We start from the raw sequence: 144,179 nt of genomic DNA, 5'->3' as shown, positions 1-144,179 counted from the left end.
ATAGTGTGGGAGCAAATCAGGCTGAGAGAAGCTTGTTTTGTATGGTTTTGCAATATCTTCATTCTGTAATGTTAGATGAGCTCAAGTGCATTGCATATGGTTACACATACAATTTGACAACATTTCTAGCTGTATCAGGTCAGAACTGACATGGTTTCAAGAGTTTGATGAATGGTGATGTTGTCTTGTAAATACACATGTAAGGTCTTCACCTATGAAAGAGAATGCCCTTAAGTATAGTGTGGGAGCAAATCAGACTGAGAGAAGCTAGTTTTGTATTTTTTTGCAATATCTTTATTCTGTAAAGTTACATATGCTCAACTGCATTACATATGCTTACAAATACAATTTTACAACATTTCATGTTGTTTCAGGTGAGAATGAACTTGGTTTTAAGATTTTAATGAATTGTAAATATACATGTAAACTGTTCACCTATGAAAGAGATTGCCCTTTAAGTATAGTGTGGGATTAATTGTTATTTTTCTTGCAAATAGTAATGTAAGGTCTTCACCTAAGAAAGAGAATGATCTTAAGTATAGTGTGGGAGCAAGTCAAGCTGAGAGAAGCTTGTTTTGTATGGTTTTGCAATATCTTCATTCTATAAAGTTAGATATTCTCCATTGCATTGCATATGCTTACAAATACAATTTCACAACATTTTTAGATGTTTCAGGTTAGAATGAACTTGGTTTTAAGATTTTAATGAATTGTAATGTATTCTTTTAAATATACATGTAAACTCTTCACCTATGAAAGAGATTGCCCTTTAGTATAGTGTGGGAGCAAATCAGGCTGAGAGAAGCTTGTTTTGGATGGTTTTGAAATATATATCTATTTTGTAAAGTTAGATGTGCTCAATTGCATTGCATGTGCTTACAAATACAATTTTACTACATTTCATTTTGATTTCAGGTTAGAATTAACTTGGTTTCAAGACTTTGATTAATTGTTATTTTTCTTGCAAATAGTAATGTAAGGTCTTCACCTAAGAAAGAGAATGATCTTAAGTATAGTGTGGGAGCAAGTCAAGTTGAGAGAAGCTTGTTTTGTATGGTTTTGCAATATCTTCATTCTATAAAGTTAGATATTCTCCATTGCATTGCATATGCATACAAATACAATTTTACAACATTTTATGTCGCTTCAGGTCAGAAATGACTTGATTTCAAGAATTTGATGAATTGTAATGTTGTTTTGCAAATATACATGTAAACTCTTCACCTATGACAGAGAATGCCCTTAAGAATAGTGTGGGAGGATATCAGACTAAGAGAAGCTTGTTTTGGATGGTTTTGAAATATATATCTATTCTGTAAAGTTAGATGTGCTCACCTGCATTACATATGCTTTCAAATACAATTTTACAACATTTTTAGATGTTTCAGGTTAGATCTGACTTGTTTTGTATGGTTTTGCAATATCTTCATTCTGTAAAGTTAGATGAGCTCAATTGCATTGCATATGGTTACATATACAATTATACTACATTTCATTTTGTTTTCAGGTTAGAATTAAATTGGTTTCAAGACTTTGATTAATTGTTATTTTTCTTGCAAATAGTAATGTAAGGTCTTCAACTAAGAAAGAGAATGATCTTAAGTATAGTGTGGGAGCAAGTCAAGCTGAGAGAACTTTTTTTTTATGGTTTTGCAATATCTTCATTCTATAAAGTTAGATATTCTCCATTGCATTGCATATGCTTACAAATACAATTTCACAACATTTTTAGATGTTTCAGGTTAGATCTGACTTGTTTTGTATGGTTTTGCAATATCTTCATTCTGTAAAGTTAGATGAGCTCATTTGCATTGCATATGGTTACAAATACAATTTGACAACATTTCTTGCTGTATCAGGTCAGAACTGACTTGGTTTCAAGAGGTTGATGAATGGTGATGTTGTCTTGCAAATAGTAATGTAAGGTCTTCACCTATGAAAGAGAATGCCCTTAAGTATAGTGTGGGAGCAAATCAGGCTGAGAGAAGCTTGTTTTGTATGGTTTTGCAATATCTTCATTCTATAAAGTTAGATATTCTCCATTGCATTGCATATGCTTACAAATACAATTTCACAACATTTTTAGATGTTTCAGGTTAGATCTGACTTGATTTCAAGAATTTTATGAATTGTAATGTTGTTTTGCAAATATACATGTAAACTCTTCACCTATGACAGAGAATGCCCATAAGAATAGTGTGGGAGGATATCAGACTAAGAGAAGCTTGTTTTGGATGGTTTTGAAATATATATCTATTTTGTAAAGTTAGATGTGCTCACCTGCATTACATATGCTTTCAAATACAATTTTACAACATTTCATGTTGTTTCAGGTGAGAATGAACTTGGTTTTAAGATTTTAATGAATTGTAATGTATTCTTTTAAATATACATGTAAACTCTTCACCTATGAAAGAGATTGCCCTTTAGTATAGTGTGGGAGCAAATCAGGCTGAGAGAAGCTTGTTTTGTATGGTTTTGCAATATCATCATTCTGTAAAGTTAGATATGCTCAATTGCATTGCATGTGCTTACAAATACAATTTCACAACATTTTTAGATGTTTCAGGTTAGATCTGACTTGTTTTGTATGGTTTTGCAATATCTTCATTCTGTAAAGTTAGATGAGCTCATTTGCATTGCATATGGTTACAAATACAATTTGACAACATTTCTTGCTGTATCAGGTCAGAACTGACTTGGTTTCAAGAGGTTGATGAATGGTGATGTTGTCTTGTAAATACACATGTAAGGTTTTCACCTATGAAAGAGAATGCCCTTAAGTATAGTGTGGGAGCAAATCAGGCTGAGAGAAGCTTGTTTTGTATGGTTTTGCAATATCATCATTCTATAAAGTTACATATGCTCAACTGCATTAAATATGCTTACAAATACAATTTTACAACATTTCATGTTGTTTCAGCTGAGAATGAACTTGGTTTTAAGATTTTAATGAATTGTAATGTTTTCTTGTAAATATACATGTAAACTGTTCACCTATGAAAGAGATTGCCCTTTAGTATAGTGTGGGAGCAAATCAGGCTGAGAGAAGCTTGTTTTGTATGGTTTTGCAATATCATCATTCTGTAAAGTTAGATATGCTCAATTGCATTGCATGTGCTTACAAATACAATTTCACAACATTTTTAGATGTTTCAGGTTAGATCTGACTTGTTTTGTATGGTTTTGCAATATCTTCATTCTGTAAAGTTAGATGAGCTCAATTGCATTGCATATGGTTACATATACAATTTTACTACATTTCATTTTTGTTTTCAGGTTAGAATTAACTTGGTTTCAAGACTTTGATTAATTGTTATTTTTCTTGCAAATAGTAATGTAAGGTCTTCACCTAAGAAAGAGAATGATCTTAAGTATAGTGTGGGAGCAAGTCAAGCTGAGAGAAGCTTGTTTTGTATGGTTTTGCAATATCTTCATTCTATAAAGTTAGATATTCTCCATTGCATTGCATATGCTTACAAATACAATTTTACAACATTTTATGTCGCTTCAGGTCAGAAATGAGTTGATTTCAAGAATTTGATGAATTGTAATGTTGTTTTGCAAATATACATGTAAACTCTTCACCTATGACAGAGAATGCCCTTAAGAATACTGTGGGAGGATATCAGACTAAGAGAAGCTTGTTTTGGATGGTTTTGAAATATATATCTATTCTGTAAAGTTAGATGTGCTCACCTGCATTACATATGCTTTCAAATACAATTTTACAACATTTCATGTTGTTTCAGGTGAGAATGAACTTGGTTTTAAGATTTTAATGAATTGTAATGTTTTCTTGTAAATATACATGTAAACTCTTCACCTATGAAAGAGATTGCCCTTTAGTATAGTGTGGGAGCAAATCAGGCTGAGAGAAGCTTGTTTTGTATGGTTTTGCAATATCATCATTCTGTAAAGTTAGATATGCTCAATTGCATTGCATGTGCTTACAAATACAATTTCACAACATTTTTAGATGTTTCAGGTTAGATCTGACTTGTTTTGTATGGTTTTGCAATATCTTCATTCTGTAAAGTTAGATGAGCTCAATTGCATTGCATATGGTTACATATACAATTGTACTACATTTCATTTTGTTTTCAGGTTAGAATTAACTTGGTTTCAAGACTTTGATTAATTGTTATTTTTCTTGCAAATAGTAATGTAAGGTCTTCACCTAAGAAAGAGAATGATCTTAAGTATAGTGTGGGAGCAAGTCAAGCTGAGAGAAGCTAGTTTTGTATTGTTTTGCAATATCTTTATTCTGTAAAGTTACATATGCTCAACTGCATTACATATGCTTACAAATACAATTTTACATCATTTCATGTTGTTTCAGGTGAGAATGAACTTGGTTTTAAGATTTTAATGAATTGTAAATATACATGTAAACTGTTCACCTATGAAAGAGATTGCCCTTTAAGTATAGTGTGGGATTAATTGTTATTTTCTTGCAAATAGTAATGTAAGGTCTTCACCTAAGAAAGAGAATGATCTTAAGTATAGTGTGGGAGCAAGTCAAGCTGAGAGAAGCTTGTTTTGTATGGTTTTGCAATATCTTCATTCTATAAAGTTAGATATTCTCCATTGCATTGCATATGCTTACAAATACAATTTCACAACATTTTTAGATGTTTCAGGTTAGATCTGACTTGTTTTGTATGGTTTTGCAATATCTTCATTCTGTAAAGTTAGATGAGCTCAATTGCATTGCATATGGTTACAAATACAATTTGACAACATTTCTTGCTGTATCAGGTCAGAACTGACTTGGTTTCAAGAGGTTGATGAATGTAGATGTTGTCTTGTAAATACACATGTAAGGTCTTCACCTATGAAAGAGAATGCCCTTAAGTATAGTGTGGGAGCAAATCAGGCTGAGAGAAGCTTGTTTTGTATGGTTTTGCAATATCTTCATTCTGTAATGTTAGATGAGCTCAAGTGCATTGCATATGGTTACAAATACAATTTGACAACATTTCTAGCTGTATCAGGTCAGAACTGACATGGTTTCAAGAGTTTGATGAATGGTGATGTTGTCTTGTAAATACACATGTAAGGTCTTCACCTATGAAAGAGAATGCCCTTAAGTATAGTGTGGGAGCAAATCAGGCTGAGAGAAGCTTGTTTTGTATTGTTTTGCAATATCTTTATTCTGTAAAGCTACATATGCTCAACTGCATTACATATGCTTACAAATACAATTTTACAACATTTCATGTTGTTTCAGGTGAGAATGAACTTGGTTTTAAGATTTTAATGAATTGTAAATATACATGTAAACTGTTCACCTATGAAAGAGATTGCCCTTTAAGTATAGTGTGGGATTAATTGTTATTTTTCTTGCAAATAGTAATGTAAGGTCTTCACCTAAGAAAGAGAATGATCTTAAGTATAGTGTGGGAGCAAGTCAAGCTGAGAGAAGCTTTTTTTGTATGGTTTTGCAATATCTTCATTCCATAAAGTTAGATATTCTCCATTGCATTGCATATGCTTACAAATACAATTTCACAACATTTTTAGATGTTTCAGGTTAGATCTGACTTGTTTTGTATGGTTTTGCAATATCTTCATTCAATAAAGTTAGATGAGCTCAATTGCATTGCATATGGTTACAAATACAATTTGACAACATTTCTTGCTGTATCAGGTCAGAACTGACTTGGTTTCAAGAGGTTGATGAATGGTGATGTTGTCTTGTAAATACACATGTAAGGTCTTCACCTATGAAAGAGAATGCCCTTAAGTATAGTGTGGGAGCAAATCAGCCTGAGAGAAGCTTGTTTTGTATGGTTTTGCAATATCTTCATTCTGTAATGTTAGATGAGCTCAAGTGCATTGCATATGGTTACAAATACAATTTGAAAACATTTCTTGCTGTATCAGGCCAGAACTGACTTGGTTTCAAGAGATTGATGAATGGTGATGTTTTCTTGTAAATATACATGTAAACTGTTCACCTATGAAAGAGATTGCCCTTTAAGTATAGTGTGGGAGCAAATCAGGCTGAGCGAAGCTTGTTTTGTATGGTTTTGCAATATCATCATTCTGTAAAGTTAGATATGCTCAATTGCATTGCATGTGCTTACAAATACAATTCACAACATTTTTAGATGTTTCAGGTTAGATCTGACTTGTTTTGTATGGTTTTGCAATATCTTCATTCCGTAAAGTTAGATGAGATCAATTGCATTGCATATGGTTACATATACAATTTTACTACATTTCATTTTGTTTTCAGGTTAGAATTAACTTGGTTTCAAGACTTTGATTAGTTGTTATTTTTCTTGCAAATAGTAATGTATGGTCTTCACCTAAGATAGAGAATGATCTTAAGTATAGTGTGGGAGCAAGTCAAGCTGAGAGAAGCTTGTTTTGTATGGTTTTGCAATATCTTCATTCTATGAAGTTAGATATTCTCCATTGCATTGCATATGCTTACAAATACAATTTCACAACATTTTTAGATGTTTCAGGTTAGATCTGACTTGTTTTGTATGGTTTTGCAATATCTTCATTCAATAAAGTTAGATGAGCTCAATTGCATTGCATTTGGTTACAAATACAATTTGACAACATTTCTTGCTGTATCAGGTCAGAACTGACTTGGTTTCAAGAGGTTGATGAATGGTGATGTTGTCTTGTAAATACACATGTAAGGTCTTCACCTATGAAAGAGAATGCCCTTAAGTATAGTGTGGGAGCAAATCAGGCTGAGAGAAGCTTGTTTTGTATGGTTTTGCAATATCTTCATTCTGTAATGTTAGATGAGCTCAAGTGCATTGCATATGGTTACAAATACAATTTGAAAACATTTCTTGCTGTATCAGGTCAGAACTGACTTGGTTTCAAGAGATTGATGAATGGTGATGTTTTCTTGTAAATATACATGTAAACTGTTCACCTATGAAAGAGATTGCCCTTTAAGTATAGTGTGGGAGCAAATCAGGCTGAGAGAAGCTTGTTTTGTATGGTTTTGCAATATCATCATTCTGTAAAGTTAGATATGCTCAATTGCATTGCATGTGCTTACAAATACAATTCACAACATTTTTAGATGTTTCAGGTTAGATCTGACTTGTTTTGTATGGTTTTGCAATATCTTCATTCTGTAAAGTTAGATGAGCTCAATTGCATTGCATATGGTTACATATACAATTTTACTACATTTCATTTTGTTTTCAGGTTAGAATTAACTTGGTTTCAAGACTTTGATTAATTGTTATTTTTCTTGCAAATAGTAATGTAAGGTCTTCACGTAAGAAAGAGAATGATCTTAAGTATAGTGTGGGAGCAAGTCAAGCTGAGAGAAGCTTGTTTTGTATGGTTTTGCAATATCTTCATTCTATAAAGTTAAATATTCTCCATTGCATTGCATATGCTTACAAATACAATTTTACAACATTTTATGTCGCTTCAGGTCAGAAATGAGTTGATTTCAAGAATTTGATGAATTGTAATGTTGTTTTGCAAATATACATGTAAACTCTTCACCTATGACAGAGAATGCCCTTAAGAATAGTGTGGGAGGATATCAGACTAAGAGAAGCTTGTTTTGGATGGTTTTGAAATATATATCTATTCTGTAAAGTTAGATGTGCTCACCTGCATTACATATGCTTTCAAATACAATTTTACAAAATTTCATGTTGTTTCAGGTGAGAATGAACTTGGTTTTAAGATTTTAATGAATTGTAATGTTTTCTTGTAAATATACATGTAAACTCTTCACCTATGAAAGAGATTGCCCTTTAGTATAGTGTGGGAGCAAATCAGGCTGAGAGAAGCTTGTTTTGTATGGTTTTGCAATATCATCATTCTGTAAAGTTAGATATGCTCAATTGCATTGCATGTGCTTACAAATACAATTTCACAACATTTTTAGATGTTTCAGGTTAGATCTGACTTCTTTTGTATGGTTTTGCAATATCTTCATTCTGTAAAGTTAGATGAGCTCAATTGCATTGCATATGGTTACATATACAATTTTACTACATTTCATTTTGTTTTCAGGTTAGAATTAACTTGGTTTCAAGACTTTGATTAATTGTTATTTTTCTTGCAAATAGTAATGTAAGGTCTTCACCTAAGAAAGAGAATGATCTTAAGTATAGTGTGGGAGCAAGTCAAGCTGAGAGAAGCTTGTTTTGTATGGTTTTGCAATATCTTCATTCTATAAAGTTAGATATTCTCCATTGCATTGCATATGCTTACAAATACAATTTCACAACATTTTTAGATGTTTCAGGTTAGATCTGATTTGTTTTGTATGGTTTTGCAATATCTTCATTCTGTAAAGTTAGATGAGCCTCAATTGCATTGCATATGATTACAAATACAATTTTACAACATTTCTTGCTGTATCAGGTCAGAACTGACTTGGTTTCAAGAGGTTGATGAATGGTGATGTTGTCTTGTAAATACACATGTAAGGTCTTCACCTATGAAAGAGAATGCCCTTAAGTATAGTGTGGGAGCAAATCAGGCTGAGAGAAGCTTGTTTTGTATGGTTTTGCAATATCTTCATTCTGTAATGTTAGATGAGCTCAAGTGCATTGCATATGGTTACAAATACAATTTGACAACATTTCTAGCTGTATCAGGTCAGAACTGACATGGTTTCAAGAGTTTGATGAATGGTGATGTTGTCTTGTAAATACACATGTAAGGTCTTCACCTATGAAAGAGAATGCCCTTAAGTATAGTGTGGGAGCAAATCAGACTGAGAGAAGCTAGTTTTGTATTGTTTTGCAATATCTTTATTCTGTAAAGTTACATATGCTCAACTGAATTACATATGCTTACAAATACAATTTTACAACATTTCATGTTGTTTCAGGTGAGAATGAACTTGGTTTTAAGATTTTAATGAATTGTAATGTTATCTTGGAAATATACATGTAAACTCTTCACCTATGAAAGAGATTGCCCTTTAGTATAGTGTGGGAGCAAATCAGGCTGAGAGAAGCTTGTTTTGTATGGTTTTGCAATATCATCATTCTGTAAAGTTAGATATGCTCAATTGCATTGCATGTGCTTACAAATACAATTTCACAACATTTTTAGATGTTTCAGGTTAGATCTGACTTCTTTTGTATGGTTTTGCAATATCTTCATTCTGTAAAGTTAGATGAGCTCAATTGCATTGCATATGGTTACATATACAATTTTACTACATTTCATTTTGTTTTCAGGTTAGAATTAACTTGGTTTCAAGACTTTGATTAATTGTTATTTTTCTTGCAAATAGTAATGTAAGGTCTTCACCTAAGAAAGAGAATGATCTTAAGTATAGTGTGGGAGCAAGTCAAGCTGAGAGAAGCTTGTTTTGTATGGTTTTGCAATATCTTCATTCTATAAAGTTAGATATTCTCCATTGCATATGCTTACAAATACAATTTCACAACATTTTTAGATGTTTCAGGTTAGATCTGACTTGTTTTGTATGGTTTTGCAATATCTTCATTCTGTAAAGTTAGATGAGCCTCAATTACATTGCATATGGTTACAAATACAATTTTACAACATTTCTTGCTGTATCAGGTCAGAACTGACTTGGTTTCAAGAGGTTGATGAATGGTGATGTTGTCTTGTAAATACACATGTAAGGTCTTCACCTATGAAAGAGAATGCCCTTAAGTATAGTGTGGGAGCAAATCAGGCTGAGAGAAGCTTGTTTTGTATGGTTTTGCAATATCTTCATTCTGTAATGTTAGATGAGCTCAAGTGCATTGCATATGGTTACAAATACAATTTGACAACATTTCTAGCTGTATCAGGTCAGAACTGACATGGTTTCAAGAGTTTGATGAATGGTGATGTTGTCTTTTAAATACACATGTAAGGTCTTCACCTATGAAAGAGAATGCCCTTAAGTATAGTGTGGGAGCAAATCAGACTGAGAGAAGCTAGTTTTGTATTGTTTTGCAATATCTTTATTCTGTAAAGTTACATATGTTCAACTGCATTACATATGCTTACAAATTCAATTTTACAACATTTCATGTTGTTTCAGGTGAGAATGAACTTGGATTTAAGATTTTAATGAATTGTAAATATACATGTAAACTGTTCACCTATGAAAGAGATTGCCCTTTAAGTATAGTGTGGGAGCAAATCAGGCTGAGAGAAGCTTGTTTTGTATGGTTTTGCAATATCATCATTCTGTAAAGTTAGATATGCTCAATTGCATTGCATGTGTTTACAAATACAATTTCACAACATTTTTAGATGTTTCAGGTTAGATCTGACTTGTTTTGTATGGTTTTGCAATATCTTCATTCTATAAAGTTAGATATTCTCCATTGCATTGCATATGCTTACAAATACAATTTTACAACATTTTATGTCGCTTCAGGTCAGAAATGACTTGATTTCAAGAATTTGATGAATTGTAACGTTGTTTTGCAAATATACATGTAAACTCTTCACCTATGACAGAGAATGCCCATAAGAATAGTGTGGGAGGATATCAGACTAAGAGAAGCTTGTTTTGGATGGTTTTGAAATATATATCTATTTTGTAAAGTTAGATGTGCTCACCTGCATTACATATGCTTTCAAATACAATTTTACAACATTTCATGTTGTTTCAGGTGAGAATGAACTTGGTTTTAAGATTTTAATGAATTGTAATGTTTTCTTGTAAATATACATGTAAACTCTTCACCTATGAAAGAGATTGCCCTTTAGTATAGTGTGGGAGCAAATCAGGCTGAGAGAAGCTTGTTTTGTATGGTTTTGCAATATCATCATTCTGTAAAGTTAGATATGCTCAATTGCATTGCATGTGCTTACAAATACAATTTCACAACATTTTTAGATGTTTCAGGTTAGATCTGACTTGTTTTGTATGGTTTTGCAATATCTTCATTCTGTAAAGTTAGATGAGCTCAATTGCATTGCATATGGTTACATATACAATTTAACTACATTTCATTTTGTTTTCAGGTTAGAATTAACTTGGTTTCAAGACTTTGATTAATTGTTATTTTTCTTGCAAATAGTAATGTAAGGTCTTCACCTAAGAAAGAGAATGATCTTAAGTATAGTGTGGGAGCAAGTCAAGCTGAGAGAAGCTTGTTTTGTATGGTTTTGCAATATCTTCATTCTATAAAGTTAGATATTCTCCATTGCATTGCATATGCTTACAAATACAATTTCACAACATTTTTAGATGTTTCAGGTTAGATCTGACTTGTTTTGTATGGTTTTGCAATATCTTCATTCTGTAAAGTTAGATGAGCCTCAATTGCATGGCATATGGTTACAAATACAATTTTACAACATTTCTTGCTGTATCAGGTCAGAACTGACTTGGTTTCAAGAGGTTGATGAATGGTGATGTCTTGTAAATACACATGTAAGGTCTTCACCTATGAAAGAGAATGCCCTTAAGTATAGTGTGGGAGCAAATCAGGCTGAGAGAAGCTTGTTTTGTATGGTTTTGCAATATCTTCATACTGTAATGTTAGATGAGCTCAAGTGCATTGCATATGGTTACAAATACAATTTGACAACATTTCTAGCTGTATCAGGTCAGAACTGACATGGTTTCAAGAGTTTGATGAATGGTGATGTTGTCTTGTAAATACACATGTAAGGTCTTCACCTATGAAAGAGAATGCCCTTAAGTATAGTGTGGGAGCAAATCAGACTGAGAGAATCTAGTTTTGTATTGTTTTGCAATATCTTTATACTGTAAAGTTACATATGCTCAACTGCATTACATATGCTTACAAATACAATTTTACAACATTTCATGTTTCAGGTGAGAATGAACTTGGTTTTAAGATTTTAATGAATTGTAAATATACATGTAAACTGTTCACCTATGAAAGAGATTGCCCTTTAAGTATAGTGTGGGATTAATTGTTATTTTTCTTGCAAATAGTAATGTAAGGTCTTCACCTAAGAAAGAGAATGATCTTAAGTATAGTGTGGGAGCAAGTCAAGCTGAGAGAAGCTTGTTTTGTATGGTTTTGCAATATCTTCATTCTATAAAGTTAGATATTCTCCATTGCATTGCATATGCTTACAAATACAATTTCACAACATTTTTAGATGTTTCAGGTTAGATCTGATTTGTTTTGTATGGTTTTGCAATATCTTCATTCTGTAAAGTTAGATGAGCCTCAATTGCATTGCATATGATTACAAATACAATTTTACAACATTTCTTGCTGTATCAGGTCAGAACTGACTTGGTTTCAAGAGGTTGATGAATGGTGATGTTGTCTTGTAAATACACATGTAAGGTCTTCACCTATGAAAGAGAATGCCCTTAAGTATAGTGTGGGAGCAAATCAGGCTGAGAGAAGCTTGTTTTGTATGGTTTTGCAATATCTTCATTCTGTAATGTTAGATGAGCTCAAGTGCATTGCATATGGTTACAAATACAATTTGACAACATTTCTAGCTGTATCAGGTCAGAACTGACATGGTTTCAAGAGTTTGATGAATGGTGATGTTGTCTTGTAAATACACATGTAAGGTCTTCACCTATGAAAGAGAATGCCCTTAAGTATAGTGTGGGAGCAAATCAGACTGAGAGAAGCTAGTTTTGTATTGTTTTGCAATATCTTTATTCTGTAAAGTTACATATGCTCAACTGAATTACATATGCTTACAAATACAATTTTACAACATTTCATGTTGTTTCAGGTGAGAATGAACTTGGTTTTAAGATTTTAATGAATTGTAATGTTATCTTGGAAATATACATGTAAACTCTTCACCTATGAAAGAGATTGCCCTTTAGTATAGTGTGGGAGCAAATCAGGCTGAGAGAAGCTTGTTTTGTATGGTTTTGCAATATCATCATTCTGTAAAGTTAGATATGCTCAATTGCATTGCATGTGCTTACAAATACAATTTCACAACATTTTTAGATGTTTCAGGTTAGATCTGACTTCTTTTGTATGGTTTTGCAATATCTTCATTCTGTAAAGTTAGATGAGCTCAATTGCATTGCATATGGTTACATATACAATTTTACTACATTTCATTTTGTTTTCAGGTTAGAATTAACTTGGTTTCAAGACTTTGATTAATTGTTATTTTTCTTGCAAATAGTAATGTAAGGTCTTCACCTAAGAAAGAGAATGATCTTAAGTATAGTGTGGGAGCAAGTCAAGCTGAGAGAAGCTTGTTTTGTATGGTTTTGCAATATCTTCATTCTATAAAGTTAGATATTCTCCATTGCATATGCTTACAAATACAATTTCACAACATTTTTAGATGTTTCAGGTTAGATCTGATTTGTTTTGTATGGTTTTGCAATATCTTCATTCTGTAAAGTTAGATGAGCCTCAATTGCATTGCATATGATTACAAATACAATTTTACAACATTTCTTGCTGTATCAGGTCAGAACTGACTTGGTTTCAAGAGGTTGATGAATGGTGATGTTGTCTTGTAAATACACATGTAAGGTCTTCACCTATGAAAGAGAATGCCCTTAAGTATAGTGTGGGAGCAAATCAGGCTGAGAGAAGCTTGTTTTGTATGGTTTTGCAATATCTTCATTCTGTAATGTTAGATGAGCTCAAGTGCATTGCATATGGATACAAATACAATTTGACAACATTTCTAGCTGTATCAGGTCAGAACTGACATGGTTTCAAGAGTTTGATGAATGGTGATGTTGTCTTGTAAATACACATGTAAGGTCTTCACCTATGAAAGAGAATGCCCTTAAGTATAGTGTGGGAGCAAATCAGACTGAGAGAAGCTAGTTTTGTATTGTTTTGCAATATCTTTATTCTGTAAAGTTACATATGCTCAACTGAATTACATATGCTTACAAATACAATTTTACAACATTTCATGTTGTTTCAGGTGAGAATGAACTTGGTTTTAAGATTTTAATGAATTGTAATGTTATCTTGGAAATATACATGTAAACTCTTCACCTATGAAAGAGATTGCCCTTTAGTATAGTGTGGGAGCAAATCAGGCTGAGAGAAGCTTGTTTTGTATGGTTTTGCAATATCATCATTCTGTAAAGTTAGATATGCTCAATTGCATTGCATGTGCTTACAAATACAATTTCACAACATTTTTAGATGTTTCAGGTTAGATCTGACTTCTTTTGTATGGTTTTGCAATATCTTCATTCTGTAAAGTTAGATGAGCTCAATTGCATTGCATATGGTTACATATACAATTTTACTACATTTCATTTTGTTTTCAGGTTAGAATTAACTTGGTTTCAAGACTTTGATTAATTGTTATTTTTCTTGCAAATAGTAATGTAAGGTCTTCACCTAAGAAAGAGAATGATCTTAAGTATAGTGTGGGAGCAAGTCAAGCTGAGAGAAGCTTGTTTTGTATGGTTTTGCAATATCTTCATTCTATAAAGTTAGATATTCTCCATTGCATATGCTTACAAATACAATTTCACAACATTTTTAGATGTTTCAGGTTAGATCTGACTTGTTTTGTATGGTTTTGCAATATCTTCATTCTGTAAAGTTAGATGAGCCTCAATTACATTGCATATGGTTACAAATACAATTTTACAACATTTCTTGCTGTATCAGGTCAGAACTGACTTGGTTTCAAGAGGTTGATGAATGGTGATGTTGTCTTGTAAATACACATGTAAGGTCTTCACCTATGAAAGAGAATGCCCTTAAGTATAGTGTGGGAGCAAATCAGGCTGAGAGAAGCTTGTTTTGTATGGTTTTGCAATATCTTCATTCTGTAATGTTAGATGAGCTCAAGTGCATTGCATATGGTTACAAATACAATTTGACAACATTTCTAGCTGTATCAGGTCAGAACTGACATGGTTTCAAGAGTTTGATGAATGGTGATGTTGTCTTGTAAATACACATGTAAGGTCTTCACCTATGAAAGAGAATGCCCTTAAGTATAGTGTGGGAGCAAATCAGACTGAGAGAAGCTAGTTTTGTATTGTTTTGCAATATCTTTATTCTGTAAAGTTACATATGTTCAACTGCATTACATATGCTTACAAATTCAATTTTACAACATTTCATGTTGTTTCAGGTGAGAATGAACTTGGATTTAAGATTTTAATGAATTGTAAATATACATGTAAACTGTTCACCTATGAAAGAGATTGCCCTTTAAGTATAGTGTGGGAGCAAATCAGGCTGAGAGAAGCTTGTTTTGTATGGTTTTGCAATATCATCATTCTGTAAAGTTAGATATGCTCAATTGCATTGCATGTGTTTACAAATACAATTTCACAACATTTTTAGATGTTTCAGGTTAGATATGACTTGTTTTGTATGGTTTTGCAATATCTTCATTCTATAAAGTTAGATATTCTCCATTGCATTGCATATGCTTACAAATACAATTTTACAACATTTTATGTCGCTTCAGGTCAGAAATGACTTGATTTCAAGAATTTGATGAATTGTAACGTTGTTTTGCAAATATACATGTAAACTCTTCACCTATGACAGAGAATGCCCATAAGAATAGTGTGGGAGGATATCAGACTAAGAGAAGCTTGTTTTGGATGGTTTTGAAATATATATCTATTTTGTAAAGTTAGATGTGCTCACCTGCATTACATATGCTTTCAAATACAATTTTACAACATTTCATGTTGTTTCAGGTGAGAATGAACTTGGTTTTAAGATTTTAATGAATTGTAATGTTTTCTTGTAAATATACATGTAAACTCTTCACCTATGAAAGAGATTGCCCTTTAGTATAGTGTGGGAGCAAATCAGGCTGAGAGAAGCTTGTTTTGTATGGTTTTGCAATATCATCATTCTGTAAAGTTAGATATGCTCAATTGCATTGCATGTGCTTACAAATACAATTTCACAACATTTTTAGATGTTTCAGGTTAGATCTGACTTGTTTTGTATGGTTTTGCAATATCTTCATTCTGTAAAGTTAGATGAGCTCAATTGCATTGCATATGGTTACATATACAATTTAACTACATTTCATTTTGTTTTCAGGTTAGAATTAACTTGGTTTCAAGACTTTGATTAATTGTTATTTTTCTTGCAAATAGTAATGTAAGGTCTTCACCTAAGAAAGAGAATGATCTTAAGTATAGTGTGGGAGCAAGTCAAGCTGAGAGAAGCTTGTTTTGTATGGTTTTGCAATATCTTCATTCTATAAAGTTAGATATTCTCCATTGCATTGCATATGCTTACAAATACAATTTCACAACATTTTTAGATGTTTCAGGTTAGATCTGACTTGTTTTGTATGGTTTTGCAATATCTTCATTCTGTAAAGTTAGATAAGCCTCAATTGCATTGCATATGGTTACAAATACAATTTTACAACATTTCTTGCTGTATCAGGTCAGAACTGACTTGGTTTCAAGAGGTTGATTAATGGTGATGTCTTGTCAATACACATGTAAGGTCTTCACCTATGAAAGAGAATGCCCTTAAGTATAGTGTGGGAGCAAATCAGGCTGAGAGAAGCTTGTTTTGTATGGTTTTGCAATATCTTTATTCTGTAAAGTTACATATGCTCAACTGCATTACATATGCTTACAAATACAATTTTACAACATTTCATGTTGTTTCAGGTGAGAATGAACTTGGTTTTAAGATTTTAATGAATTGTAATGTAATCTTGGAAATATACATGTAAACTGTTCACCTATGAAAGAGATTGCCCTTTAGTATAGTGTGGGAGCAAATCAGGCTGAGAGAAGCTTGTTTTGTATGGTTTTGCAATATCATCATTCTGTAAAGTTAGATATGCTCAATTGCATTGCATGTGCAAATACAATTTCACAACATTTTTAGATGTTTCAGGTTAGATCTGACTTGTTTTGTATGGTTTTGCAATATCTTCATTCTGTAAAGTTAGATGAGCTCAATTGCATTGCATATGGTTACATATACAATTTTACTACATTTCATTTTGTTTTCAGGTTAGAATTAACTTGGTTTCAAGACTTTGATTAATTGTTATTTTTCTTGCAAATAGTAATGCAAGGTCTTCACCTAAGAAAGAGAATGATCTTAAGTATAGTGTGGGAGCAAGTCAAGCTGAGAGAAGCTTGTTTTGTATGGTTTTGCAATATCTTCATTCTATAAAGTTAGATATTCTCCATTGCATTGCATATGCTTACAAATACAATTTTACAACATTTTATGTCGCTTCAGGTCAGAAATGACTTGATTTCAAGAATTTGATGAATTGTAATGTTGTTTTGCAAATATACATGTAAACTCTTCACCTATGACAGAGAATGCCCATAAGAATAGTGTGGGAGGATATCAGACTAAGAGAAGCTTGTTTTGGATGGTTTTGAAATATATATCTATTTTGTAAAGTTAGATGTGCTCACCTGCATTACATATGCTTTCAAATACAATTTTACAACATTTCATGTTGTTTCAGGTGAGAATGAACTTGGTTTTAAGATTTTAATGAATTGTAATGTTTTCTTGTAAATATACATGTAAACTCTTCACCTATGAAAGAGATTGCCCTTTAGTATAGTGTGGGAGCAAATCAGGCTGAGAGAAGCTTGTTTTGTATGGTTTTGCAATATCATCATTCTGTAAAGTTAGATATGCTCAATTGCATTGCATGTGCTTACAAATACAATTTCACATTTTTAGATGTTTCAGGTTAGATCTGACTTGTTTTGTATGGTTTTGCAATATCTTCATTCTGTAAAGTTAGATGAGCTCAATTGCATTGCATATGGTTACATATACAATTTTACTACATTTCATTTTGTTTTCAGGTTAGAATTAACTTGGTTTCAAGACTTTGATTAATTGTTATTTTTCTTGCAAATAGTAATGTAAGGTCTTCACCTAAGAAAGAGAATGATCTTAAGTATAGTGTGGGAGCAAGTCAAGCTGAGAGAAGCTTGTTTTGTATGGCTTTGCAATATCTTCATTCTATAAAGTTAGATATTCTCCATTGCATTGCATATGCTTACAAATACAATTTCACAACATTTTTAGATGTTTCAGGTTAGATCTGACTTGTTTTGTATGGTTTTGCAATATCTTCATTCTGTAAAGTTAGATGAGCCTCAATTGCATTGCATATGGTTACAAATACAATTTTACAACATTTCTTGCTGTATCAGGTCAGAACTGACTTGGTTTCAAGAGGTTGATGAATGGTGATGTTGTCTTGTAAATACACATGTAAGGTCTTCACCTATGAAAGAGAATGCCCTTAAGTATAGTGTGGGAGCAAATCAGGCTGAGAGAAGCTTGTTTTGTATGGTTTTGCAATATCTTCATTCTGTAATGTTAGATGAGCTCAAGTGCATTGCATATGGTTACAAATACAATTTGACAACATTTCTAGCTGTATCAGGTCAGAACTGACATGGTTTCAAGAGTTTGATGAATGGTGATGTTGTCTTGTAAATACACATGTAAGGTCTTCACCTATGAAAGAGAATGCCCTTAAGTATAGTGTGGGAGCAAATCAGACTGAGAGAAGCTAGTTTTGTATTGTTTTGCAATATCTTTATTCTGTAAAGTTACATATGCTCAACTGCATTACATATGCTTACAAATACAATTTTACAACATTTCATGTTGTTTCAGGTGAGAATGAACTTGGTTTTAAGATTTTAATGAATTGTAATGTAATCTTGGAAATATACATGTAAACTGTTCACCTATGAAAGAGATTGCCCTTTAGTATAGTGTGGGAGCAAATCAGGCTGAGAGAAGCTTGATTTGTATGGTTTTGCAATATCATCATTCTGTAAAGTTAGATATGCTCAATTGCATTGCATTTGCAAATACAATTTCACAACATTTTTAGATGTTTCAGATTAGATCTGACTTGTTTTGTATGGTTTTGCAATATCTTCATTCTGTAAAGTTAGATGAGCTCAATTGCATTGCATATGGTTACATATACAATTTTACTACATTTCATTTTGTTTTCAGGTTAGAATTAACTTGGTTTCAAGACTTTGATTAATTGTTATTTTTCTTGCAAATAGTAATGCAAGGTCTTCACCTAAGAAAGAGAATGATCTTAAGTATAGTGTGGGAGCAAGTCAAGCTGAGAGAAGCTTGTTTTGTATGGTTTTGCAATATCTTCATTCTATAAAGTTAGATATTCTCCATTGCATTGCATATGCTTACAAATACAATTTTACAACATTTTATGTCGCTTCAGGTCAGAAATGACTTGATTTCAAGAATTTGATGAATTGTAATGTTGTTTTGCAAATATACATGTAAACTCTTCACCTATGACAGAGAATGCCCATAAGAATAGTGTGGGAGGATATCAGACTAAGAGAAGCTTGTTTTGGATGGTTTTGAAATATATATCTATTTTGTAAAGTTAGATGTGCTCACCTGCATTACATATGCTTTCAAATACAATTTTACAACATTTCATGTTGTTTCAGGTGAGAATGAACTTGGTTTTAAGATTTTAATGAATTGTAAATATACATGTAAACTGTTCACCTATGAAAGAGATTGCCCTTTAGTATAGTGTGGGAGCAAATCAGGCTGAGAGAAGCTTGTTTTGTATGGTTTTGCAATATCTTCATTCTGTAAGGTTAGATGAGCTCAATTGCATTGCATATGGTTACAAATACAATTTGACAACATTTCTTGCTGTATCAGGTCAGAACTGACTTGGTTTCAAGAGGTTGATGAATGGTGATTATGTCTTGTAAATACACATGTAAGGTCTTCACCTATGAATGAGAATGCCCTTAAGTATAGTGTGGGAGCAAATCAGGCTGAGAGAAGCTTGTTTTGTATGGTTTTGCAATATCATCATTCTATAAAGTTACATATGCTCAACTGCATTACATATGCTTACAAATACAATTTTACAACATTTCATGTTGTTTCAGGTGAGAATGAACTTGGTTTTAAGATTATAATGAACTGTAATGTTGTCTTGTAAATATACATGTAAACTGTTCACCTATGAAAGAGATTGCCCTTTAGTATAGTGTGGGAGCAAATCAGGCTGAGAGAAGCTTGATTTGTATGGTTTTGCAATATCATCATTCTGTAAAGTTAGATATGCTCAATTGCATTGCATGTGCAAATACAATTTCACAACATTTTTAGATGTTTCAGATTAGATCTGACTTGTTTTGTATGGTTTTGCAATATCTTCATTCTGTAAAGTTAGATGAGCTCAATTGCATTGCATATGGTTACATATACAATTTTACTACATTTCATTTTGTTTTCAGGTTAGAATTAACTTGGTTTCAAGACTTTGATTAATTGTTATTTTTCTTGCAAATAGTAATGCAAGGTCTTCACCTAAGAAAGAGAATGATCTTAAGTATAGTGTGGGAGCAAGTCAAGCTGAGAGAAGCTTGTTTTGTATGGTTTTGCAATATCTTCATTCTATAAAGTTAGATATTCTCCATTGCATTGCATATGCTTACAAATACAATTTTACAACATTTTATGTCGCTTCAGGTCAGAAATGACTTGATTTCAAGAATTTGATGAATTGTAATGTTGTTTTGCAAATATACATGTAAACTCTTCACCTATGACAGAGAATGCCCATAAGAATAGTGTGGGAGGATATCAGACTAAGAGAAGCTTGTTTTGGATGGTTTTGAAATATATATCTATTTTGTAAAGTTAGATGTGCTCACCTGCATTACATATGCTTTCAAATACAATTTTACAACATTTCATGTTGTTTCAGGTGAGAATGAACTTGGTTTTAAGATTATAATGAACTGTAATGTTGTCTTGTAAATATACATGTAAACTGTTCACCTATGAAAGAGATTGCCCTTTAGTATAGTGTGGGAGCAAATCAGGCTGAGAGAAGCTTGTTTTGTATGGTTTTGCAATATCTTCATTCTGTAAGGTTAGATGAGCTCAATTGCATTGCATATGGTTACAAATACAATTTGACAACATTTCTTGCTGTATCAGGTCAGAACTGACTTGGTTTCAAGAGGTTGATGAATGGTGATGTTGTCTTGTAAATACACATGTAAGGTCTTCACCTATGAATGAGAATGCCCTTAAGTATAGTGTGGGAGCAAATCAGGCTGAGAGAAGCTTGTTTTGTATGGTTTTGCAATATCATCATTCTATAAAGTTACATATGCTCAACTGCATTACATATGCTTACAAATACAATTTTACAACATTTCATGTTGTTTCAGGTGAGAATGAACTTGGTTTTAAGATTTTAATGAATTGTAAATATACATGTAAACTGTTCACCTATGAAAGAGATTGCCCTTTAGTATAGTGTGGGAGCAAATCAGGCTGAGAGAAGCTTGTTTTGTATGGTTTTGCAATATCTTCATTCTGTAAGGTTAGATGAGCTCAATTGCATTGCATATGGTTACAAATACAATTTGACAACATTTCTTGCTGTATCAGGTCAGAACTGACTTGGTTTCAAGAGGTTGATGAATGGTGATTATGTCTTGTAAATACACATGTAAGGTCTTCACCTATGAATGAGAATGCCCTTAAGTATAGTGTGGGAGCAAATCAGGCTGAGAGAAGCTTGTTTTGTATGGTTTTGCAATATCATCATTCTATAAAGTTACATATGCTCAACTGCATTACATATGCTTACAAATACAATTTTACAACATTTCATGTTGTTTCAGGTGAGAATGAACTTGGTTTTAAGATTTTAATGAACTGTAATGTTGTCTTGTAAATATACATGTAAACTGTTCACCTATGAAAGAGATTGCCCTTTAGTATAGTGTGGGAGCAAATCAGGCTGAGAGAAGCTTGATTTGTATGGTTTTGCAATATCATCATTCTGTAAAGTTAGATATGCTCAATTGCATTGCATGTGCAAATACAATTTCACAACATTTTTAGATGTTTCAGATTAGATCTGACTTGTTTTGTATGGTTTTGCAATATCTTCATTCTGTAAAGTTAGATGAGCTCAATTGCATTGCATATGGTTACATATACAATTTTACTACATTTCATTTTGTTTTCAGGTTAGAATTAACTTGGTTTCAAGACTTTGATTAATTGTTATTTTTCTTGCAAATAGTAATGCAAGGTCTTCACCTAAGAAAGAGAATGATCTTAAGTATAGTGTGGGAGCAAGTCAAGCTGAGAGAAGCTTGTTTTGTATGGTTTTGCAATATCTTCATTCTATAAAGTTAGATATTCTCCATTGCATTGCATATGCTTACAAATACAATTTTACAACATTTTATGTCGCTTCAGGTCAGAAATGACTTGATTTCAAGAATTTGATGAATTGTAATGTTGTTTTGCAAATATACATGTAAACTCTTCACCTATGACAGAGAATGCCCATAAGAATAGTGTGGGAGGATATCAGACTAAGAGAAGCTTGTTTTGGATGGTTTTGAAATATATATCTATTTTGTAAAGTTAGATGTGCTCACCTGCATTACATATGCTTTCAAATACAATTTTACAACATTTCATGTTGTTTCAGGTGAGAATGAACTTGGTTTTAAGATTTTAATGAATTGTAATGTTTTCTTGTAAATATACATGTAAACTCTTCACCTATGAAAGAGATTGCCCTTTAGTATAGTGTGGGAGCAAATCAGGCTGAGAGAAGCTTGTTTTGTATGGTTTTGCAATATCATCATTCTGTAAAGTTAGATATGCTCAATTGCATTGCATGTGCTTACAAATACAATTTCACAACATTTTTAGATGTTTCAGGTTAGATCTGACTTGTTTTGTATGGTTTTGCAATATCTTCATTCTGTAAAGTTAGATGAGCTCAATTGCATTGCATATGGTTACATATACAATTTAACTACATTTCATTTTGTTTTCAGGTTAGAATTAACTTGGTTTCAAGACTTTGATTAATTGTTATTTTTCTTGCAAATAGTAATGTAAGGTCTTCACCTAAGAAAGAGAATGATCTTAAGTATAGTGTGGGAGCAAGTCAAGCTGAGAGAAGCTTGTTTTGTATGGTTTTGCAATATCTTCATTCTATAAAGTTAGATATTCTCCATTGCATTGCATATGCTTACAAATACAATTTCACAACATTTTTAGATGTTTCAGGTTAGATCTGACTTGTTTTGTATGGTTTTGCAATATCTTCATTCTGTAAAGTTAGATGAGCCTCAATTGCATGGCATATGGTTACAAATACAATTTTACAACATTTCTTGCTGTATCAGGTCAGAACTGACTTGGTTTCAAGAGGTTGATGAATGGTGATGTCTTGTAAATACACATGTAAGGTCTTCACCTATGAAAGAGAATGCCCTTAAGTATAGTGTGGGAGCAAATCAGGCTGAGAGAAGCTTGTTTTGTATGGTTTTGCAATATCTTCATACTGTAATGTTAGATGAGCTCAAGTGCATTGCATATGGTTACAAATACAATTTGACAACATTTCTAGCTGTATCAGGTCAGAACTGACATGGTTTCAAGAGTTTGATGAATGGTGATGTTGTCTTGTAAATACACATGTAATGTCTTCACCTATGAAAGAGAATGCCCTTAAGTATAGTGTGGGAGCAAATCAGACTGAGAGAAGCTAGTTTTGTATTGTTTTGCAATATCTTTATACTGTAAAGTTACATATGCTCAACTGCATTACATATGCTTACAAATACAATTTTACAACATTTCATGTTGTTTCAGGTGAGAATGAACTTGGTTTTAAGATTTTAATGAATTGTAATGTAATCTTGGAAATATACATGTAAACTGTTCACCTATGAAAGAGATTGCCCTTTAGTATAATGTGGGAGCAAATCAGGCTGAGAGAAGCTTGATTTGTATGGTTTTGCAATATCATCATTCTGTAAAGTTAGATATGCTCAATTGCATTGCATGTGCAAATACAATTTCACAACATTTTTAGATGTTTCAGATTAGATCTGACTTGTTTTGTATGGTTTTGCAATATCTTCATTCTGTAAAGTTAGATGAGCTCAATTGCATTGCATATGGTTACATATACAATTTTACTACATTTCATTTTGTTTTCAGGTTAGAATTAACTTGGTTTCAAGACTTTGATTAATTGTTATTTTTCTTGCAAATAGTAATGCAAGGTCTTCACCTAAGAAAGAGAATGATCTTAAGTATAGTGTGGGAGCAAGTCAAGCTGAGAGAAGCTTGTTTTGTATGGTTTTGCAATATCTTCATTCTATAAAGTTAGATATTCTCCATTGCATTGCATATGCTTACAAATACAATTTTACAACATTTTATGTCGCTTCAGGTCAGAAATGACTTGATTTCAAGAATTTGATGAATTGTAATGTTGTTTTGCAAATATACATGTAAACTCTTCACCTATGACAGAGAATGCCCATAAGAATAGTGTGGGAGGATATCAGACTAAGAGAAGCTTGTTTTGGATGGTTTTGAAATATATATCTATTTTGTAAAGTTAGATATGCTCAATTGCATTGCATGTGCTTTCAAATACAATTTTACAACATTTCATGTTGTTTCAGGTGAGAATGAACTTGGTTTTAAGATTTTAATGAATTGTAATGTTTTCTTTTAAATATACATGTAAACTCTTCACCTATGAAAGAGATTGCCCTTTAGTATAGTGTGGGAGCAAATCAGGCTGAGAGAAGCTTGTTTTGTATGGTTTTGCAATATCTTCATTCTGTAAGGTTAGATGAGCTCAATTGCATTGCATATGGTTACAAATACAATTTGACAACATTTCTTGCTGTATCAGGTCAGAACTGACTTGGTTTCAAGAGGTTGATGAATGGTGATTATGTCTTGTAAATACACATGTAAGGTCTTCACCTATGAATGAGAATGCCCTTAAGTATAGTGTGGGAGCAAATCAGGCTGAGAGAAGCTTGTTTTGTATGGTTTTGCAATATCATCATTCTATAAAGTTACATATGCTCAACTGCATTACATATGCTTACAAATACAATTTTACAACATTTCATGTTGTTTCAGGTGAGAATGAACTTGGTTTTAAGATTTTAATGAACTGTAATGTTGTCTTGTAAATATACATGTAAACTGTTCACCTATGAAAGAGATTGCCCTTTAGTATAGTGTGGGAGCAAATCAGGCTGAGAGAAGCTTGATTTGTATGGTTTTGCAATATCATCATTCTGTAAAGTTAGATATGCTCAATTGCATTGCATGTGCAAATACAATTTCACAACATTTTTAGATGTTTCAGATTAGATCTGACTTGTTTTGTATGGTTTTGCAATATCTTCATTCTGTAAAGTTAGATGAGCTCAATTGCATTGCATATGGTTACATATACAATTTTACTACATTTCATTTTGTTTTCAGGTTAGAATTAACTTGGTTTCAAGACTTTGATTAATTGTTATTTTTCTTGCAAATAGTAATGCAAGGTCTTCACCTAAGAAAGAGAATGATCTTAAGTATAGTGTGGGAGCAAGTCAAGCTGAGAGAAGCTTGTTTTGTATGGTTTTGCAATATCTTCATTCTATAAAGTTAGATATTCTCCATTGCATTGCATATGCTTACAAATACAATTTTACAACATTTTATGTCGCTTCAGGTCAGAAATGACTTGATTTCAAGAATTTGATGAATTGTAATGTTGTTTTGCAAATATACATGTAAACTCTTCACCTATGACAGAGAATGCCCATAAGAATAGTGTGGGAGGATATCAGACTAAGAGAAGCTTGTTTTGGATGGTTTTGAAATATATATCTATTTTGTAAAGTTAGATGTGCTCACCTGCATTACATATGCTTTCAAATACAATTTTACAACATTTCATGTTGTTTCAGGTGAGAATGAACTTGGTTTTAAGTTTTTAATGAATTGTAATGTTTTCTTTTAAATATACATGTAAACTCTTCACCTATGAAAGAGATTGCCCTTTAGTATAGTGTGGGAGCAAATCAGGCTGAGAGAAGCTTGTTTTGTATGGTTTTGCAATATCTTCATTCTGTAAGGTTAGATGAGCTCAATTGCATTGCATATGGTTACAAATACAATTTGACAACATTTCTTGCTGTATCAGGTCAGAACTGACTTGGTTTCAAGAGGTTGATGAATGGTGATGTTGTCTTGTAAATACACATGTAAGGTCTTCACCTATGAATGAGAATGCCCTTAAGTATAGTGTGGGAGCAAATCAGGCTGAGAGAAGCTTGTTTTGTATGGTTTTGCAATATCATCATTCTATAAAGTTACATATGCTCAACTGCATTACATATGCTTACAAATACAATTTTACAACATTTCATGTTGTTTCAGGTGAGAATGAACTTGGTTTTAAGATTTTAATGAACTGTAATGTTGTCTTGTAAATATACATGTAAACTGTTCACCTATGAAAGAGATTGCCCTTTAGTATAGTGTGGGAGCAAATCAGGCTGAGAGAAGCTTGTTTTGTATGGTTTTGCAATATCATCATTCTGTAAAGTTAGATATGCTCAATTGCATTGCATGTGCTTACAAATACAATTTCACAACATTTTTAGATGTTTCAGGTTAGATCTGACTTGTTTTGTATGGTTTTGCAATATCTTCATTCTGTAAAGTTAGATGAGCTCAATTGCATTGCATATGGTTACATATACAATTTTACTACATTTCATTTTTGTTTTCAGGTAAGAATTAATTTGGTTTCAAGACTTTGATTAATTGTTATTTTTCTTGCAAATAGTAATGTAAGGTCTTCACCTAAGAAAGAGAATGATCTTAAGTATAGTGTGGGAGCAAGTCAAGCTGAGAGAAGCTTGTTTTGTATGGTTTTGCAATATCTTCATTCTATAAAGTTAGATATTCTCCATTGCATTGCATATGCTTACAAGTACAATTTTACAACATTTTATGTCGCTTCAGGTCAGAAATGACTTGATTTCAAGAATTTGATGTATTGTAATGTTGTTTTGCAAATATACATGTAAACTCTTCACCTATGACTGAGAATGCCCATAAGAATAGTGTGGGAGGATATCAGATTAAGAGAAGCTTGTTTTGGATGGTTTTGAAATATATATCTATTTTGTAAAGTTAGATGTGCTCACCTGCATTACATATGCTTTCAAATACAATTTTACAACATTTCATGTTGTTTCACGTGAGAATGAACTTGGTTTTAAGATTTTAATGAATTGTAATGTTTTCTTTTAAATATACATGTAAACTCTTCACCTATGAAAGAGATTGCCCTTTAGTATAGTGTGGGAGCAAATCAGGCTGAGAGAAGCTTGTTTTGTATGGTTTTGCAATATCATCATTCTGTAAAGTTAGATATGCTCAATTGCATTGCACGTGCTTACAAATACAATTTCACAACATTTTTAGATGTTTCAGGTTAGATCTGACTTGTTTTGTATGGTTTTGCAATATCTTCATTCTGTAAAGTTAGATGAGCTCAATTGCATTGCATATGATTACAAATACAATTTGACAACATTTCTTGCTGTATCAGGTCAGAACTGACTTGGTTTCAAGAGGTTGATGAATGGTGATGTTGTCTTGTAAATACACATGTAAGGTCTTCACCTATGAAAGAGAATGCCCTTAAGTATAGTGTGGGAGCAAATCAGGCTGAGAGAAGCTTGTTTTGTATGGTTTTGCAATATCATCATTCTGTAAAGTTAGATATGCTCAATTGCATTGCATGTGCTTACAAATACAATTTGACAACATTTTTAGATGTTTCAGGTTAGATCTGAATTGTTTTGTATGGTTTTGCAATATCTTCATTCTGTAAAGTTAGATGAGCCTCAATTGCATTGCATATGGTTACAAATACAATTTTACAACATTTCTTGCTGTATCAGGTCAGAACTGACTTGGTTTCAAGAGGTTGATGAATGGTGATGTTGTCTTGTAAATACACATGTAAGGTCTTCACCTATGAAAGAGAATGCCCTTAAGTATAGTGTGGGAGCAAATCAGGCTGAGAGAAGCTTGTTTTGTATGGTTTTGCAATATCTTCATTCTGTAATGTTAGATGAGCTCAAGTGCATTGCATATGGTTACAAATACAATTTGACAACATTTCTAGCTGTATCAGGTCAGAACTGACATGGTTTCAAGAGTTTGATGAATGGTGATGTTGTCTTGTAAATACACATGTAAGGTCTTCACCTATGAAAGAGAATGCCCTTAAGTATAGTGTGGGAGCAAATCAGACTGAGAGAAGCTAGTTTTGTATTGTTTTGCAATATCTTTATTCTGTAAAGTTACATATGCTCAACTGCATTACATATGCTTACAAATACAATTTTACAACATTTCATGTTGTTTCAGGTGAGAATGAACTTGGTTTTAAGATTTTAATGAATTGTAATGTAATCTTGGAAATATACATGTAAACTGTTCACCTCTGAAAGAGATTGCCCTTTAGTATAGTGTGGGAGCAAATCAGGCTGAGAGAAGCTTGTTTTGTATGGTTTTGCAATATCATCATTCTGTAAAGTTAGATATGCTCAATTGCATTGCATGTGCAAATACAATTTCACAACATTTTTAGATGTTTCAGATTAGATCTGACTTGTTTTGTATGGTTTTGCAATATCTTCATTCTGTAAAGTTAGATGAGCTCAATTGCATTGCATATGGTTACATATACAATTTTACTACATTTCATTTTGTTTTCAGGTTAGAATTAACTTGGTTTCAAGACTTTGATTAATTGTTATTTTTCTTGCAAATAGTAATGCAAGGTCTTCACCTAAGAAAGAGAATGATCTTAAGTATAGTGTGAGAGCAAGTCAAGCTGAGAGAAGCTTGTTTTGTATGGTTTTGCAATATCTTCATTCTATAAAGTTAGATATTCTCCATTGCATTGCATATGCTTACAAATACAATTTTACAACATTTTATGTCGCTTCAGGTCAGAAATGACTTGATTTCAAGAATTTGATGAATTGTAATGTTGTTTTGCAAATATACATGTAAACTCTTCACCTATGACAGAGAATGCCCATAAGAATAGTGTGGGAGGATATCAGACTAAGAGAAGCTTGTTTTGGATGGTTTTGAAATATATATCTATTTTGTAAAGTTAGATGTGCTCACCTGCATTACATATGCTTTCAAATACAATTTTACAACATTTCATGTTGTTTCAGGTGAGAATGAACTTGGTTTTAAGATTTTAATGAATTGTAATGTTTTCTTTTAAATATACATGTAAACTCTTCACCTATGAAAGAGATTGCCCTTTAGTATAGTGTGGGAGCAAATCAGGCTGAGAGAAGCTTGTTTTGTATGGTTTTGCAATATCTTCATTCTGTAAGGTTAGATGAGCTCAATTGCATTGCATATGGTTACAAATACAATTTGACAACATTTCTTGCTGTATCAGGTCAGAACTGACTTGGTTTCAAGAGGTTGATGAATGGTGATGTTGTCTTGTAAATACACATGTAAGGTCTTCACCTATGAAAGAGAATGCCCTTAAGTATAGTGTGGGAGCAAATCAGGCTGAGAGAAGCTTGTTTTGTATGGTTTTGCAATATCATCATTCTGTAAAGTTAGATATGCTCAATTGCATTGCACGTGCTTACAAATACAATTTCACAACATTTTTAGATGTTTCAGGTTAGATCTGACTTGTTTTGTATGGTTTTGCAATATCTTCATTCTGTAAAGTTAGATGAGCTCAATTGCATTGCATATGATTACAAATACAATTTGACAACATTTCTTGCTGTATCAGGTCAGAACTGACTTGGTTTCAAGAGGTTGATGAATGGTGATGTTGTCTTGTAAATACACATGTAAGGTCTTCACCTATGAAAGAGAATGCCCTTAAGTATAGTGTGGGAGCAAATCAGGCTGAGAGAAGCTTGTTTTGTATGGTTTTGCAATATCATCATTCTGTAAAGTTAGATATGCTCAATTGCATTGCATGTGCTTACAAATACAATTTCACAACATTTTTAGATGTTTCAGGTTAGATCTGAATTGTTTTGTATGGTTTTGCAATATCTTCATTCTGTAAAGTTAGATGAGCCTCAATTGCATTGCATATGGTTACAAATACAATTTTACAACATTTCTTGCTGTATCAGGTCAGAACTGACTTGGTTTCAAGAGGTTGATGAATGGTGATGTTGTCTTTTAAATATACATGTAAACTCTTCACCTATGAAAGAGATTGCCCTTTAGTATAGTGTGGGAGCAAATCAGGCTGAGAGAAGCTTGTTTTGTATGGTTTTGCAATATCTTCATTCTGTAAGGTTAGATGAGCTCAATTGCATTGCATATGGTTACAAATACAATTTGACAACATTTCTTGCTGTATCAGGTCAGAACTGACTTGGTTTCAAGAGGTTGATGAATGGTGATGTTGTCTTGTAAATACACATGTAAGGTCTTCACCTATGAATGAGAATGCCCTTAAGTATAGTGTGGGAGCAAATCAGGCTGAGAGAAGCTTGTTTTGTATGGTTTTGCAATATCATCATTCTATAAAGTTACATATGCTCAACTGCATTACATATGCTTACAAATACAATTTTACAACATTTCATGTTGTTTCAGGTGAGAATGAACTTGGTTTTAAGATTTTAATGAACTGTAATGTTGTCTTGTAAATATACATGTAAACTGTTCACCTATGAAAGAGATTGCCCTTTAGTATAGTGTGGGAGCAAATCAGGCTGAGAGAAGCTTGATTTGTATGGTTTTGCAATATCATCATTCTGTAAAGTTAGATATGCTCAATTGCATTGCATGTGCAAATACAATTTCACAACATTTTTAGATGTTTCAGATTAGATCTGACTTGTTTTGTATGGATTTGCAATATCTTCATTCTGTAAAGTTAGATGAGCTCAATTGCATTGCATATGGTTACATATACAATTTTACTACATTTCATTTTGTTTTCAGGTTAGAATTAACTTGGTTTCAAGACTTTGATTAATTGTTATTTTTCTTGCAAATAGTAATGCAAGGTCTTCACCTAAGAAAGAGAATGATCTTAAGTATAGTGTGGGAGCAAGTCAAGCTGAGAGAAGCTTGTTTTGTATGGTTTTGCAATATCTTCATTCTATAAAGTTAGATATTCTCCATTGCATTGCATATGCTTACAAATACAATTTTACAACATTTTATGTCGCTTCACGTCAGAAATGACTTGATTTCAAGAATTTGATGAATTGTAATGTTGTTTTGCAAATATACATGTAAACTCTTCACCTATGACAGAGAATGCCCATAAGAATAGTGTGGGAGGATATCAGACTAAGAGAAGCTTGTTTTGGATGGTTTTGAAATATATATCTATTTTGTAAAGTTAGATGTGCTCACCTGCATTACATATGCTTTCAAATACAATTTTACAACATTTCATGTTGTTTCAGGTGAGAATGAACTTGGTTTTAAGATTTTAATGAATTGTAATGTTTTCTTTTAAATATACATGTAAACTCTTCACCTATGAAAGAGATTGCCCTTTAGTATAGTGTGGGAGCAAATCAGGCTGAGAGAAGCTTGTTTTGTATGGTTTTGCAATATCTTCATTCTGTAAGGTTAGATGAGCTCAATTGCATTGCATATGGTTACAAATACAATTTGACAACATTTCTTGCTGTATCAGGTCAGAACTGACTTGGTTTCAAGAGGTTGATGAATGGTGATGTTGTCTTGTAAATACACATGTAAGGTCTTCACCTATGAATGAGAATGCCCTTAAGTATAGTGTGGGAGCAAATAAGGCTGAGAGAAGCTTGTTTTGTATGGTTTTGCAATATCATCATTCTATAAAGTTACATATAATCAACTGCATTACATATGCTTACAAATACAATTTTACAACATTTCATGTTGTTTCAGGTGAGAATGAACTTGGTTTTAAGATTTTAATGAACTGTAATGTAATCTTGGAAATATACATGTAAACTGTTCACCTATGAAAGAGATTGCCCTTTAGTATAGTGTGGGAGCAAATCAGGCTGAGAGAAGCTTGATTTGTATGGTTTTGCAATATCATCATTCTGTAAAGTTAGATATGCTCAATTGCATTGCATGTGCAAATACAATTTCACAACATTTTTAGATGTTTCAGATTAGATCTGACTTGTTTTGTATGGTTTTGCAATATCTTCATTCTGTAAAGTTAGATGAGCTCAATTGCATTGCATATGGTTACATATACAATTTTACTACATTTCATTTTGTTTTCAGGTTAGAATTAACTTGGTTTCAAGACTTTGATTAATTGTTATTTTTCTTGCAAATAGTAATGCAAGGTCTTCACCTAAGAAAGAGAATGATCTTAAGTATAGTGTGGGAGCAAGTCAAGCTGAGAGAAGCTTGTTTTGTATGGTTTTGCAATATCTTCATTCTATAAAGTTAGATATTCTCCATTGCATTGCATATGCTTACAAATACAATTTTACAACATTTTATGTCGCTTCAGGTCAGAAATGACTTGATTTCAAGAATTTGATGAATTGTAATGTTGTTTTGCAAATATACATGTAAACTCTTCACCTATGACAGAGAATGCCCATAAGAATAGTGTGGGAGGATATCAGACTAAGAGAAGCTTGTTTTGGATGGTTTTGAAATATATATCTATTTTGTAAAGTTAGATGTGCTCACCTGCATTACATATGCTTTCAAATACAATTTTACAACATTTCATGTTGTTTCAGGTGAGAATGAACTTGGTTTTAAGATTTTAATGAATTGTAATGTTTTCTTTTAAATATACATGTAAACTCTTCACCTATGAAAGAGATTGCCCTTTAGTATAGTGTGGGAGCAAATCAGGCTGAGAGAAGCTTGTTTTGTATGGTTTTGCAATATCTTCATTCTGTAAGGTTAGATGAGCTCAATTGCATTGCATATGGTTACAAATACAATTTGACAACATTTCTTGCTGTATCAGGTCAGAACTGACTTGGTTTCAAGAGGTTGATGAATGGTGATGTTGTCTTGTAAATACACATGTAAGGTCTTCACCTATGAATGAGAATGCCCTTAAGTATAGTGTGGGAGCAAATCAGGCTGAGAGAAGCTTGTTTTGTATGGTTTTGCAATATCATCATTCTATAAAGTTACATATGCTCAACTGCATTACATATGCTTACAAATACAATTTTACAACATTTCATGTTGTTTCAGGTGAGAATGAACTTGGTTTTAAGATTTTAATGAACTGTAATGTTGTCTTGTAAATATACATGTAAACTGTTCACCTATGAAAGAGATTGCCCTTTAGTATAGTGTGGGAGCAAATCAGGCTGAGAGAAGCTTGATTTGTATGGTTTTGCAATATCATCATTCTGTAAAGTTAGATATGCTCAATTGCATTGCATGTGCAAATAGAATTTTACAACATTTCATGTTGTTTCAGGTGAGAATGAACTTGGTTTTAAGATTTTAATGAACTGTAATGTTGTCTTGTAAATATACATGTAAACTGTTCACCTATGAAAGAGATTGCCCTTTAGTATAGTGTGGGAGCAAATCAGGCTGAGAGAAGCTTGTTTTGTATGGTTTTGCAATATCATCATTCTGTAAAGTTAGATATGCTCAATTGCATTGCATGTGCTTACAAATACAATTTCACAACATTTTTAGATGTTTCAGGTTAGATCTGACTTGTTTTGTATGGTTTTGCAATATCTTCATTCTGTAAAGTTAGATGAGCTCAATTGCATTGCATATGGTTACATATACAATTTTACTACATTTCATTTTTGTTTTCAGGTAAGAATTAATTTGGTTTCAAGACTTTGATTAATTGTTATTTTTCTTGCAAATAGTAATGTAAGGTCTTCACCTAAGAAAGAGAATGATCTTAAGTATAGTGTGGGAGCAAGTCAAGCTGAGAGAAGCTTGTTTTGTATGGTTTTGCAATATCTTCATTCTATAAAGTTAGATATTCTCCATTGCATTGCATATGCTTACAAATACAATTTTACAACATTTTATGTCGCTTCAGGTCAGAAATGACTTGATTTCAAGAATTTGATGTATTGTAATGTTGTTTTGCAAATATACATGTAAACTCTTCACCTATGACGGAGAATGCCCATAAGAATAGTGTGGGAGGATATCAGATTAAGAGAAGCTTGTTTTGGATGGTTTTGAAATATATATCTATTTTGTAAAGTTAGATGTGCTCACCTGCATTACATATGCTTTCAAATACAATTTTACAACATTTCATGTTGTTTCACGTGAGAATGAACTTGGTTTTAAGATTTTAATGAATTGTAATGTTTTCTTTTAAATATACATGTAAACTCTTCACCTATGAAAGAGATTGCCCTTTAGTATAGTGTGGGAGCAAATCAGGCTGAGAGAAGCTTGTTTTGTATGGTTTTGCAATATCATCATTCTGTAAAGTTAGATATGCTCAATTGCATTGCACGTGCTTACAAATACAATTTCACAACATTTTTAGATGTTTCAGGTTAGATCTGACTTGTTTTGTATGGTTTTGCAATATCTTCATTCTGTAAAGTTAGATGAGCTCAATTGCATTGCATATGATTACAAATACAATTTGACAACATTTCTTGCTGTATCAGGTCAGAACTGACTTGGTTTTAAGAGGTTGATGAATGGTGATGTTGTCTTGTAAATACACATGTAAGGTCTTCACGTATGAAAGAGAATGCCCTTACGTATAGTGTGGGAGCAAATCAGGCTGAGAGAAGCTTGTTTTGTATGGTTTTGCAATATCATCATTCTGTAAAGTTAGATATGCTCAATTGCATTGCATGTGCTTACAAATACAATTTCACAACATTTTTAGATGTTTCAGGTTAGATCTGACTTGTTTTGTATGGTTTTGCAATATCTTCATTCTGTAAAGTTAGATGAGCTCAATTGCATTGCATATGGTTACATATACAATTTTACTACATTTCATTTTGTTTTCAGGTTAGAATTAACTTGGTTTCAAGACTTTGATTAATTGTTATTTTTCTTGCAAATAGTAATGTAAGGTCTTCACCTAAGAAAGAGAATGATCTTAAGTATAGTGTGGGAGCAAGTCAAGCTGAGAGCAGCTTGTTTTGTATGGTTTTGCAATATCTTCATTCTATAAAGTTAGATATTCTCCATTGCATTGCATATGCTTACAAATACAATTTCACAACATTTTTAGATGTTTCAGGTTAGATCTGACTTGTTTTGTATGGTTTTGCAATATCTTCATTCTGTAATGTTAGATGAGCTCAAGTGCATTGCATATGGTTACAAATACAATTTGACAACATTTCTAGCTGTATCAGGTAAGAACTGACATGGTTTCAAGAGTTTGATGAATGGTGATGTTGTCTTGTAAATACACATGTAAGGTCTTCACCTATGAAAGAGAATGCCCTTAAGTATAGTGTGGGAGCAAATCAGACTGAGAGAAGCTAGTTTTGTATTGTTTTGCAATATCTTTATTCTGTAAAGTTACATATGCTCAACTGCATTACATATGCTTACAAATACAATTTTACAACATTTCATGTTGTTTCAGGTGAGAATGAACTTGGTTTTAAGATTTTAATGAATTGTAAATATACATGTAAACTGTTCACCTATGAAAGAGATTGCCCTTTAAGTATAGTGTGGGATTAATTGTTATTTTTCTTGCAAATAGTAATGTAAGGTCTTCACCTAAGAAAGAGAATTATCTTAAGTATAGTGTGGGAGCAAGTCAAGCTGAGAGAAGCTTGTTTTGTATGGTTTTGCAATATCTTCATTCTATAAAGTTAGATATTCTCCATTGCATTGCATATGCTTACAAATACAATTTCACAACATTTTTAGATGTTTCAGGTTAGATCTGACTTGTTTTGTATGGTTTTGCAATATCTTCATTCTGTAAAGTTAGATGAGCTCAATTGCATTGCATATGGTTACAAATACAATTAGACAACATTTCTTGCTGTATCAGGTCAGAACTGACTTGGTTTCAAGAGGTTGATGAATGGTGATGTTGTCTTGTAAATACACATGTAAGGTCTTCACCTATGAAAGAGAATGCCCTTAAGTATAGTGTGGGAGCAAATCAGGCTGAGAGAAGCTTGTTTTGTATGGTTTTGCAATATCTTCATTCTGTAATGTTAGATGAGCTCAAGTGCATTGCATATGGTTACAAATACAATTTGACAACATTTCTAGATGTATCAGGTCAGAACTGACATGGTTTCAAGAGTTTGATGAATGGTGATGTTGTCTTGTAAATACACATGTAAGGTCTTCACCTATGAAAGAGAATGCCCTTAAGTATAGTGTGGGAGCAAATCAGACTGAGAGAAGCTAGTTTTGTATTGTTTTGCAATATCTTTATTCTGTAAAGTTACATATGCTCAACTGCATTACATATGCTTACATATACAATTTTACAACATTTCATGTTGTTTCAGGTGAGTATGAACTTGGTTTTAAGATTTTAATGAATTGTAAATATACATGTAAACTGTTCACCTATGAAAGAGATTGCCCTTTAAGTATAGTGTGGGATTAATTGTTATTTTTCTTGCTAATAGTAATGTAAGGTCTTCACCTAAGAAAGAGAATGATCTTAAGTATTGTGTGGGAGCAAGTCAAGCTGAGAGAAGCTTGTTTTGTATGGTTTTGCAATATCTTCATTCTATAAAGTTAGATATTCTCCATTGCATTGCATATGCTTACAAATACAATTTCACAACATTTTTAGATGTTTCAGGTTAGATCTGACTTGTTTTGTATGGTTTTGCAATATCTTCATTCTGTAATGTTAGATGAGCTCAATTGCATTGCATATGGTTACAAATACAATTTGACAACATTTCTTGCTGTATCAGGTCAGAACTGACTTGGTTTCAAGAGGTTGATGAATGGTGATGTTGTCTTGTAAATACACATGTAAGGTCTTCACCTATGAAAGAGAATGCCCTTAAGTATAGTGTGGGAGCAAATCAGGCTGAGAGAAGCTTGTTTTGTATGGTTTTGCAATATCTTCATTCTGTAATGTTAGATGAGCTCAAGTGCATTGCATATGGTTACAAATACAATTTGACAACATTTCTAGCTGTATCAGGTCAGAACTGACATGGTTTCAAGAGTTTGATGACTGGTGATGTTGTCTTGTAAATACACATGTAAGGTCTTCACCTATGAAAGAGAATGCCCTTAAGTATAGTGTGGGAGCAAATCAGGCTGAGAGAAGCTTGTTTTGTATTGTTTTGCAATATCTTTATTCTGTAAAGTTACATATGCTCAACTGCATTACATATGCTTTCAAATACAATTTTACAACATTTCATGTTGTTTCAGTTGAGAATGAACTTGGTTTTAAGATTTTAATGAATTGTAATGTTTTCTTTTAAATATACATGTAAACTCTTCACCTATGAAAGAGATTGCCCTTTAGTATAGTGTGGGAGCAAATCAGGCTGAGAGAAGCTTGTTTTGTATGGTTTTGCAATATCTTCATTCTGTAATGTTAGATATGCTCAATTGCATTGCATGTGCTTACAAATACAATTTCACAACATTTTTAGATGTTTCAGGTTAGATCTGACTTGTTTTGTATGGTTTTGCAATATCTTCATTCTGTAAAGTTAGATGAGCTCAATTGCATTGCATATGGTTACAAATACAATTTGACAACATTTCTTGCTGTATCAGGTCAGAACTGACTTGGTTTCAAGAGGTTGATGAATGGTGATGTTGTCTTGTAAATACACATGTAAGGTCTTCACGTATGAAAGAGAATGCCCTTACGTATAGTGTGGGAGCAAATCAGGCTGAGAGAAGCTTGTTTTGTATTGTTTTGCAATATCTTTTTTCTGTAAAGTTACATATGCTCAACTGCATTGCATATGGTTACAAATACAATTTGACAACATTTCTTGCTGTATCAGGTCAGAACTGACTTGGTTTCAAGAGATTGATGAAAGGTGATGTTTTCTTGTAAATATACATGTAAACTGTTCAACTATGAAAGAGATTGCCCTTTAGTATAGTGTGGGAGCAAATCAGGCTGAGAGAAGCTTGTTTTGTATGGTTTTGCAATATCATCATTCTGTAATGTTAGATATGCTCAATTGCATTGCATGTGCTTACAAATACAATTTCACAACATTTTTAGATGTTTCAGGTTAGATCTGACTTGTTTTGTATGGTTTTGCAATATCTTCATTCTGTAAAGTTAGATGAGCTCAATTGCATTGCATATGGTTACAAATACAATTTGACAACATTTCTTGCTGTATCAGGTCAGAACTGACTTGGTTTCAAGAGGTTGATGAATGGTGATGTTGTCTTGTAAATACACATGTAAGGTCTTCACGTATGAAAGAGAATGCCCTTACGTATAGTGTGGGAGCAAATCAGGCTAAGAGAAGCTTGTTTTGTATTGTTTTGCAATATCTTTTTTCTGTAAAGTTACATATGCTCAACTGCATTGCATATGGTTACAAATACAATTTGACAACATTTCTTGCTGTATCAGGTCAGAACTGACTTGGTTTCAAGAGATTGATGAATGGTGATGTTTTCTTGTAAATATACATGTAAACTGTTCAACTATGAAAGAGATTGCCCTTTAGTATAGTGTGGGAGCAAATCAGGCTGAGAGAAGCTTGTTTTGTATGGTTTTGCAATATCATCATTCTATAAAGTTACATATGCTCAACTGCATTACATATGCTTACAAATACAATTTTACAACATTTCATGTTGTTTCAGGTGAGATTGAACTTGGTTTTAAGATTTTAATGAATTGTAATGTTTTCTTGTAAATATACATGTAAACTGTTCACCTATGAAAGAGATTGCCCTTTAGTATAGTGTGGGAGCAAATCAGGCTGAGATAAGCTTGTTTTGTATGGTTTTGCAATATCATCATTCTGTAAAGTTAGATATGCTCAATTGCATTGCATGTGCTTACAAATACAATTTCACAACATTTTTAGATGTTTCAGGTTAGATCTGACTTGTTTTGTATGGTTTTGCAATATCTTCATTCTGTAAAGTTAGATGAGCTCAATTGCATTGCATATGGTTACAAATACAATTTGACAACATTTCTTGCTGTATCAGGTCAGAACTGACTTGGTTTCAAGAGGTTGATGAATGGTGATGTTGTCTTGTAAATACACATGTAAGGTCTTCACCTATGAAAGAGAATGCCCTTAAGTATAGTGTGGGAGCAAATCAGGCTGAGAGAAGCTTGTTTTGTATGGTTTTGCAATATCTTCATTCTGTAATGTTAGATGAGCTCAATTGCATTGCATATGGTTACAAATACAATTTGACACCATTTCTTGCTGTATCAGGTCAGAACTGACTTGGTTTCAAGAGGTTGATGAATGGTGATGTTGTCTTGTAAATACACATGTAAGGTCATCACGTATGAAAGAGAATGCCCTTACTTATAGTGTGGGAGCAAATCAGGCTGAGAGAAGCTTGTTTTGTATTGTTTTGCAATATCTTTATTCTGTAAAGTTACATATGCTCAACAGCATTACATATGCTTACAAATACAATTTTACAACATTTCATGTTGTTTAAGGTGAGAATGAACTTGGTTTTAAGATTTTAATGAATTGTAATGTTATCTTGGAAATATACATACCTATGAAAGAGATTGCCTTTAGTATAGTGTGGGAGCAAATCAGGCTGAGAGAAGCTTGTTTTGTATGCTTTTGCAATATCTTCATTCTGTAAAGTTAGATGAGCTCAATTGCATTGCATATGGTTACATATACAATTTTACTACATTTCATTTTGTTTTCAGGTTAGAATTAACTTGGTTTCAAGACTTTGATTAATTGTTATTTTTCTTGCAAATAGTAATGCAAGGTCTTCACCTAAGAAAGAGAATGATCTTAAGTATAGTGTGGGAGCAAGTCAAGCTGAGAGAAGCTTGTTTTGTATGGTTTTGCAATATCTTCATTCTATAAAGTTAGATATTCTCCATTGCATTGCATATGCTTACAAATACAATTTTACAACATTTTTTGTCGCTTCAGGTCAGAAATGACTTGATTTCAAGAATTTGATGAATTGTAATGTTGTTTTGCAAATATACATGTAAACTCTTCACCTATGACAGAGAATGCCCATAAGAATAGTGTGGGAGGATATCAGACTAAGAGAAGCTTGTTTTGGATGGTTTTGAAATATATATCTATTTTGTAAAGTTAGATGTGCTCACCTGCATTACATATGCTTTCAAATACAATTTTACAACATTTCATGTTGTTTCAGGTGAGAATGAACTTGGTTTTAAGATTTTAATGAATTGTAATGTTTTCTTTTAAATATACATGTAAACTCTTCACCTATGAAAGAGATTGCCCTTTAGTATTGTGTGGGAGCAAATCAGGCTGAGAGAAGCTTGTTTTGTATGGTTTTGCAATATCATCTTTCTGTAAAGTTAGATATGCTCAATTGCATTGCATGTGCTTACAAATACAATTTCACAACATTTTTAGATGTTTCAGGTTAGATCTGACTTGTTTTGTATGGTTTTGCAATATCTTCATTCTGTAATGTTAGATGAGCTCAATTGCATTGCATATGGTTACAAATACAATTTGACAACATTTCTTGCTGTATCAGGTCAGAACTGACTTGGTTTCAAGAGGTTGATGAATGGTGATGTTGTCTTGTAAATACACATGTAAGGTCTTCACGTATGAAAGAGAATGCCCTTACGTATAGTGTGGGAGCAAATCAGGCTGAGAGAAGCTTGTTTTGTATTGTTTTGCAATATCTTTTTTCTGTAAAGTTACATATGCTCAACTGCATTGCATATGGTTACAAATACAATTTGACAACATTTCTTGCTGTATCAGGTCAGAACTGACTTGGTTTCAAGAGATTGATGAATGGTGATGTTTTCTTGTAAATATACATGTAAACTGTTCAACTATGAAAGAGATTGCCCTTAAGTATAGTGTGGGAGCAAATCAGGCTGAGAGAAGCTTGTTTTGTATGGTTTTGCAATATCTTCATTCTGTAATGTTAGATGAGCTCAATTGCATTGCATATGGTTACAAATACAATTTGACAACATTTCTTGCTGTATCAGGTCAGAACTGACTTGGTTTCAAGAGGTTGATGAATGGTGATGTTGTCTTGTAAATACACATGTAAGGTCTTCACGTATGAAAGAGAATGCCCTTACGTATAGTGTGGGAGCAAATCAGGCTGAGAGAAGCTTGTTTTGTATTGTTTTGCAATATCTTTTTTCTGTAAAGTTACATATGCTCAACTGCATTGCATATGGTTACAAATACAATTTGACAACATTTCTTGCTGTATCAGGTCAGAACTGACTTGGTTTCAAGAGATTGATGAATGGTGATGTTTTCTTGTAAATATACATGTAAACTGTTCAACTATGAAAGAGATTGCCCTTTAGTATAGTGTGGGAGCAAATCAGGCTGAGAGAAGCTTGTTTTGTATGGTTTTGCAATATCATCATTCTATAAAGTTACATATGCTCAACTGCATTACATATGCTTACAAATACAATTTTACAACATTTCATGTTGTTTCAGGTGAGAATGAACTTGGTTTTAAGATTTTAATGAATTGTAATGTAATCTTGGAAATATACATGTAAACTGTTCACCTCTGAAAGAGATTGCCCTTTAGTATAGTGTGGGAGCAAATCAGGCTGAGAGAAGCTTGTTTTGTATGGTTTTGCAATATCATCATTCTGTAAAGTTAGATATGCTCAATTGCATTGCATGTGCAAATACAATTTCACAACATTTTTAGATGTTTCAGATTAGATCTGACTTGTTTTGTATGGTTTTGCAATATCTTCATTCTGTAAAGTTAGATGAGCTCAATTGCATTGCATATGGTTACATATACAATTTTACTACATTTCATTTTGTTTTCAGGTTAGAATTAACTTGGTTTCAAGACTTTGATTAATTGTTATTTTTCTTGCAAATAGTAATGCAAGGTCTTCACCTAAGAAAGAGAATGATCTTAAGTATAGTGTGAGAGCAAGTCAAGCTGAGAGAAGCTTGTTTTGTATGGTTTTGCAATATCTTCATTCTATAAAGTTAGATATTCTCCATTGCATTGCATATGCTTACAAATACAATTTTACAACATTTTATGTCGCTTCAGGTCAGAAATGACTTGATTTCAAGAATTTGATGAATTGTAATGTTGTTTTGCAAATATACATGTAAACTCTTCACCTATGACAGAGAATGCCCATAAGAATAGTGTGGGAGGATATCAGACTAAGAGAAGCTTGTTTTGGATGGTTTTGAAATATATATCTATTTTGTAAAGTTAGATGTGCTCACCTGCATTACATATGCTTTCAAATACAATTTTACAACATTTCATGTTGTTTCAGGTGAGAATGAACTTGGTTTTAAGATTTTAATGAATTGTAATGTTTTCTTGTAAATATACATGTAAACTCTTCACCTATGAAAGAGATTGCCCTTTAGTATAGTGTGGGAGCAAATCAGGCTGAGAGAAGCTTGTTTTGTATGGTTTTGCAATATCATCATTCTGTAAAGTTAGATATGCTCAATTGCATTGCATGTGCTTACAAATACAATTTCACATTTTTAGATGTTTCAGGTTAGATCTGACTTGTTTTGTATGGTTTTGCAATATCTTCATTCTGTAAAGTTAGATGAGCTCAATTGCATTGCATATGGTTACATATACAATTTTACTACATTTCATTTTGTTTTCAGGTTAGAATTAACTTGGTTTCAAGACTTTGATTAATTGTTATTTTTCTTGCAAATAGTAATGTAAGGTCTTCACCTAAGAAAGAGAATGATCTTAAGTATAGTGTGGGAGCAAGTCAAGCTGAGAGAAGCTTGTTTTGTATGGCTTTGCAATATCTTCATTCTATAAAGTTAGATATTCTCCATTGCATTGCATATGCTTACAAATACAATTTCACAACATTTTTAGATGTTTCAGGTTAGATCTGACTTGTTTTGTATGGTTTTGCAATATCTTCATTCTGTAAAGTTAGATGAGCCTCAATTGCATTGCATATGGTTACAAATACAATTTTACAACATTTCTTGCTGTATCAGGTCAGAACTGACTTGGTTTCAAGAGGTTGATGAATGGTGATGTTGTCTTGTAAATACACATGTAAGGTCTTCACCTATGAAAGAGAATGCCCTTAAGTATAGTGTGGGAGCAAATCAGGCTGAGAGAAGCTTGTTTTGTATGGTTTTGCAATATCTTCATTCTGTAATGTTAGATGAGCTCAAGTGCATTGCATATGGTTACAAATACAATTTGACAACATTTCTAGCTGTATCAGGTCAGAACTGACATGGTTTCAAGAGTTTGATGAATGGTGATGTTGTCTTGTAAATACACATGTAAGGTCTTCACCTATGAAAGAGAATGCCCTTAAGTATAGTGTGGGAGCAAATCAGACTGAGAGAAGCTAGTTTTGTATTGTTTTGCAATATCTTTATTCTGTAAAGTTACATATGCTCAACTGCATTACATATGCTTACAAATACAATTTTACAACATTTCATGTTGTTTCAGGTGAGAATGAACTTGGTTTTAAGATTTTAATGAATTGTAATGTAATCTTGGAAATATACATGTAAACTGTTCACCTATGAAAGAGATTGCCCTTTAGTATAGTGTGGGAGCAAATCAGGCTGAGAGAAGCTTGATTTGTATGGTTTTGCAATATCATCATTCTGTAAAGTTAGATATGCTCAATTGCATTGCATTTGCAAATACAATTTCACAACATTTTTAGATGTTTCAGATTAGATCTGACTTGTTTTGTATGGTTTTGCAATATCTTCATTCTGTAAAGTTAGATGAGCTCAATTGCATTGCATATGGTTACATATACAATTTTACTACATTTCATTTTGTTTTCAGGTTAGAATTAACTTGGTTTCAAGACTTTGATTAATTGTTATTTTTCTTGCAAATAGTAATGCAAGGTCTTCACCTAAGAAAGAGAATGATCTTAAGTATAGTGTGGGAGCAAGTCAAGCTGAGAGAAGCTTGTTTTGTATGGTTTTGCAATATCTTCATTCTATAAAGTTAGATATTCTCCATTGCATTGCATATGCTTACAAATACAATTTTACAACATTTTATGTCGCTTCAGGTCAGAAATGACTTGATTTCAAGAATTTGATGAATTGTAATGTTGTTTTGCAAATATACATGTAAACTCTTCACCTATGACAGAGAATGCCCATAAGAATAGTGTGGGAGGATATCAGACTAAGAGAAGCTTGTTTTGGATGGTTTTGAAATATATATCTATTTTGTAAAGTTAGATGTGCTCACCTGCATTACATATGCTTTCAAATACAATTTTACAACATTTCATGTTGTTTCAGGTGAGAATGAACTTGGTTTTAAGATTTTAATGAATTGTAAATATACATGTAAACTGTTCACCTATGAAAGAGATTGCCCTTTAGTATAGTGTGGGAGCAAATCAGGCTGAGAGAAGCTTGTTTTGTATGGTTTTGCAATATCTTCATTCTGTAAGGTTAGATGAGCTCAATTGCATTGCATATGGTTACAAATACAATTTGACAACATTTCTTGCTGTATCAGGTCAGAACTGACTTGGTTTCAAGAGGTTGATGAATGGTGATTATGTCTTGTAAATACACATGTAAGGTCTTCACCTATGAATGAGAATGCCCTTAAGTATAGTGTGGGAGCAAATCAGGCTGAGAGAAGCTTGTTTTGTATGGTTTTGCAATATCATCATTCTATAAAGTTACATATGCTCAACTGCATTACATATGCTTACAAATACAATTTTACAACATTTCATGTTGTTTCAGGTGAGAATGAACTTGGTTTTAAGATTTTAATGAACTGTAATGTTGTCTTGTAAATATACATGTAAACTGTTCACCTATGAAAGAGATTGCCCTTTAGTATAGTGTGGGAGCAAATCAGGCTGAGAGAAGCTTGATTTGTATGGTTTTGCAATATCATCATTCTGTAAAGTTAGATATGCTCAATTGCATTGCATGTGCAAATACAATTTCACAACATTTTTAGATGTTTCAGATTAGATCTGACTTGTTTTGTATGGTTTTGCAATATCTTCATTCTGTAAAGTTAGATGAGCTCAATTGCATTGCATATGGTTACATATACAATTTTACTACATTTCATTTTGTTTTCAGGTTAGAATTAACTTGGTTTCAAGACTTTGATTAATTGTTATTTTTCTTGCAAATAGTAATGCAAGGTCTTCACCTAAGAAAGAGAATGATCTTAAGTATAGTGTGGGAGCAAGTCAAGCTGAGAGAAGCTTGTTTTGTATGGTTTTGCAATATCTTCATTCTATAAAGTTAGATATTCTCCATTGCATTGCATATGCTTACAAATACAATTTTACAACATTTTATGTCGCTTCAGGTCAGAAATGACTTGATTTCAAGAATTTGATGAATTGTAATGTTGTTTTGCAAATATACATGTAAACTCTTCACCTATGACAGAGAATGCCCATAAGAATAGTGTGGGAGGATATCAGACTAAGAGAAGCTTGTTTTGGATGGTTTTGAAATATATATCTATTTTGTAAAGTTAGATGTGCTCACCTGCATTACATATGCTTTCAAATACAATTTTACAACATTTCATGTTGTTTCAGGTGAGAATGAACTTGGTTTTAAGATTTTAATGAATTGTAATGTTTTCTTTTAAATATACATGTAAACTCTTCACCTATGAAAGAGATTGCCCTTTAGTATAGTGTGGGAGCAAATCAGGCTGAGAGAAGCTTGTTTTGTATGGTTTTGCAATATCTTCATTCTGTAAGGTTAGATGAGCTCAATTGCATTGCATATGGTTACAAATACAATTTGACAACATTTCTTGCTGTATCAGGTCAGAACTGACTTGGTTTCAAGAGGTTGATGAATGGTGATGTTGTCTTGTAAATACACATGTAAGGTCTTCACCTATGAATGAGAATGCCCTTAAGTATAGTGTGGGAGCAAATCAGGCTGAGAGAAGCTTGTTTTGTATGGTTTTGCAATATCATCATTCTATAAAGTTACATATGCTCAACTGCATTACATATGCTTACAAATACAATTTTACAACATTTCATGTTGTTTCAGGTGAGAATGAACTTGGTTTTAAGATTTTAATGAATTGTAAATATACATGTAAACTGTTCACCTATGAAAGAGATTGCCCTTTAGTATAGTGTGGGAGCAAATCAGGCTGAGAGAAGCTTGTTTTGTATGGTTTTGCAATATCTTCATTCTGTAAGGTTAGATGAGCTCAATTGCATTGCATATGGTTACAAATACAATTTGACAACATTTCTTGCTGTATCAGGTCAGAACTGACTTGGTTTCAAGAGGTTGATGAATGGTGATTATGTCTTGTAAATACACATGTAAGGTCTTCACCTATGAATGAGAATGCCCTTAAGTATAGTGTGGGAGCAAATCAGGCTGAGAGAAGCTTGTTTTGTATGGTTTTGCAATATCATCATTCTATAAAGTTACATATGCTCAACTGCATTACATATGCTTACAAATACAATTTTACAACATTTCATGTTGTTTCAGGTGAGAATGAACTTGGTTTTAAGATTTTAATGAACTGTAATGTTGTCTTGTAAATATACATGTAAACTGTTCACCTATGAAAGAGATTGCCCTTTAGTATAGTGTGGGAGCAAATCAGGCTGAGAGAAGCTTGATTTGTATGGTTTTGCAATATCATCATTCTGTAAAGTTAGATATGCTCAATTGCATTGCATGTGCAAATACAATTTCACAACATTTTTAGATGTTTCAGATTAGATCTGACTTGTTTTGTATGGTTTTGCAATATCTTCATTCTGTAAAGTTAGATGAGCTCAATTGCATTGCATATGGTTACATATACAATTTTACTACATTTCATTTTGTTTTCAGGTTAGAATTAACTTGGTTTCAAGACTTTGATTAATTGTTATTTTTCTTGCAAATAGTAATGCAAGGTCTTCACCTAAGAAAGAGAATGATCTTAAGTATAGTGTGGGAGCAAGTCAAGCTGAGAGAAGCTTGTTTTGTATGGTTTTGCAATATCTTCATTCTATAAAGTTAGATATTCTCCATTGCATTGCATATGCTTACAAATACAATTTTACAACATTTTATGTCGCTTCAGGTCAGAAATGACTTGATTTCAAGAATTTGATGAATTGTAATGTTGTTTTGCAAATATACATGTAAACTCTTCACCTATGACAGAGAATGCCCATAAGAATAGTGTGGGAGGATATCAGACTAAGAGAAGCTTGTTTTGGATGGTTTTGAAATATATATCTATTTTGTAAAGTTAGATGTGCTCACCTGCATTACATATGCTTTCAAATACAATTTTACAACATTTCATGTTGTTTCAGGTGAGAATGAACTTGGTTTTAAGATTTTAATGAATTGTAATGTTTTCTTGTAAATATACATGTAAACTCTTCACCTATGAAAGAGATTGCCCTTTAGTATAGTGTGGGAGCAAATCAGGCTGAGAGAAGCTTGTTTTGTATGGTTTTGCAATATCATCATTCTGTAAAGTTAGATATGCTCAATTGCATTGCATGTGCTTACAAATACAATTTCACAACATTTTTAGATGTTTCAGGTTAGATCTGACTTGTTTTGTATGGTTTTGCAATATCTTCATTCTGTAAAGTTAGATGAGCTCAATTGCATTGCATATGGTTACATATACAATTTAACTACATTTCATTTTGTTTTCAGGTTAGAATTAACTTGGTTTCAAGACTTTGATTAATTGTTATTTTTCTTGCAAATAGTAATGTAAGGTCTTCACCTAAGAAAGAGAATGATCTTAAGTATAGTGTGGGAGCAAGTCAAGCTGAGAGAAGCTTGTTTTGTATGGTTTTGCAATATCTTCATTCTATAAAGTTAGATATTCTCCATTGCATTGCATATGCTTACAAATACAATTTCACAACATTTTTAGATGTTTCAGGTTAGATCTGACTTGTTTTGTATGGTTTTGCAATATCTTCATTCTGTAAAGTTAGATGAGCCTCAATTGCATGGCATATGGTTACAAATACAATTTTACAACATTTCTTGCTGTATCAGGTCAGAACTGACTTGGTTTCAAGAGGTTGATGAATGGTGATGTCTTGTAAATACACATGTAAGGTCTTCACCTATGAAAGAGAATGCCCTTAAGTATAGTGTGGGAGCAAATCAGGCTGAGAGAAGCTTGTTTTGTATGGTTTTGCAATATCTTCATACTGTAATGTTAGATGAGCTCAAGTGCATTGCATATGGTTACAAATACAATTTGACAACATTTCTAGCTGTATCAGGTCAGAACTGACATGGTTTCAAGAGTTTGATGAATGGTGATGTTGTCTTGTAAATACACATGTAATGTCTTCACCTATGAAAGAGAATGCCCTTAAGTATAGTGTGGGAGCAAATCAGACTGAGAGAAGCTAGTTTTGTATTGTTTTGCAATATCTTTATACTGTAAAGTTACATATGCTCAACTGCATTACATATGCTTACAAATACAATTTTACAACATTTCATGTTGTTTCAGGTGAGAATGAACTTGGTTTTAAGATTTTAATGAATTGTAATGTAATCTTGGAAATATACATGTAAACTGTTCACCTATGAAAGAGATTGCCCTTTAGTATAATGTGGGAGCAAATCAGGCTGAGAGAAGCTTGATTTGTATGGTTTTGCAATATCATCATTCTGTAAAGTTAGATATGCTCAATTGCATTGCATGTGCAAATACAATTTCACAACATTTTTAGATGTTTCAGATTAGATCTGACTTGTTTTGTATGGTTTTGCAATATCTTCATTCTGTAAAGTTAGATGAGCTCAATTGCATTGCATATGGTTACATATACAATTTTACTACATTTCATTTTGTTTTCAGGTTAGAATTAACTTGGTTTCAAGACTTTGATTAATTGTTATTTTTCTTGCAAATAGTAATGCAAGGTCTTCACCTAAGAAAGAGAATGATCTTAAGTATAGTGTGGGAGCAAGTCAAGCTGAGAGAAGCTTGTTTTGTATGGTTTTGCAATATCTTCATTCTATAAAGTTAGATATTCTCCATTGCATTGCATATGCTTACAAATACAATTTTACAACATTTTATGTCGCTTCAGGTCAGAAATGACTTGATTTCAAGAATTTGATGAATTGTAATGTTGTTTTGCAAATATACATGTAAACTCTTCACCTATGACAGAGAATGCCCATAAGAATAGTGTGGGAGGATATCAGACTAAGAGAAGCTTGTTTTGGATGGTTTTGAAATATATATCTATTTTGTAAAGTTAGATATGCTCAATTGCATTGCATGTGCTTTCAAATACAATTTTACAACATTTCATGTTGTTTCAGGTGAGAATGAACTTGGTTTTAAGATTTTAATGAATTGTAATGTTTTCTTTTAAATATACATGTAAACTCTTCACCTATGAAAGAGATTGCCCTTTAGTATAGTGTGGGAGCAAATCAGGCTGAGAGAAGCTTGTTTTGTATGGTTTTGCAATATCTTCATTCTGTAAGGTTAGATGAGCTCAATTGCATTGCATATGGTTACAAATACAATTTGACAACATTTCTTGCTGTATCAGGTCAGAACTGACTTGGTTTCAAGAGGTTGATGAATGGTGATTATGTCTTGTAAATACACATGTAAGGTCTTCACCTATGAATGAGAATGCCCTTAAGTATAGTGTGGGAGCAAATCAGGCTGAGAGAAGCTTGTTTTGTATGGTTTTGCAATATCATCATTCTATAAAGTTACATATGCTCAACTGCATTACATATGCTTACAAATACAATTTTACAACATTTCATGTTGTTTCAGGTGAGAATGAACTTGGTTTTAAGATTTTAATGAACTGTAATGTTGTCTTGTAAATATACATGTAAACTGTTCACCTATGAAAGAGATTGCCCTTTAGTATAGTGTGGGAGCAAATCAGGCTGAGAGAAGCTTGATTTGTATGGTTTTGCAATATCATCATTCTGTAAAGTTAGATATGCTCAATTGCATTGCATGTGCAAATACAATTTCACAACATTTTTAGATGTTTCAGATTAGATCTGACTTGTTTTGTATGGTTTTGCAATATCTTCATTCTGTAAAGTTAGATGAGCTCAATTGCATTGCATATGGTTACATATACAATTTTACTACATTTCATTTTGTTTTCAGGTTAGAATTAACTTGGTTTCAAGACTTTGATTAATTGTTATTTTTCTTGCAAATAGTAATGCAAGGTCTTCACCTAAGAAAGAGAATGATCTTAAGTATAGTGTGGGAGCAAGTCAAGCTGAGAGAAGCTTGTTTTGTATGGTTTTGCAATATCTTCATTCTATAAAGTTAGATATTCTCCATTGCATTGCATATGCTTACAAATACAATTTTACAACATTTTATGTCGCTTCAGGTCAGAAATGACTTGATTTCAAGAATTTGATGAATTGTAATGTTGTTTTGCAAATATACATGTAAACTCTTCACCTATGACAGAGAATGCCCATAAGAATAGTGTGGGAGGATATCAGACTAAGAGAAGCTTGTTTTGGATGGTTTTGAAATATATATCTATTTTGTAAAGTTAGATGTGCTCACCTGCATTACATATGCTTTCAAATACAATTTTACAACATTTCATGTTGTTTCAGGTGAGAATGAACTTGGTTTTAAGTTTTTAATGAATTGTAATGTTTTCTTTTAAATATACATGTAAACTCTTCACCTATGAAAGAGATTGCCCTTTAGTATAGTGTGGGAGCAAATCAGGCTGAGAGAAGCTTGTTTTGTATGGTTTTGCAATATCTTCATTCTGTAAGGTTAGATGAGCTCAATTGCATTGCATATGGTTACAAATACAATTTGACAACATTTCTTGCTGTATCAGGTCAGAACTGACTTGGTTTCAAGAGGTTGATGAATGGTGATGTTGTCTTGTAAATACACATGTAAGGTCTTCACCTATGAATGAGAATGCCCTTAAGTATAGTGTGGGAGCAAATCAGGCTGAGAGAAGCTTGTTTTGTATGGTTTTGCAATATCATCATTCTATAAAGTTACATATGCTCAACTGCATTACATATGCTTACAAATACAATTTTACAACATTTCATGTTGTTTCAGGTGAGAATGAACTTGGTTTTAAGATTTTAATGAACTGTAATGTTGTCTTGTAAATATACATGTAAACTGTTCACCTATGAAAGAGATTGCCCTTTAGTATAGTGTGGGAGCAAATCAGGCTGAGAGAAGCTTGTTTTGTATGGTTTTGCAATATCATCATTCTGTAAAGTTAGATATGCTCAATTGCATTGCATGTGCTTACAAATACAATTTCACAACATTTTTAGATGTTTCAGGTTAGATCTGACTTGTTTTGTATGGTTTTGCAATATCTTCATTCTGTAAAGTTAGATGAGCTCAATTGCATTGCATATGGTTACATATACAATTTTACTACATTTCATTTTTGTTTTCAGGTAAGAATTAATTTGGTTTCAAGACTTTGATTAATTGTTATTTTTCTTGCAAATAGTAATGTAAGGTCTTCACCTAAGAAAGAGAATGATCTTAAGTATAGTGTGGGAGCAAGTCAAGCTGAGAGAAGCTTGTTTTGTATGGTTTTGCAATATCTTCATTCTATAAAGTTAGATATTCTCCATTGCATTGCATATGCTTACAAGTACAATTTTACAACATTTTATGTCGCTTCAGGTCAGAAATGACTTGATTTCAAGAATTTGATGTATTGTAATGTTGTTTTGCAAATATACATGTAAACTCTTCACCTATGACTGAGAATGCCCATAAGAATAGTGTGGGAGGATATCAGATTAAGAGAAGCTTGTTTTGGATGGTTTTGAAATATATATCTATTTTGTAAAGTTAGATGTGCTCACCTGCATTACATATGCTTTCAAATACAATTTTACAACATTTCATGTTGTTTCACGTGAGAATGAACTTGGTTTTAAGATTTTAATGAATTGTAATGTTTTCTTTTAAATATACATGTAAACTCTTCACCTATGAAAGAGATTGCCCTTTAGTATAGTGTGGGAGCAAATCAGGCTGAGAGAAGCTTGTTTTGTATGGTTTTGCAATATCATCATTCTGTAAAGTTAGATATGCTCAATTGCATTGCACGTGCTTACAAATACAATTTCACAACATTTTTAGATGTTTCAGGTTAGATCTGACTTGTTTTGTATGGTTTTGCAATATCTTCATTCTGTAAAGTTAGATGAGCTCAATTGCATTGCATATGATTACAAATACAATTTGACAACATTTCTTGCTGTATCAGGTCAGAACTGACTTGGTTTCAAGAGGTTGATGAATGGTGATGTTGTCTTGTAAATACACATGTAAGGTCTTCACCTATGAAAGAGAATGCCCTTAAGTATAGTGTGGGAGCAAATCAGGCTGAGAGAAGCTTGTTTTGTATGGTTTTGCAATATCATCATTCTGTAAAGTTAGATATGCTCAATTGCATTGCATGTGCTTACAAATACAATTTGACAACATTTTTAGATGTTTCAGGTTAGATCTGAATTGTTTTGTATGGTTTTGCAATATCTTCATTCTGTAAAGTTAGATGAGCCTCAATTGCATTGCATATGGTTACAAATACAATTTTACAACATTTCTTGCTGTATCAGGTCAGAACTGACTTGGTTTCAAGAGGTTGATGAATGGTGATGTTGTCTTGTAAATACACATGTAAGGTCTTCACCTATGAAAGAGAATGCCCTTAAGTATAGTGTGGGAGCAAATCAGGCTGAGAGAAGCTTGTTTTGTATGGTTTTGCAATATCTTCATTCTGTAATGTTAGATGAGCTCAAGTGCATTGCATATGGTTACAAATACAATTTGACAACATTTCTAGCTGTATCAGGTCAGAACTGACATGGTTTCAAGAGTTTGATGAATGGTGATGTTGTCTTGTAAATACACATGTAAGGTCTTCACCTATGAAAGAGAATGCCCTTAAGTATAGTGTGGGAGCAAATCAGACTGAGAGAAGCTAGTTTTGTATTGTTTTGCAATATCTTTATTCTGTAAAGTTACATATGCTCAACTGCATTACATATGCTTACAAATACAATTTTACAACATTTCATGTTGTTTCAGGTGAGAATGAACTTGGTTTTAAGATTTTAATGAATTGTAATGTAATCTTGGAAATATACATGTAAACTGTTCACCTCTGAAAGAGATTGCCCTTTAGTATAGTGTGGGAGCAAATCAGGCTGAGAGAAGCTTGTTTTGTATGGTTTTGCAATATCATCATTCTGTAAAGTTAGATATGCTCAATTGCATTGCATGTGCAAATACAATTTCACAACATTTTTAGATGTTTCAGATTAGATCTGACTTGTTTTGTATGGTTTTGCAATATCTTCATTCTGTAAAGTTAGATGAGCTCAATTGCATTGCATATGGTTACATATACAATTTTACTACATTTCATTTTGTTTTCAGGTTAGAATTAACTTGGTTTCAAGACTTTGATTAATTGTTATTTTTCTTGCAAATAGTAATGCAAGGTCTTCACCTAAGAAAGAGAATGATCTTAAGTATAGTGTGAGAGCAAGTCAAGCTGAGAGAAGCTTGTTTTGTATGGTTTTGCAATATCTTCATTCTATAAAGTTAGATATTCTCCATTGCATTGCATATGCTTACAAATACAATTTTACAACATTTTATGTCGCTTCAGGTCAGAAATGACTTGATTTCAAGAATTTGATGAATTGTAATGTTGTTTTGCAAATATACATGTAAACTCTTCACCTATGACAGAGAATGCCCATAAGAATAGTGTGGGAGGATATCAGACTAAGAGAAGCTTGTTTTGGATGGTTTTGAAATATATATCTATTTTGTAAAGTTAGATGTGCTCACCTGCATTACATATGCTTTCAAATACAATTTTACAACATTTCATGTTGTTTCAGGTGAGAATGAACTTGGTTTTAAGATTTTAATGAATTGTAATGTTTTCTTTTAAATATACATGTAAACTCTTCACCTATGAAAGAGATTGCCCTTTAGTATAGTGTGGGAGCAAATCAGGCTGAGAGAAGCTTGTTTTGTATGGTTTTGCAATATCTTCATTCTGTAAGGTTAGATGAGCTCAATTGCATTGCATATGGTTACAAATACAATTTGACAACATTTCTTGCTGTATCAGGTCAGAACTGACTTGGTTTCAAGAGGTTGATGAATGGTGATGTTGTCTTGTAAATACACATGTAAGGTCTTCACCTATGAAAGAGAATGCCCTTAAGTATAGTGTGGGAGCAAATCAGGCTGAGAGAAGCTTGTTTTGTATGGTTTTGCAATATCATCATTCTGTAAAGTTAGATATGCTCAATTGCATTGCACGTGCTTACAAATACAATTTCACAACATTTTTAGATGTTTCAGGTTAGATCTGACTTGTTTTGTATGGTTTTGCAATATCTTCATTCTGTAAAGTTAGATGAGCTCAATTGCATTGCATATGATTACAAATACAATTTGACAACATTTCTTGCTGTATCAGGTCAGAACTGACTTGGTTTCAAGAGGTTGATGAATGGTGATGTTGTCTTGTAAATACACATGTAAGGTCTTCACCTATGAAAGAGAATGCCCTTAAGTATAGTGTGGGAGCAAATCAGGCTGAGAGAAGCTTGTTTTGTATGGTTTTGCAATATCATCATTCTGTAAAGTTAGATATGCTCAATTGCATTGCATGTGCTTACAAATACAATTTCACAACATTTTTAGATGTTTCAGGTTAGATCTGAATTGTTTTGTATGGTTTTGCAATATCTTCATTCTGTAAAGTTAGATGAGCCTCAATTGCATTGCATATGGTTACAAATACAATTTTACAACATTTCTTGCTGTATCAGGTCAGAACTGACTTGGTTTCAAGAGGTTGATGAATGGTGATGTTGTCTTTTAAATATACATGTAAACTCTTCACCTATGAAAGAGATTGCCCTTTAGTATAGTGTGGGAGCAAATCAGGCTGAGAGAAGCTTGTTTTGTATGGTTTTGCAATATCTTCATTCTGTAAGGTTAGATGAGCTCAATTGCATTGCATATGGTTACAAATACAATTTGACAACATTTCTTGCTGTATCAGGTCAGAACTGACTTGGTTTCAAGAGGTTGATGAATGGTGATGTTGTCTTGTAAATACACATGTAAGGTCTTCACCTATGAATGAGAATGCCCTTAAGTATAGTGTGGGAGCAAATCAGGCTGAGAGAAGCTTGTTTTGTATGGTTTTGCAATATCATCATTCTATAAAGTTACATATGCTCAACTGCATTACATATGCTTACAAATACAATTTTACAACATTTCATGTTGTTTCAGGTGAGAATGAACTTGGTTTTAAGATTTTAATGAACTGTAATGTTGTCTTGTAAATATACATGTAAACTGTTCACCTATGAAAGAGATTGCCCTTTAGTATAGTGTGGGAGCAAATCAGGCTGAGAGAAGCTTGATTTGTATGGTTTTGCAATATCATCATTCTGTAAAGTTAGATATGCTCAATTGCATTGCATGTGCAAATACAATTTCACAACATTTTTAGATGTTTCAGATTAGATCTGACTTGTTTTGTATGGATTTGCAATATCTTCATTCTGTAAAGTTAGATGAGCTCAATTGCATTGCATATGGTTACATATACAATTTTACTACATTTCATTTTGTTTTCAGGTTAGAATTAACTTGGTTTCAAGACTTTGATTAATTGTTATTTTTCTTGCAAATAGTAATGCAAGGTCTTCACCTAAGAAAGAGAATGATCTTAAGTATAGTGTGGGAGCAAGTCAAGCTGAGAGAAGCTTGTTTTGTATGGTTTTGCAATATCTTCATTCTATAAAGTTAGATATTCTCCATTGCATTGCATATGCTTACAAATACAATTTTACAACATTTTATGTCGCTTCACGTCAGAAATGACTTGATTTCAAGAATTTGATGAATTGTAATGTTGTTTTGCAAATATACATGTAAACTCTTCACCTATGACAGAGAATGCCCATAAGAATAGTGTGGGAGGATATCAGACTAAGAGAAGCTTGTTTTGGATGGTTTTGAAATATATATCTATTTTGTAAAGTTAGATGTGCTCACCTGCATTACATATGCTTTCAAATACAATTTTACAACATTTCATGTTGTTTCAGGTGAGAATGAACTTGGTTTTAAGATTTTAATGAATTGTAATGTTTTCTTTTAAATATACATGTAAACTCTTCACCTATGAAAGAGATTGCCCTTTAGTATAGTGTGGGAGCAAATCAGGCTGAGAGAAGCTTGTTTTGTATGGTTTTGCAATATCTTCATTCTGTAAGGTTAGATGAGCTCAATTGCATTGCATATGGTTACAAATACAATTTGACAACATTTCTTGCTGTATCAGGTCAGAACTGACTTGGTTTCAAGAGGTTGATGAATGGTGATGTTGTCTTGTAAATACACATGTAAGGTCTTCACCTATGAATGAGAATGCCCTTAAGTATAGTGTGGGAGCAAATAAGGCTGAGAGAAGCTTGTTTTGTATGGTTTTGCAATATCATCATTCTATAAAGTTACATATAATCAACTGCATTACATATGCTTACAAATACAATTTTACAACATTTCATGTTGTTTCAGGTGAGAATGAACTTGGTTTTAAGATTTTAATGAACTGTAATGTAATCTTGGAAATATACATGTAAACTGTTCACCTATGAAAGAGATTGCCCTTTAGTATAGTGTGGGAGCAAATCAGGCTGAGAGAAGCTTGATTTGTATGGTTTTGCAATATCATCATTCTGTAAAGTTAGATATGCTCAATTGCATTGCATGTGCAAATACAATTTCACAACATTTTTAGATGTTTCAGATTAGATCTGACTTGTTTTGTATGGTTTTGCAATATCTTCATTCTGTAAAGTTAGATGAGCTCAATTGCATTGCATATGGTTACATATACAATTTTACTACATTTCATTTTGTTTTCAGGTTAGAATTAACTTGGTTTCAAGACTTTGATTAATTGTTATTTTTCTTGCAAATAGTAATGCAAGGTCTTCACCTAAGAAAGAGAATGATCTTAAGTATAGTGTGGGAGCAAGTCAAGCTGAGAGAAGCTTGTTTTGTATGGTTTTGCAATATCTTCATTCTATAAAGTTAGATATTCTCCATTGCATTGCATATGCTTACAAATACAATTTTACAACATTTTATGTCGCTTCAGGTCAGAAATGACTTGATTTCAAGAATTTGATGAATTGTAATGTTGTTTTGCAAATATACATGTAAACTCTTCACCTATGACAGAGAATGCCCATAAGAATAGTGTGGGAGGATATCAGACTAAGAGAAGCTTGTTTTGGATGGTTTTGAAATATATATCTATTTTGTAAAGTTAGATGTGCTCACCTGCATTACATATGCTTTCAAATACAATTTTACAACATTTCATGTTGTTTCAGGTGAGAATGAACTTGGTTTTAAGATTTTAATGAATTGTAATGTTTTCTTTTAAATATACATGTAAACTCTTCACCTATGAAAGAGATTGCCCTTTAGTATAGTGTGGGAGCAAATCAGGCTGAGAGAAGCTTGTTTTGTATGGTTTTGCAATATCTTCATTCTGTAAGGTTAGATGAGCTCAATTGCATTGCATATGGTTACAAATACAATTTGACAACATTTCTTGCTGTATCAGGTCAGAACTGACTTGGTTTCAAGAGGTTGATGAATGGTGATGTTGTCTTGTAAATACACATGTAAGGTCTTCACCTATGAATGAGAATGCCCTTAAGTATAGTGTGGGAGCAAATCAGGCTGAGAGAAGCTTGTTTTGTATGGTTTTGCAATATCATCATTCTATAAAGTTACATATGCTCAACTGCATTACATATGCTTACAAATACAATTTTACAACATTTCATGTTGTTTCAGGTGAGAATGAACTTGGTTTTAAGATTTTAATGAACTGTAATGTTGTCTTGTAAATATACATGTAAACTGTTCACCTATGAAAGAGATTGCCCTTTAGTATAGTGTGGGAGCAAATCAGGCTGAGAGAAGCTTGATTTGTATGGTTTTGCAATATCATCATTCTGTAAAGTTAGATATGCTCAATTGCATTGCATGTGCAAATAGAATTTTACAACATTTCATGTTGTTTCAGGTGAGAATGAACTTGGTTTTAAGATTTTAATGAACTGTAATGTTGTCTTGTAAATATACATGTAAACTGTTCACCTATGAAAGAGATTGCCCTTTAGTATAGTGTGGGAGCAAATCAGGCTGAGAGAAGCTTGTTTTGTATGGTTTTGCAATATCATCATTCTGTAAAGTTAGATATGCTCAATTGCATTGCATGTGCTTACAAATACAATTTCACAACATTTTTAGATGTTTCAGGTTAGATCTGACTTGTTTTGTATGGTTTTGCAATATCTTCATTCTGTAAAGTTAGATGAGCTCAATTGCATTGCATATGGTTACATATACAATTTTACTACATTTCATTTTTGTTTTCAGGTAAGAATTAATTTGGTTTCAAGACTTTGATTAATTGTTATTTTTCTTGCAAATAGTAATGTAAGGTCTTCACCTAAGAAAGAGAATGATCTTAAGTATAGTGTGGGAGCAAGTCAAGCTGAGAGAAGCTTGTTTTGTATGGTTTTGCAATATCTTCATTCTATAAAGTTAGATATTCTCCATTGCATTGCATATGCTTACAAATACAATTTTACAACATTTTATGTCGCTTCAGGTCAGAAATGACTTGATTTCAAGAATTTGATGTATTGTAATGTTGTTTTGCAAATATACATGTAAACTCTTCACCTATGACGGAGAATGCCCATAAGAATAGTGTGGGAGGATATCAGATTAAGAGAAGCTTGTTTTGGATGGTTTTGAAATATATATCTATTTTGTAAAGTTAGATGTGCTCACCTGCATTACATATGCTTTCAAATACAATTTTACAACATTTCATGTTGTTTCACGTGAGAATGAACTTGGTTTTAAGATTTTAATGAATTGTAATGTTTTCTTTTAAATATACATGTAAACTCTTCACCTATGAAAGAGATTGCCCTTTAGTATAGTGTGGGAGCAAATCAGGCTGAGAGAAGCTTGTTTTGTATGGTTTTGCAATATCATCATTCTGTAAAGTTAGATATGCTCAATTGCATTGCACGTGCTTACAAATACAATTTCACAACATTTTTAGATGTTTCAGGTTAGATCTGACTTGTTTTGTATGGTTTTGCAATATCTTCATTCTGTAAAGTTAGATGAGCTCAATTGCATTGCATATGATTACAAATACAATTTGACAACATTTCTTGCTGTATCAGGTCAGAACTGACTTGGTTTTAAGAGGTTGATGAATGGTGATGTTGTCTTGTAAATACACATGTAAGGTCTTCACGTATGAAAGAGAATGCCCTTACGTATAGTGTGGGAGCAAATCAGGCTGAGAGAAGCTTGTTTTGTATGGTTTTGCAATATCATCATTCTGTAAAGTTAGATATGCTCAATTGCATTGCATGTGCTTACAAATACAATTTCACAACATTTTTAGATGTTTCAGGTTAGATCTGACTTGTTTTGTATGGTTTTGCAATATCTTCATTCTGTAAAGTTAGATGAGCTCAATTGCATTGCATATGGTTACATATACAATTTTACTACATTTCATTTTGTTTTCAGGTTAGAATTAACTTGGTTTCAAGACTTTGATTAATTGTTATTTTTCTTGCAAATAGTAATGTAAGGTCTTCACCTAAGAAAGAGAATGATCTTAAGTATAGTGTGGGAGCAAGTCAAGCTGAGAGCAGCTTGTTTTGTATGGTTTTGCAATATCTTCATTCTATAAAGTTAGATATTCTCCATTGCATTGCATATGCTTACAAATACAATTTCACAACATTTTTAGATGTTTCAGGTTAGATCTGACTTGTTTTGTATGGTTTTGCAATATCTTCATTCTGTAATGTTAGATGAGCTCAAGTGCATTGCATATGGTTACAAATACAATTTGACAACATTTCTAGCTGTATCAGGTAAGAACTGACATGGTTTCAAGAGTTTGATGAATGGTGATGTTGTCTTGTAAATACACATGTAAGGTCTTCACCTATGAAAGAGAATGCCCTTAAGTATAGTGTGGGAGCAAATCAGACTGAGAGAAGCTAGTTTTGTATTGTTTTGCAATATCTTTATTCTGTAAAGTTACATATGCTCAACTGCATTACATATGCTTACAAATACAATTTTACAACATTTCATGTTGTTTCAGGTGAGAATGAACTTGGTTTTAAGATTTTAATGAATTGTAAATATACATGTAAACTGTTCACCTATGAAAGAGATTGCCCTTTAAGTATAGTGTGGGATTAATTGTTATTTTTCTTGCAAATAGTAATGTAAGGTCTTCACCTAAGAAAGAGAATTATCTTAAGTATAGTGTGGGAGCAAGTCAAGCTGAGAGAAGCTTGTTTTGTATGGTTTTGCAATATCTTCATTCTATAAAGTTAGATATTCTCCATTGCATTGCATATGCTTACAAATACAATTTCACAACATTTTTAGATGTTTCAGGTTAGATCTGACTTGTTTTGTATGGTTTTGCAATATCTTCATTCTGTAAAGTTAGATGAGCTCAATTGCATTGCATATGGTTACAAATACAATTAGACAACATTTCTTGCTGTATCAGGTCAGAACTGACTTGGTTTCAAGAGGTTGATGAATGGTGATGTTGTCTTGTAAATACACATGTAAGGTCTTCACCTATGAAAGAGAATGCCCTTAAGTATAGTGTGGGAGCAAATCAGGCTGAGAGAAGCTTGTTTTGTATGGTTTTGCAATATCTTCATTCTGTAATGTTAGATGAGCTCAAGTGCATTGCATATGGTTACAAATACAATTTGACAACATTTCTAGATGTATCAGGTCAGAACTGACATGGTTTCAAGAGTTTGATGAATGGTGATGTTGTCTTGTAAATACACATGTAAGGTCTTCACCTATGAAAGAGAATGCCCTTAAGTATAGTGTGGGAGCAAATCAGACTGAGAGAAGCTAGTTTTGTATTGTTTTGCAATATCTTTATTCTGTAAAGTTACATATGCTCAACTGCATTACATATGCTTACATATACAATTTTACAACATTTCATGTTGTTTCAGGTGAGTATGAACTTGGTTTTAAGATTTTAATGAATTGTAAATATACATGTAAACTGTTCACCTATGAAAGAGATTGCCCTTTAAGTATAGTGTGGGATTAATTGTTATTTTTCTTGCTAATAGTAATGTAAGGTCTTCACCTAAGAAAGAGAATGATCTTAAGTATTGTGTGGGAGCAAGTCAAGCTGAGAGAAGCTTGTTTTGTATGGTTTTGCAATATCTTCATTCTATAAAGTTAGATATTCTCCATTGCATTGCATATGCTTACAAATACAATTTCACAACATTTTTAGATGTTTCAGGTTAGATCTGACTTGTTTTGTATGGTTTTGCAATATCTTCATTCTGTAATGTTAGATGAGCTCAATTGCATTGCATATGGTTACAAATACAATTTGACAACATTTCTTGCTGTATCAGGTCAGAACTGACTTGGTTTCAAGAGGTTGATGAATGGTGATGTTGTCTTGTAAATACACATGTAAGGTCTTCACCTATGAAAGAGAATGCCCTTAAGTATAGTGTGGGAGCAAATCAGGCTGAGAGAAGCTTGTTTTGTATGGTTTTGCAATATCTTCATTCTGTAATGTTAGATGAGCTCAAGTGCATTGCATATGGTTACAAATACAATTTGACAACATTTCTAGCTGTATCAGGTCAGAACTGACATGGTTTCAAGAGTTTGATGACTGGTGATGTTGTCTTGTAAATACACATGTAAGGTCTTCACCTATGAAAGAGAATGCCCTTAAGTATAGTGTGGGAGCAAATCAGGCTGAGAGAAGCTTGTTTTGTATTGTTTTGCAATATCTTTATTCTGTAAAGTTACATATGCTCAACTGCATTACATATGCTTTCAAATACAATTTTACAACATTTCATGTTGTTTCAGTTGAGAATGAACTTGGTTTTAAGATTTTAATGAATTGTAATGTTTTCTTTTAAATATACATGTAAACTCTTCACCTATGAAAGAGATTGCCCTTTAGTATAGTGTGGGAGCAAATCAGGCTGAGAGAAGCTTGTTTTGTATGGTTTTGCAATATCTTCATTCTGTAATGTTAGATATGCTCAATTGCATTGCATGTGCTTACAAATACAATTTCACAACATTTTTAGATGTTTCAGGTTAGATCTGACTTGTTTTGTATGGTTTTGCAATATCTTCATTCTGTAAAGTTAGATGAGCTCAATTGCATTGCATATGGTTACAAATACAATTTGACAACATTTCTTGCTGTATCAGGTCAGAACTGACTTGGTTTCAAGAGGTTGATGAATGGTGATGTTGTCTTGTAAATACACATGTAAGGTCTTCACGTATGAAAGAGAATGCCCTTACGTATAGTGTGGGAGCAAATCAGGCTGAGAGAAGCTTGTTTTGTATTGTTTTGCAATATCTTTTTTCTGTAAAGTTACATATGCTCAACTGCATTGCATATGGTTACAAATACAATTTGACAACATTTCTTGCTGTATCAGGTCAGAACTGACTTGGTTTCAAGAGATTGATGAAAGGTGATGTTTTCTTGTAAATATACATGTAAACTGTTCAACTATGAAAGAGATTGCCCTTTAGTATAGTGTGGGAGCAAATCAGGCTGAGAGAAGCTTGTTTTGTATGGTTTTGCAATATCATCATTCTGTAATGTTAGATATGCTCAATTGCATTGCATGTGCTTACAAATACAATTTCACAACATTTTTAGATGTTTCAGGTTAGATCTGACTTGTTTTGTATGGTTTTGCAATATCTTCATTCTGTAAAGTTAGATGAGCTCAATTGCATTGCATATGGTTACAAATACAATTTGACAACATTTCTTGCTGTATCAGGTCAGAACTGACTTGGTTTCAAGAGGTTGATGAATGGTGATGTTGTCTTGTAAATACACATGTAAGGTCTTCACGTATGAAAGAGAATGCCCTTACGTATAGTGTGGGAGCAAATCAGGCTAAGAGAAGCTTGTTTTGTATTGTTTTGCAATATCTTTTTTCTGTAAAGTTACATATGCTCAACTGCATTGCATATGGTTACAAATACAATTTGACAACATTTCTTGCTGTATCAGGTCAGAACTGACTTGGTTTCAAGAGATTGATGAATGGTGATGTTTTCTTGTAAATATACATGTAAACTGTTCAACTATGAAAGAGATTGCCCTTTAGTATAGTGTGGGAGCAAATCAGGCTGAGAGAAGCTTGTTTTGTATGGTTTTGCAATATCATCATTCTATAAAGTTACATATGCTCAACTGCATTACATATGCTTACAAATACAATTTTACAACATTTCATGTTGTTTCAGGTGAGATTGAACTTGGTTTTAAGATTTTAATGAATTGTAATGTTTTCTTGTAAATATACATGTAAACTGTTCACCTATGAAAGAGATTGCCCTTTAGTATAGTGTGGGAGCAAATCAGGCTGAGATAAGCTTGTTTTGTATGGTTTTGCAATATCATCATTCTGTAAAGTTAGATATGCTCAATTGCATTGCATGTGCTTACAAATACAATTTCACAACATTTTTAGATGTTTCAGGTTAGATCTGACTTGTTTTGTATGGTTTTGCAATATCTTCATTCTGTAAAGTTAGATGAGCTCAATTGCATTGCATATGGTTACAAATACAATTTGACAACATTTCTTGCTGTATCAGGTCAGAACTGACTTGGTTTCAAGAGGTTGATGAATGGTGATGTTGTCTTGTAAATACACATGTAAGGTCTTCACCTATGAAAGAGAATGCCCTTAAGTATAGTGTGGGAGCAAATCAGGCTGAGAGAAGCTTGTTTTGTATGGTTTTGCAATATCTTCATTCTGTAATGTTAGATGAGCTCAATTGCATTGCATATGGTTACAAATACAATTTGACACCATTTCTTGCTGTATCAGGTCAGAACTGACTTGGTTTCAAGAGGTTGATGAATGGTGATGTTGTCTTGTAAATACACATGTAAGGTCATCACGTATGAAAGAGAATGCCCTTACTTATAGTGTGGGAGCAAATCAGGCTGAGAGAAGCTTGTTTTGTATTGTTTTGCAATATCTTTATTCTGTAAAGTTACATATGCTCAACAGCATTACATATGCTTACAAATACAATTTTACAACATTTCATGTTGTTTAAGGTGAGAATGAACTTGGTTTTAAGATTTTAATGAATTGTAATGTTATCTTGGAAATATACATACCTATGAAAGAGATTGCCTTTAGTATAGTGTGGGAGCAAATCAGGCTGAGAGAAGCTTGTTTTGTATGCTTTTGCAATATCTTCATTCTGTAAAGTTAGATGAGCTCAATTGCATTGCATATGGTTACATATACAATTTTACTACATTTCATTTTGTTTTCAGGTTAGAATTAACTTGGTTTCAAGACTTTGATTAATTGTTATTTTTCTTGCAAATAGTAATGCAAGGTCTTCACCTAAGAAAGAGAATGATCTTAAGTATAGTGTGGGAGCAAGTCAAGCTGAGAGAAGCTTGTTTTGTATGGTTTTGCAATATCTTCATTCTATAAAGTTAGATATTCTCCATTGCATTGCATATGCTTACAAATACAATTTTACAACATTTTTTGTCGCTTCAGGTCAGAAATGACTTGATTTCAAGAATTTGATGAATTGTAATGTTGTTTTGCAAATATACATGTAAACTCTTCACCTATGACAGAGAATGCCCATAAGAATAGTGTGGGAGGATATCAGACTAAGAGAAGCTTGTTTTGGATGGTTTTGAAATATATATCTATTTTGTAAAGTTAGATGTGCTCACCTGCATTACATATGCTTTCAAATACAATTTTACAACATTTCATGTTGTTTCAGGTGAGAATGAACTTGGTTTTAAGATTTTAATGAATTGTAATGTTTTCTTTTAAATATACATGTAAACTCTTCACCTATGAAAGAGATTGCCCTTTAGTATTGTGTGGGAGCAAATCAGGCTGAGAGAAGCTTGTTTTGTATGGTTTTGCAATATCATCTTTCTGTAAAGTTAGATATGCTCAATTGCATTGCATGTGCTTACAAATACAATTTCACAACATTTTTAGATGTTTCAGGTTAGATCTGACTTGTTTTGTATGGTTTTGCAATATCTTCATTCTGTAATGTTAGATGAGCTCAATTGCATTGCATATGGTTACAAATACAATTTGACAACATTTCTTGCTGTATCAGGTCAGAACTGACTTGGTTTCAAGAGGTTGATGAATGGTGATGTTGTCTTGTAAATACACATGTAAGGTCTTCACGTATGAAAGAGAATGCCCTTACGTATAGTGTGGGAGCAAATCAGGCTGAGAGAAGCTTGTTTTGTATTGTTTTGCAATATCTTTTTTCTGTAAAGTTACATATGCTCAACTGCATTGCATATGGTTACAAATACAATTTGACAACATTTCTTGCTGTATCAGGTCAGAACTGACTTGGTTTCAAGAGATTGATGAATGGTGATGTTTTCTTGTAAATATACATGTAAACTGTTCAACTATGAAAGAGATTGCCCTTAAGTATAGTGTGGGAGCAAATCAGGCTGAGAGAAGCTTGTTTTGTATGGTTTTGCAATATCTTCATTCTGTAATGTTAGATGAGCTCAATTGCATTGCATATGGTTACAAATACAATTTGACAACATTTCTTGCTGTATCAGGTCAGAACTGACTTGGTTTCAAGAGGTTGATGAATGGTGATGTTGTCTTGTAAATACACATGTAAGGTCTTCACGTATGAAAGAGAATGCCCTTACGTATAGTGTGGGAGCAAATCAGGCTGAGAGAAGCTTGTTTTGTATTGTTTTGCAATATCTTTTTTCTGTAAAGTTACATATGCTCAACTGCATTGCATATGGTTACAAATACAATTTGACAACATTTCTTGCTGTATCAGGTCAGAACTGACTTGGTTTCAAGAGATTGATGAATGGTGATGTTTTCTTGTAAATATACATGTAAACTGTTCAACTATGAAAGAGATTGCCCTTTAGTATAGTGTGGGAGCAAATCAGGCTGAGAGAAGCTTGTTTTGTATGGTTTTGCAATATCATCATTCTATAAAGTTACATATGCTCAACTGCATTACATATGCTTACAAATACAATTTTACAACATTTCATGTTGTTTCAGGTGAGATTGAACTTGGTTTTAAGATATTAATGAATTGTAATGTTTTCTTGTAAATATACATGTAAACTGTTCACCTATGAAAGAGATTGCCCTTTAGTATAGTGTGGGAGCAAATCAGGCTGAGAGAAGCTTGTTTTGTATGGTTTTGCAATATCATCATTCTGTAAAGTTAGATATGTTCAATTGAATTGCATGTGCTTACAAATACAATTTCACAACATTTTTAGATGTTTCAGGTTAGATCTGACTTGTTTTGTATGGTTTTGCAATATCTTCATTCTGTAATGTTAGATGAGCTCAATTGCATTGCATATGGTTACAAATACAATTTGACAACATTTCTTGCTGTATCAGGTCAGAACTGACTTGGTTTCAAGAGGTTGATGAATGGTGATGTTGTCTTGTAAATACACATGTAAGGTCATCACGTATGAAAGAGAATGCCCTTACGTATAGTGTGGGAGCAAATCAGGCTGAGAGAAGCTTGTTTTGTATGGTTTTGCAATATCTTTATTCTGTAAGGTTACATATGCTCAACTGCATTACATATGCTTACAAATACAATTTTACAACATTTCATGTTGTTTAAGGTGAGAATGAACTTGGTTTTAAGATTTTAATGAAATGTAATGTTATCTTGGAAATATACATACCTATGAAAGAGATTGCCTTTAGTATAGTGTGGGAGCAAATCAGGCTGAGAGAAGCTTGTTTTGTATGGTTTTGCAATATCTTCATTCTGTAAAGTTAGATGAGCTCAATTGCATTGCATATGGTTACATATACAATTTTACTACATTTCATTTTGTTTTCAGGTTAGAATTAACTTGGTTTCAAGACTTTGATTAATTGTTATTTTTCTTGCAAATAGTAATGCAAGGTCTTCACCTAAGAAAGAGAATGATCTTAAGTATAGTGTGGGAGCAAGTCAAGCTGAGAGAAGCTTGTTTTGTATGGTTTTGCAATATCTTCATTCTATAAAGTTAGATATTCTCCATTGCATTGCATATGCTTACAAATACAATTTTACAACATTTTTTGTCGCTTCAGGTCAGAAATGACTTGATTTCAAGAATTTGATGAATTGTAATGTTGTTTTGCAAATATACATGTAAACTCTTCACCTATGACAGAGAATGCCCATAAGAATAGTGTGGGAGGATATCAGACTAAGAGAAGCTTGTTTTGGATGGTTTTGAAATATATATATCTATTTTGTAAAGTTAGATGTGCTCACCTGCATTACATATGCTTTCAAATACAATTTTACAACATTTCATGTTGTTTCAGGTGCGAATGAACTTGGTTTTAAGATTTTAATGAATTGTAATGTTTTCTTTTAAATATACATGTAAACTCTTCACCTATGAAAGAGATTGCCCTTTAGTATAGTGTGGGAGCAAATCAGGCTGAGAGAAGCTTGTTTTGTATGGCTTTGCAATATCTTCATTCTGTAATTATAGATATGCTCAATTGCATTGCATGTGCTTACAAATACAATTTCACAACATTTTTAGATGTTTCAGGTTAGATCTGACTTGTTTTGTATGGTTTTGCAATATCTTCATTCTGTAAAGTTAGATGAGCTCAATTGCATTGCATATGGTTACAAATACAATTTGACAACATTTCTTGCTGTATCAGGTCAGAACTGACTTGGTTTCAAGAGGTTGATGAATGGTGATGTTGTCTTGTAAATACACATGTAAGGTCTTCACCTATGAAAGAGAATGCCCTTAAGTATAGTGTGGGAGCAAATCAGGCTGAGAGAAGCTTGTTTTGTATGGTTTTGCAATATCTTCATTCTGTAATGTTACATATGCTCAATTGCATTGCATATGGTTACAAATACAATTTGACAACATTTCTTGCTGTATCAGGTCAGAACTGACTTGGTTTCAAGAGGTTGATGAATGGTGATGTTGTCTTGTAAATACACATGTAAGGTCTTCACGTATGAAAGAGAATGCCCTTACGTATAGTGTGGGAGCAAATCAGGCTGAGAGAAGCTTGTTTTGTATTGTTTTGCAATATCTTTTTTCTGTAAAGTTACATATGCTCAACTGCATTGCATATGGTTACAAATACAATTTGACAACATTTCTTGCTGTATCAGGTCAGAACTGACTTGGTTTCAAGAGGTTGATGAATGGTGATGTTGTCTTGTAAATACACATGTAAGGTCTTCACGTATGAAAGAGAATGCCCTTACGTATAGTGTGGGAGCAAATCAGGCTGAGAGAAGCTTGTTTTGTATTGTTTTGCAATATCTTTTTTCTGTAAAGTTACATATGCTCAACTGCATTGCATATGGTTACAAATACAATTTGACAACATTTCTTGCTGTATCAGGTCAGAACTGACTTGGTTTCAAGAGATTGATGAATGGTGATGTTTTCTTGTAAATATACATGTAAACTGTTCAACTATGAAAGAGATTGCCCTTTAGTATAGTGTGGGAGCAAATCAGGCTGAGAGAAGCTTGTTTTGTATGGTTTTGCAATATCATCATTCTATAAAGTTACATATGCTCAACTGCATTACATATGCTTACAAATACAATTTTACAACATTTCATGTTGTTTCAGGTGAGATTGAACTTGGTTTTAAGATATTAATGAATTGTAATGTTTTCTTGTAAATATACATGTAAACTGTTCACCTATGAAAGAGATTGCCCTTTAGTATAGTGTGGGAGCAAATCAGGCTGAGAGAAGCTTGTTTTGTATGGTTTTGCAATATCATCATTCTGTAAAGTTAGATATGTTCAATTGCATTGCATGTGCTTACAAATACAATTTCACAACATTTTTAGATGTTTCAGGTTAGATCTGACTTGTTTTGTATGCTTTTGCAATATCTTCATTCTGTAAAGTTAGATGAGCTCAATTGCATTGCATATGGTTACATATACAATTTTACTACATTTCATTTTGTTTTCAGGTTAGAATTAACTTGGTTTCAAGACTTTGATTAATTGTTATTTTTCTTGCAAATAGTAATGCAAGGTCTTCACCTAAGAAAGAGAATGATCTTAAGTATAGTGTGGGAGCAAATCAGGCTGAGAGAAGCTTGTTTTGTATTGTTTTGCAATATCTTTTTTCTGTAAAGTTACATATGCTCAACTGCATTGCATATGGTTACAAATACAATTTGACAACATTTCTTGCTGTATCAGGTCAGAACTGACTTGGTTTCAAGAGATTGATGAATGGTGATGTTTTCTTGTAAATATACATGTAAACTGTTCAACTATGAAAGAGATTGCCCTTAAGTATAGTGTGGGAGCAAATCAGGCTGAGAGAAGCTTGTTTTGTATGGTTTTGCAATATCTTCATTCTGTAATGTTAGATGAGCTCAATTGCATTGCATATGGTTACAAATACAATTTGACAACATTTCTTGCTGTATCAGGTCAGAACTGACTTGGTTTCAAGAGGTTGATGAATGGTGATGTTGTCTTGTAAATACACATGTAAGGTCTTCACGTATGAAAGAGAATGCCCTTACGTATAGTGTGGGAGCAAATCAGGCTGAGAGAAGCTTGTTTTGTATTGTTTTGCAATATCTTTTTTCTGTAAAGTTACATATGCTCAACTGCATTGCATATGGTTACAAATACAATTTGACAACATTTCTTGCTGTATCAGGTCAGAACTGACTTGGTTTCAAGAGATTGATGAATGGTGATGTTTTCTTGTAAATATACATGTAAACTGTTCAACTATGAAAGAGATTGCCCTTTAGTATAGTGTGGGAGCAAATCAGGCTGAGAGAAGCTTGTTTTGTATGGTTTTGCAATATCATCATTCTATAAAGTTACATATGCTCAACTGCATTACATATGCTTACAAATACAATTTTACAACATTTCATGTTGTTTCAGGTGAGATTGAACTTGGTTTTAAGATATTAATGAATTGTAATGTTTTCTTGTAAATATACATGTAAACTGTTCACCTATGAAAGAGATTGCCCTTTAGTATAGTGTGGGAGCAAATCAGGCTGAGAGAAGCTTGTTTTGTATGGTTTTGCAATATCATCATTCTGTAAAGTTAGATATGTTCAATTGAATTGCATGTGCTTACAAATACAATTTCACAACATTTTTAGATGTTTCAGGTTAGATCTGACTTGTTTTGTATGGTTTTGCAATATCTTCATTCTGTAATGTTAGATGAGCTCAATTGCATTGCATATGGTTACAAATACAATTTGACAACATTTCTTGCTGTATCAGGTCAGAACTGACTTGGTTTCAAGAGGTTGATGAATGGTGATGTTGTCTTGTAAATACACATGTAAGGTCATCACGTATGAAAGAGAATGCCCTTACGTATAGTGTGGGAGCAAATCAGGCTGAGAGAAGCTTGTTTTGTATGGTTTTGCAATATCTTTATTCTGTAAGGTTACATATGCTCAACTGCATTACATATGCTTACAAATACAATTTTACAACATTTCATGTTGTTTAAGGTGAGAATGAACTTGGTTTTAAGATTTTAATGAATTGTAATGTTATCTTGGAAATATACATACCTATGAAAGAGATTGCCTTTAGTATAGTGTGGGAGCAAATCAGGCTGAGAGAAGCTTGTTTTGTATGCTTTTGCAATATCTTCATTCTGTAAAGTTAGATGAGCTCAATTGCATTGCATATGGTTACATATACAATTTTACTACATTTCATTTTGTTTTCAGGTTAGAATTAACTTGGTTTCAAGACTTTGATTAATTGTTATTTTTCTTGCAAATAGTAATGCAAGGTCTTCACCTAAGAAAGAGAATGATCTTAAGTATAGTGTGGGAGCAAGTCAAGCTGAGAGAAGCTTGTTTTGTATGGTTTTGCAATATCTTCATTCTATAAAGTTAGATATTCTCCATTGCATTGCATATGCTTACAAATACAATTTTACAACATTTTTTGTCGCTTCAGGTCAGAAATGACTTGATTTCAAGAATTTGATGAATTGTAATGTTGTTTTGCAAATATACATGTAAACTCTTCACCTATGACAGAGAATGCCCATAAGAATAGTGTGGGAGGATATCAGACTAAGAGAAGCTTGTTTTGGATGGTTTTGAAATATATATATCTATTTTGTAAAGTTAGATGTGCTCACCTGCATTACATATGCTTTCAAATACAATTTTACAACATTTCATGTTGTTTCAGGTGCGAGTGAACTTGGTTTTAAGATTTTAATGAATTGTAATGTTTTCTTTTAAATATACATGTAAACTCTTCACCTATGAAAGAGATTGCCCTTTAGTATAGTGTGGGAGCAAATCAGGCTGAGAGAAGCTTGTTTTGTATGGCTTTGCAATATCTTCATTCTGTAATTATAGATATGCTCAATTGCATTGCATGTGCTTACAAATACAATTTCACAACATTTTTAGATGTTTCAGGTTACATCTGACTTGTTTTGTATGGTTTTGCAATATCTTCATTCTGTAAAGTTAGATGAGCTCAATTGCATTGCATATGGTTACAAATACAATTTGACAACATTTCTTGCTGTATCAGGTCAGAACTGACTTGGTTTCAAGAGGTTGATGAATGGTGATGTTGTCTTGTAAATACACATGTAAGGTCTTCACCTATGAAAGAGAATGCCCTTAAGTATAGTGTGGGAGCAAATCAGGCTGAGAGAAGCTTGTTTTGTATGGTTTTGCAATATCTTCATTCTGTAATGTTACATATGCTCAATTGCATTGCATATGGTTACAAATACAATTTGACAACATTTCTTGCTGTATCAGGTCAGAACTGACTTGGTTTCAAGAGGTTGATGAATGGTGATGTTGTCTTGTAAATACACATGTAAGGTCTTCACGTATGAAAGAGAATGCCCTTACGTATAGTGTGGGAGCAAATCAGGCTGAGAGAAGCTTGTTTTGTATTGTTTTGCAATATCTTTTTTCTGTAAAGTTACATATGCTCAACTGCATTGCATATGGTTACAAATACAATTTGACAACATTTCTTGCTGTATCAGGTCAGAACTGACTTGGTTTCAAGAGGTTGATGAATGGTGATGTTGTCTTGTAAATACACATGTAAGGTCTTCACGTATGAAAGAGAATGCCCTTACGTATAGTGTGGGAGCAAATCAGGCTGAGAGAAGCTTGTTTTGTATTGTTTTGCAATATCTTTTTTCTGTAAAGTTACATATGCTCAACTGCATTGCATATGGTTACAAATACAATTTGACAACATTTCTTGCTGTATCAGGTCAGAACTGACTTGGTTTCAAGAGATTGATGAATGGTGATGTTTTCTTGTAAATATACATGTAAACTGTTCAACTATGAAAGAGATTGCCCTTTAGTATAGTGTGGGAGCAAATCAGGCTGAGAGAAGCTTGTTTTGTATGGTTTTGCAATATCATCATTCTATAAAAGTTACATATGCTCAACTGCATTACATATGCTTACAAATACAATTTTACAACATTTCATGTTGTTTCAGGTGAGATTGAACTTGGTTTTAAGATATTAATGAATTGTAATGTTTTCTTGTAAATATACATGTAAACTGTTCACCTATGAAAGAGATTGCCCTTTAGTATAGTGTGGGAGCAAATCAGGCTGAGAGAAGCTTGTTTTGTATGGTTTTGCAATATCATCATTCTGTAAAGTTAGATATGTTCAATTGCATTGCATGTGCTTACAAATACAATTTCACAACATTTTTAGATGTTTCAGGTTAGATCTGACTTGTTTTGTATGGTTTTGCAATATCTTCATTCTGTAAAGTTAGATGAGCTCAATTGCATTGCATATGGTTACAAATACAATTTGACAACATTTCTTGCTGTATCAGGTCAGAACTGACTTGGTTTCAAGAGGTTGATGAATGGTGATGTCTTGTAAATACACATGTAAGGTCATCACGTATGAAAGAGAATGCCCTTACGTATAGTGTGGGAGCAAATCAGGCTGAGAGAAGCTTGTTTTGTATGGTTTTGCAATATCTTTATTCTGTAAGGTTACATATGCTCAACTGCATTACATATGCTTACAAATACAATTTTACAACATTTCATGTTGTTTAAGGTGAGAATTAACTTGGTTTTAAGATTTTAATGAATTGTAATGTTATCTTGGAAATATACATGTAAACTCTTCACCTATGAAAGAGATTGCCCTTTAGTATAGTGTGGGAGCAAATCAGGCTGAGAGAAGCTTGTTTTGTATGGTTTTGCAATATCATCATTCTGTAAAGTTAAATATGCTCAATTGCATTGCATGTGCTTACAAATACAATTTCACAACATTTTTAGATGTTTCAGGTTAGATCTGACTTGTTTTGTATGGTTTTGCAATATCTTCATTCTGTAAAGTTAGATGAGCACAATTGCATTGCATATGGTTACATATACAATTTTACTACATTTCATTTTGTTTTCAGGTTAGAATTAACTTGGTTTCAAGACTTTGATTAATTGTTATTTTTCTTGCAAATAGTTATGCAAGGTCTTCACCTAAGAAAGAGAATGATCTTAAGTATAGTGTGGGAGCAAGTCAAGCTGAGAGAAGCTTGTTTTGTATGGTTTTGCAATATCTTCATTCTATAAAGTTAGATATTCTCCATTGCATTGCATATGCTTACAAATACAATTTTACAACATTTTATGTCGCTTAAGGTCAGAAATGACTTGATTTCAAGAATTTGATGAATTGTAATGTTGTTTTGCAAATATACATGTAAACTCTTCACCTATGACAGAGAATGCCCATAAGAATAGTGTGGGAGGATATCAGACTAAGAGAAGCTTGTTTGGATGGTTTTGAAATATATATCTATTTTGTAAAGTTAGATGTGCTCACCTGCATTACATATGCGTTCAAATACAATTTTACAACATTTCATGTTGTTTCAGGTGAGAATGAACTTGGTTTTAAGATTTTAATGAATTGTAATGTTTTCTTTTAAATATACATGTAAACTCTTCACCTATGAAAGAGATTGCCCTTTAGTATAGTGTGGGAGCAAGTCAAGCTGAGAGAAGCTTGTTTTGTATGGTTTTGCAATATCTTCATTCTGTAGAGTTAGATGAGCTCAATTGCATTGCATATGGTTACAAATACAATTTGACAACATTTCTTGCTGTATCAGGTCAGAACTGACTTGGTTTCAAGAGGTTGATGAATGGTGATGTTGTCTTGTAAATACACATGTAAGGTCATCACGTATGAAAGAGAATGCCCTTACGTATAGTGTGGGAGCAAATCAGGCTGAGAGAAGCTTGTTTTGTATGGTTTTGCAATATCTTTATTCTGTAAGGTTACATATGCTCAACTGCATTACATATGCTTACAAATACAATTTTACAACATTTCATGTTGTTTAAGGTGAGAATGAACTTGGTTTTAAGATTTTAATGAATTGTAATGTTATCTTGGAAATATACATACCTATGAAAGAGATTGCCTTTAGTATAGTGTGGGAGCAAATCAGGCTGAGAGAAGCTTGTTTTGTATGGTTTTGCAATATCTTCATTCTGTAAAGTTAGATGAGCTCAATTGCATTGCATATGGTTACATATACAATTTTACTACATTTCATTTTGTTTTCAGGTTAGAATTAACTTGGTTTCAAGACTTTGATTAATTGTTATTTTTCTTGCAAATAGTAATGCAAGGTCTTCACCTAAGAAAGAGAATGATCTTAAGTATAGTGTGGGAGCAAGTCAAGCTGAGAGAAGCTTGTTTTGTATGGTTTTGCAATATCTTCATTCTATAAAGTTAGATATTCTCCATTGCATTGCATATGCTTACAAATACAATTTTACAACATTTTTTGTCGCTTCAGGTCAGAAATGACTTGATTTCAAGAATTTGATGAATTGTAATGTTGTTTTGCAAATATACATGTAAACTCTTCACCTATGACAGAGAATGCCCATAAGAATAGTGTGGGAGGATATCAGACTAAGAGAAGCTTGTTTTGGATGGTTTTGAAATATATATCTATTTTGTAAAGTTAGATGTGCTCACCTGCATTACATATGCTTTCAAATACAATTTTACAACATTTCATGTTGTTTCAGGTGAGAATGAACTTGGTTTTAAGATTTTAATGAATTGTAATGTTTTCTTTTAAATATACATGTAAACTCTTCACCTATGAAAGAGATTGCCCTTTAGTATAGTGTGGGAGCAAATCAGGCTGAGAGAAGCTTGTTTTGTATGGCTTTGCAATATCTTCATTCTGTAATGTTAGATATGCTCAATTGCATTGCATGTGCTTACAAATACAATTTCACAACATTTTTAGATGTTTCAGGTTAGATCTGACTTGTTTTGTATGGTTTTGCAATATCTTCATTCTGTAAAGTTAGATGAGCTCAATTGCATTGCATATGGTTACAAATACAATTTGACAACATTTCTTGCTGTATCAGGTCAGAACTGACTTGGTTTCAAGAGGTTGATGAATGGTGATGTTGTCTTGTAAATACACATGTAAGGTCTTCACCTATGAAAGAGAATGCCCTTAAGTATAGTGTGGGAGCAAATCAGGCTGAGAGAAGCTTGTTTTGTATGGTTTTGCAATATCTTCATTCTGTAATGTTACATATGCTCAATTGCATTGCATATGGTTACAAATACAATTTGACAACATTTCTTGCTGTATCAGGTCAGAACTGACTTGGTTTCAAGAGGTTGATGAATGGTGATGTTGTCTTGTAAATACACATGTAAGGTCTTCACGTATGAAAGAGAATGCCCTTACGTATAGTGTGGGAGCAAATCAGGCTGAGAGAAGCTTGTTTTGTATTGTTTTGCAATATCTTTTTTCTGTAAAGTTACATATGCTCAACTGCATTGCATATGGTTACAAATACAATTTGACAACATTTCTTGCTGTATCAGGTCAGAACTGACTTGGTTTCAAGAGATTGATGAATGGTGATGTTTTCTTGTAAATATACATGTAAACTGTTCAACTATGAAAGAGATTGCCCTTTAGTATAGTGTGGGAGCAAATCAGGCTGAGAGAAGCTTGTTTTGTATGGTTTTGCAATATCATCATTCTATAAAGTTACATATGCTCAACTGCATTACATATGCTTACAAATACAATTTTACAACATTTCATGTTGTTTCAGGTGAGATTGAACTTGGTTTTAAGATATTAATGAATTGTAATGTTTTCTTGTAAATATACATGTAAACTGTTCACCTATGAAAGAGATTGCCCTTTAGTATAGTGTGGGAGCAAATCAGGCTGAGAGAAGCTTGTTTTGTATGGTTTTGCAATATCATCATTCTGTAAAGTTAGATATGTTCAATTGCATTGCATGTGCTTACAAATACAATTTCACAACATTTTTAGATGTTTCAGGTTAGATCTGACTTGTTTTGTATGGTTTTGCAATATCTTCATTCTGTAAAGTTAGATGAGCTCAATTGCATTGCATATGGTTACAAATACAATTTGACAACATTTCTTGCTGTATCAGGTCAGAACTGACTTGGTTTCAAGAGGTTGATGAATGGTGATGTTGTCTTGTAAATACACATGTAAGGTCTTCACCTATGAAAGAGAATGCCCTTAAGTATAGTGTGGGAGCAAATCAGGCTGAGAGAAGCTTGTTTTGTATGGTTTTGCAATATCTTCATTCTGTAATGTTAGATGAGCTCAATTGCATTGCATATGGTTACAAATACAATTTGACAACATTTCTTGCTGTATCAGGTCAGAACTGACTTGGTTTCAAGAGGTTGATGAATGGTGATGTTGTCTTGTAAATACACATGTAAGGTCATCACGTATGAAAGAGAATGCCCTTACGTATAGTGTGGGAGCAAATCAGGCTGAGAGAAGCTTGTTTTGTATGGTTTTGCAATATCTTTATTCTGTAAGGTTACATATCCTCAACTGCATTACATATGCTTACAAATACAATTTTACAACATTTCATGTTGTTTAAGGTGAGAATTAACTTGGTTTTAAGATTTTAATGAATTGTAATGTTATCTTGGAAATATACATGTAAACTCTTCACCTATGAAAGAGATTGCCCTTTAGTATAGTGTGGGAGCAAATCAGGCTGAGAGAAGCTTGTTTTGTATGGTTTTGCAATATCATCATTCTGTAAAGTTAAATATGCTCAATTGCATTGCATGTGCTTACAAATACAATTTCACAACATTTTTAGATGTTTCAGGTTAGATCTGACTTGTTTTGTATGGTTTTGCAATATCTTCATTCTGTAAAGTTAGATGAGCACAATTGCATTGCATATGGTTACATATACAATTTTACTACATTTCATTTTGTTTTCAGGTTAGAATTAACTTGGTTTCAAGACTTTGATTAATTGTTATTTTTCTTGCAAATAGTAATGCAAGGTCTTCACCTAAGAAAGAGAATGATCTTAAGTATAGTGTGGGAGCAAGTCAGGCTGAGAGAAGCTTGTTTTGTATGATTTTGCAATATCATCATTCTATAAAGTTACATATGCTCAACTGCATTACATATGCTTACAAATACAATTTTACAACATTTCATGTTGTTTCAGGTGAGAATGAACTTGGTTTTAAGATTTTAATGAACTGTAATGTTGTCTTGTAAATATACATGTAAACTGTTCACCTATGAAAGAGATTGCACTTTAGTATAGTGTGGGAGCAAATCAGGCTGAGAGAAGCTTGTTTTGTATGGTTTTGCAATATCATCATTCTGTAAAGTTAGATATGCTCAATTGCATTGCATATGCTTACAAATACAATTTTACAACATTTTATGTCGCTTCAGGTCAGAAATGACTTGATTTCAAGAATTTGATGAATTGTAATGTTGTTTTGCAAATATACATGTAAACTCTTCACCTATGACAGAGAATGCCCATAAGAATAGTGTGGGAGGATATCAGACTAAGAGAAGCTTGTTTTGGATGGTTTTGAAATATATATCTATTCTGTAAAGTTAGATGTGCTCACCTGCATTACATATGCTTTCAAATACAATTTCACAACATTTCATGTTGTTTCAGGTGAGAATGAACTTGGTTTTAAGATTTTAATGAATTGTAATGTTTTCTTTTAAATATACATGTAAACTCTTCACCTATGAAAGAGATTGCCCTTTAGTATAGTGTGGGAGCAAATCAGGCTGAGAGAAGCTTGTTTTGTATGGTTTTGCAATATCTTCATTCTGTAAAGTTAGATGAGCTCAATTGCATTGCATATGGTTACAAATACAATTTGACAACATTTCTTGCTGTATCAGGTCAGAACTGACTTGGTTTCAAGAGGTTGATGAATGGTGATGTTGTCTTGTAAATACACATGTAAGGTCTTCACCTATGAAAGAGAATGCCCTTAAGTATAGTGTGGGAGCAAATCAGGCTGAGAGAAGCTTGTTTTGTATGGTTTTGCAATATCATCATTCTATAAAGTTACATATGCTCAACTGCATTGCATATGCTTACAAATACAATTTTACAACATTTCATGTTGTTTCAGCTGAGAATGAACTTGGTTTTAAGATTTTAAGGAACTGTAATGTTGTCTTGTAAATATACATGTAAACTGTTCACCTATGAAAGAGATTGCCCTTTAGTATAGTGTGGGAGCAAATCAGGCTGAGATAAGCTTGTTTTGTATGGTTTTGCAATATCATCATTCTGTAAAGTTAGATATGCTCAATTGCATTGCATGTGCTTACAAATACAATTTCACAACATTTTTAGATGTTTCAGGTTAGATCTGACTTGTTTTGTATGGTTTTGCAATATCTTCATTCTGTAAAGTTAGATGAGCTCAATTGCATTGCATATGGTTATATATACAGTTTTACTACATTTCATTTTTGTTTTCAGGTAAGAATTAACTTGGTTTCAAGACTTTGATTAATTGTTATTTTTCTTGCAAATAGTAATGTAAGGTCTTCACCTAAGAAAGAGAATGATCTTAAGTATAGTGTGGGAGCAAGTCAAGCTGAGAGAAGCTTGTTTTGTATGGTTTTGCAATATCTTCATTCTATAAAGTTAGATATTCTCCATTGCATTGCATATGCTTACAAATACAATTTTACAACATTTTATGTCGCTTCAGGTCAGAAATGACTTGATTTCAAGAATTTGATGAATTGTAATGTTGTTTTGCAAATATACATGTAAACTCTTCACCTATGACAGAGAATGCCCATAAGAATAGTGTGGGAGGATATCAGATTAAGAGAAGCTTGTTTTGGATGGTTTTGAAATATATATCTATTTTGTAAAGTTAGATGTGCTCACCTGCATTACATATGCTTTCAAATACAATTTTACAACATTTCATGTTGTTTCAGGTGAGAATGAACTTGGTTTTAAGATTTTAATGAATTGTAATGTTTTCTTTTAAATATACATGTAAACTCTTCACCTATGAAAGAGATTGCCCTTTAGTATAGTGTGGGAGCAAATCAGGCTGAGAGAATCTTGTTTTGTATTGTTTTGCAATATCTTTTTTCTGTAAAGTTACATATGCTCAACTGCATTGCATATGGTTACAAATACAATTTGACAACATTTCTTGCTGTATCAGGTCAGAACTGACTTGGTTTCAAGAGATTGATGAATGGTGATGTTTTCTTGTAAATATACATGTAAACTGTTCAACTATGAAAGAGATTGCCCTTTAGTATAGTGTGGGAGCAAATCAGGCTGAGAGAAGCTTGTTTTGTATGGTTTTGCAATATCATCATTCTATAAAGTTACATATGCTCAACTGCATTACATATGCTTACAAATACAATTTGACAACATTTCTTGCTGTATCAGGTCAGAACTGACTTGATTTCAAGAATTTGATGAATTGTAATGTTGTTTTGCAAATATACATGTAAACTCTTCACCTATGACAGAGAATGCCCATAAGAATAGTGTGGGAGGATATCAGATTAAGAGAAGCTTGTTTTGGATGGTTTTGAAATATATATCTATTTTGTAAAGTTAGATGTGCTCACCTGCATTACATATGCTTTCAAATACAATTTTACAACATTTCATGTTGTTTCAGGTGAGAATGAACTTGGTTTTAAGATTTTAATGAATTGTAATGTTTTCATTTAAATATACATGTAAACTCTTCTCCTATGAAAGAGATTGCCCTTTAGTATAGTGTGGGAGCAATTCAGGCTGAGAGAAGCTTGTTTTGTATGGTTTTGCAATATCATCATTCTGTAATGTTAGATATGCTCAATTGCATTGCATGTGCTTACAAATACAATTTCACAACATTTTTAGATGTTTCAGGTTAGATCTGACTTGTTTTGTATGGTTTTGCAATATCTTCATTCTGTAAAGTTAGATGAGCTCAATTGCATTGCATATGGTTACAAATACAATTTGACAACATTTCTTGCTGTATCAGGTCAGAACTGACTTGGTTTCAAGAGGTTGATGAATGGTGATGTTGTCTTGTAAATACACATGTAAGGTCTTCACCTATGAAAGAGAATGCCCTTAAGTATAGTGTGGGAGCAAATCAGGCTGAGAGAAGCTTGTTTTGTATGGTTTTGCAATATCTTCATTCTGTAATGTTAGATGAGCTCAATTGCATTGCATATGGTTACAAATACAATTTGACAACATTTCTTGCTGTATCAGGACAGAACTGACTTGGTTTCAAGAGGTTGATGAATGGTGATGTTGTCTTGTAAATACACATGTAAGGTCTTCACGTATGAAAGAGAATGCCCTTACGTATAGTGTGGGAGCAAATCAGGCTGAGAGAAGCTTGTTTTGTATTGTTTTGCAATATCTTTTTTCTGTAAAGTTACATATGCTCAACTGCATTGCATATGGTTACAAATACAATTTGACAACATTTCTTGCTGTATCAGGTCAGAACTGACTTGGTTTCAAGAGATTGATGAATGGTGATGTTTTCTTGTAAATATACATGTAAACTGTTCAACTATGAAAGAGATTGCCCTTTAGTATAGTGTGGGAGCAAATCAGGCTGAGAGAAGCTTGTTTTGTATGGTTTTGCATTATCATCATTCTATAAAGTTACATATGCTCAACTGCATTACATATGCTTACAAATACAATTTTACAACATTTCATGTTGTTTCAGGTGAGATTGAACTTGGTTTTAAGATTTTAATGAATTGTAATGTTTTCTTGTAAATATACATGTAAACTGTTCACCTATGAAAGAGATTGCCCTTTTAGTATAGTGTGGGAGCAAATCAGGCTGAGAGAAGCTTGTTTTGTATGGTTTTGCAATATCTTCATTCTGCAATGTTAGATGAGCTCAATTGCATTGCATATGGTTACAAATACAATTTGACAACATTTCTTGCTGTATCAGGTCAGAACTGACTTGGTTTCAAGAGGTTGATGAATGGTGATGTTGTCTTGTAAATACACATGTAAGGTCATCACGTATGAAAGAGAATGCCCTTACGTATAGTGTGGGAGCAAATCAGGCTGAGAGAAGCTTGTTTTGAATTGTTTTGCAATATCTTTTTTCTGTAAAGTTACATATGCTCAACTGCATTGCATATGGTTACAAATACAATTTGACAACATTTCTTGCTGTATCAGGTCAGAACTGACTTGGTTTCAAGAGATTGATGTATGGTGGTTTTCTTGTAAATATACATGTAAACTGTTCAACTATGAAAGAGATTGCCCTTTAGTATAGTGTGGGAGCAAATCAGGCTGAGAGAAGCTTGTTTTGTATGGTTTTGCAATATCATCATTCTATAAAGTTACATATGCTCAACTGCATTACATATGCTTACAAATACAATTTTACAACATTTCATGTTGTTTCAGGTGAGATTGAACTTGGTTTTAAGATTTTAATGAATTGTAATGTTTTCTTGTAAATATACATGTAAACTGTTCACCTATGAAAGAGATTGCCCTTTAGTATAGTGTGGGAGCAAATCAGGCTGAGATAAGCTTGTTTTGTATGGTATTGCAATATCATCATTCTGTAAAGTTAGATATGCTCAATTGCATTGCATGTGCTTACAAATACAATTTCACAACATTTTTAGATGTTTCAGGTTAGATCTGACTTGTTTTGTATGGTTTTGCAATATCTTCATTCTGTAAAGTTAGATGAGCTCAATTGCATTGCATATGGTTACAAATACAATTTGACAACATTTCTTGCTGTATCAGGTCAGAACTGACTTGGTTTCAAGAGGTTGATGAATGGTGATGTTGTCTTGTAAATACACATGTAAGGTCTTCACCTATGAAAGAGAATGCCCTTAAGTATAGTGTGGGAGCAAATCAGGCTGAGAGAAGCTTGTTTTGTATGGTTTTGCAATATCATCATTCTGTAAAGTTAGATATGCTCAATTGCATTGCATGTGCTTACAAATACAATTTCACAACATTTTTAGATGTTTCAGGTCAGATCTGACTTGTTTTGTATGGTTTTGCAATATCATCATTCTGTAAAGTTAGATGAGCTCAATTGCATTGCATATGGTTACATATACAATTTTACTACATTTCATTTTTGTTTTCAGGTTAGAATTAACTTGGTTTCAAGACTTTGATTAATTGTTATTTTTCTTGCAAATAGTAATGTAAGGTCTTCACCTTAGAAAGAGAATGATCTTAAGTATAGTGTGGGAGCAAGTCAAGCTGAGAGAAGCTTGTTTTGTATGGTTTTGCAATATCTTCATTCTATAAAGTTAGATATTCTCCATTGCATTGCATATGCTTACAAATACAATTTTACAACATTTTATGTCGCTTCAGGTCAGAAATGACTTGATTTCAAGAATTTGATGAATTGTAATGTTGTTTTGCAAATATACATGTAAACTCTTCACCTATGACAGAGAATGCCCATAAGAATAGTTTGGGAGGATATCAGATTAAGAGAAGCTTGTTTTGGATGGTTTGAAATATATATCTATTTTGTAAAGTTAGATGTGCTCACCTGCATTACATATGCTTTCAAATACAATTTTACAACATTTCATGTTGTTTCAGGTGAGAATGAACTTGGTTTTAAGATTTTAATGAATTGTAATGTTTTCTTTTAAATATACATGTAAACTCTTCACCTATGAAAGAGATTGCCCTTTAGTATAGTGTGGGAGCAAATCAGGCTGAGAGAAGCTTGTTTTGTATGGTTTTGCAATATCATCATTCTGTAAAGTTAGATATGCTCAATTGCATTGCATGTGCTTACAAATACAATTTCACAACATTTTTAGATGTTTCAGGTTAGATCTGAATTGTTTTGTATGGTTTTGCAATATCTTCATTCTGTAAAGTTAGATGAGCTCAATTGCATTGCATATGGTTACAAATACAATTTGACAACATTTCTTGCTGTATCAGGTCAGAACTGACTTGGTTTCAAGAGGTTGATGAATGGTGATGTTGTCTTGTAAATACACATGTAAGGTCTTCACCTATGAAAGAGAATGCCCTTAAGTATAGTGTGGGAGCAAATCAGGCTGAGAGAAGCTTGTTTTGTATGGTTTTGCAATATCATCATTCTATAAAGTTACATATGCTCAACTGCATTGCATATGCTTACAAATACAATTTTACAACATTTCATGTTGTTTCAGCTGAGAATGAACTTGGTTTTAAGATTTTAAGGAACTGTAATGTTGTCTTGTAAATATACATGTAAACTGTTCACCTATGAAAGAGATTGCCCTTTAGTATAGTGTGGGAGCAAATCAGGCTGAGATAAGCTTGTTTTGTATGGTTTTGCAATATCATCATTCTGTAAAGTTAGATATGCTCAATTGCATTGCATGAGCTTACAAATACAATTTCACAACATTTTTAGATGTTTCAGGTTAGATCTGACTTGTTTTGTATGGTTTTGCAATATCTTCATTCTGTAAAGTTAGATGAGCTCAATTGCATTGCATATGGTTATATATACAGTTTTACTACATTTCATTTTTGTTTTCAGGTAAGAATTAACTTGGTTTCAAGACTTTGATTAATTGTTATTTTTCTTGCAAATAGTAATGTAAGAGAATGATCTTAAGTATAGTGTGGGAGCAAGTCAAGCTGAGAGAAGCTTGTTTTGTATGGTTTTGCAATATCTTCATTCTATAAAGTTAGATATTCTCCATTGCATTGCATATGCTTACAAATACAATTTTACAACATTTTATGTCACTTCAGGTCTGAAATGACTTGATTTCAAGAATTTGATGAATTGTAATGTTGTTTTGCAAATATACATGTAAACTCTTCACCTATGACAGAGAATGCCCATAAGAATAGTGTGGGAGGATATCAGATTAAGAGAAGCTTGTTTTGGATGGTTTTGAAATATATATCTATTTTGTAAAGTTAGATGTGCTCACCTGCATTACATATGCTTTCAAATACAATTTTACAACATTTCATGTTGTTTCAGGTGAGAATGAACTTGGTTTGAAGATTTTAATGAATTGTAATGTTTTCTTTTAAATATACATGTAAACTCTTCTCCTATGAAAGAGATTGCCCATTAGTATAGTGTGGGAGCAATTCAGGCTGAGAGAACCTTGTTTTGTATGGTTTTGCAATATCTTCATTCTGTAATGTTAGATGAGCTCAATTGCATTGCATATGGTTACAAATACAATTTGACAACATTTCTTGCTGTATCAGGTCAGAACTGACTTGGTTTCAAGAGGTTGATGAATGGTGATGTTGTCTTGTAAATACACATGTAAGGTCATCACGTATGAAAGAGAATGTTTAGTATAGTGTGGGAGCAAATCAGGCTGAGAGAAGCTTGTTTTGAATTGTTTTGCAATATCTTTTTTCTGTAAAGTTACATATGCTCAACTGCATTGCATATGGTTACAAATACAATTTGACAACATTTCTTGCTGTATCAGGTCAGAACTGACTTGGTTTCAAGAGATTGATGTATGGTGATGTTTTCTTGTAAATATACATGTAAACTGTTCAACTATGAAAGAGATTGCCCTTTAGTATAGTGTGGGAGCAAATCAGGCTGAGAGAAGCTTGTTTTGTATGGTTTTGCAATATCATCATTCTATAAAGTTACATATGCTCAACTGCATTACATATGCTTACAAATACAATTTTACAACATTTCATGTTGTTTCAGGTGAGATTGAACTTGGTTTTAAGATTTTAATGAATTGTAATGTTTTCTTTTAAATATACATGTAAACTCTTCACCTATGAAAGAGATTGCCCTTTAGTATGGTGTGGGAGCAAATCAGGCTGAGAGAAGCTTGTTTTGTATGGTTTTGCAATATCATCTTTCTGTAAAGTTAGATATGCTCAATTGCATTGCATGTGCTTACAAATACAATTTCACAACATTTTTAGATGTTTCAGGTTAGATCTGACTTGTTTTGTATGGTTTTGCAATATCTTCATTCTGTAAAGTTAGATGAGCTCAATTGCATTGCATATGGTTACAAATACAATTTGACAACATTTCTTGCTGTATCAGGTCAGAACTGACTTGGTTTCAAGAGGTTGATGAATGGTGATGTTGTCTTGTAAATACACATGTAAGGTCTTCACCTATGAAAGAGAATGCCCTTAAGTATAGTGTGGGAGCAAATCAGGCTGAGAGAAGCTTGTTTTGTATGGTTTTGCAATATCATCATTCTGTAAAGTTAGATATGCTCAATTGCATTGCATGTGCTTACAAATACAATTTCACAACATTTTTAGATGTTTCAGGTCAGATCTGACTTGTTTTGTATGGTTTTGCAATATCATCATTCTGTAAAGTTAGATGAGCTCAATTGCATTGCATATGGTTACATATACAATTTTACTACATTTCATTATTGTTTTCAGGTTAGAATTAACTTGGTTTCAAGACTTTGATTAATTGTTATTTTTCTTGCAAATAGTAATGTAAGGTCTTCACCTAAGAAAGAGAATGATCTTAAGTATAGTGTGGGAGCAAGTCAAGCTGAGAGAAGCTTGTTTTGTATGGTTTTGCAATATCTTCATTCTATAAAGTTAGATATTCTCCATTGCATTGCATATGCTTACAAATACAATTTTACAACATTTTATGTCGCTTCAGGTCAGAAATGACTTGATTTCAAGAATTTGATTAATTGTAATGTTGTTTTGCAAATATACATGTAAACTCTTCACCTATGACAGAGAATGCCCATAAGAATAGTTTGGGAGGATATCAGATTAAGAGAAGCTTGTTTTGGATGGTTTGAAATATATATCTATTTTGTAAAGTTAGATGTGCTCACCTGCATTACATATGCTTTCAAATACAATTTTACAACATTTCATGTTGTTTCAGGTGAGAATGAACTTGGTTTTAAGATTTTAATGAATTGTAATGTTTTCTTTTAAATATACATGTAAACTCTTCACCTATGAAAGAGATTGCCCTTTAGTATAGTGTGGGAGCAAATCAGGCTGAGAGAAGCTTGTTTTGTATGGTTTTGCAATATCATCATTCTGTAAAGTTAGATATGCTCAATTGCATTGCATGTGCTTACAAATACAATTTCACAACATTTTTAGATGTTTCAGGTTAGATCTGAATTGTTTTGTATGGTTTTGCAATATCTTCATTCTGTAAAGTTAGATGAGCTCAATTGCATTGCATATGGTTACATATACAATTTTACTACATTTCATTTTTGTTTTCAGGTTAGAATTAACTTGGTTTCAAGACTTTGATTGTTATTTTTCTTGCAAATAGTAATGTAAGGTCTTCACCTAAGAAAGAGAATGATCTTAAGTATAGTGTGGGAACAAGTCAAGCTGAGAGAAGCTTGTTTTGTATGGTTTTGCAATATCTTCATTCTATAAAGTTAGATATTCTCCATTGCATTGCATATGCTTACAAATACAATTTTACAACATTTTATGTCGCTTCAGGTCAGAAATGACTTGATTTCAAGAATTTGATGAATTGTAATGTTGTTTTGCAAATATACATGTAAACTCTTCACCTATGACAGAGAATGCCCATAAGAATAGTTTGGGAGGATATCAGATTAAGAGAAGCTTGTTTTGGATGGTTTTGAAATATATATCTATTTTGTAAAGTTAGATGTGCTCACCTGCATTACATATGCTTTCAAATACAATTTTACAACATTTCATGTTGTTTCAGGTGAGAATGAACTTGGTTTTAAGATTTTAATGAATTGTAATGTTTTCTTTTAAATATACATGTAAACTCTCACCTATGAAAGAGATTGCCCTTTAGTATAGTGTGGGAGCAAATCAGGCTGAGAGAAGCTTGTTGTGTATGGTTTTGCAATATCATCATTCCGTAAAGTTAGATATGCTCAATTGCATTGCATGTGCTTACAAATACAATTTCACAACATTTTTAGATGTTTCAGGTTAGATCTGAATTGTTTTGTATGGTTTTGCAATATCTTCATTCTGTAAAGTTAGATGAGCTCAATTGCATTGCATATGGTTACAAATACAATTTGACAACATTTCTTGCTGTATCAGGTCAGAACTGACTTGGTTTCAAGAGGTTGATGAATGGTGATGTTGTCTTGTAAATACACATGTAAGGTCTTCACCTATGAAAGAGAATGCCCTTAAGTATAGTGTGGGAGCAAATCAGGCTGAGAGAAGCTTGTTTTGTATGGTTTTGCAATATCATCATTCTATAAAGTTACATATGCTCAACTGCATTACATATGCTTACAAATACAATTTTACAACATTTCATGTTGTTTCAGGTGAGATTGAACTTGGTTTTAAGATTTTAATGAATTGTAATGTTTTCTTGTAAATATACATGTAAACTGTTCACCTATGAAAGAGATTGCCCTTTAGTATAGTGTGGGAGCAAATCAGGCTGAGAGAAGCTTGTTTTGTATGGTTTTGCAATATCATCATTCTGTAAAGTTAGATATGCTCAATTGCATTGCATGTGCTTACAAATACAATTTCACAACATTTTTAGATGTTTCAGGTCAGATCTGACTTGTTTTGTATGGTTTTGCAATATCTTCATTCTGTAAAGTTAGATGAGCTCAATTGCATTGCATATGGTTACATATACAATTTTACTACATTTCATTTTTGTTTTCTGGTTAGAATTAACTTGGTTTCAAGACTTTGATTAATTGTTATTTTTCTTGCAAATAGTAATGTAAGGTCTTCACCTAAGAAAGAGAATGATCTTAAGTATAGTGTGGGAACAAGTCAAGCTGAGAGAAGCTTGTTTTGTATGGTTTTGCAATATCTTCATTCTATAAAGTTAGATATTCTCCATTGCATTGCATATGCTTACAAATACAATTTTACAACATTTTATGTCGCTTCAGGTCAGAAATGACTTGATTTCAAGAATTTGATTAATTGTAATGTTGTTTTGCAAATATACATGTAAACTCTTCACCTATGACAGAGAATGCCCATAAGAATAGTTTGGGAGGATATCAGATTAAGAGAAGCTTGTTTTGGATGGTTTTGAAATATATATCTATTTTGTAAAGTTAGATGTGCTCACCTGCATTACATATGCTTTCAAATACAATTTTACAACATTTCATGTTGTTTCAGGTGAGAATGAACTTGGTTTTAAGATTTTAATGAATTGTAATGTTTTCTTTTAAATATACATGTAAACTCTTCACCTATGAAAGAGATTGCCCTTTAGTATAGTGTGGGAGCAAATCAGGCTGAGAGAAGCTTGTTGTGTATGGTTTTGCAATATCATCATTCTGTAAAGTTAGATATGCTCAATTGCATTGCATGTGCTTACAAATACAATTTCACAACATTTTTAGATGTTTCAGGTTAGATCTGAATTGTTTTGTATGGTTTTGCAATATCTTCATTCTGTAAAGTTAGATGAGCTCAATTGCATTGCATATGGTTACAAATACAATTTGACAACATTTCTTGCTGTATCAGGTCAGAACTGACTTGGTTTCAAGAGGTTGATGAATGGTGATGTTGTCTTGTAAATACACATGTAAGGTCTTCACCTATGAAAGAGAATGCCCTTAAGTATAGTGTGGGAGCAAATCAGGCTGAGAGAAGCTTGTTTTGTATGGTTTTGCAATATCATCATTCTATAAAGTTACATATGCTCAACTGCATTGCATATGCTTACAAATACAATTTTACAACATTTCATGTTGTTTCAGCTGAGAATGAACTTGGTTTTAAGATTTTAAGGAACTGTAATGTTGTCTTGTAAATATACATGTAAACTGTTCACCTATGAAAGAGATTGCCCTTTAGTATAGTGTGGGAGCAAATCAGGCTGAGATAAGCTTGTTTTGTATGGTTTTGCAATATCATCATTCTGTAAATTTAGATATGCTCAATTGCATTGCATGTGCTTACAAATACAATTTCACAACATTTTTAGATGTTTCAGGTTAGATCTGACTTGTTTTGTATGGTTTTGCAATATCTTCATTCTGTAAAGTTAGATGAGCTCAATTGCATTGCATATGGTTATATATACAGTTTTACTACATTTCATTTTTGTTTTCAGGTAAGAATTAACTTGGTTTCAAGACTTTGATTAATTGTTATTTTTCTTGCAAATAGTAATGTAAGGTCTTCACCTAAGAAAGAGAATGATCTTAAGTATAGTGTGGGAGCAAGTCAAGCTGAGAGAAGCTTGTTTTGTATGGTTTTGCAATATCTTCATTCTATAAAGTTAGATATTCTCCATTGCATTGCATATGCTTACAAATACAATTTTACAACATTTTATGTCACTTCAGGTCAGAAATGACTTGATTTCAAGAATTTGATGAATTGTAATGTTGTTTTGCAAATATACATGTAAACTCTTCACCTATGACAGAGAATGCCCATAAGAATAGTGTGGGAGGATATCAGATTAAGAGAAGCTTGTTTTGGATGGTTTTGAAATATATATCTATTTTGTAAAGTTAGATGTGCTCACCTGCATTACATATGCTTTCAAATACAATTTTACAACATTTCATGTTGTTTCAGGTGAGAATGAACTTGGTTTTAAGATTTTAATGAATTGTAATGTTTTCTTTTAAATATACATGTAAACTCTTCTCCTATGAAAGAGATTGCCCTTTAGTATAGTGTGGGAGCAATTCAGGCTGAGAGAAGCTTGTTTTGTATGGTTTTGCAATATCATCATTCTATAAAGTTACATATGCTCAACTGCATTACATATGCTTACAAATACAATTTTACAACATTTCATGTTGTTTCAGGTGAGATTGAACTTGGTTTTAAGATTTTAATGAATTGTAATGTTTTCTTGTAAATATACATGTAAACTGTTCACCTATGAAAGAGATTGCCCTTTAGTATAGTGTGGGAGCAAATCAGGCTGAGAGAAGCTTGTTTTGTATGGTTTTGCAATATCTTCATTCTGTAATGTTAGATGAGCTCAATTGCATTGCATATGGTTACAAATACAATTTGACAACATTTCTTGCTGTATCAGGTCAGAACTGACTTGGTTTCAAGAGGTTGATGAATGGTGATGTTGTCTTGTAAATACACATGTAAGGTCATCACGTATGAAAGAGAATGCCCTTACGTATAGTGTGGGAGCAAATCAGGCTGAGAGAAGCTTGTTTTGAATTGTTTTGCAATATCTTTTTTCTGTAAAGTTACATATGCTCAACTGCATTGCATATGGTTACAAATACAATTTGACAACATTTCTTGCTGTATCAGGTCAGAACTGACTTGGTTTCAAGAGGTTGATGAATGGTGATGTTGTCTTGTAAATATACATGTAAACTGTTCAACTATGAAAGAGATTGCCCTTTAGTATAGTGTGGGAGCAAATCAGGCTGAGAGAAGCTTGTTTTGTATGGTTTTGCAATATCATCATTCTATAAAGTTACATATGCTCAACTGCATTACATATGCTTACAAATACAATTTAACAACATTTCATGTTGTTTCAGGTGAGATTGAACTTGGTTTTAAGATTTTAATGAATTGTAATTTTTTCTTGTAAATATACATGTAAACTGTTCACCTATGAAAGAGATTGCCCTTTAGTATAGTGTGGGAGCAAATCAGGCTGAGAGAAGCTTGTTTTGTATGGTTTTGCAATATCATCATTCTGTAAAGTTAGATATGCTCAATTGCATTGCATGTGGTTACATATACAATTTTACTACATTTCATTTTTGTTTTCAGGTTAGAATTAACTTGGTTTCAAGACTTTGATTAATTGTTATTTTTCTTGCAAATAGTAATGTAAGGTCTTCACCTAAGAAAGAGAATGATCTTAAGTATAGTGTGGGAACAAGTCAAGCTGAGAGAAGCTTGTTTTGTATGGTTTTGCAATATCTTCATTCTATAAAGTTAGATATTCTCCATTGCATTGCATATGCTTACAAATACAATTTTAAAACATTTCATGTTGTTTCAGGTGAGAATGAACTTGTTTTTAAGATTTTAATGAATTGTAATGTTTTCTTTTAAATATGCATGTAAACTCTTCACCTATGAAAGAGATTGCCCTTTAGTATAGTGTGGGAGCAAATCAGGCTGAGAGAAGCTTGTTTTGTATGGTTTTGCAATATCATCATTCTGTAAAGTTAGATATGCTCAATTGCATTGCATGTGCTTACAAATACAATTTCACAACATTTTTAGATGTTTCAGGTTAGATCTGAATTGTTTTGTATGGTTTTGCAATATCTTCATTCTGTAAAGTTAGATGAGCTCAATTGCATTGCATATGGTTACAAATACAATTTGACAACATTTCTTGCTGTATCAGGTCAGAACTGACTTGGTTTCAAGAGGTTGATGAATGGTGATGTTGTCTTGTAAATACACATGTAAGGTCTTCACCTATGAAAGAGAATGCCCTTAAGTATAGTGTGGGAGCAAATCAGGCTGAGAGAAGCTTGTTTTGTATGGTTTTGCAATATCTTCATTCTGTAATGTTAGATGAGCTCAATTGCATTGCATATGGTTACAAATACAATTTGACAACATTTCTTGCTGTATCAGGTCAGAACTGACTTGGTTTCAAGAGGTTGATGAATGGTGATGTTGTCTTGTAAATACACATGTAAGGTCTTCACGTATGAAAGAGAATGCCCTTACGTATAGTGTGGGAGCAAATCAGGCTGAGAGAAGCTTGTTTTGTATTGTTTTGCAATATCTTTTTTCTGTAAAGTTACATATGCTCAACTGCATTGCATATGGTTACAAATACAATTTGACAACATTTCTTGCTGTATCAGGTCAGAACTGACTTGGTTTCAAGAGATTGATGAATGGTGATGTTTTCTTGTAAATATACATGTAAACTGTTCAACTATGAAAGAGATTGCCCTTTAGTATAGTGTGGGAGCAAATCAGGCTGAGAAAAGCTTGTTTTGTATGGTTTTGCAATATCATCATTCTATAAAGTTACATATGCTCAACTGCATTACATATGCTTACAAATACAATTTTACAACATTTCATGTTGTTTCAGGTGAGATTGAACTTGGTTTTAAGATTTTAATGAATTGTAATGTTTTCTTGTAAATATACATGTAAACTGTTCACCTATGAAAGAGATTGCCCTTTAGTATAGTGTGGGAGCAAATCAGGCTGAGAGAAGCTTGTTTTGTATGGTTTTGCAATATCTTCATTCTGTAATGTTAGATGAGCTCAATTGCATTGCATATGGTTACAAATACAATTTGACAACATTTCTTGCTGTATCAGGTCAGAACTGACTTGGTTTCAAGAGGTTGATGAATGGTGATGTTGTCTTGTAAATACACATGTAAGGTCATCACGTATGAAAGAGAATGCCCTTACGTATAGTGTGGGAGCAAATCAGGCTGAGAGAAGCTTGTTTTGAATTGTTTTGCAATATCTTTTTTCTGTAAAGTTACATATGCTCAACTGCATTGCATATGGTTACAAATACAATTTGACAACATTTCTTGCTGTATCAGGACAGAACTGACTTGGTTTCAAGAGATTGATGTATGGTGATGTTTTCTTGTAAATATACATGTAAACTGTTCAACTATGAAAGAGATTGCCCTTTAGTATAGTGTGGGAGCAAATCAGGCTGAGAGAAGCTTGTTTTGTATGGTTTTGCAATATCTTCATTCTGTAAAGTTAGTTGAGCTCAATTGCATTGCATATGGTTACATATACAATTTTACTACATTTCATTTTTGTTTTCAGGTTAGAATTAACTTGGTTTCAAGACTTTGATTAATTGTTATTTTTCTTGCAAATAGTAATGTAAGGTCTTCACCTAAGAAAGAGAATGATCTTAAGTATAGTGTGGGAACAAGTCAAGCTGAGAGAAGCTTGTTTTGTATGGTTTTGCAATATCTTCATTCTATAAAGTTAGATATTCTCCATTGCATTGCATATGCTTACAAATACAATTTTACAACATTTTATGTCGCTTCAGGTCAGAAATGACTTGATTTCAAGAATTTGATGAATTGTAATGTTGTTTTGCAAATATACATGTAAACTCTTCACCTATGACAGAGAATGCCCATAAGAATAGTTTGGGAGGATATCAGATTAAGAGAAGCTTGTTTTGGATGGTTTTGAAATATATATCTATTTTGTAAAGTTAGATGTGCTCACCTGCATTACATATGCTTTCAAATACAATTTTACAACATTTCATGTTGTTTCAGGTGAGAATGAACTTGGTTTTAAGATTTTAATGAATTGTAATGTTTTCTTTTAAATATACATGTAAACTCTTCACCTATGAAAGAGATTGCCCTTTAGTATAGTGTGGGAGCAAATCAGGCTGAGAGAAGCTTGTTGTGTATGGTTTTGCAATATCATCATTCTGTAAAGTTAGATATGCTCAATTGCATTGCATGTGCTTACAAATACAATTTCACAACATTTTTAGATGTTTCAGGTTAGATCTGAATTGTTTTGTATGGTTTTGCAATATCTTCATTCTGTAAAGTTAGATGAGCTCAATTGCATTGCATATGGTTACAAATACAATTTGACAACATTTCTTGCTGTATCAGGTCAGAACTGACTTGGTTTCAAGAGGTTGATGAATGGTGATGTTGTCTTGTAAATACACATGTAAGGTCTTCACCTATGAAAGAGAATGCCCTTAAGTATAGTGTGGGAGCAAATCAGGCTGAGAGAAGCTTGTTTTGTATGGTTTTGCAATATCTTCATTCTGTAATGTTAGATGAGCTCAATTGCATTGCATATGGTTACAAATACAATTTGACAACATTTCTTGCTGTATCAGGTCAGAACTGACTTGGTTTCAAGAGGTTGATGAATGGTGATGTTGTCTTGTAAATACACATGTAAGGTCTTCACGTATGAAAGAGAATGCCCTTACGTATAGTGTGGGAGCAAATCAGGCTGAGAGAAGCTTGTTTTGTATTGTTTTGCAATATCTTTTTTCTGTAAAGTTACATATGCTCAACTGCATTGCATATGGTTACAAATACAATTTGACAACATTTCTTGCTGTATCAGGTCAGAACTGACTTGGTTTCAAGAGATTGATGAATGGTGATGTTTTCTTGTAAATATACATGTAAACTGTTCAACTATGAAAGAGATTGCCCATAAGAATAGTTTGGGAGGATATCAGATTAAGAGAAGCTTGTTTTGGATGGTTTTGAAATATATATCTATTTTGTAAAGTTAGATGTGCTCACCTGCATTACATATGCTTTCAAATACAATTTTACAACATTTCATGTTGTTTCAGGTGAGAATGAACTTGGTTTTAAGATTTTAATGAATTGTAATGTTTTCTTTTAAATATGCATGTAAACTCTTCACCTATGAAAGAGATTGCCCTTTAGTATAGTGTGGGAGCAAATCAGGCTGAGAGAAGCTTGTTTTGTATGGTTTTGCAATATCATCATTCTGTAAAGTTAGATATGCTCAATTGCATTGCATGTGCTTACAAATACAATTTCACAACATTTTATGTCGCTTCAGGTCAGAAATGACTTGATTTCAAGAATTTGATGAATTGTAATGTTGTTTTGCAAATATACATGTAAACTCTTCACCTATGACAGAGAATGCCCATAAGAATAGTTTGGGAGGATATCAGATTAAGAGAAGCTTGTTTTGGATGGTTTTGAAATATATATCTATTTTGTAAAGTTAGATGTGCTCACCTGCATTACATATGCTTTCAAATACAATTTTACAACATTTCATGTTGTTTCAGGTGAGAATGAACTTGGTTTTAAGATTTTAATGAATTGTAATGTTTTCTTTTAAATATACATGTAAACTCTTCACCTATGAAAGAGATTGCCCTTTAGTATAGTGTGGGAGCAAATCAGGCTGAGAGAAGCTTGTTGTGTATGGTTTTGCAATATCATCATTCTGTAAAGTTAGATATGCTCAATTGCATTGCATGTGCTTACAAATACAATTTCACAACATTTTTAGATGTTTCAGGTTAGATCTGAATTGTTTTGTATGGTTTTGCAATATCTTCATTCTGTAATGTTAGATGAGCTCAATTGCATTGCATATGGTTACAAATACAATTTGACAACATTTCTTGCTGTATCAGGTCAGAACTGACTTGGTTTCAAGAGGTTGATGAATGGTGATGTTGTCTTGTAAATACACATGTAAGGTCTTCACCTATGAAAGAGAATGCCCTTAAGTATAGTGTGGGAGCAAATCAGGCTGAGAGAAGCTTGTTTTGTATGGTTTTGCAATATCTTCATTCTGTAATGTTAGATGAGCTCAATTGCATTGCATATGGTTACAAATACAATTTGACAACATTTCTTGCTGTATCAGGTCAGAACTGACTTGGTTTCAAGAGGTTGATGAATGGTGATGTTGTCTTGTAAATACACATGTAAGGTCTTCACGTATGAAAGAGAATGCCCTTACGTATAGTGTGGGAGCAAATCAGGCTGAGAGAAGCTTGTTTTGTATTGTTTTGCAATATCTTTTTTCTGTAAAGTTACATATGCTCAACTGCATTGCATATGGTTACAAATACAATTTGACTACATTTCTTGCTGTATCAGGTCAGAACTGACTTGGTTTCAAGAGATTGATGAATGGTGATGTTTTCTTGTAAATATACATGTAAACTGTTCAACTATGAAAGAGAATGCCCTTACGTATAGTGTGGGAGCAAATCAGGCTGAGAGAAGCTTGTTTTGTATTGTTTTGCAATATCATCATTCTATAAAGTTACATATGCTCAACTGCATTACATATGCTTACAAAAACAATTTTACAACATTTCATGTTGTTCAGGTGAGATTGAGCTTGGTTTTAGGATTTTAATGAATTGTAATGTTTTCTTGTAAATATACATGTAAACTCTTCACCTATGAAAGAGATTGCCCTTTAGTATAGTGTGGGAGCAAATCAGGCTGAGAGAAGCTTGTTTTGTATGGTTTTGCAATATCATCATTCTGTAAAGTTAGATATGCTCAATTGCATTGCATGTGCTTACAAATACAATTTCACAACATTTTTAGATGTTTCAGGTTAGATCTGAATTGTTTTGTATGGTTTTGCAATATCTTCATTCTGTAAAGTTAGATGAGCTCAATTGCATTGCATATGGTTACAAATACAATTTGACAACATTTCTTGCTGTATCAGGTCAGAACTGACTTGGTTTCAAGAGGTTGATGAATGGTGATGTTGTCTTGTAAATACACATGTAAGGTCTTCACCTATGAAAGAGAATGCCCTTAAGTATAGTGTGGGAGCAAATCAGGCTGAGAGAAGCTTGTTTTGTATGGTTTTGCAATATCTTCATTCTGTAATGTTAGATGAGCTCAATTGCATTGCATATGGTTACAAATACAATTTGACAACATTTCTTGCTGTATCAGGTCAGAACTGACTTGGTTTCAAGAGGTTGATGAATGGTGATGTTGTCTTGTAAATACACATGTAAGGTCTTCACGTATGAAAGAGAATGCCCTTACGTATAGTGTGGGAGCAAATCAGGCTGAGAGAAGCTTGTTTTGTATTGTTTTGCAATATCTTTTTTCTGTAAAGTTACATATGCTCAACTGCATTGCATATGGTTACAAATACAATTTGACAACATTTCTTGCTGTATCAGGTCAGAACTGACTTTGTTTCAAGAGATTGATGAATGGTGATGTTTTCTTGTAAATATACATGTAAACTGTTCAACTATGAAAGAGATTGCCCTTTAGTATAGTGTGGGAGCAAATCAGGCTGAGAGAAGCTTGTTTTGTATGGTTTTGCAATATCATCATTTTATAAAGTTACATATGCTCAACTGCATTACATATGCTTACAAATACAATTTTACAACATTTCATGTTGTTTCAGGTGAGATTGAACTTGGTTTTAAGATTTTAATGAATTGTAATGTTTTCTTGTAAATATACATGTAAACTGTTCACCTATGAAAGAGATTGCCCTTTAGTATAGTGTGGGAGCAAATCAGGCTGAGAGAAGCTTGTTTTGTATGGTTTTGCAATATCTTCATTCTGTAATGTTAGATGAGCTCAATTGCATTGCATATGGTTACAAATACAATTTGACAACATTTCTTGCTGTATCAGGTCAGAACTGACTTGGTTTCAAGAGATTGATGAATGGTGATGTTTTCTTGTAAATATACATGTAAACTCTTCACCTATGAAAGAGATTGCCCTTTAGTATAGTGTGGGAGCAAATCAGGCTGAGAGAAGCTTGTTTTGTATGGTTTTGCAATATCATCATTCTGTAAAGTTAGATGAGCTCAATTGCATTGCATATGGTTACAAATACAATTTGACAACATTTCTTGCTGTATCAGGTCAGAACTGACTTGGTTTCAAGAGGTTGATGAATGGTGATGTTGTCTTGTAAATACACATGTAAGGTCTTCACCTATGAAAGAGAATGCCCTTAAGTATAGTGTGGGAGCAAATCAGGCTGAGAGAAGCTTGTTTTGTATGGTTTTGCAATATCTTCATTCTGTAATGTTAGATGAGCTCAATTGCATTGCATATGGTTACAAATACAATTTGACAACATTTCTTGCTGTATCAGGTCAGAACTGACTTGGTTTCAAGAGGTTGATGAATGGTGATGTTGTCTTGTAAATACACATGTAAGGTCTTCACGTATGAAAGAGAATGCCCTTACGTATAGTGTGGGAGCAAATCAGGCTGAGAGAAGCTTGTTTTGTATTGTTTTGCAATATCTTTTTTCTGTAAAGTTACATATGCTCAACTGCATTGCATATGCTTACAAATACAATTTCACAACATTTTTAGATGTTTCAGGTTAGATCTGACTTGTTTTGTATGGTTTTGCAATATCTTCATTCTATAAATTTAGATATTCTCCATTGCATTGCATATGCTTACAAATACAATTTTACAACATTTTATGTCGCTTCAGGTCAGAAATGACTTGATTTCAAGAATTTGATGAATTGTAATGTTGTTTTGCAAATATACATGTATACTTCACCTATGACAGAGAATGCCCATAAGAATAGTGTGGGAGGATATCAGATTAAGAGAAGCTTGTTTTGGATGGTTTTGAAATATATATCTATTTTGTAAAGTTAGATGTGCTCACCTGCATTACATATGCTTTCAAATACAATTTTACAACATTTCATGTTGTTTCAGGTGAGAATGAACTTGGTTTTAAGATTTTAATGAATTGTAATGTTTTCTTTTAAATATACATGTAAACTCTTCACCTATGAAAGAGATTGCCCTTTAGTATAGTGTGGGAGCAAATCAGGCTGAGAGAAGCTTGTTTTGTATGGTTTTGCAATATCATCATTCTGTAAAGTTAGATATGCTCAATTGCATTGCATGTGCTTACAAATACAATTTCACAACATTTTTAGATGTTTCAGGTTAGATCTGACTTGTTTTGTATGGTTTTGCAATATCTTCATTCTGTAAAGTTAGATGAGCTCAATTGCATTGCATATGGTTACAAATAGAATTTGACAACATTTCTTGCTGTATCAGGTCAGAACTGACTTGGTTTCAAGAGGTTGATGAATGGTGATGTTGTCTTGTAAATACACATGTAAGGTCTTCACCTATGAAAGAGAATGCCCTTAAGTATAGTGTGGGAGCAAATCAGGCTGAGAGAAGCTTGTTTTGTATGGTTTTGCAATATCTTCATTCTGTAATGATAGATGAGCTCAATTGCATATGGTTACAAATACAATTTGACAACATTTCTTGCTGTATCAGGTCAGAACTGACTTGGTTTCAAGAGGTTGATGAATGGTGATGTTGTCTTGTAAATACACATGTAAGGTCTTCACGTATGAAAGAGAATGCCCTTACGTATAGTGTGGGAGCAAATCAGGCTGAGAGAAGCTTGTTTTGTATTGTTTTGCAATATCTTTTTTCTGTAAAGTTACATATGCTCAACTGCATTGCATATGGTTACAAATACAATTTGACAACATTTCTTGCTGTATCAGGTCAGAACTGACTTGGTTTCAAGAGATTGATGAATGGTGATGTTTTCTTGTAAATATACATGTAAACTGTTCAACTATGAAAGAGATTGCCCTTTAGTATAGTGTGGGAGCAAATCAGGCTGAGAGAAGCTTGTTTTGTATGGTTTTGCAATATCATCATTCTATAAAGTTACATATGCTCAACTGCATTACATATGCTTACAAATACAATTTTACAACATTTCATGTTGTTTCAGGTGAGAATGAACTTGGTTTTAAGATTTTAATGAATTGTAATGTTTTCTTGTAAATATACATGTAAACTGTTCACCTATGAAAGAGATTGCCCTTTAGTATAGTGTGGGAGCAAATCAGGCTGAGAGAAGCTTGTTTTGTATGGTTTTGCAATATCATCATTCTGTAAAGTTAGATATGCTCAATTGCATTGCATGTGCTTACAAATACAATTTCACAACATTTTTAGATGTTTCAGATTAGATCTGACTTGTTTTGTATTGTTTTGCAATATCTTTTTTCTGTAAAGTTACATATGCTCAACTGCATTGCATATGGTTACAAATACAATTTGACAACATTTCTTGCTGTATCAGGTCAGAACTGACTTGGTTTCAAGAGATTGATGAATGGTGATGTTTTCTTGCAAATATACATGTAAACTTCACCTATGACAGAGAATGCCCATAAGAATAGTGTGGGAGGATATCAGATTAAGAGAAGCTTGTTTTGGATGGTTTTGAAATATATATCTATTTTGTAAAGTTAGATGTGCTCACCTGCATTACATATGCTTTCAAATACAATTTTACAACATTTCATGTTGTTTCAGGTGAGAATGAACTTGGTTTTAAGATTTTAATGAATTGTAATGTTTTCTTTTAAATATACATGTAAACTCTTCACCTATGAAAGAGATTGCCCTTTAGTATAGTGTGGGAGCAAATCAGGCTGAGAGAAGCTTGTTTTGTATGGTTTTGCAATATCATCATTCTGTAAAGTTAGATATGCTCAATTGCATTGCATGTGCTTACAAATACAATTTCACAACATTTTTAGATGTTTCAGGTTAGATCTGACTTGTTTTGTATGGTTTTGCAATATCTTCATTCTGTAAAGTTAGATGAGCTTTGTATGGTTTTGCAATATCTTCATTCTGTAAAGTTAGATGGGCTCAATTGCATTGCATATGGTTACAAATAGAATTTGACAACATTTCTTGCTGTATCAGGTCAGAACTGACTTGGTTTCAAGAGGTTGATGAATGGTGATGTTGTCTTGTAAATACACATGTAAGGTCTTCACCTATGAAAGAGAATGCCCTTAAGTATAGTGTGGGAGCAAATCAGGCTGAGAGAAGCTTGTTTTGTATTGTTTTGCAATATCTTTATTCTGTAAAGTTACATATGCTTAACTGCATTACATATGCCTACAAATACAATTTGACAACATTTCTTGCTGTATCAGGTCAGAACTGACTTGGTTTCAAGAGATTGATGAATGGTGATGTTTTCTTGTAAATATACATGTAAACTCTTCACCTATGACAGAGAATGCCCTTAAGAATAGTGTGGGAGGATATCAGACTAAGAGAAGCTTGTTTTGGATGGTTTTGAAATATATATCTATTCTGTAAAGTTAGATGTGCTCAATTGCATTGCAAATGGTTACATATACAATTTTACTACATTTCATTTTGTTTTCAGGTTAGAATTAACTTGGTTTTAAGATTTTAATGAATTGTTATTTTTCTTGCAAATAGTAATGTAAGGTCTTCACCTAAGAAAGAGAATGATCTTAAGTATAGTGTGGGAGCAAGTCAAGCTGAGAGAAGCTTGTTTTGTATGGTTTTGCAATAACTTCATTCTATAAAGTTAGATATTCTCCATTGCATTGCATATGCTTACAAATACAATTTTACAACATTTTATGTCGCTTCAGGTCAGAAATGACTTGATTTCAAGAATTTGATGAATTGTAATGTTGTTTTGCAAATATACATGTAAACTCTTCACCTATGACAGAGAATGCCCATAAGAATAGTGTGGGAGGATATCAGATTAAGAGAAGCTTGTTTTGGATGGTTTTGAAATATATATCTATTTTGTAAAGTTAGATGTGCTCACCTGCATTACATATGCTTTCAAATACAATTTTACAACATTTCATGTTGTTTCAGGTGAGAATGAACTTGGTTTTAAGATTTTAATGAATTGTAATGTTTTCTTTTAAATATACATGTAAACTCTTCACCTATGAAAGAGATTGCCCTTTAGTATAGTGTGGGAGCAAATCAGGATGAGAGAAACTTGTTTTGTATTGTTTTGCAATATCTTTTTTCTGTAAAGTTACATATGCTCAACTGCATTGCATATGGTTACAAATACAATTTGACAACATTTCTTGCTGTATCAGGTCAGAACTGACTTGGTTTCAAGAGATTGATGAATGGTGATGTTTTCTTGTTAATATACATGTAAACTGTTCAACTATGAAAGAGATTGCCCTTTAGTATAGTGTGGGAGCAAATCAGGCTGAGAGAAGCTTGTTTTGTATGGTTTTGCAATATCATCATTCTATAAAGTTACATATGCTCAACTGCATTACATATGCTTACAAATACAATTTTACAACATTTCATGTTGTTTCAGGTGAGAATGAACTTGGTTTTAAGATTTTAATGAATTGTAATGTTTTCTTGTAAATATACATGTAAACTGTTCACCTATGAAAGAGATTGCCCTTTAGTATAGTGTGGGAGCAAATCAGGCTGAGAGAAGCTTGTTTTGTATGGTTTTGCAATATCATCATTCTGTAAAGTTAGATATGCTCAATTGCATTGCATGTGCTTACAAATACAATTTCACAACATTTTTAGATGTTTCAGATTAGATCTGACTTGTTTTGTATGGTTTTGCAATATCTTCATTCTGTAAAGTTAGATGAGCTCAATTGCATTGCATATGGTTACATATACAATTTTACCACATTTCATTTTGTTTTCAGGTTAGAATTAACTTGGTTTCACGACTTTGATTAATTGTTATTTTTCTTGCAAATAGTAATGTAAGGTCTTCACCTAAGAAAGAGAATGATCTTAAGTATAGTGCGGGAGCAAGTCAAGCTGAGAGAAGCTTGTTTTGTATGGTTTTGCAATATCTTCATTCTATAAAGTTAGATATTCTCCATTGCATTGCATATGCTTATAAATACAATTTTACAACATTTTATGTCGCTTCAGGTCAGAAATGACTTGATTTCAAGAATTTGATGAATTGTAATGTTGTTTTGCAAATATACATGTAAACTTCACCTATGACAGAGAATGCCCATAAGAATAGTGTGGGAGGATATCAGATTAAGAGAAGCTTGTTTTGGATGGTTTTGAAATATATATCTATTTTGTAAAGTTAGATGTGCTCACCTGCATTACATATGCTTTCAAATACAATTTTACAACATTTCATGTTGTTTCAGGTGAGAATGAACTTGGTTTTAAGATTTTAATGAATTGTAATGTTTTCTTTTAAATATACATGTAAACTGTTCACCTATGAAAGAGATTGCCCTTTAGTATAGTGTGGGAGCAAATCAGGCTGAGAGAAGCTTGTTTTGTATGGTTTTGCAATATCATCATTCTGTAAAGTTAGATATGCTCAATTGCATTGCATGTGCTTACAAATACAATTTCACAACATTTTTAGATGTTTCAGGTTAGATCTGACTTGTTTTGTATGGTTTTGCAATATCTTCATTCTGTAAAGTTAGATGAGCTTTGTATGGTTTTGCAATATCTTCATTCTGTAAAGATAGATGAGCTCAATTGCATTGCATATGGTTACAAATAGAATTTGACAACATTTCTTGCTGTATCAGGTCAGAACTGACTTGGTTTCAAGAGGTTGATGAATGGTGATGTTGTCTTGTAAATACACATGTAAGGTCTTCACCTATGAAAGAGAATGCCCTTAAGTATAGTGTGGGAGCAAATCAGGCTGAGAGAAGCTTGTTTTGTATTGTATTGCAATATCTTTATTCTGTAAAGTTACATATGCTTAACTGCATTACATATGCCTACAAATACAATTTGACAACATTTCTTGCTGTATCAGGTCAGAACTGACTTGGTTTCAAGAGATTGATGAATGGTGATGTTTTCTTGTAAATATACATGTAAACTCTTCACCTATGACAGAGAATGCCCTTAAGAATAGTGTGGGAGCAAATCAGGCTGAGAGAAGCTTGTTTTGTATGGTTTTGCAATATCTTCATTCTGTAATGTTAGATGAGCTCAATTGCATTGCATATGGTTACAAATACAATTTGACAACATTTCTTGCTGTATCAGGTCAGAACTGACTTGGTTTCAAGAGGTTGATGAATGGTGATGTTGTCTTGTAAATACACATGTAAGGTCTTCACGTATGAAAGAGAATGCCCTTACGTATAGTGTGGGAGCAAATCAGGCTGAGAGAAGCTTGTTTTGTATTGTTTTGCAATATCTTTTTTCTGTAAAGTTACATATGCTCAACTGCATTGCATGTGCTTACAAATACAATTTCACAACATTTTTAGATGTTTCAGGTTAGATCTGACTTGTTTTGTATGGTTTTGCAATATCTTCATTCTATAAATTTAGATATTCTCCATTGCATTGCATATGCTTACAAATACAATTTTACAACATTTTATGTCGCTTCAGGTCAGAAATGACTTGATTTCAAGAATTTGATGAATTGTAATGTTGTTTTGCAAATATACATGTATACTTCACCTATGACAGAGAATGCCCATAAGAATAGTGTGGGAGGATATCAGATTAAAAGAAGCTTGTTTTGGATGGTTTTGAAATATATATCTATTTTGTAAAGTTAGATGTGCTCACCTGCATTACATATGCTTTCAAATACAATTTTACAACATTTCATGTTGTTTCAGGTGAGAATGAACTTGGTTTTAAGATTTTAATGAATTGTAATGTTTTCTTTTAAATATACATGTAAACTCTTCACCTATGAAAGAGATTGCCCTTTAGTATAGTGTGGGAGCAAATCAGGCTGAGAGAAGCTTGTTTTGTATGGTTTTGCAATATCATCATTCTGTAAAGTTAGATATGCTCAATTGCATTGCATGTGCTTACAAATACAATTTCACAACATTTTTAGATGTTTCAGGTTAGATCTGACTTGTTTTGTATGGTTTTGCAATATCTTCATTCTGTAAAGTTAGATGAGCTCAATTGCATTGCATATGGTTACAAATAGAATTTGACAACATTTCTTGCTGTATCAGGTCAGAACTGACTTGGTTTCAAGAGGTTGATGAATGGTGATGTTGTCTTGTAAATACACATGTAAGGTCTTCACCTATGAAAGAGAATGCCCTTAAGTATAGTGTGGGAGCAAATCAGGCTGAGAGAAGCTTGTTTTGTATGGTTTTGCAATATCTTCATTCTGTAATGTTAGATGAGCTCAATTGCATATGGTTACAAATACAATTTGACAACATTTCTTGCTGTATCAGGTCAGAACTGACTTGGTTTCAAGAGGTTGATGAATGGTGATGTTGTCTTGTAAATACACATGTAAGGTCTTCACGTATGAAAGAGAATGCCCTTACGTATAGTGTGGGAGCAAATCAGGCTGAGAGAAGCTTGTTTTGTATTGTTTTGCAATATCTTTTTTCTGTAAAGTTACATATGCTCAACTGCATTGTATATGGTTACAAATACAATTTGACAACATTTCTTGCTGTATCAGGTCAGAACTGACTTGGTTTCAAGAGATTGATGAATGGTGATGTTTTCTTGTAAATATACATGTAGACTGTTCAACTATGAAAGAGATTGCCCTTTAGTATAGTGTGGGAGCAAATCAGGCTGAGAGAAGCTTGTTTTGTATGGTTTTGCAATATCATCATTCTATAAAGTTACATATGCTCAACTGCATTACATATGCTTACAAATACAATTTTACAACATTTCATGTTGTTTCAGGTGAGAATGAACTTGGTTTTAAGATTTTAATGAATTGTAATGTTTTCTTGTAAATATACATGTAAACTGTTTACCTATGAAAGAGATTGCCCTTTAGTATAGTGTGGGAGCAAATCAGGCTGAGAGAAGCTTGTTTTGTATGGTTTTGCAATATCTTCATTCTGTAAAGTTAGATATTCTCAATTGCATTGCATATGCTTACAAATACAATTTCACAACATTTTTAGATGTTTCAGGTTAGATCTGACTTGTTTTGTATGGTTTTGCAATATCTTCATTCTGTAAAGTTAGATGAGCTCAATTGCATTGCATATGGTTACATATACAATTTTACTACATTTCATTTTGTCTTCAGTTTAGAATTAACTTGGTTTCAAGACTTTGATTAATTGTTATTTTTCTTGCAAATAGTAATGTAAGGTCTTCACCTAAGAAAGAGAATGATCTTAAGTATAGTGTGGGAGCAAGTCAAGCTGAGAGAAGCTTGTTTTGTATGGTTTTGCAATATCTTCATTCTATAAAGTTAGATATTCTCCATTGCATTGCATATGCTTACAAATACAATTTTACAACATTTTATGTCGCTTCAGGTCAGAAATGACTTGATTTCAAGAATTTGATGAATTGTAATGTTGTTTTGCAAATATACATGTAAACTCTTCACCTATGACAGAGAATGCCCATAAGAATAGTGTGGGAGGATATCAGATTAAGAGAAGCTTGTTTTGGATGGTTTTGAAATATATATCTATTTTGTAAAGTTAGATGTGCTCACCTGCATTACATATGCTTTCAAATACAATTTTACAACATTTCATGTTGTTTCAGGTGAGAATGAACTTGGTTTTAAGATTTTAATGAATTGTAATGTTTTCTTTTAAATATACATGTAAACTCTTCACCTATGAAAGAGATTGCCCTTTAGTATAGTGTGGGAGCAAATCAGGCTGAGAGAATCTTGTTTTGTATTGTTTTGCAATATCTTTTTTCTGTAAAGTTACATATGCTCAACTGCATTGCATATGGTTACAAATACAATTTGACAACATTTCTTGCTGTATCAGGTCAGAACTGACTTGGTTTCAAGAGATTGATGAATGGTGATGTTTTCTTGTAAATATACATGTAAACTGTTCAACTATGAAAGAGATTGCCCTTTAGTATAGTGTGGGAGCAAATCAGGCTGAGAGAAGCTTGTTTTGTATGGTTTTGCAATATCATCATTCTATAAAGTTACATATGCTCAACTGCATTACATATGCTTACAAATACAATTTTACAACATTTCATGTTGTTTCAGGTGAGAATGAACTTGGTTTTAAGATTTTAATGAATTGTAATGTTTTCTTGTAAATATACATGTAAACTGTTCACCTATGAAAGAGATTGCCCTTTAGTATAGTGTGGGAGCAAATCAGGCTGAGAGAAGCTTGTTTTGTATGGTTTTGCAATATCATCATTCTGTAAAGTTAGATATGCTCAATTGCATTGCATGTGCTTACAAATACAATTTCACAACATTTTTAGATGTTTCAGATTAGATCTGACTTGTTTTGTATGGTTTTGCAATATCTTCATTCTGTAAAGTTAGATGAGCTCAATTGCATTGCATATGGTTACATATACAATTTTACCACATTTCATTTTGTTTTCAGGTTAGAATTAACTTGGTTTCACGACTTTGATTAATTGTTATTTTTCTTGCAAATAGTAATGTAAGGTCTTCACCTAAGAAAGAGAATGATCTTAAGTATAGTGAGGGAGCAAGTCAAGCTGAGAGAAGCTTGTTTTGTATGGTTTTGCAATATCTTCATTCTATAAAGTTAGATATTCTCCATTGCATTGCATATGCTTACAAATACAATTTTACAACATTTTATGTCGCTTCAGGTCAGAAATGACTTGATTTCAAGAATTTGATGAATTGTAATGTTGTTTTGCAAATATACATGTAAACTTCACCTATGACAGAGAATGCCCATAAGAATAGTGTGGGAGGATATCAGATTAAGAGAAGCTTGTTTTGGATGGTTTTGAAATATATATCTATTTTGTAAAGTTAGATGTGCTCATCTGCATTACATATGCTTTCAAATACAATTTTACAACATTTCATGTTGTTTCAGGTGAGAATGAACTTGGTTTTAAGATTTTAATGAATTGTAATGTTTTCTTTTAAATATACATGTAAACTCTTCACCTATGAAAGAGATTGCCCTTTAGTATAGTGTGGGAGCAAATCAGGCTGAGAGAAGCTTGTTTTGTATGGTTTTGCAATATCATCATTCTGTAAAGTTAGATATGCTCAATTGCATTGCATGTGCTTACAAATACAATTTCACAACATTTTTAGATGTTTCAGGTTAGATCTGACTTGTTTTGTATGGTTTTGCAATATCTTCATTCTGTAAAGTTAGATGAGCTTTGTATGGTTTTGCAATATCTTCATTCTGTAAAGTTAGATGGGCTCAATTGCATTGCATATGGTTACAAATAGAATTTGACAACATTTCTTGCTGTATCAGGTCAGAACTGACTTGGTTTCAAGAGGTTGATGAATGGTGATGTTGTCTTGTAAATACACATGTAAGGTCTTCACGTATGAAAGAGAATGCCCTTACGTATAGTGTGGGAGCAAATCAGGCTGAGAGAAGCTTGTTTTGTATTGTTTTGCAATATCTTTTTTCTGTAAAGTTACATATGCTCAACTGCATTGCATGTGCTTACAAATACAATTTCACAACATTTTTAGATGTTTCAGGTTAGATCTGACTTGTTTTGTATGGTTTTGCAATATCTTCATTCTATAAATTTAGATATTCTCCATTGCATTGCATATGCTTACAAATACAATTTTACAACATTTTATGTCGCTTCAGGTCAGAAATGACTTGATTTCAAGAATTTGATGAATTGTAATGTTGTTTTGCAAATATACATGTATACTTCACCTATGACAGAGAATGCCCATAAGAATAGTGTGGGAGGATATCAGATTAAGAGAAGCTTGTTTTGGATGGTTTTGAAATATATATCTATTTTGTAAAGTTAGATGTGCTCACCTGCATTACATATGCTTTCAAATACAATTTTACAACATTTCATGTTGTTTCAGGTGAGAATGAACTTGGTTTTAAGATTTTAATGAATTGTAATGTTTTCTTTTAAATATACATGTAAACTCTTCACCTATGAAAGAGATTGCCCTTTAGTATAGTGTGGGAGCAAATCAGGCTGAGAGAAGCTTGTTTTGTATGGTTTTGCAATATCATCATTCTGTAAAGTTAGATATGCTCAATTGCATTGCATGTGCTTACAAATACAATTTCACAACATTTTTAGATGTTTCAGGTTAGATCTGACTTGTTTTGTATGGTTTTGCAATATCTTCATTCTGTAAAGTTAGATGAGCTCAATTGCATTGCATATGGTTACAAATAGAATTTGACAACATTTCTTGCTGTATCAGGTCAGAACTGACTTGGTTTCAAGAGGTTGATGAATGGTGATGTTGTCTTGTAAATACACATGTAAGGTCTTCACCTATGAAAGAGAATGCCCTTAAGTATAGTGTGGGAGCAAATCAGGCTGAGAGAAGCTTGTTTTGTATGGTTTTGCAATATCTTCATTCTGTAATGTTAGATGAGCTCAATTGCATATGGTTACAAATACAATTTGACAACATTTCTTGCTGTATCAGGTCAGAACTGACTTGGTTTCAAGAGGTTGATGAATGGTGATGTTGTCTTGTAAATACACATGTAAGGTCTTCACGTATGAAAGAGAATGCCCTTACGTATAGTGTGGGAGCAAATCAGGCTGAGAGAAGCTTGTTTTGTATTGTTTTGCAATATCTTTTTTCTGTAAAGTTACATATGCTCAACTGCATTGCATATGGTTACAAATACAATTTGACAACATTTCTTGCTGTATCAGGTCAGAACTGACTTGGTTTCAAGAGATTGATGAATGGTGATGTTTTCTTGTAAATATACATGTAGACTGTTCAACTATGAAAGAGATTGCCCTTTAGTATAGTGTGGGAGCAAATCAGGCTGAGAGAAGCTTGTTTTGTATGGTTTTGCAATATCATCATTCTATAAAGTTACATATGCTCAACTGCATTACATATGCTTACAAATACAATTTTACAACATTTCATGTTGTTTCAGGTGAGAATGAACTTGGTTTTAAGATTTTAATGAATTGTAATGTTTTCTTGTAAATATACATGTAAACTGTTTACCTATGAAAGAGATTGCCCTTTAGTATAGTGTGGGAGCAAATCAGGCTGAGAGAAGCTTGTTTTGTATGGTTTTGCAATATCTTCATTCTGTAAAGTTAGATATTCTCAATTGCATTGCATATGCTTACAAATACAATTTCACAACATTTTTAGATGTTTCAGGTTAGATCTGACTTGTTTTGTATGGTTTTGCAATATCTTCATTCTGTAAAGTTAGATGAGCTCAATTGCATTGCATATGGTTACATATACAATTTTACTACATTTCATTTTGTCTTCAGTTTAGAATTAACTTGGTTTCAAGACTTTGATTAATTGTTATTTTTCTTGCAAATAGTAATGTAAGGTCTTCACCTAAGAAAGAGAATGATCTTAAGTATAGTGTGGGAGCAAGTCAAGCTGAGAGAAGCTTGTTTTGTATGGTTTTGCAATATCTTCATTCTATAAAGTTAGATATTCTCCATTGCATTGCATATGCTTACAAATACAATTTTACAACATTTTATGTCGCTTCAGGTCAGAAATGACTTGATTTCAAGAATTTGATGAATTGTAATGTTGTTTTGCAAATATACATGTAAACTCTTCACCTATGACAGAGAATGCCCATAAGAATAGTGTGGGAGGATATCAGATTAAGAGAAGCTTGTTTTGGATGGTTTTGAAATATATATCTATTTTGTAAAGTTAGATGTGCTCACCTGCATTACATATGCTTTCAAATACAATTTTACAACATTTCATGTTGTTTCAGGTGAGAATGAACTTGGTTTTAAGATTTTAATGAATTGTAATGTTTTCTTTTAAATATACATGTAAACTCTTCACCTATGAAAGAGATTGCCCTTTAGTATAGTGTGGGAGCAAATCAGGCTGAGAGAATCTTGTTTTGTATTGTTTTGCAATATCTTTTTTCTGTAAAGTTACATATGCTCAACTGCATTGCATATGGTTACAAATACAATTTGACAACATTTCTTGCTGTATCAGGTCAGAACTGACTTGGTTTCAAGAGATTGATGAATGGTGATGTTTTCTTGTAAATATACATGTAAACTGTTCAACTATGAAAGAGATTGCCCTTTAGTATAGTGTGGGAGCAAATCAGGCTGAGAGAAGCTTGTTTTGTATGGTTTTGCAATATCATCATTCTATAAAGTTACATATGCTCAACTGCATTACATATGCTTACAAATACAATTTTACAACATTTCATGTTGTTTCAGGTGAGAATGAACTTGGTTTTAAGATTTTAATGAATTGTAATGTTTTCTTGTAAATATACATGTAAACTGTTCACCTATGAAAGAGATTGCCCTTTAGTATAGTGTGGGAGCAAATCAGGCTGAGAGAAGCTTGTTTTGTATGGTTTTGCAATATCATCATTCTGTAAAGTTAGATATGCTCAATTGCATTGCATGTGCTTACAAATACAATTTCACAACATTTTTAGATGTTTCAGATTAGATCTGACTTGTTTTGTATGGTTTTGCAATATCTTCATTCTGTAAAGTTAGATGAGCTCAATTGCATTGCATATGGTTACATATACAATTTTACCACATTTCATTTTGTTTTCAGGTTAGAATTAACTTGGTTTCACGACTTTGATTAATTGTTATTTTTCTTGCAAATAGTAATGTAAGGTCTTCACCTAAGAAAGAGAATGATCTTAAGTATAGTGAGGGAGCAAGTCAAGCTGAGAGAAGCTTGTTTTGTATGGTTTTGCAATATCTTCATTCTATAAAGTTAGATATTCTCCATTGCATTGCATATGCTTACAAATACAATTTTACAACATTTTATGTCGCTTCAGGTCAGAAATGACTTGATTTCAAGAATTTGATGAATTGTAATGTTGTTTTGCAAATATACATGTAAACTTCACCTATGACAGAGAATGCCCATAAGAATAGTGTGGGAGGATATCAGATTAAGAGAAGCTTGTTTTGGATGGTTTTGAAATATATATCTATTTTGTAAAGTTAGATGTGCTCATCTGCATTACATATGCTTTCAAATACAATTTTACAACATTTCATGTTGTTTCAGGTGAGAATGAACTTGGTTTTAAGATTTTAATGAATTGTAATGTTTTCTTTTAAATATACATGTAAACTCTACACCTATGAAAGAGATTGCCCTTTAGTATAGTGTGGGAGCAAATCAGGCTGAGAGAAGCTTGTTTTGTATGGTTTTGCAATATCATCATTCTGTAAAGTTAGATATGCTCAATTGCATTGCATGTGCTTACAAATACAATTTCACAACATTTTTAGATGTTTCAGGTTAGATCTGACTTGTTTTGTATGGTTTTGCAATATCTTCATTCTGTAAAGTTAGATGAGCTTTGTATGGTTTTGCAATATCTTCATTCTGTAAAGTTAGATGGGCTCAATTGCATTGCATATGGTTACAAATAGAATTTGACAACATTTCTTGCTGTATCAGGTCAGAACTGACTTGGTTTCAAGAGGTTGATGAATGGTGATGTTGTCTTGTAAATACACATGTAAGGTCTTCACCTATGAAAGAGAATGCCCTTAAGTATAGTGTGGGAGCAAATCAGGCTGAGAGAAGCTTGTTTTGTATTGTTTTGCAATATCTTTATTCTGTAAAGTTACATATGCTTAACTGCATTACATATGCCTACAAATACAATTTGACAACATTTCTTGCTGTATCAGGTCAGAACTGACTTGGTTTCAAGAGATTGATTAATGGTGATGTTTTCTTGTAAATATACATGTAAACTCTTCACCTATGACAGAGAATGCCCTTAAGAATAGTGTGGGAGGATATCAGACTAAGAGAAGCTTGTTTTGGATGGTTTTGAAATATATATCTATTCTGTAAAGTTAGATGTGCTCAATTGCATTGCAAATGGTTACATATACAATTTTACTACATTTCATTTTGTTTTCAGGTTAGAATTAACTTGGTTTTAAGATTTTAATGAATTGTTATTTTTCTTGCAAATAGTAATGTAAGGTCTTCACCTAAGAAAGAGAATGATCTTAAGTATAGTGTGGGAGCAAATCAGGCTGAGAGAAGCTTGTTTTGTATTGTTTTGCAATATCTTTTTTCTGTAAAGTTACATATGCTCAACTGCATTGCATGTGCTTACAAATACAATTTCACAACATTTTTAGATGTTTCAGGTTAGATCTGACTTGTTTTGTATGGTTTTGCAATATCTTCATTCTATAAATATAGATATTCTCCATTGCATTGCATATGCTTACAAATACAATTTTACAACATTTTATGTCGCTTCAGGTCAGAAATGACTTGATTTCAAGAATTTGATGAATTGTAATGTTGTTTTGCAAATATACATGTATACTTCACCTATGACAGAGAATGCCCATAAGAATAGTGTGGGAGGATATCAGATTAAGAGAAGCTTGTTTTGGATGGTTTTGAAATATATATCTATTTTGTAAAGTTAGATGTGCTCACCTGCATTACATATGCTTTCAAATACAATTTTACAACATTTCATGTTGTTTCAGGTGAGAATGAACTTGGTTTTAAGATTTTAATGAATTGTAATGTTTTCTTTTAAATATACATGTAAACTCTTCACCTATGAAAGAGATTGCCCTTTAGTATAGTGTGGGAGCAAATCAGGCTGAGAGAAGCTTGTTTTGTATGGTTTTGCAATATCATCATTCTGTAAAGTTAGATATGCTCAATTGCATTGCATGTGCTTACAAATACAATTTCACAACATTTTTAGATGTTTCAGGTTAGATCTGACTTGTTTTGTATGGTTTTGCAATATCTTCATTCTGTAAAGTTAGATGAGCTCAATTGCATTGCATATGGTTACAAATAGAATTTGACAACATTTCTTGCTGTATCAGGTCAGAACTGACTTGGTTTCAAGAGGTTGATGAATGGTGATGTTGTCTTGTAAATACACATGTAAGGTCTTCACCTATGAAAGAGAATGCCCTTAAGTATAGTGTGGGAGCAAATCAGGCTGAGAGAAGCTTGTTTTGTATGGTTTTGCAATATCTTCATTCTGTAATGTTAGATGAGCTCAATTGCATATGGTTACAAATACAATTTGACAACATTTCTTGCTGTATCAGGTCAGAACTGACTTGGTTTCAAGAGGTTGATGAATGGTGATGTTGTCTTGTAAATACACATGTAAGGTCTTCACGTATGAAAGAGAATGCCCTTACGTATAGTGTGGGAGCAAATCAGGCTGAGAGAAGCTTGTTTTGTATTGTTTTGCAATATCTTTTTTCTGTAAAGTTACATATGCTCAACTGCATTGCATATGGTTACAAATACAATTTGACAACATTTCTTGCTGTATCAGGTCAGAACTGACTTGGTTTCAAGAGATTGATGAATGGTGATGTTTTCTTGTAAATATACATGTAGACTGTTCAACTATGAAAGAGATTGCCCTTTAGTATAGTGTGGGAGCAAATCAGGCTGAGAGAAGCTTGTTTTGTATGGTTTTGCAATATCATCATTCTATAAAGTTACATATGCTCAACTGCATTACATATGCTTACAAATACAATTTTACAACATTTCATGTTGTTTCAGGTGAGAATGAACTTGGTTTTAAGATTTTAATGAATTGTAATGTTTTCTTGTAAATATACATGTAAACTGTTTACCTATGAAAGAGATTGCCCTTTAGTATAGTGTGGGAGCAAATCAGGCTGAGAGAAGCTTGTTTTGTATGGTTTTGCAATATCTTCATTCTGTAAAGTTAGATATTCTCAATTGCATTGCATATGCTTACAAATACAATTTCACAACATTTTTAGATGTTTCAGGTTAGATCTGACTTGTTTTGTATGGTTTTGCAATATCTTCATTCTGTAAAGTTAGATGAGCTCAATTGCATTGCATATGGTTACATATACAATTTTACTACATTTCATTTTGTCTTCAGTTTAGAATTAACTTGGTTTCAAGACTTTGATTAATTGTTATTTTTCTTGCAAATAGTAATGTAAGGTCTTCACCTAAGAAAGAGAATGATCTTAAGTATAGTGTGGGAGCAAGTCAAGCTGAGAGAAGCTTGTTTTGTATGGTTTTGCAATATCTTCATTCTATAAAGTTAGATTTTCTCCATTGCATTGCATATGCTTACAAATACAATTTTACAACATTTTATGTCGCTTCAGGTCAGAAATGACTTGATTTCAAGAATTTGATGAATTGTAATGTTGTTTTGCAAATATACATGTATACTTCACCTATGACAGAGAATGCCCATAAGAATAGTGTGGGAGGATATCAGATTAAGAGAAGCTTGTTTTGGATGGTTTTGAAATATATATCTATTTTGTAAAGTTAGATGTGCTCACCTGCATTACATATGCTTTCAAATACAATTTTACAACATTTCATGTTGTTTCAGGTGAGAATGAACTTGGTTTTAAGATTTTAATGAATTGTAATGTTTTCTTTTAAATATACATGTAAACTCTTCACCTATGAAAGAGATTGCCCTTTAGTATAGTGTGGGAGCAAATCAGGCTGAGAGAAGCTTGTTTTGTATGGTTTTGCAATATAATCATTCTGTAAAGTTAGATATGCTCAATTGCATTGCATGTGCTTACAAATACAATTTCACAACATTTTTAGATGTTTCAGGTTAGATCTGACTTGTTTTGTATGGTTTTGCAATATCTTCATTCTGTAAAGTTAGATGAGCTCAATTGCATTGCATATGGTTACAAATAGAATTTGACAACATTTCTTGCTGTATCAGGTCAGAACTGACTTGGTTTCAAGAGGTTGATGAATGGTGATGTTGTCTTGTAAATACACATGTAAGGTCTTCACCTATGAAAGAGAATGCCCTTAAGTATAGTGTGGGAGCAAATCAGGCTGAGAGAAGCTTGTTTTGTATGGTTTTGCAATATCTTCATTCTGTAATGTTAGATGAGCTCAATTGCATATGGTTACAAATACAATTTGACAACATTTCTTGCTGTATCAGGTCAGAACTGACTTGGTTTCAAGAGGTTGATGAATGGTGATGTTGTCTTGTAAATACACATGTAAGGTCTTCACGTATGAAAGAGAATGCCCTTACGTATAGTGTGGGAGCAAATCAGGCTGAGAGAAGCTTGTTTTGTATTGTTTTGCAATATCTTTTTTCTGTAAAGTTACATATGCTCAACTGCATTGCATATGGTTACAAATACAATTTGACAACATTTCTTGCTGTATCAGGTCAGAACTGACTTGGTTTCAAGAGATTGATGAATGGTGATGTTTTCTTGTAAATATACATGTAGACTGTTCAACTATGAAAGAGATTGCCCTTTAGTATAGTGTGGGAGCAAATCAGGCTGAGAGAAGCTTGTTTTGTATGGTTTTGCAATATCATCATTCTATAAAGTTACATATGCTCAACTGCATTACATATGCTTACAAATACAATTTTACAACATTTCATGTTGTTTCAGGTGAGAATGAACTTGGTTTTAAGATTTTAATGAATTGTAATGTTTTCTTGTAAATATACATGTAAACTGTTTACCTATGAAAGAGATTGCCCTTTAGTATAGTGTGGGAGCAAATCAGGCTGAGAGAAGCTTGTTTTGTATGGTTTTGCAATATCTTCATTCTGTAAAGTTAGATATTCTCAATTGCATTGCATATGCTTACAAATACAATTTCACAACATTTTTAGATGTTTCAGGTTAGATCTGACTTGTTTTGTATGGTTTTGCAATATCTTCATTCTGTAAAGTTAGATGAGCTCAATTGCATTGCATATGGTTACATATACAATTTTACTACATTTCATTATGTCTTCAGTTTAGAATTAACTTGGTTTCAAGACTTTGATTAATTGTTATTTTTCTTGCAAATAGTAATGTAAGGTCTTCACCTAAGAAAGAGAATGATCTTAAGTATAGTGTGGGAGCAAGTCAAGCTGAGAGAAGCTTGTTTTGTATGGTTTTGCAATATCTTCATTCTATAAAGTTAGATATTCTCCATTGCATTGCATATGCTTACAAATACAATTTTACAACATTTTATGTCGCTTCAGGTCAGAAATGACTTGATTTCAAGAATTTGATGAATTGTAATGTTGTTTTGCAAATATACATGTAAACTCTTCACCTATGACAGAGAATGCCCATAAGAATAGTGTGGGAGGATATCAGATTAAGAGAAGCTTGTTTTGGATGGTTTTGAAATATATATCTATTTTGTAAAGTTAGATGTGCTCACCTGCATTACATATGCTTTCAAATACAATTTTACAACATTTCATGTTGTTTCAGGTGAGAATGAACTTGGTTTTAAGATTTTAATGAATTGTAATGTTTTCTTTTAAATATACATGTAAACTCTTCACCTATGAAAGAGATTGCCCTTTAGTATAGTGTGGGAGCAAATCAGGCTGAGAGAATCTTGTTTTGTATTGTTTTGCAATATCTTTTTTCTGTAAAGTTACATATGCTCAACTGCATTGCATATGGTTACAAATACAATTTGACAACATTTCTTGCTGTATCAGGTCAGAACTGACTTGGTTTCAAGAGATTGATGAATGGTGATGTTTTCTTGTAAATATACATGTAAACTGTTCAACTATGAAAGAGATTGCCCTTTAGTATAGTGTGGGAGCAAATCAGGCTGAGAGAAGCTTGTTTTTTATGGTTTTGCAATATCATCATTCTATAAAGTTACATATGCTCAACTGCATTACATATGCTTACAAATACAATTTTACAACATTTCATGTTGTTTCAGGTGAGAATGAACTTGGTTTTAAGATTTTAATGAATTGTAATGTTTTCTTGTAAATATACATGTAAACTGTTCACCTATGAAAGAGATTGCCCTTTAGTATAGTGTGGGAGCAAATCAGGCTGAGAGAAGCTTGTTTTGTATGGTTTTGCAATATCATCATTCTGTAAAGTTAGATATGCTCAATTGCATTGCATGTGCTTACAAATACAATTTCACAACATTTTTAGATGTTTCAGATTAGATCTGACTTGTTTTGTATGGTTTTGCAATATCTTCATTCTGTAAAGTTAGATGAGCTCAATTGCATTGCATATGGTTACATATACAATTTTACCACATTTCATTTTGTTTTCAGGTTAGAATTAACTTGGTTTCACGACTTTGATTAATTGTTATTTTTCTTGCAAATAGTAATGTAAGGTCTTCACCTAAGAAAGAGAATGATCTTAAGTATAGTGAGGAAGCAAGTCAAGCTGAGAGAAGCTTGTTTTGTATGGTTTTGCAATATCTTCATTCTATAAAGTTAGATATTCTCCATTGCATTGCATATGCTTACAAATACAATTTTACAACATTTTATGTCGCTTCAGGTCAGAAATGACTTGATTTCAAGAATTTGATGAATTGTAATGTTGTTTTGCAAATATACATGTAAACTTCACCTATGACAGAGAATGCCCATAAGAATAGTGTGGGAGGATATCAGATTAAGAGAAGCTTGTTTTGGATGGTTTTGAAATATATATCTATTTTGTAAAGTTAGATGTGCTCACCTGCATTACATATGCTTTCAAATACAATTTTACAACATTTCATGTTGTTTCAGGTGAGAATGAACTTGGTTTTAAGATTTTAATGAATTGTAATGTTTTCTTTTAAATATACATGTAAACTCTTCACCTATGAAAGAGATTGCCCTTTAGTATAGTGTGGGAGCAAATCAGGCTGAGAGAAGCTTGTTTTGTATGGTTTTGCAATATCATCATTCTGTAAAGTTAGATATGCTCAATTGCATTGCATGTGCTTACAAATACAATTTCACAACATTTTTAGATGTTTCAGGTTAGATCTGACTTGTTTTGTATGGTTTTGCAATATCTTCATTCTGTAAAGTTAGATGAGCTTTGTATGGTTTTGCAATATCTTCATTCTGTAAAGTTAGATGGGCTCAATTGCATTGCATATGGTTACAAATAGAATTTGACAACATTTCTTGCTGTATCAGGTCAGAACTGACTTGGTTTCAAGAGGTTGATGAATGGTGATGTTGTCTTGTAAATACACATGTAAGGTCTTCACCTATGAAAGAGAATGCCCTTAAGTATAGTGTGGGAGCAAATCAGGCTGAGAGAAGCTTGTTTTGTATTGTTTTGCAATATCTTTATTCTGTAAAGTTACATATGCTTAACTGCATTACATATGCCTACAAATACAATTTGACAACATTTCTTGCTGTATCAGGTCAGAACTGACTTGGTTTCAAGAGATTGATTAATGGTGATGTTTTCTTGTAAATATACATGTAAACTCTTCACCTATGACAGAGAATGCCCTTAAGAATAGTGTGGGAGGATATCAGACTAAGAGAAGCTTGTTTTGGATGGTTTTGAAATATATATCTATTCTGTAAAGTTAGATGTGCTCAATTGCATTGCAAATGGTTACATATACAATTTTACTACATTTCATTTTGTTTTCAGGTTAGAATTAACTTGGTTTTAAGATTTTAATGAATTGTTATTTTTCTTGCAAATAGTAATGTAAGGTCTTCACCTAAGAAAGAGAATGATCTTAAGTATAGTGTGGGAGCAAGTCAAGCTGAGAGAAGCTTGTTTTGTATGGTTTTGCAATAACTTCATTCTATAAAGTTAGATATTCTCCATTGCATTGCATATGCTTACAAATACAATTTTACAACATTTTATGTCGCTTCAGGTCAGAAATGACTTGATTTCAAGAATTTGATGAATTGTAATGTTGTTTTGCAAATATACATGTAAACTCTTCACCTATGACAGAGAATGCCCATAAGAATAGTGTGGGAGGATATCAGATTAAGAGAAGCTTGTTTTGGATGGTTTTGAAATATATATCTATTTTGTAAAGTTAGATGTGCTCACCTGCATTACATATGCTTTCAAATACAATTTTACAACATTTCATGTTGTTTCAGGTGAGAATGAACTTGGTTTTAAGATTTTAATGAATTGTAATGTTTTCTTTTAAATATACATGTAAACTCTTCACCTATGAAAGAGATTGCCCTTTAGTATAGTGTGGGAGCAAATCAGGCTGAGAGAATCTTGTTTTGTATTGTTTTGCAATATCTTTTTTCTGTAAAGTTACATATGCTCAACTGCATTGCATATGGTTACAAATACAATTTGACAACATTTCTTGCTGTATCAGGTCAGAACTGACTTGGTTTCAAGAGATTGATGAATGGTGATGTTTTCTTGTAAATATACATGTAAACTGTTCAACTATGAAAGAGATTGCCCTTTAGTATAGTGTGGGAGCAAATCAGGCTGAGAGAAGCTTGTTTTGTATGGTTTTGCAATATCATCATTCTATAAAGTTACATATGCTCAACTGCATTACATATGCTTACAAATACAATTTTACAACATTTCATGTTGTTTCAGGTGAGAATGAACTTGGTTTTAAGATTTTAATGAATTGTAATGTTTTCTTGTAAATATACATGTAAACTGTTCACCTATGAAAGAGATTGCCCTTTAGTATAGTGTGGGAGCAAATCAGGCTGAGAGAAGCTTGTTTTGTATGGTTTTGCAATATCATCATTCTGTAAAGTTAGATATGCTCAATTGCATTGCATGTGCTTACAAATACAATTTCACAACATTTTTAGATGTTTCAGATTAGATCTGACTTGTTTTGTATGGTTTTGCAATATCTTCATTCTGTAAAGTTAGATGAGCTCAATTGCATTGCATATGGTTACATATACAATTTTACCACATTTCATTTTGTTTTCAGGTTAGAATTAACTTGGTTTCACGACTTTGATTAATTGTTATTTTTCTTGCAAATAGTAATGTAAGGTCTTCACCTAAGAAAGAGAATGATCTTAAGTATAGTGAGGGAGCAAGTCAAGCTGAGAGAAGCTTGTTTTGTATGGTTTTGCAATAACTTCATTCTATAAAGTTAGATATTCTCCATTGCATTGCATATGCTTACAAATACAATTTTACAACATTTTATGTCGCTTCAGGTCAGAAATGACTTGATTTCAAGAATTTGATGAATTGTAATGTTGTTTTGCAAATATACATGTAAACTTCACCTATGACAGAGAATGCCCATAAGAATAGTGTGGGAGGATATCAGATTAAGAGAAGCTTGTTTTGGATGGTTTTGAAATATATATCTATTTTGTAAAGTTAGATGTGCTCACCTGCATTACATATGCTTTCAAATACAATTTTACAACATTTCATGTTGTTTCAGGTGAGAATGAACTTGGTTTTAAGATTTTAATGAATTGTAATGTTTTCTTTTAAATATACATGTAAACTCTTCACCTATGAAAGAGATTGCCCTTTAGTATAGTGTGGGAGCAAATCAGGCTGAGAGAAGCTTGTTTTGTATGGTTTTGCAATATCATCATTCTGTAAAGTTAGATATGCTCAATTGCATTGCATGTGCTTACAAATACAATTTCACAACATTTTTAGATGTTTCAGGTTAGATCTGACTTGTTTTGTATGGTTTTGCAATATCTTCATTCTGTAAAGTTAGATGAGCTTTGTATGGTTTTGCAATATCTTCATTCTGTAAAGATAGATGAGCTCAATTGCATTGCATATGGTTACAAATAGAATTTGACAACATTTCTTGCTGTATCAGGTCAGAACTGACTTGGCTTCAAAAGAGGTTGATGAATGGTGATGTTGTCTTGTAAATACACATGTAAGGTCTTCACCTATGAAAGAGAATGCCCTTAAGTATAGTGTGGGAGCAAATCAGGCTGAGAGAAGCTTGTTTTGTATTGTTTTGCAATATCTTTATTCTGTAAAGTTACATATGCTTAACTGCATTACATATGCCTACAAATACAATTTGACAACATTTCTTGCTGTATCAGGTCAGAACTGACTTGGTTTCAAGAGATTGATTAATGGTGATGTTTTCTTGTAAATATACATGTAAACTCTTCACCTATGACAGAGAATGCCCTTAAGAATAGTGTGGGAGGATATCAGACTAAGAGAAGCTTGTTTTGGATGGTTTTGAAATATATATCTATTCTGTAAAGTTAGATGTGCTCAATTGCATTGCAAATGGTTACATATACAATTTTACTACATTTCATTTTGTTTTCAGGTTAGAATTAACTTGGTTTTAAGATTTTAATGAATTGTTATTTTTCTTGCAAATAGTAATGTAAGGTCTTCACCTAAGAAAGAGAATGATCTTAAGTATAGTGTGGGAGCAAGTCAAGCTGAGAGAAGCTTGTTTTGTATGGTTTTGCAATAACTTCATTCTATAAAGTTAGATATTCTCCATTGCATTGCATATGCTTACAAATACAATTTTACAACATTTTATGTCGCTTCAGGTCAGAAATGACTTGATTTCAAGAATTTGATGAATTGTAATGTTGTTTTGCAAATATACATGTAAACTCTTCACCTATGACAGAGAATGCCCATAAGAATAGTGTGGGAGGATATCAGATTAAGAGAAGCTTGTTTTGGATGGTTTTGAAATATATATCTATTTTGTAAAGTTAGATGTGCTCACCTGCATTACATATGCTTTCAAATACAATTTTACAACATTTCATGTTGTTTCAGGTGAGAATGAACTTGGTTTTAAGATTTTAATGAATTGTAATGTTTTCTTTTAAATATACATGTAAACTCTTCACCTATGAAAGAGATTGCCCTTTAGTATAGTGTGGGAGCAAATCAGGCTGAGAGAATCTTGTTTTGTATTGTTTTGCAATATCTTTTTTCTGTAAAGTTACATATGCTCAACTGCATTGCATATGGTTACAAATACAATTTGACAACATTTCTTGCTGTATCAGGTCAGAACTGACTTGGTTTCAAGAGATTGATGAATGGTGATGTTTTCTTGTAAATATACATGTAAACTGTTCAACTATGAAAGAGATTGCCCTTTAGTATAGTGTGGGAGCAAATCAGGCTGAGAGAAGCTTGTTTTGTATGGTTTTGCAATATCATCATTCTATAAAGTTACATATGCTCAACTGCATTACATATGCTTACAAATACAATTTTACAACATTTCATGTTGTTTCAGGTGAGAATGAACTTGGTTTTAAGATTTTAATGAATTGTAATGTTTTCTTGTAAATATACATGTAAACTGTTCACCTATGAAAGAGATTGCCCTTTAGTATAGTGTGGGAGCAAATCAGGCTGAGAGAAGCTTGTTTTGTATGGTTTTGCAATATCATCATTCTGTAAAGTTAGATATGCTCAATTGCATTGCATGTGCTTACAAATACAATTTCACAACATTTTTAGATGTTTCAGATTAGATCTGACTTGTTTTGTATGGTTTTGCAATATCTTCATTCTGTAAAGTTAGATGAGCTCAATTGCATTGCATATGGTTACATATACAATTTTACCACATTTCATTTTGTTTTCAGGTTAGAATTAACTTGGTTTCACGACTTTGATTAATTGTTATTTTTCTTGCAAATAGTAATGTAAGGTCTTCACCTAAGAAAGAGAATGATCTTAAGTATAGTGAGGGAGCAAGTCAAGCTGAGAGAAGCTTGTTTTGTATGGTTTTGCAATATCTTCATTCTATAAAGTTAGATATTCTCCATTGCATTGCATATGCTTACAAATACAATTTTACAACATTTTATGTCGCTTCAGGTCAGAAATTACTTGATTTCAAGAATTTGATGAATTGTAATGTTGTTTTGCAAATATACATGTAAACTTCACCTATGACAGAGAATGCCCATAAGAATAGTGTGGGAGGATATCAGATTAAGAGAAGCTTGTTTTGGATGGTTTTGAAATATATATCTATTTTGTAAAGTTAGATGTGCTCACCTGCATTACATATGCTTTCAAATACAATTTTACAACATTTCATGTTGTTTCAGGTGAGAATGAACTTGGTTTTAAGATTTTAATGAATTGTAATGTTTTCTTTTAAATATACATGTAAACTCTTCACCTATGAAAGAGATTGCCCTTTAGTATAGTGTGGGAGCAAATCAGGCTGAGAGAAGCTTGTTTTGTATGGTTTTGCAATATCATCATTCTGTAAAGTTAGATATGCTCAATTGCATTGCATGTGCTTACAAATACAATTTCACAACATTTTTAGATGTTTCAGGTTAGATCTGACTTGTTTTGTATGGTTTTGCAATATCTTCATTCTGTAAAGTTAGATGAGCTTTGTATGGTTTTGCAATATCTTCATTCTGTAAAGATAGATGAGCTCAATTGCATTGCATATGGTTACAAATAGAATTTGACAACATTTCTTGCTGTATCAGGTCAGAACTGACTTGGCTTCAAAAGAGGTTGATGAATGGTGATGTTGTCTTGTAAATACACATGTAAGGTCTTCACCTATGAAAGAGAATGCCCTTAAGTATAGTGTGGGAGCAAATCAGGCTGAGAGAAGCTTGTTTTGTATGGTTTTGCAATATATATCTATTCTGTAAAGTTAGATGTGCTCAATTGCATTGCAAATGGTTACATATACAATTTTACTACATTTCATTTTGTTTTCAGGTTAGAATTAACTTGGTTTTAAGATTTTAATGAATTGTTATTTTTCTTGCAAATAGTAATGTAAGGTCTTCACCTAAGAAAGAGAATGATCTTAAGTATAGTGTGGGAGCAAGTCAAGCTGAGAGAAGCTTGTTTTGTATGGTTTTGCAATAACTTCATTCTATAAAGTTAGATATTCTCCATTGCATTGCATATGCTTACAAATACAATTTCACAACATTTTTAGATGTTTCAGGTTAGATCTGACTTGTTTTGTATGGTTTTGCAATATCTTCATTCTGTAAAGTTAGATGAGCTCAATTGCATTGCATATGGTTACAAATACAATTTGACAACATTTCTTGCTGTATCAGGTCAGAACTGACTTGGTTTCAAGAGGTTGATGAATGGTGATGTTGTCTTGTAAATACACATGTAAGGTCTTCACCTATGAAAGAGAATGCCCTTAAGTATAGTGTGGGAGCAAATCAGGCTGAGAGAAGCTTGTTTTGTATGGTTTTGCAATATCTTCATTCTGTAATGTTAGATGAGCTCAAGTGCATTGCATCTGGTTACAAATACAATTTGACAACATTTCTAGCTGTATCAGGTCAGAACTGACATGGTTTCAAGAGTTTGATGAATAGTGATGTTGTCTTGTAAATACACATGTAAGGTCTTCACCTATGAAAGAGAATGCCCTTAAGTATAGTGTGGGAGCAAATCAGGCTGAGAGAAGCTTGTTTTGTATTGTTTTGCAATATCTTTATTCTGTAAAGTTACATATGCTCAACTGCATTACATATGCTTACAAATACAATTTTACAACATTTCATGTTGTTTCAGGTGAGAATGAATTTGGTTTTAAGATTTTAATTAATTGTAATGTTATCTTGGAAATATACATGTAAACTGTTCACCTATGAAAGAGATTGCCCTTTAGTATAGTGTGGGAGCAAATCAGGCTGAGAGAAGCTTGTTTTGTATGGTTTTGCAATATCATCATTCTGTAAAGTTAGATATGCTCAATTGCATTGCATGTGCTTACAAATACAATTTCATAACATTTTTAGATGTTTCAGGTTAGATCTGACTTGTTTTGTATGGTTTTGCAATATCTTCATTCTGTAAAGTTAGATGAGCTCAATTGCATTGCATATGGTTACATATACAATTTTACTAAATTTCATTTTGTTTTCAGGTTAGAATTAACTTGGTTTCAAGACTTTGATTAATTGTTATTTTTCTTGCAAATAGTAATGCAAGGTCTTCACCTAAGAAAGAGAATGATCTTAAGTATAGTGTGGGAGCAAGTCAAGCTGAGAGAAGCTTGTTTTGTATGGTTTTGCAATATCTTCATTCTATAAAGTTAGATATTCTCCATTGCATTGCATATGCTTACAAATACAATTTTACAACATTTTATGTCGCTTCAGGTCAGAAATGACTTGATTTCCAGAATTTGATGAATTGTAATGTTGTTTTGCAAATATACATGTAAACTCTTCACCTATGACAGAGAATGCCCATAAGAATAGTGTGGGAGGATATCAGATTAAGAGAAGCTTGTTTTGGATGGTTTTGAAATATATATCTATTTTGTAAAGTTAGATGTGCTCACCTGCATTACATATGCTTTCAAATACAATTTTACAACATTTCATGTTGTTTCAGGTGAGAATGAACTTGGTTTTAAGATTTTAATGAATTGTAATGTTTTCTTGTAAATATACATGTAAACTCTTCACCTATGATAGAGATTGCCCTTTAGTATAGTGTGGGAGCAAATCAGGCTGAGAGAATCTTGTTTTGTATGGTTTTGCAATATCATCATTCTGTAAAGTTACATATGCTCAATTGCATTGCATGTGCTTACAAATACAATTTCACAACATTTTTAGATGTTTCAGGTTAGATCTGACTTGTTTTGTATGGTTTTGCAATATCTTCATTCTGTAAAGTTAGATGAGCTCAATTGCATTGCAAATGGTTACATATACAATTTTACTACATTTCATTTTGTTTTCAGGTTAGAATTAACCTGGTTTCAAGACTTTGATTAATTGTTATTTTTCTTGCAAATAGTAATGTAAGGTCTTCACCTAAGAAAGAGAATGATCTTAAGTATAGTGTGGGAGCAAGTCAAGCTGAGAGAAGCTTGTTTTGTATGGTTTTGCAATATCTTCATTCTATAAAGTTAGATATTCTCCATTTGCATATGCTTACAAATACAATTTCACAACATTTTTAGATGTTTCAGGTTAGATCTGACTTGTTTTGTATGGTTTTGCAATATCTTCATTCTGTAAAGTTAGATGAGCTCAATTGCATTGCATATGGTTACAAATACAATTTGACAACATTTCTTGCTGTATCAGGTCAGAACTGACTTGGTTTCAAGAGATTGATGAATGGTGATGTTTTCTTATAAATATACATGTAAACTGTTCACCTATGAAAGAGATTGCCCTTAAGTATAGTGTGGGAGCAAATCAGGCTGCGAGAAGCTTGTTTTGGTATTGTTTTGCAATATCTTTATTCTGTAAAGTTACATATGCTCAACTGCATTACATATGCTTAGAAATACAATTTTACAACATTTCATGTTGTTTCAGGTGAGAATGAACTTGGTTTTAAGATTTTAATGAATTGTAATGTTTTCTTGTAAATATACATGTAAACTGTTCACCTATGAAAGAGATTGCCCTTTAGTATAGTGTGGGAGCAAATCAGGCTGAGAGAAGCTTGTTTTGTATGGTTTTGCAATATCATCATTCTGTAAAGTTAGATATGCTCAATTGCATTGCATATGGTTACAAATACAATTTGACAACATTTCTTGCTGTATCAGGTCAGAACTGACTTGGTTTCAAGAGGTTGATGAATGGTGATGTTGTCTTGTAAATACACATGTAAGGTCTTCACCTATGAAAGAGAATGCCCTTACGTATAGTGTGGGAGCAAATCAGGCTGAGAGAAGCTTGTTTTGTATTGTTTTGCAATATCTTTATTCTGTAAAGTTACAAATGCTCAACTGCATTGCATATGGTTACAAATATAATTTGACAACATTTCTTGCTGTATCAGGTCAGAACTGACTTGGTTTCAAGAGTTTGATGAATGGTGATGTTTTCTTGTAAATATACATGTAAACTGTTCACCTATGAAAGAGATTGCCCTTTAGTATAGTGTGGGAGCAAATCAGGCTGAGAGAAGCTTGTTTTGTATGGTTTTGCAATATCATCATTCTGTAAAGTTACATATGTTCAACTGCATTACATATGCTTACAAATACAATTTTACAACATTTCATGTTGTTTCAGGTGAGAATGAACTTGGTTTTAAGATTTTAATGTATTGTAATGTTTTCTTGTAAATATACATGTAAACTCTTCACCTATGAAAGAGATTGCCCTTTAGTATAGTGTGGGAGCAAATCAGGCTGAGAGAAGCTTGTTTTGTATGGTTTTGCAATATCATCATTCTGTAAAGTTACATATGTTCAACTGCATTACATATGCTTACAAATACAATTTTACAACATTTCATGTTGTTTCAGGTGAGAATGAACTTGGTTTTAAGATTTTAATGTATTGTAATGTTTTCTTGTAAATATACATGTAAACTGTTCACCTATGAAAGAGATTGCCCTTTAGTATAGTGTGGGAGCAAATCAGGCTGAGAGAAGCTTGTTTTGTATGGTTTTGCAATATCATCATTCTGTAAAGTTAGATATGCTCAATTGCATTGCATGTGCTTACAAATACAATTTCACAACATTTTTAGATGTTTCAGGTTAGATCTGACTTGTTTTGTATGGTTTTGCAATATCTTCATTCTGTAAAGTTAGATGAGCTCATTTGCATTGCATATGGTTACATATACAATTTTACTACATTTCATTTTGTTTTCAGGTTAGAATTAACTTGGTTTCAAGACTTTGATTAATTGTTATTTTTCTTGCAAATAGTAATATAAGGTCTTCACCTAAGAAAGAGAATGATCTTAAGTATAGTGAGGGAGCAAGTCAAGCTGAGAGAAGCTTGTTTTGTATGGTTTTGCAATATCTTCATTCTATAAAGTTAGATATTCTCCATTGCATTGCATATGCTTACAAATACAATTTTTCAACATTTTATGTCGCTTCAGGTCAGAAATGACTTGATTTCAAGAATTTGATGAATTGTAATGTTGTTTTGCAAATATACATGTAAACTTCACCTATGACAGAGAATGCCCATAAGAATAGTGTGGGAGGATATCAGATTAAGAGAAGCTTGTTTTGGATGGTTTTGAAATATATATCTATTTTGTAAAGTTAGATGTGCTCACCTGCATTACATATGCTTTCAAATACAATTTTACAACATTTCATGTTGTTTCAGGTGAGAATGAACTTGGTTTTAAGATTTTAATGAATTGTAATGTTTTCTTTGAAATATACATGTAAACTCTTCACCTATGAAAGAGATTGCCCTTTAGTATAGTGTGGGAGCAAATCAGGCTGAGAGAAGCTTGTTTTGTATGGTTTTGCAATATCATCATTCTGTAAAGTTAGATATGCTCAATTGCATTGCATGTGCTTACAAATACAATTTCACAACATTTTTAGATGTTTCAGGTTAGATCTGACTTGTTTTGTATGGTTTTGCAATATCTTCATTCTGTAAAGTTAGATGAGCTCAATTGCATTGCATATGGTTACAAATAGAATTTGACAACATTTCTTGCTGTATCAGGTCAGAACTGACTTGGTTTCAAGAGGTTGATGAATGGTGATGTTGTCTTGTAAATACACATGTAAGGTCTTCACCTATGAAAGAGAATGCCCTTAAGTATAGTGTGGGAGCAAATCAGGCTGAGAGAAGCTTGTTTTGTATTGTTTTGCAATATCTTTATTCTGTAAAGTTACATATGCTTAACTGCATTACATATGCCTACAAATACAATTTGACAACATTTCTTGCTGTATCAGGTCAGAACTGACTTGGTTTCAAGAGATTGATGAATGGTGATGTTTTCTTGTAAATATACATGTAAACTCTTCACCTATGACAGAGAATGCCCTTAAGAATAGTGTGGGAGGATATCAGACTAAGAGAAGCTTGTTTTGGATGGTTTTGAAATATATATCTATTCTGTAAAGTTAGATGTGCTCAATTGCATTGCAAATGGTTACATATACAATTTTACAACATTTCATGTTGTTTCAGGTGAGAATGAACTTGGTTTTAAGATTTTAATGAATTGTAATGTTTTCTTTTAAATATACATGTAAACTCTTCACCTATGAAAGAGATTGCCCTTTAGTATAGTGTGGGAGCAAATCAGGCTGAGAGAATCTTGTTTTGTATTGTTTTGCAATATCTTTTTTCTGTAAAGTTACATATGCTCAACTGCATTGCATATGGTTACAAATACAATTTGACAACATTTCTTGCTGTATCAGGTCAGAACTGACTTGGTTTCAAGAGATTGATGAATGGTGATGTTTTCTTGTAAATATACATGTAAACTCTTCACCTATGATAGAGATTGCCCTTTAGTATAGTGTGGGAGCAAATCAGGCTGAGAGAATCTTGTTTTGTATGGTTTTGCAATATCATCATTCTGTAAAGTTACATATGCTCAATTGCATTGCATGTGCTTACAAATACAATTTCACAACATTTTTAGATGTTTCAGGTTAGATCTGACTTGTTTTGTATGGTTTTGCAATATCTTCATTCTGTAAAGTTAGATGAGCTCAATTGCATTGCAAATGGTTACATATACAATTTTACTACATTTCATTTTGTTTTCAGGTTAGAATTAACCTGGTTTCAAGACTTTGATTAATTGTTATTTTTCTTGCAAATAGTAATGTAAGGTCTTCACCTATGAAAGAGATTGCCCTTAAGTATAGTGTGGGAGCAAATCAGGCTGAGAGAAGCTTGTTTTGGTATTGTTTTGCAATATCTTTATTCTGTAAAGTTACATATGCTCAACTGCATTACATATGCTTAGAAATACAATTTTACAACATTTCATGTTGTTTCAGGTGAGAATGAACTTGGTTTTAAGATTTTAATGAATTGTAATGTTTTCTTGTAAATATACATGTAAACTGTTCACCTATGAAAGAGATTGCCCTTTAGTATAGTGTGGGAGCAAATCAGGCTGAGAGAAGCTTGTTTTGTATGGTTTTGCAATATCATCATTCTGTAAAATTAGATATGCTCAATTGCATTGCATATGGTTACAAATACAATTTGACAACATTTCTTGCTGTATCAGGTCAGAACTGACTTGGTTTCAAGAGGTTGATGAATGGTGATGTTGTCTTGTAAATACACATGTAAGGTCTTCACCTATGAAAGAGAATGCCCTTACGTATAGTGTGGGAGCAAATCAGGCTGAGAGAAGCTTGTTTTGTATTGTTTTGCAATATCTTTATTCTGTAAAGTTACAAATGCTCAACTGCATTGCATATGGTTACAAATATAATTTGACAACATTTCTTGCTGTATCAGGTCAGAACTGACTTGGTTTCAAGAGTTTGATGAATGGTGATGTTTTCTTGTAAATATACATGTAAACTGTTCACCTATGAAAGAGATTGCCCTTTAGTATAGTGTGGGAGCAAATCAGGCTGAGAGAAGCTTGTTTTGTATGGTTTTGCAATATCATCATTCTGTAAAGTTACATATGTTCAACTGCATTACATATGCTTACAAATACAATTTTACAACATTTCATGTTGTTTCAGGTGAGAATGAACTTGGTTTTAAGATTTTAATGTATTGTAATGTTTTCTTGTAAATATACATGTAAACTGTTCACCTATGAAAGAGATTGCCCTTTAGTATAGTGTGGGAGCAAATCAGGCTGAGAGAAGCTTGTTTTGTATGGTTTTGCAATATCATCATTCTGTAAAGTTAGATATGCTCAATTGCATTGCATGTGCTTACAAAAACAATTTCACAACATTTTTAGATGTTTCAGGTTAGATCTGACTTGTTTTGTATGGTTTTGCAATATCTTCATTCTGTAAAGTTAGATGAGCTCATTTGCATTGCATATGGTTACATATACAATTTTACTACATTTCATTTTGTTTTCAGGTTAGAATTAACTTGGTTTCAAGACTTTGATTAATTGTTATTTTTCTTGCAAATAGTAATATAAGGTCTTCACCTAAGAAAGAGAATGATCTTAAGTATAGTGAGGGAGCAAGTCAAGCTGAGAGAAGCTTGTTTTGTATGGTTTTGCAATATCTTCATTCTATAAAGTTAGATATTCTCCATTGCATTTTTAGATGTTTCAGGTTAGATCTGACTTGTTTTGTATGGTTTTGCAATATCATCATTCTGTAAAATTAGATATGCTCAATTGCATTGCATATGGTTACAAATACAATTTTTCAACATTTTATGTCGCTTCAGGTCAGAACTGACTTGGTTTCAAGAATTTGATGAATTGTAATGTTGTTTTGCAAATATACATGTAAACTTCACCTATGACAGAGAATGCCCATAAGAATAGTGTGGGAGGATATCAGATTAAGAGAAGCTTGTTTTGGATGGTTTTGAAATATATATCTATTTTGTAAAGTTAGATGTGCTCACCTGCATTACATATGCTTTCAAATACAATTTTACAACATTTCATGTTGTTTCAGGTGAGAATGAACTTGGTTTTAAGATTTTAATGAATTGTAATGTTTTCTTTTAAATATACATGTAAACTCTTCACCTATGAAAGAGATTGCCCTTTAGTATAGTGTGGGAGCAAATCAGGCTGAGAGAAGCTTGTTTTGTATGGTTTTGCAATATCATCATTCTGTAAAGTTAGATATGCTCAATTGCATTGCATGTGCTTACAAATACAATTTCACAACATTTTTAGATGTTTCAGGTTAGATCTGACTTGTTTTGTAAGGTTTTGCAATATCTTCATTCTGTAAAGTTAGATGAGCTCAATTGCATTGCATATGGTTACAAATAGAATTTGACAACATTTCTTGCTGTATCAGGTCAGAACTGACTTGGTTTCAAGAGGTTGATGAATGGTGATGTTGTCTTGTAAATACACATGTAAGGTCTTCACCTATGAAAGAGAATGCCCTTAAGTATAGTGTGGGAGCAAATCAGGCTGAGAGAAGCTTGTTTTGTATTGTTTTGCAATATCTTTATTCTGTAAAGTTACATATGCTTAACTGCATTACATATGCCTACAAATACAATTTGACAACATTTCTTGCTGTATCAGGTCAGAACTGACTTGGTTTCAAGAGATTGATGAATGGTGATGTTTTCTTGTAAATATACATGTAAACTCTTCACCTATGACAGAGAATGCCCTTAAGAATAGTGTGGGAGGATATCAGACTAAGAGAAGCTTGTTTTGGATGGTTTTGAAATATATATCTATTCTGTAAAGTTAGATGTGCTCAATTGCATTGCAAATGGTTACATATACAATTTTACTACATTTCATTTTGTTTTCAGGTTAGAATTAACTTGGTTTTAAGATTTTAATGAATTGTTATTTTTCTTGCAAATAGTAATGTAAGGTCTTCACCTAAGAAAGAGAATGATCTTAAGTATAGTGTGGGAGCAAGTCAAGCTGAGAGAAGCTTGTTTTGTATGGTTTTGCAATAACTTCATTCTATAAAGTTAGATATTCTCCTTTGCTTTGCATATGCTTACAAATACAATTTCACAACATTTTTAGATGTTTCAGGTTAGATCTGACTTGTTTTGTATGGTTTTGCAATATCTTCATTCTGTAAAGTTAGATGAGCTCAATTGCATTGCATATGGTTACAAATACAATTTGACAACATTTCTTGCTGTATCAGGTCAGAACTGACTTGGTTTCAAGAGGTTGATGAATGGTGATGTTGTCTTGTAAATACACATGTAAGGTCTTCACCTATGAAAGAGAATGCCCTTAAGTATAGTGTGGGAGCAAATCAGGCTGAGAGAAGCTTGTTTTGTATGGTTTTGCAATATCTTCATTCTGTAATGTTAGATGAGCTCAAGTGCATTGCATATGGTTACAAATACATATTGACAACATTTCTAGCTGTATCAGGTCAGAACTGACATGGTTTTAAGATTTTAATGAATTGTAATGTTTTCTTGTAAATATACATGTAAACTGTTTACCTATGAAAGAGATTGCCCTTTAGTATAGTGTGGGAGCAAATCAGGCTGAGAGAAGCTTGTTTTGTATGGTTTTGCAATATCATCATTCTGTAAAGTTAGATATGCTCAATTGCATTGCATGTGCTTACAAATACAATTTCACAACATTTTTAGATGTTTCAGGTTAGATCTGACTTGTTTTGTATGGTTTTGCAATATCTTCATTCTGTAAAGTTAGATGAGCTCAATTGCATTGCATATGGTTACATATACTATTTTACTACATTTCATTTTTGTTTTCAGGTTAGAATTAACTTGGTTTCAAGACAAAAGGTCTTCATTAATTGTCATTTTTCTTGCAAATAGTAATGTAAGGTCTTCACCTAAGAAAGAGAATGATCTTAAGTATAGTGAGGGAGCAAGTCAAGCTGAGAGAAGCTTGTTTTGTATGGTTTTGCAATATCTTCATTCTATAAAGTTAGATATTCTCCATTGCACTGCATATGCTTACAAATACAATTTCACAACATTTTTAGATGTTTCAGGTTAGATCTGACTTGTTTTGTATGGTTTTGCAATATCTTCATTCTGTAAAGTTAGATGAGCTCAATTGCATTGCATATGGTTACAAATACAATTTGACAACATTTCTTGCTGTATCAGGTCAGAACTGACTTGGTTTCAAGAGGTTGATGAATGGTGATGTTGTCTTGTAAATACACATGTAAGGTCTTCACCTATGAAAGAGAATGCCCTTAAGTATAGTGTGGGAGCAAATCAGGCTGAGAGAAGCTTGTTTTGTATGGTTTTGCAATATCTTCATTCTGTAATGTTAGATGAGCTCAAGTGCATTGCATATGGTTACAAATACATATTGACAACATTTCTAGCTGTATCAGGTCAGAACTGACATGGTTTTAAGATTTTAATGAATTGTAATGTTTTCTTGTAAATATACATGTAAACTGTTCAACTATGAAAGAGATTGCCCTTTAGTATAGTGTGGGAGCAAATCAGGCTGAGAGAAGCTTGTTTTGTATTGTTTTGCAATATCATCATTCTATAAAGTTACATATGCTCAACTGCATTACATATGCTTACAAATACAATTTTACAACATTTCATGTTGTTTCAGGTGAGAATGAACTTGGTTTTAAGATTTTAATGAATTTTAATGTTTTCTTGTAAATATACATGTAAACTGTTCACCTATGAAAGAGATTGCCCTTTAGTATAGTGTGGGAGCAAATCAGGCTGAGAGAAGCTTGTTTTGTATGGTTTTGCAATATCATCATTCTGTAAAGTTAGATATGCTCAATTGCATTGCATGTGCTTACAAATACAATTTCACAACATTTTTAGATGTTTCAGGTTAGATCGGACTTGTTTTGTATGGTTTTGCAATATCTTCATTCTGTAAAGTTAGATGAGCTCATTTGCATTGCATATGGTTACAAATACAATTTGACAACATTTCTTGCTGTATCAGGTCAGAACTGACTTGGTTTCAAGAGGTTGATGAATGGTGATGTTGTCTTGTAAATACACATGTAAGGTCTTCACCTAAGAAAGAGAATGATCTTAAGTATAGTGAGGGAGCAAGTCAAGCTGAGAGAAGCTTGTTTTGTATGGTTTTGCAATATCTTCATTCTATAAAGTTAGATATTCTCCATTGCACTGCATATGCTTACAAATACAATTTTACAACATTTTATGTCGCTTCAGGTCAGAAATGACTTGATTTCAAGAATTTGATGAATTGTAATGTTGTTTTGTAAATATACATGTAAACTTCACCTATGACAGAGAATGCCCATAAGAATAGTGTGGGAGGATATCAGATTATGAGAAGCTTGTTTTGGATGGTTTTGAAATATATATCTATTTTGTAAAGTTATATGTGCTCACCTGCATTACATATGCTTTCAAATACAATTTTACAACATTTCATGTTGTTTCAGGTGAGAATGAACTTGGTTTTAAGATTTTAATGAATTGTAATGTTTTCTTTTAAATATACATGTAAACTCTTCACCTATGAAAGAGATTGCCCTTTAGTATGGTGTGGGAGCAAATCAGGCTGAGAGAAGCTTGTTTTGTATGGTTTTGCAATATCTTCATTCTGTAAAGTTAGATATGCTCAATTGCATTGCATGTGCTTACAAATACAATTTCACAACATTTTTAGATGTTTCAGGTTAGATCTGACTTGTTTTGTATGGTTTTGCAATATCTTCATTCTGTAAAGTTAGATGAGCTCAATTGCATTGCATATGGTTACATATACTATTTTACTACATTTCATTTTTGTTTTCAGGTTAGAATTAACTTGGTTTCAAGACAAAAGGTCTTCATTAATTGTCATTTTTCTTGCAAATAGTAATGTAAGGTCTTCACCTAAGAAAGAGAATGATCTTAAGTATAGTGAGGGAGCAAGTCAAGCTGAGAGAAGCTTGTTTTGTATGGTTTTGCAATATCTTCATTCTATAAAGTTAGATATTCTCCATTGCACTGCATATGCTTACAAATACAATTTCACAACATTTTTAGATGTTTCAGGTTAGATCTGACTTGTTTTGTATGGTTTTGCAATATCTTCATTCTGTAAAGTTAGATGAGCTCAATTGCATTGCATATGGTTACAAATACAATTTGACAACATTTCTTGCTGTATCAGGTCAGAACTGACTTGGTTTCAAGAGGTTGATGAATGGTGATGTTGTCTTGTAAATACACATGTAAGGTCTTCACCTATGAAAGAGAATGCCCTTAAGTATAGTGTGGGAGCAAATCAGGCTGAGAGAAGCTTGTTTTGTATGGTTTTGCAATATCTTCATTCTGTAATGTTAGATGAGCTCAAGTGCATTGCATATGGTTACAAATACATATTGACAACATTTCTAGCTGTATCAGGTCAGAACTGACATGGTTTTAAGATTTTAATGAATTGAAATGTTTTCTTGTAAATATACATGTAAACTGTTCAACTATGAAAGAGATTGCCCTTTAGTATAGTGTGGGAGCAAGTCAGGCTGAGAGAAGCTTGTTTTGTATGGTTTTGCAATATCATCATTCTATAAAGTTACATATGCTCAACTGCATTACATATGCTTACAAATACAATTTTACAACATTTCATGTTGTTTCAGGTGAGAATGAACTTGGTTTTAAGATTTTAATGAATTTTAATGTTTTCTTGTAAATATACATGTAAACTGTTCACCTATGAAAGAGATTGCCCTTTAGTATAGTGTGGGAGCAAATCACGCTGAGAGAAGCTTGTTTTGTATGGTTTTGCAATATCATCATTCTGTAAAGTTAGATATGCTCAATTGCATTGCATGTGCTTACAAATACAATTTCACAACATTTTTAGATGTTTCAGGTTAGATCGGACTTGTTTTGTATGGTTTTGCAATATCTTCATTCTGTAAAGTTAGATGAGCTCATTTGCATTGCATATGGTTACAAATACAATTTGACAACATTTCTTGCTGTATCAGGTCAGAACTGACTTGGTTTCAAGAGGTTGATGAATGGTGATGTTGTCTTGTAAATACACATGTAAGGTCTTCACCTAAGAAAGAGAATGATCTTAAGTATAGTGAGGGAGCAAGTCAAGCTGAGAGAAGCTTGTTTTGTATGGTTTTGCAATATCTTCATTCTATAAAGTTAGATATTCTCCATTGCACTGCATATGCTTACAAATACAATTTTACAACATTTTATGTCGCTTCAGGTCAGAAATGACTTGATTTCAAGAATTTGATGAATTGTAATGTTGTTTTGTAAATATACATGTAAACTTCACCTATGACAGAGAATGCCCATAAGAATAGTGTGGGAGGATATCAGATTAAGAGAAGCTTGTTTTGGATGGTTTTGAAATATATATCTATTTTGTAAAGTTATATGTGCTCACCTGCATTACATATGCTTTCAAATACAATTTTACAACATTTCATGTTGTTTCAGGTGAGAATGAACTTGGTTTTAAGATTTTAATGAATTGTAATGTTTTCTTTTAAATATACATGTAAACTCTTCACCTATGAAAGAGATTGCCCTTTAGTATGGTGTGGGAGCAAATCAGGCTGAGAGAAGCTTGTTTTGTATGGTTTTGCAATATCTTCATTCTGTAAAGTTAGATATGCTCAATTGCATTGCATGTGCTTACAAATACAATTTCACAACATTTTTAGATGTTTCAGGTTAGATCTGACTTGTTTTGTATGGTTTTGCAATATCTTCATTCTGTAAAGTTAGATGAGCTCAATTGCATTGCATATGGTTACATATACTATTTTACTACATTTCATTTTTGTTTTCAGGTTAGAATTAACTTGGTTTCAAGACAAAAGGTCTTCATTAATTGTCATTTTTCTTGCAAATAGTAATGTAAGGTCTTCACCTAAGAAAGAGAATGATCTTAAGTATAGTGAGGGAGCAAGTCACGCTGAGAGAAGCTTGTTTTGTATGGTTTTGCAATATCTTCATTCTATAAAGTTAGATATTCTCCATTGCACTGCATATGCTTACAAATACAATTTCACAACATTTTTAGATGTTTCAGGTTAGATCTGACTTGTTTTGTATGGTTTTGCAATATCTTCATTCTGTAAAGTTAGATGAGCTCAATTGCATTGCATATGGTTACAAATACAATTTGACAACATTTCTTGCTGTATCAGGTCAGAACTGACTTGGTTTCAAGAGGTTGATGAATGGTGATGTTGTCTTGTAAATACACATGTAAGGTCTTCACCTATGAAAGAGAATGCCCTTAAGTATAGTGTGGGAGCAAATCAGGCTGAGAGAAGCTTGTTTTGTATGGTTTTGCAATATCTTCATTCTGTAATGTTAGATGAGCTCAAGTGCATTGCATATGGTTACAAATACATATTGACAACATTTCTAGCTGTATCAGGTCAGAACTGACATGGTTTTAAGATTTTAATGAATTGTAATGTTTTCTTGTAAATATACATGTAAACTGTTCAACTATGAAAGAGATTGCCCTTTAGTATAGTGTGGGAGCAAATCAGGCTGAGAGAAGCTTGTTTTGTATGGTTTTGCAATATCATCATTCTATAAAGTTACATATGCTCAACTGCATTACATATGCTTACAAATACAATTTTACAACATTTCATGTTGTTTCAGGTGAGAATGAACTTGGTTTTAAGATTTTAATGAATTTTAATGTTTTCTTGTAAATATACATGTAAACTGTTCACCTATGAAAGAGATTGCCCTTTAGTATAGTGTGGGAGCAAATCAGGCTGAGAGAAGCTTGTTTTGTATGGTTTTGCAATATCATCATTCTGTAAAGTTAGATATGCTCAATTGCATTGCATGTGCTTACAAATACAATTTCACAACATTTTTAGATGTTTCAGGTTAGATCGGACTTGTTTTGTATGGTTTTGCAATATCTTCATTCTGTAAAGTTAGATGAGCTCATTTGCATTGCATATGGTTACAAATACAATTTGACAACATTTCTTGCTGTATCAGGTCAGAACTGACTTGGTTTCAAGAGGTTGATGAATGGTGATGTTGTCTTGTAAATACACATGTAAGGTCTTCACCTAAGAAAGAGAATGATCTTAAGTATAGTGAGGGAGCAAGTCAAGCTGAGAGAAGCTTGTTTTGTATGGTTTTGCAATATCTTCATTCTATAAAGTTAGATATTCTCCATTGCACTGCATATGCTTACAAATACAATTTTACAACATTTTATGTCGCTTCAGGTCAGAAATGACTTGATTTCAAGAATTTGATGAATTGTAATGTTGTTTTGTAAATATACATGTAAACTTCACCTATGACAGAGAATGCCCATAAGAATAGTGTGGGAGGATATCAGATTAAGAGAAGCTTGTTTTGGATGGTTTTGAAATATATATCTATTTTGTAAAGTTATATGTGCTCACCTGCATTACATATGCTTTCAAATACAATTTTACAACATTTCATGTTGTTTCAGGTGAGAATGAACTTGGTTTTAAGATTTTAATGAATTGTAATGTTTTCTTTTAAATATACATGTAAACTCTTCACCTATGAAAGAGATTGCCCTTTAGTATGGTGTGGGAGCAAATCAGGCTGAGAGAAGCTTGTTTTGTATGGTTTTGCAATATCTTCATTCTGTAAAGTTAGATATGCTCAATTGCATTGCATGTGCTTACAAATACAATTTCACAACATTTTTAGATGTTTCAGGTTAGATCTGACTTGTTTTGTATGGTTTTGCAATATCTTCATTCTGTAAAGTTAGATGAGCTCAATTGCATTGCATATGGTTACAAATACAATTTGACAACATTTCTTGCTGTATCAGGTCAGAACTGACTTGGTTTCAAGAGTTTGATGAATGGTGATGTTTTCTTGTAAATATACATGTAAACTGTTCACCTATGAAAGAGATTGCCCTTTAGTGTGGGAGCAAATCAGGCTGAGAGAAGCTTGTTTTGTATGGTTTTGCAATATCATCAATCTGTAAAGTTACATATGTTCAACTGCATTACATATGCTTACAAATACAATTTTACAACATTTCATGTTGTTTCAGGTGAGAATGAACTTGGTTTTAAGATTTTAATGAATTGTAATGTTTTCTTTTAAATATACATGTAAACTCTTCACCTATGAAAGAGATTGCCCTTTAGTATTGTGTGGGAGCAAATCAGGCTGAGAGAAGCTTGTTTTGTATGGTTTTGCAATATCATCTTTCTGTAAAGTTAGATATGCTCAATTGCATTGCATGTGCTTACAAATACAATTTCACAACATTTTTAGATGTTTCAGGTTAGATCTGACTTGTTTTGTATGGTTTTGCAATATCTTCATTCTGTAAAGTTAGATGAGCTCATTTGCATTGCATATGGTTACATATACAATTTTACATCATTTTATGTCGCTTCAGGTCAGAAATGACTTGATTTCAAGAATTTGATGAATTGTAATGTTGTTTTGCAAATATACATGTAAACTTCACCTATGACAGAGAATGCCCATAAGAATAGTGTGGGAGGATATCAGATTAAGAGAAGCTTGTTTTGGATGGTTTTGAAATATATATCTATTCTGTAAAGTTAGATGTGCTCACCTGCATTACATATGCTTTCAAATACAATTTTACAACATTTCATGTTGTTTCAGGTGAGAATGAACTTGGTTTTAAGATTTTAATGAATTGTAATGTTTTCTTTTAAATATACATGTAAACTCTTCACCTATGAAAGAGATTGCCCTTTAGTATAGTGTGGGAGCAAATCAGGCTGAAAGAAGCTTGTTTTGTATGGTTTTGCAATATCATCATTCTGTAAAGTTAGATATGCTCAATTGCATTGCATGTGCTTACAAATACAATTTCACAACATTTTTAGATGTTTCAGGTTAGATCTGACTTGTTTTGTATGGTTTTGCAATATCTTCATTCTGTAAAGTTAGATGAGCTCAATTGCATTGCATATGGTTACAAATAGAATTTGACAACATTTCTTGCTGTATCAGGTCAGAACTGACTTGGTTTCAAGAGGTTGATGAATGGTGATGTTGTCTTGTAAATACACATGTAAGGTCTTCACCTATGAAAGAGAATGCCCTTAAGTATAGTGTGGGAGCAAATCAGGCTGAGAGAAGCTTGTTTTGTATTGTTTTGCAATATCTTTATTCTGTAAAGTTACATATGCTTAACTGCATTACATATGCCTACAAATTCAATTTGACAACATTTCTTGCTGTATCAGGTCAGAACTGACTTGGTTTCAAGAGATTGATGAATGGTGATGTTTTCTTGTAAATATACATGTAAACTCTTCACCTATGACAGAGAATGCCCTTAAGAATAGTGTGGGAGGATATCAGACTAAGAGAAGCTTGTTTTGGATGGTTTTGAAATATATATCTATTCTGTAAAGTTAGATGTGCTCAATTGCATTGCAAATGGTTACATATACAATTTTACTACATTTCATTTTGTATTCAGGTTAGAATTAACTTGGTTTTAAGATTTTAATGAATTGTTATTTTTCTTGCAAATAGTAATGTAAGGTCTTCACCTAAGAAAGAGAATTATCTTAAGTATAGTGTGGGAGCAAGTCAAGCTGAGAGAAGCTTGTTTTGTATGGTTTTGCAATAACTTCATTCTATAAAGTTAGATATTCTCCATTGCATTGCATATGCTTACAAATACAATTTCACAACATTTTTAGATGTTTCAGGTTAGATCTGACTTGTTTTGTATGGTTTTGCAATATCTTCATTCTGTAAAGTTAGATGAGCTCAATTGCATTGCATATGGTTACAAATACAATTTGACAACATTTCTTGCTGTATCAGGTCAGAACTGACTTGGTTTCAAGAGGTTGATGAATGGTGATGTTGTCTTGTAAATACACATGTAAGGTCTTCACCTATGAAAGAGAATGCCCTTAAGTATAGTGTGGGAGCAAATCAGGCTGAGAGAAGCTTGTTTTGTATGGTTTTGCAATATCTTCATTCTGTAATGTTAGATGAGCTCAAGTGCATTGCATATGGTTACAAATACATATTGACAACATTTCTAGCTGTATCAGGTCAGAACTGACATGGTTTTAAGATTTTAATGAATTGTAATGTTTTCTTGTAAATATACATGTAAACTGTTTACCTATGAAAGAGATTGCCCTTTAGTATAGTGTGGGAGCAAATCAGGCTGAGAGAAGCTTGTTTTGTATGGTTTTGCAATATCATCATTCTGTAAAGTTAGATATGCTCAATTGCATTGCATGTGCTTACAAATACAATTTCACAACATTTTTAGATGTTTCAGGTTAGATCTGACTTGTTTTGTATGGTTTTGCAATATCTTCATTCTGTAAAGTTAGATGAGCTCAATTGCATTGCATATGGTTACATATACTATTTTACTACATTTCATTTTTGTTTTCAGGTTAGAATTAACTTGGTTTCAAGACAAAAGGTCTTCATTAATTGTTATTATTCTTGCAAATAGTAATGTAAGGTCTTCACCTAAGAAAGAGAATGATCTTAAGTATAGTGAGGGAGCAAGTCAAGCTGAGAGAAGCTTGTTTTGTATGGTTTTGCAATATCTTCATTCTATAAAGTTAGATATTCTCCATTGCACTGCATATGCTTACAAATACAATTTTACAACATTTTATGTCGCTTCAGGTCAGAAATGACTTGATTTCAAGAATTTGATGAATTGTAATGTTGTTTTGTAAATATACATGTAAACTTCACCTATGACAGAGAATGCCCATAAGAATAGTGTGGGAGGATATCAGATTAAGAGAAGCTTGTTTTGGATGGTTTTGAAATATATATCTATTTTGTAAAGTTATATGTGCTCACCTGCATTACATATGCTTTCAAATACAATTTTACAACATTTCATGTTGTTTCAGGTGAGAATGAACTTGGTTTTAAGATTTTAATGAATTGTAATGTTTTCTTTTAAATATACATGTAAACTCTTCACCTATGAAAGAGATTGCCCTTTAGTATGGTGTGGGAGCAAATCAGGCTGAGAGAAGCTTGTTTTGTATGGTTTTGCAATATCTTCATTCTGTAAAGTTAGATATGCTCAATTGCATTGCATGTGCTTACAAATACAATTTCACAACATTTTTAGATGTTTCAGGTTAGATCTGACTTGTTTTGTATGGTTTTGCAATATCTTCATTCTGTAAAGTTAGATGAGCTCAATTGCATTGCATATGGTTACAAATACAATTTGACAACATTTCTTGCTGTATCAGGTCAGAACTGACTTGGTTTCAAGAGGTTGATGAATGGTGATGTTGTCTTGTAAATACACATGTAAGGTCTTCACCTATGAAAGAGAATGCCCTTAAGTATAGTGTGGGAGCAAATCAGGCTGAGAGAAGCTTGTTTTGTATGGTTTTGCAATATCTTCATTCTGTAAAGTTAGATGAGCTCAATTGCATTGCATATGGTTACAAATACAATTTGACAACATTTCTTGCTGTATCAGGTCAGAACTGACTTGGTTTCAAGAGGTTGATGAATGGTGATGTTGTCTTGTAAATACACATGTAAGGTCTTCACGTATGAAAGAGAATGCCCTTACGTATAGTGTGGGAGCAAATCAGGCTGAGAGAAGCTTGTTTTGTATTGTTTTGCAATATCTTTTTTCTGTAAAGTTACATATGCTCAACTGCATTGCATATGGTTACAAATACAATTTGACAACATTTCATGTTGTTTCAGGTGAGAATGAACTTGGTTTTAAGATTTTAATGAATTGTAATGTTTTCTTGTAAATATACATGTAAACTGTTCACCTATGAAAGAGATTGCCCTTTAGTATAGTGTGGGAGCAAATCAGGCTGAGAGAAGCTTGTTTTGTATGGTTTTGCAATATCATCATTCTGTAAAGTTAGATATGCTCAATTGCATTGCATGTGCTTACAAATACAATTTCACAACATTTTTAGATGTTTCAGGTTAGATCTGACTTGTTTTGTATGGTTTTGCAATATCTTCATTCTGTAAAGTTAGATGAGCTCATTTGCATTGCATATGGTTACATATACAATTTTACAACATTTTATGTCGCTTCAGGTCAGAAATGACTTGATTTCAAGACTTTGATGAATTGTAATGTTTTCTTGTAAATATACATGTAAACTCTTCACCTATGACAGAGAATGCCCTTAAGTATAGT

Source organism: Amia ocellicauda, chromosome 15 (genome assembly GCF_036373705.1).
Source record: "Amia ocellicauda isolate fAmiCal2 chromosome 15, fAmiCal2.hap1, whole genome shotgun sequence".
NCBI lineage: Eukaryota > Metazoa > Chordata > Actinopteri > Amiiformes > Amiidae > Amia > Amia ocellicauda.
This window is presented reverse-complemented; position numbering follows the sequence as displayed.